General features: G+C 47.6%; 2 protein-coding genes across 2 annotated transcripts; one reads left to right on the top strand and one right to left on the bottom strand.

The window, feature by feature from the left end:
- Positions 1-1,708: 1,708 nt before the first annotated feature.
- Positions 1,709-77,940, top strand: PRRC2C (proline rich coiled-coil 2C). Its single transcript, XM_028530564.2, is given in 36 exon segments — positions 1,709-1,931; positions 17,810-17,975; positions 18,730-18,901; positions 20,614-20,723; positions 21,817-21,942; positions 23,593-23,816; positions 27,289-27,371; positions 27,973-28,106; positions 28,183-28,270; positions 29,477-29,621; positions 31,045-31,098; positions 34,598-35,213; positions 40,229-40,398; positions 40,796-41,045; positions 42,241-42,451; positions 43,646-45,892; positions 47,852-48,060; positions 49,262-49,416; positions 50,457-51,249; positions 51,591-51,676; positions 55,143-55,328; positions 55,470-55,721; positions 56,881-56,975; positions 59,715-59,802; positions 59,804-59,818; positions 63,153-63,311; positions 63,314-63,356; positions 65,338-65,541; positions 66,671-66,783; positions 67,140-67,276; positions 70,320-70,551; positions 70,754-70,861; positions 71,824-72,042; positions 72,411-72,514; positions 72,898-73,024; positions 76,030-77,940. Coding segments are annotated over 35 exon segments (8,325 nt in total). The 5' UTR covers positions 1,709-1,931; positions 17,810-17,863; the 3' UTR covers positions 76,288-77,940.
- Positions 77,941-86,860: 8,920 nt separating this feature from the next.
- MYOC (myocilin) lies at positions 86,861-95,647 on the bottom strand. Its single transcript, XM_028530894.2, has 3 exons — positions 94,976-95,647; positions 88,872-88,997; positions 86,861-87,690 (listed from the first exon to the last, which is right to left on the bottom strand). Exons 1-3 carry the CDS (start codon positions 95,535-95,537, stop codon positions 86,906-86,908), a joined length of 1,473 nt encoding a protein of 490 aa, XP_028386695.1. The 5' UTR covers positions 95,538-95,647; the 3' UTR covers positions 86,861-86,905.
- Between the last annotated feature and the right edge of the window lie 19,888 nt (positions 95,648-115,535).

Below are 115,535 nucleotides of genomic sequence, written 5' to 3'. Positions count from 1 at the left end.
CACACTAGCTTTACCTAGCTTGGGATCCTCCTCTCCTCAGACCCCTACACACTGAGCCCGAAAAACAGACTGCCTTGTCCCTCACTGCACTGAAGTAATAGAAGCCATCAGTGGGACTTGCCTTAGGTCCCCACCATCAAATCATCAACGGTCCCTAGAGCTGTACCACCTCCTCCTTCAAAGGAGGATGCTGGGCCTGCGCTCTGGCCACACCCACACACACCTTCCCGTGGACTTGCCTCCCTCAGCTTCCACCCCTGCTGCTACATAATTGCTGCCCACCTCGTTCTTCTGAGTTATTCCCATCACCATCCAAACATGATCTACTGTCCCCAATACTTTAAACTGTCTCTCTTGACTCTACATTCCTTCCAGCCACGACCTTGTTTCTCAGTCCCGGCTGAATTCAAGCCCTGGAAAAACTTGTTTATCTAGTCTCCATTTTCTCAACATCTATTTGGCTCACAAGCATTTGGCTTTTTGACCTCATTGCTCCACCAAAACTTCTTGAAAAAAGATACCAGTGACCTACCTCCCTCCCCATTGCCAAGTACAGTAGACACCCCTGGCTTCTCCTTTTTGGCCAGACCTCTCAGCAGCGTTTCACTTAGCTGATTGCTCACAGCCCCTTGTAAAACTCTCCTCTCCTGGCTTTTGTGACATCATCCTCTTTGGGTTGTCCGGTTCTAGGCTTCCCTTCCGTGCCCGTTGCTAAGCGCTCCGCCTCCACCCAACCTTTAAATGCTTAGGTCTGGGCCCCTTTACCTTTCTTCCCCCGACTCTGTCCCTGAGTGACCTTATCACGTCCCACCATTTTTAAACACGTGTCTGTGGACCCTAAATCTCCAATACCAACCTCCCCTTCTGAGCTCGAGACGTGGCAGCGACCTACTTAATCTACAGTGGGACATTGCACAAACACCTCGAATTTAACACGTCGAAGAACTTCCCCCATTTTTGAGTATTTAATTTGTATTGCTCTACCAACCAAAATGTTTTGTTTTCCTTTCTTCTCCCATCTCCATAGTTTCCGTACACATTGGTCATCCACCGCGGTTGTTCAAGCCATAAATCTACACGTTGTCATCGACACTTCAATTCCCAGCCACCCATTGAGAAACGATCATCTCGCACCAGAAAGTATATTCTCGCTCCAAAATATATACCATACCTGGTCTACTTCTCTCCATCTCCACTGTAGGAGTATTTTCCTGCTCATTAATATAATTCTGAATTTAATGGCTTCACAATGTTATGGAACATAGATGTTGCATAACGTATTTACGTCTCTATCAACGGGCAGGTTTTGGTATTATGAATGTTGCACGTGTACCTTTCTGAAAAACATCAAGGTATTGTCAAATGTGAAGATAAAAGATTATTCATAGTTTAATTTTGCTTCATACTGCCGGACTGTAGCGAAGCAATTCACACACCTATCCCCCACGCACTGGAGTGCTCGCTCTCCTTCGGTGAGGCTTAAGGACCTGTAATCACGGTCTACTGGAGAGATCCTGGATTTCCCGGCTCAATCTTCACGGTGCCGCCGGAACTCCGTCTGCAGGAACTCCCTCCGTCCAGCAGGTGGCGACGTCGCCTTCCGCCGGGGCTGGGTCGCCACGGAGGCTTCACGTGATCCGGCCGTCTCAGCGCCGGGGGGCGGTCTTGCGGAGATTGCCTTACGTACGCCGCGGCATAACGTCATACGTAGGGGCTGGCTAGCCGCCATCTTGCTTCTTTTTCTCGCTTGCTCTCAGCCTTTCGGGCGGCAGCGAAAGTGCTTTGGCGGTTTGTCCATCCGCAGCTGCGGCTCCGCCAGTCCTGTGGTCTTTCAGCCACTCCCTGCGCTTAGCCCTCCCCTTCCCCTTCCCCGGGTCCGGGGTCGCGGAGACCCTCGAAGTGCGCACACACTCGGCTTGACACCCTGGCCGGTAAGAAAAGCAGCGCGGCGGAGGGGCCGCGATCACCGCGGGCCCCGTCGGGGCGGGCGGGCGTGGGAGCACCCCGACACTGGGGAGCCGCGTGGGGAGGGCCTGGGGCCCGGGCATCCCGTCCTTTTTCTGCGGCAGCCTCCCTCCCCGTGCCTGGGGAAGTCTTGGCCTCCTGCTCGGTGAGCGGGAAACCGGAGTCAGACCCGCCCCATGTGGTCTGCCGCGGGAGTTCCGGACCCGCCGGCCTCTCCCACCCACCCGGGCCGGCTTGGGGACGGCGTGCGTGGCCGGGGAGGCGAAGGGGGTTTCCGTCCGTGGGGTGGGCGAGCGCGCGGCCTCTCTCCAGCGTCCCCCCCCCCCCCCGCCCCGACCATTCCAGGGCTTCTCCAGGGCCTTTCCTGCGCGCCTTTCGTATGTGTATAGCGTGGGGGGAATTGCAGCGAGCGGGGTCCGGGAGACCGGATTACAGACCTGACTCGGTGAGAGGCTCACGGAGGAATCGGGACCAGCCCTGCTTCCTCTAGGGACGTGCTGCCCCAACTCCCGCGGAGGGTTCGCGTAGGCTTTCGCAACCCTAGGCCTCTCCATCCCCTAACCTGCGTGGTCAGCCCCACTCTGCGGCTCCCCCACTTTGAGTTACCAGTAGTGTTGTCCATGTTACCGGCAAGGCCCACTGTAGGACTTGAAGAAAGGGACAGGGGCGACAATGAACACGGATAAATTCTGCGTTGGCCCTAGAGGAATGCGTCAAATTCCTGTAAAGGGATGTATATTTGTTTTGACTTGATTTGAGATTTCTTTGGGAGATTTCCGACATGCCTGATGTTTGCTGGCTTCTGAAACCACCCGGATTTCCGCATTGGCTGTTTTTCAGCCTAGGCTCATAGATTCTTACTTCGCTAGGGTATTTGAGGTTGTGCTGTAAGCGGCTGTGCTGTGAGATTTCATTTGGAATGCACGAGAAGCATCAGGATCCTTGATTAAGTGCTCGATAGCTTATTCCTGCAAATAAAAGGGATACTTAAGCGCCCACCAAGCCTACCTCTCGCATTAGTTAAAAGTAGACTTCTCCTCCTCTCTCGGTATTTAAGATGCTGCTCCGACTGGAGCCATTTTTAGGTGTGTGTCTCAGATGCACTGCAGCATCTTTTCTGACCCCCCTCAAATGCATTGGTCTCCTAAAACCGTTAGGAGTAGGTTGAATTCGAGTTTTATCTTTAGCAGATCGTCAAATTGTCTCTCCTTTTTTTACAAAGGGATTTTCAAAACACAGACTTTTTACTTTTAATATTTCAGTCTGGTGAGCTTATAGATGTGGCTGTTCTCCCTCCACTGTTAGGTTGACCTTTTTCTGTGTACCGAACACAGCGATCAGCCCTTCACACGCGTTACCCTTTTTAATCTACAGCAAGCCTTTGAGGGAGGTGCTGTTTATTATCATTCCCATTTTACAGAGGAGGAAGTGAAATCGGAGAGATGAAAGCAGTTTGCGGTAGTTGGTGGTGCTGTACAGAATCAAGTCCGGACTGTCTGAACCCAAGAGAATGCTCTGAGTCTAAACCATCCAACTGCTTCCCTGTTCCGTGTAATTTTATGAACTGTGGAAACATTAAAATACAGCATTATTAACCTAGTTTCTCCCACTTGACTTAAGTATAGAAACGCTGTTACATGTGAGGGTGTAAAGAATGGATTATAGCTGTTTCGGGGATAGGGGAGGAGCTCATTTTTGTACACTTTTCTGTTTAAAGGCCAGTCGAGTAAAACTAACTCTACAGTATGACAGATAAAATTTTTAAATTTTGTGATTTGGCCTATATTAGTGATACAGTATTTGTTCATCTGTAAAATGGAGGTGATAATAATAATAGCTTCTCCCCAGAAGGCTTGCTGTAGGATTAACAAAGATAATGTAGGTAGAGGATTTATTACTGTTCTCGGTACATAGTAAAAGGTAAGTAAGTAGTAGAGGGAGAATGGTAGAATATTGGCAAAATACTCTCCCAAGCAGTAAGGGGAGTCTGCCTGGAAAGTACCCATCTGTATAATATGAAAAATAAGAGACATTTACTGAAGAAGGTACAAGATACAAGAAATATTGTACACAGGACAATGACGCCTCAGTCCCCTTCAAAGTAGGCACCTTGGGACCTCACACAGTTCTCCCAGTCGCCATCAGCTGCCCCGTCGTATTTTCCTGAATCTCACCGACAGTCTGAAATCTCTTCTCTTTCAAAGGTGATTTTAGTTTGGGGAAAAGCCAGAAGTCACAGAGTGCCAAATCTGGGCTATAGGGGGCTGAGGCACCTGGGTGATTTGATGTTTCACCAAAAAAAAAAAAAAATCCACAAAAAAACAAATTTGGCCCTGGCTGATGTGCATGGGCCTGCAAACCAAAGGGTTGCCGGTTCGATTCCCAGTCAAGGCACATGCCTGAGCTGTGGGCCTGGTCCCCAGTAAGGGGCAAAAGAGAGACAATCACACATTTATGTTTCTCTCCCTCTCTGTCCTTCCCTTCCCCTCTCTCTAAAAAATAAATAAATAAAGTTAAAACAAACAAACTTGGCAGCAGATATGATACATGAGCCCACATGTAGATGGAGCGGCCAGTCACCAGTTGCCCATAGCTGTGGCCTTCTGAATCATCCAGGTAGTTTCCACAGAGGAATGTTCGAGCTTAATGCAGTATTTGATGCAGGTTCATTGTTCTTCTCAGTCATTTGGAATGTGATGGCCACACAATACACTTGCTCACTCAATGGTGTCTACCGCCCCCACTCACTAGTACAGTGAAGTCTTCATTGTTCACGCATGCCGGTGCACTCTCCGTGGCCGCTAGGTTATGTTGACGTTGTGCAAACTTTTCTCATTATATTTTGGCTGGACTTTTTCCAGACAGACCTTGTATTCTCTGAAAGGAATATATTCTCTGGAAATTTAAGACCTATATTTTATGTTCCTTTTTTTTTTTTTTTTTTTTTTTATTAAAGACACTTTTTCATGCTTCCATGCTGGATTTTGTTTCTTAAAGATTTATTACTGCTGCACAGTCTAACTCTGTAATCAGCATATTACACATAGCTGAAATACAGAAGTCCTGGCTCATTCCAGCCCGTCCCCACCCACCCCTACTCCATCTCACCATCCTTACTGGTGAAATGTCTTTGAAGAGTATTATGTCCCGCTTCCCCTCTCCAGTGGTTTCCTCCAACCGCCTAAACAGTGCTTCAGTTTTTGTAAGTCAGTTTAATGATTTGCACAAATATTTGTACCATATTTGTTGTGTAAGACAAGGACTGATCATTGATACAAGTGTTACACAAATTGGTACAGAGTCCTGTTGTTTTAGCGAATGACATCCAAAATTGTATGACTGAGTTATGACTAGGGAACTTCCAGTAAATTGAGATTTGTCACCTCATAAATAGGGTAACACAGTGAAGCTTATCTCAGTCTGTTAACTGTAGCTTAGAGGTCTTGAGAATTTGTTTACTGAGTCACAGCATTTTAAATTTCTCAGTAATGCCATTGATGTGTCAGTCAAGACATCTTCGTCAGTAAGAGTGTTCTCTGGAGAGGGTAACTTCAGTAAATTTTCTATAGTATATTTTTACCAACCTCCAGAAAGGCTAAATAGATACCGATCTTCTGCTGGTTGCATTTCTAGTTATTTTGCTCTAGATTAACAGAATGCCAGTCATGTTTTGGGACTTGTGTGTACATGTATTTGCTCACAAGTCAGATCAGACAAGGGCTGTCACTGAGTTTCAACACTTGCCTAGTTGGGAGACGAAAACTTTGATATGGTTAGCCGATACTTGGAGTCTGAACGCAGAGTAGCAGTGAAGTTGCCGGTCCCTGTGGTGCTGCTGGCACTCTGCGTCATGGGGCGGGGGCGGCACAGTCAGCGTTTGTGGAGCATAGCTGGGATGGAGACACTGTTGGGTATTCTTTACATAGCACCTCACCTGGTAATTTTCTCTCTACTCGCTTGTATTCCAGAAGTGGTCTCTTCCTGTTCTAGACTGTGTCTGTGTCCCCCATCCCTTTGCGTGGTGGGTGGCACATACCTGGTGGTTATTGAATGAATGAGATTGGGAAATGGGAGTAGACCCATCCGCTGAGGCCCCGCTGATGACTGTCTCTGGAGCAGAGGAACACCCTGTGGCTTTTCCTCCTTCATTTACCCATCAGGATAGCATCAGAGCTTTCAAATAGTGGATGTACCGTGCATCGTGAGGTTCTTCTGCATCAAAGACTTTTAATTTTGTAAGGCCCAGTAATCTGAGGAAATGGCTTTTGGTTCCCTCTGCCAGGATGTTCAGTCTTAGGATGAATGATAAAAGTTATTGTGTGATTTTTTTGAATCTGTGCCAGAAGATAAAACTGAAGACAGTACAAACAGGTAAGGGAAATTTGGGGCAGAAACCCCTTCTGTGGAAGATGGCCTGTAATACAGATCAAGTGCCTGGTGGACTACGAGTGGAGACGTGATGGCCTGCAGAGATCAAGAGTAACTGTAAATGTTAATATTTCTGAGCACTCACAGTGCCAGGCAGGCACCCAGCTAGGAAAATCTTGGAGATGCTCTCTTTCGGTCTGTAGAGCAGGTTTAGGAGGGGGTTACTTTATCCCCACTATACCACTAGAAAACTGGGATTTAAAGAGATTTAAGTAATTTGTTCAAAATTGCTTAGCTCATAGGTGAGATTCTAACCATTGATCCAGAGCCTGAGTGCTTAACTTCCGTGTTCCATGGGTTTCCCAGCGGCCAGTATTTCTGACAAGACATTCATGGTTTTTGCTTTGTCTTCAAGTCATCTGTCTGTTAATATCTTTATTTAATTCAACTGACTTTTAATTAAAAGAAAAACTTACATGGTTATTTGGTTTTACAGTTTCCCCCCAACATGTGTTAAAATAAACATAATTTTAAGTATTCCTCTGTGGACCCCTTAAAGTCATTATAACATACCATCAGCAGTCCTGTGTCCCACTCTCGGGGACGGAACTGCTAAGAAGCGAGTGCTGCACAGGCCCGGGCGGCAGTTGGAACTGAGGGAGGCCAGGAGTGATTAAGCCTAGAACGGACTAGATCCATAAAACAGGAAATGGCAGCATTACAGGCAGAGAGAGAGATCGGAGGCATAACTACATAACTGGGACAAGCATTCCATGATGAACTGCGGAGTGGAGTGGAGTGGGTTTATTTAGACGGAATTGTAACAGGGTGCTGCAGGCAGTCTATGGCGAGAAAAGGAGAACAAGAATGAGTGAGGGAGGGAGGTAAGGGTGGAAGAGAATAATCTGAAAAGTGCAATGTTAGAGCCAAATGCAGCAGAGTTCAGAAGAATACTGTATACGAGAGGTGGCCTTTGGATTTGGCTGAGAGGTCCTTGGTGACCTGAAAGAATTTAGGTCGAGTCGTGAGGATGAAAGGTTAAGCAGGGAGGACTGAGTAGTGAGACCTCTTAATTTTTAGGCATTTTGAAACTCAAAATGAGCTCTGGATTTGGAGTTTAAAAATGTAAGTTTAGTCAGCTGTCAACTGGGCCAGTGCCTTGGCCTCTTCGGGTTTTAAGTATATTCATCCGTGAAATAAGGAGACTGCCTCTTCCTCAGTCAGAACATTGTTTCAAAGATCACATTAAATGTGTTTCCATGTATCTTTTGAATTTAATATTCTTTGATATCATGCAAATCTTGACCACATTTAAAGTTAAAAGAGAGAGACCATGAAAAATTGGAAGTTAAAGGTAAAGGGAGAAAAAGTTCTCTAAGAAGTTGGAAGATCCCCTCCAAACAAATCTTGAGTCGGCACGGTAAGAGATGGGCACGCGTGTTGGTGGAGAATGGGTGTCTGGAGAAGTTAATGATTGAGCTTCCTCTCTCCCTGTTCCCCAGGGAAGAACCTGGAGGCGCGGAGCTGCGGTGTGCAGCTGTGCGGTTTGTGCGCTGCACGGAGGTGCGGGGCCGAGGGGGCAGCAGGCTGCAGTCCCGTCTGCAGGTTGCCCGTGTCCGGGCTGGGGCTGGGGCGGGTTGTGCCTGCGCCTCTCGGAAGACATCGGCCCTCGTCCAGAGGAGCGCCTGCCACCTCCCAGGAGGACCAGCCCTCTGGAGGCCATGGTGCTCTGCGAGGCTCCTTAAGGAGGCACACTAAAGATGTGTTTAGAAATATATCAGAAGCAATTTGGTGATTGGAGAAGTGGTCACTGAGAAATAAAAAACTTAGAACTTTTTCCTGAGATTGGGTAAATAGTTGGGCAAATACAGAATTCCAGTTTACCCAGTGCTGTTTTGGAGATGGATATTATAGCTTATTAAATATTTCTAGTAAGTGGGAAACAATATATTAAATGTACATTATCAAATTTTAAAGAGAGGAGGAAAATACTGTCTTCAAAAAATCACTTTATAAGTTTTCAGTTCCTGTTAACACTAGGATTATTGGCAGTATGGCTAGTGTAGGTTGGCCTGTGTTTTAAGTAGCTGGTTTTAATGTTCGGTAGCTGGTTTTAATGTTCGGTGGAAGTGTCGTAGATCTTAATTGAAGAGGCACACTATGGGAGGTATAGAGCTGCTTGCGAAAGTTGGGGAAATGAAACAGATAGAGGCATTTTACTTTAAAAGCAGAACAAAAGGTGATTGAAATGAGGCTTGGACGGAGAGGTGGAGATTGGTTATATTGCTGTGTGAATGCTTAGACTAGGAAACACTGGACTTGCTGGTGTGCGGTTCTGGGAGTTTTAATGTGCATAGGCCTGCAGCCCACACCACAGCTGGGGCAGAATGTAGAAAGATGAAATATCACCCGGTTGTGGAACCAGTCTTCTGACATTTTAGAGGCAGAGAAAATCTGTCTTCCTGCTGAAGAAAGAACTATTGAATGAGGATATATAAAAGGCAAGAATAGCCTACATATATTGATTGCATGCTTTCCTGACCAGAAAAGACAAATTGTTCAGTTAATATCATTAGTTCTGTCATGACACAAGAAAGCAAAAAGTGGGAGAAAGAAAGACACGGGCAGGTGTCCACGGGTAGCTGTCCACCGGGCGGGCATATATTAGTGGTGGAGGGATGAGCCAGCCCTTGGTGGGGAGGGGTGCTAATCGATTCTCTACACTTAGAAATTGCAGCTTAAAGTTCCAGCCTTTACAGGCAGCCCTTGAATTACCTGGTCCAGTTTCTCAGGGCCTGAGCCCTTCTCCACTTCTAATTAGAACTCTGACAGATTTGTTTTATGCTGTTTTTTGAATGACAGTGTTTAATGCCTTTGCTCTAGTGCTATTTCTTGTAAAGGCATTCAGCATGTGGTGGTCTTAGCTTTATCACTACAGCTTCAAGTGTGATCTTGAAAATATTTGATGTCACTAACTTCAGAGTTACTAATGATTGATTATAACAATTAGAAATGGAAGTGACCTTAGAAGTTGACCAGTTCAACCTCTTACCCAAAGTAAGAATTATCTTTTAAGATATTTCTGACACAGAGTTAGCTTGCTTTTTTTTAATGCATCTGGTGATGAGGAGGTTACTATAGTCAGCCTTTAACAATCATATCTTACTTAACAGTCTTCCAAATATTTGAACATCATACTGGCATTCAAACCTTATCATTTTCCCTTTACTTCCATCATCATTAGTAGGATTTGGCTTTCTTTTCAGAGGTTTGTTTTGGGGTGTGTTGGTTGGTTGGTTGGTTTTTTAGAAAGTTGTGTACCTCTTTGCAAGAGTTACTGTATCTCTAAAAGAAGAAAGCAAGCCTTGGGGGAAGGGGGTACAGCAAGAGCGGTAGGGAGGAAAGTCCAAGTTTATTTCCTAGAAGTGCCCTTCTCGAAGTTCCTTGGGGCATGGGATGCAAACTTTGTGCCTCAGCAAAATTACAGATCGCTTCATTTCACAGCTCTGTGGGTTGCTTGGCCACTGTGAAAATAGAAAATGCTAGGAATTAGTTTTAAGATAACTTGTTTATACCTATGGATAAACCGAACAGTTAGAAAGTTTTTCCTTTGTATCCAGCATAGTTTATTTTTAATATTTGTCTTAATGAAGCCCAGATTTGAGCATAATACTTTAAGCATTGTGAGGGGGAAAAATACACCACAAAATTCAGTGGAATTTGTACAATTCCAGATCTGTGCATTAATGTTCTCCTCAAGGCACAAGTCTCACAGAGCACGGCTGTGACAATACTGCCTGTCACTGGCCCTCCTGTTTCGTATTAGCAGGCTGGGTCTGGGTTCTGTACAGCAGTTTCTGAACTGTGGCTATACAGCTGTTCTTCTGGCCAGTTTAACTCTCCCTGGCTTTCCAAGACCTTTCTAAATCTTAAAGTCACTGACTGCATGTTACTGTCAAGGATAAAGTGATTTTCAACCTCACATATTCTATAATTCTCATTCGTGTTGTGTTTAAGGAGGAGTGTGTAGACACTAGTACTTTGCTTAATGAATGTCTTTAATATCTAGTGGGGGAGAGTTCATCTAGGTGTAAATTTTTTAGGAAGTTTGTATTTTGTGAACGCTGCCTGATTGGCCTGCAATTCAGATAAGTGTGGTAAATTTATGGACTTTTTGTTTTAAATGGAAAATGTAGTTAAAATTTGAGTGATAAAATGCTCTTTTTCTGAAGTTAATACATCTGTTCCCCCTGTTTGTCACCTCTGCCTGCCATGAGAAAATGCCATAGCCTAGGTGACTTAGACAGTAAAAGTTTATCACAGATCTAGAAGTGCAATAAATCAATTTATTTATTATCACAGAGGCTGGAAGTCCAAGACCAGGGCGCCAGCAGTTAGGTTCCGCCTTGCACGTGGCCTTCTAGCACGCTGCAGGGCTGGCGTCTGCTCTTACTTAGTAAGAGCATGGTCCCCCGTGAGACTCCGTCCCGAACACATCACCTGAACCGAGTCGTCTCCCAGCTGTCCTACCCAAATCCATCCATCACTCTGGGAATTAGGACTTCAACATATGGGTTGGGGGAAGGCACAATCTAGTACATAGTACCCCCCTTTCTTTCACGCTTTTTTTAGGGTTTTTTGTTTTATTTTATTTATTTATTTTAGGGGGGAGAGGGAGAAAAGCATCACTGTATGGTTGCCTCTCATGCACCCCTTGTTGGGGTCCTGGCCCACAACCCAGGCATGTGCCCTGACTGGAAATTGAACTGGCAATCCTTTGGTCTGCAGCCTGCGCTCAATCCACTGAGCCACACCAGCCAGGGCTGATTCTTATATTTCTTAATTATACTTCAAAATGACATTTCTACAACAGATGAAATACTTCGGTTAATAGAGGTTAGAGATATTATTGTGTTTTTGTTGGTATAATTTTTTTATCCTTGATATTTTACTCTATCGTAGCGCAAGTTTTGATAATAAAAACTCGAATCTCCTAAGGTCTCTTAACCTCTTGATAGTTATTTATTATTATATATTTTAAAGGTTTGGTGTTTATTTCTTCTATAATGAAAATTGAATTCTGACTTTCATAAGGTTTTTACCTTGGGCATTGGCTTTGAGGTCAAGCTAGGATTTAGTCTTGGCCCCTCGCTGTTGGCTGACTGAGTCTGAGGTGAGTTGTTTTACTTCTCTGAGGTTGTTTCTTTATTGGTAAGTTTTGGTGACTTGGGTTAGGAGCTCTTATTCCCAAACTGATACTCTTTACATTATACTCCATCTCTAGAGCTTCATTTTTTTTTAATTGGCTTCAAGAGGCATTACTAAATTAGAATGTATAAAACTTGGATTCATCTCTATGTTAGAATTGGGAAAAATGACTATCAAAGATTACTCAAGGTCAGGGAAGATGGCTCTGAAATTGGGGAAAGGAAGATGTTTGGGAGACCAGATGAGCTTTTTAAAAAAAAAAAAAAAAAAAAAAAGGTTTTTTTTTAAGGGAGAGAGAGATTTATTGCTCCACTTACTTATGCATTCATTGGTTGGTTCTTTTACATGCACTGACCAGGGAACGAACCCACAGCCTTGGCTTATCAGAACAACTCTTGAACCAAACTACCCGGCCAGGGACAGAACAAAACAACAACAACAACAACAAACCCTTTCTCTTTTGGAATAGTTTTAACCTTACAGAAAAGCTGTGAAGCTAGTACAGAAAGTCCCATGTTCCCTCATCTGCATTCCCCAGCGTTAATAGTTCACCACATTGGTTTCATCATTCTCTGTGTGTTCCTCTACATACGCACATGCAGTTAGTCACACAGAGTGTGTGTGATTAAATTTAAGCCACAGGCTCCTGTGCCTCTACTTTTCTCACTCGAGAAAAGTGTAAGTACGCTTTCTCCTGTTGCGTTTACGTGAATAAAGCAACCCGTGGAAACTCGACTCAGCCAGCATCCAGTAATCACTGTAGACCTTCTGTTTGTGCTTGTTGAAGCTTCCTGTCCCTCCTGTTCTCCCCATCCTCTCCCACCCTGGACTTCCAGGAGATGCTCCTCAGACCCACCCCCTGGCAGCAGCCTCTTCCCCCTGGCTTGTCTCACCCCCGCTGCACCAGCACAGCTGTCCTTCCTTCCTCACTGCGCTCTGCAGCTGCCTGGTGCTCCCCGCCACTCCCCCGCCTGGACCAGGGGCTGGACCTCCGTCCGAGGAGTGTTCCAGCCGTCCAGGCTGCAGAGTCCTGCGCGCCCTGCCCTCCAGCTTCCGCGGGGTTTCTGTGTGCTGGCCGGTGCCCTGCGGGCCGTCTTTCCTCCGGGTTCTTTGCAGACCTTTTCCAGCCGTCTCAGGTTTCCAGGTGTTACCTGCGCTCTGCTGAAGAGGACAGTGTGTCTCTTTTCCTTCCGTTTCTAGTAGCACCTGATAACCTCGGAGGCACTAGGTAATGTTTGAGTGAGCGAATGGGGGATTCAGCATTTGGAGTGTGTAGTTCTGTTGGAAGTTTTAAGCTGTTTTCTATAGACAGTTAAAAAGGTATGTCTGAAGACTGTAGTTTGAAGGAAGGTTTTGGGAATCATCCTTACTGAAGCGGTGAGCCAGAGAGACGGCCGAAGCGGAAAGCACGCGGAGAAGGGGGGGAGAGATGGCAGCAGCCTGTTAGCGTGAGTGTGGGCGAGGGGCGGGCAGAAAGGGGACTGAGGGCAGCGGGGTCACAAGGCCAAAGAAAATGGCTTGCGAAGCAGCTGCTGACTCCTCGAGCTTGTACGGGAGGCCGACTTACTGCTTCGCAGACCTACTCCTTGACTTGTTCGGTAAGATGTTTGTGCGGTGTGTACCGTGTGCTCATCTGGAAATGGTTCCGGTTTCTTTTTAATGCTAACTGTTTCGATCAGCGGGGCACTGTACTATATTTAGCAGAGGACCTAAACTCTCACCCCAGGAAAAATGAGGAAAAGGAGAAAGGCACAACCTGGGTGGATGCTTAGAAGTCCATCATGGCTAGAACCATGACTGTCTTTTAACTGAATTTACCAAGTTGACAATTTGCAATTTTTTTTTTGCCAAATATACTAGATTTTAAATATGACTTGAAATATTTTCAGCATCGAATACTTTTGAATTCTTTTGTGATTGATAAATGAGTAACATTAGACTCATAATTTTTAGCACTGAAGGAATTTTAGGGATCGCAGCTTCATCAACAATCTTCTTTAGAAACACTGGTTTTATTTCTTCCTTTTCTTAACATTTTTTGCCACAAAAATATCTGTTTACATGGTAATTAACTGTTCAAAATCTGGAAAATGCATATGAACATGTTTTGGTGCACCTAGTTTCCATGAAAAAAGCTAGGTGTTTTGTTTGTTGCTGGAATTGCTCAGTTGGTCACGGAATCTTGAATTTAGGAATATGATTGCTTTCTCGTCCCTTAAACAGAGAAAGGGGGTGTGTTCAGATGGCTTTGGTTTTGCTGTTCCTCTCGGCTCTTAATGACTTCAGTTTTTAGGTACACAGCAAGCAGAACAGTAACATTAAAAGTATTCTTAACAACATACAAATAACAAGGAACATTTCAAAGTTAAAAGTGGTAGAAGAAGGATGGAGTTCTTTGGTCTCCTTCTTGTAACTGTGCCGATCCTTGTTTTGAAATCAGAAGTCAGCAAGTGGAAAAGAAATGTTCCTGTTGACCTTACTGTTTCAAGGGTTTTGAATTACTGTTTTATGTAAATTGTACAATTTTGTTATTTAAGTGTGGGTCTGCTAAATGCAGCCAAGCATTAACTCAGCTGTTGAGATTTTTTAAAATTAGTTTTTGCCTGGCATTTAGAATAAATTCAGGCAATACTGCTTTTCCCAGACTAACTACTGGGTTCTGCTAAATGTGCCTTCTGCCTACTCTGGCTTTCTCCGACTTCCCCACTGCCCCTCAGGCATGACCCGTGTCTACAGTGGCACCTCCTTCTCCCGACCACAGCTGGTTTGCCTTCTCAGTGCTTCTCTCGGTGTGTCTGTACTGCAGACGCTCAGAGGGAGCTTTTCAAAGAACACCGCTGCCAGCCCAGCCCAGCCCAGCAGGTCCGAGTTAATTGGTCTGGCATGAGGTCTGGACTGGAGTGTCTTCTACAGTTTTCCTGGATAAGTCTGTGCAGCCTGGGTTTTTCCATCCTATCCAACTTCTTCCCCTGTTTGCTCTCCCTTTCTTTACCCAGTGAGGTTTTCCATCCCTGTGTTTTTGTTTACTTATTTATTGTTTGTTAAAAGGTCCGTGAAGACAGGGTCCCCATCTATCTTCTCACAACCCAACCCTGTTTATTAGTTCTCAGCCCAGTTTGTTTGTAGCTGTTGTTGAATGACTGTGTTGCTGAAGCAGGAGGGAGGTCCTGTCTTCTTCCTGTGCTGGCCATAGAGGATGGCTGTGCTCCGAAGTCTTGCAGAGAAGACACTAACTGCTCAGCAGGCTTGGAGAGGACCTTGTTTCCAGTGAGGCTTTAGTGTCCAGGCACGAGAGCACACAAGAGAGAGCCGTCGTCCCTCGGAAACTGTTGCGTGTGTGGGTCCGGTTCCCAAGCCCGCTCTCAGAAGGAAGAGGCCTTGCTGTACTTGCAAGCAGCTGTGAAGGTGTGAGGAAGGTTCACAGCGATCCTGTATCCAGTTTCCATTTTTCAGCCACAGTGACATCATCTGTGTCTCGGCTGTTGCCGTCTGCGATGTCTCTGCATTCCACCCTTGGCCCCCGTCCCCATTCTCCACCTAGTAGCCAGAATGAGACTTCTAGACAGGCACAGCTCTCTGCTCAGAATCTAATGGTTCCCCATTGCTTCCGTGGGGAAGGGAGGGCGAAAGAGAGGGAGGGAAACATGTGCTAGAGAAACACTGATCAGTAGCCTCTCACACATCCCCCAAGTGGGGACCTGGCTCACAACCCAGGCATTGCCCTGACAGGGAATCGAACCTGCAACCTTCTGGTTCCAGGTGGGCACTCAACCTGCTGAGCCACACTAGCCTTTTCCTCAGAGAGGGGAGAGGAACTAGAGGTTAAATTCATAGCCCATACATAGCCAGTGATTTAACCAACAGTGCTATTAAAATCCCTGAACTCCATTGGTTGGGGGACCTCCTGGAGGTGGGGCACCACAGACTCCTGTGCTCTGGACCCTTCTGGGTTTCCTCCTGCACACCTCTTCCTCTGGCTTTGTTCTTGAACATCTTTGTAATAAACCAGTCATCTAGTAAATGCATTGTTCCCCTGAATTCTGTGCAACGCTCTACTAAATTAACCAAACCTCTGGTTTATAGCCAGCCAGTCAGAGACCCAGACAACACCCTGGGCTTTCAAATGGCATCTGAAGTGGTGGCCGTGGTGGCAGCGATGATCCCTTGTTAACCTGAGGGATTTGATGCCATCTCCAGGTAGATACTGTTGGAATTGAGTTCAATTGTAGGACACCCAGCTAGTTGGTCAGAGAATCTAAGAATTGCTGAGTGTGGGGAACCGCCCCCCACCTTACACGCACGCGCGCGAGACCAGAAATATCAAAAGGGAACTAGCATATTAAGAGTATAGGAGACGTGCAGGAGTAGTTTTATTTTCTTTACCCAAGGGAAGAGAGGTGCAAGGGAGGCACATAGTTTGGTGAGATTTGAAATTGCAGAAAGCAGCAGCCCTGATAAGGAATAATGAGAAACAGTGTAATAATAGAGCTAATCTTGAAGCAGAAAATGTCAGAATCAGTAAGGAGTCACAAATAATGTTTCTGTTCCTGGGGTTGTTGATAGGAAAGCAGTTTAAGATTCTTGTGGCTACATTGTTAACCAACAGATAGAGCTGGAAATGTAGGAGTGAATCCATTGGAAATGAAAAGCAAGCCTCTTGGAAAAAGGAGGAACCCAGAACCAACCGGGGGGGTCTTCAGCCCCCACCTGCGCTGCTGCTCAGTCCGGGCGCCGGGGCTCACTTCATTGTGTCGCGTCTGCCTGTTATTGATGTCCTTCCTGGTTGTGGGTCCCTGATTCATTGATTCGTTTTAGGCATCCAAACAGGAATTGCATTTTTTAAAATGTTTTTATGTAATTATACAAAGTGAAGCTAAGTCTTGATGATGGTCCTTATTCTGAATGGGCTGAACTCTTTCGACACTGTGTCCTAAAATGAATCTTTCTTAAAAATACCTAATTTTATTTTATGTAGTTTTGCATTCCTAAAAGTAATTTTAATTTTTGAACTGGTCCCTGCCTTTTCTCTCAAGTATATGTTGAATGAAGTTTCAACCTGTTTCAGGGTGTCTCCCAAGACTTTCAGGAGTGAAACACCAAACTAAGGTAGTAGGCTAAATTAAGCTTTGACTTGACACTAAAAGTACCCACTCTTTTTTTCCCTAAGATGTTTTTTTTTATGTTTTATTTTTAGAGAGAGAGGGAGGGGGGGAGAAAGAACGGGAGAGAAACATCAGTGTGTGATTGCTCTTGCACGGCCTGCACCGGGGACCCTGCCTGCAGCCCAGGCATGCACCCTGACTGGGAATCGAACCGGCAACCCTTTGGTTCTGTTTTCCTCGATACATTGACTAGTGAACATACACTGTGGTTGAATAATCTTCCCCTGTCTTTTGTTATTGATGAACACCTGTCGACAAGGACAAATTCTGGGAGTACAGCTCTCTTCACTCTGTCGTCATTCTCAGCACCCTTGGGGTATAATTAATTACGTTCTTCTGAATACGATAGCAACCCCTCTGTCTACATGGGTGGTTTTAGCTGCAGATGAGGTTTTCACAGTTTGTCTCCAGGACCGGTGGCTTACTGTAAATGTGTGCTTGGAGCACCGAGAGGTTGCCTAGCTGCGTGAGGGGGACGTGGTCTGGTGCAATGGACTGACCCAAAAGCCTTGATTTTTGATCCAGTCTCAGTTACCTCTCAACGTTGGCTTCCTTGTCTGTCAAATCAGAGTGCTGACTGTTTCATCTGGTTTTTAGACTGGAACGAGATAATGCGGAAATTGTTGATAAATTAAGTGGCATTATATGAATGTTGTGTGTGGCAGTTGGTGTGCATATAAAACCACATCCTGCATGTGATGCTGGTCCTGCAGTGGACAAATGTGAAATGATCGTTACGTCCTTAGGGCCTGCTCCTTGACCTTGAATGCCTTTTGCAGGATGTACCTGTCCTGTGCCATCTTTGACTCCTGCGCCTCCACTGCCCATGGTGACTTCTTGGTAGAATTCACCACCTTCTGCCCTGCTCTGCCCCAGCCCCTCCAGAAAAACAACCCTAAGGCTGACGTGTGTGTGCACCTTACTAAATTGAAGGGAAATAAGATGAGATGTAGTTTGTGAATTATTATTGATACGAGTTACTGAAGATTGATTGAATTTTTCACTTTTTATTTCTCAGAATTTCTGCAAACATTTACATATGAGGAGTATTTAGTAAGCTAATTCTAAAACTTTTCTTACTTTTCTTTTTTATGTGCATCTTAAAGGCTGGTTTTAAGGGGTGTGGCAGGAGGTTTCGGACTCGATGAGTTTCCACCGAAATGTCGGAGAAGTCAGGCCAGAGCACAAAAGCAAAGGATGGGAAAAAGTATGCAACACTCAGTTTATTTAATACGTACAAGGGTAAATCACTAGAAACTCAGAAAACCACAGGTGAGTAAAATCAAGTGGCATTTACATTTTTAGGGTTTTGTGCTATTGTTACTAGAGGTGATACACTGGGACTCTTGCTGTTAGGAACTGGGACAAACCATACTTACATTGGACTTACATATGCAACACTTTTCACGGGGCATCAAGTAAATATCTTACAATTAAAAATCCATAAATACATTTAAATACATTTATTTTTCCTTGTTCGTTGTCAGTACAGTTGTGGGGCTCCAAAGGGGAAACTCAGTCAGTGGGATGGGTAGGCAAAGAGCTACAGATCAGTGGGTGTTTATTTCCACCCCAAGTTATGCACTAGAGAGTCCTGTGGTGTTTTGTTTTGCTTTTTGATACCTTGGACCCGGTGTTTGCAGTTAAAACTGGCATGTATTACATTGGCAGTTTCATTATGCATATAAAGTCGGCATATTTATTCTTTAACATGCTAAGTTTTGAGTTTGAAATAGAGTCCCTGGAAAATACAAAACAGCATCGTCAGTGTTTTTTTCATAGTGTACAGAGTTTATTATTAGAATTTTTACAGCATTTGTTCAGTGGCTTGATAGTTTATTTTAAATACAATTTCTGCATTGGATATTGTTGCAGGTGTCTGACTTACAGATTCTTACCTTAAAATATTAGAAAATATAATAGTTGCAGATTTTATTAATTCCTGTTTCTATATGGTTTTAAAGAATAAGGTGGGTGATAAAATAGATGTTCTAAGAAAGTTGATGTTATTGATCTTTAGTTGCAGCTCGACATGGATTACAGAGTCTTGGAAAAGTCGGTATTTCACGGCGCATGCCTCCACCCGCCAACCTGCCCAGTCTCAAAGCGGAAAACAAAGGCAATGACCCCAATGTGAACATCGTACCTAAAGACGGCACAGGGTGGGCATCAAAGCAAGAGCAGCATGAAGAAGAAAAGTAAGTCAGCGTCTGCTAAAGAATGGGACCAGTCCCCTTCCTTGCAGGGAACTTCGAGTTCCTCATGCGTGCTAGGTGTCGTGCTGCGCATATGGCATGTCTCGTGCCCTTTAGAGTCTTCCACGTACGACTTTGGATTCCTTCTCCCTCCGTATGGAGGTAGTGGCGGTATTTCAGTGTGTCAGGGCATAGCAGTGACAATTGCTCGTGACAACTTTTCATATATGCTTTGTCGGGTCCTCCCTCTCTCACTCCCACCAAATCAGGCATTCTCTTTCTGCTGAGATTAGATGTGGGTTCTTACAGGGGTGTCCAACACGCAGGCCACATGCGGCCTAACACAAAATCGAAAATTTACTGAAAACATGATGAGATTCTTTTGTGATTACGAGTCGCAGTGTATTTAATGTGTGGCCCAAGACAACAACTTCTTCCACGATGGCCCAGAGACACCAAAAGGTTGTACGCTAGGATTGATTGATTGATTGATTTAAAAAATTTTTTTTTTAGATTTTATTTCTTTATTTTTAGACAGAGGGGAAGGGAGGGAGGGAGACAGAGGGAGGGAGAGAGGGAAATATCAATGTGTGGTTTCACACACCACCCACTGGGGACCTGGCCCACAACCCCAGCATGTGCTCTGACTGGGAATCAAACCAGCGATCCCTCAGTTCACAGGCCAGCACTCAATCCACTGAGCCACACCAGCCAGGGCTATATGATAGGAATTTTTGGTTGCCTGGTTCCCTGGAACTATGCCTGATACACATTGTGGGTACTCAAGTAATGTTTCAATGGATAAAGATAAGAAAGCCAACATAGAGTTAATAATGTCCTTATTGATCATCATTCATTCAGCAAATATTTAACATTCTGTATGTCAAGGATTATGCAGGGCTCTTAGTTTATTGAATGACCAAGTTAGGTAGTGATAATTTTTAAAAATAAGGCAAGCATTTGGGGACTTGGTGCTTTTTGCCTGTATCTGTTACCAGATTTTCTGTACTCTTGTTTGGGGAGCCAGCTCTCTGTAGAAAATTTGACTAGTAAAATGAAGCCTGTCGAAGTCAGACTGACCTTTGCTTCCTAGTTGTAGAATTATGTTGGAATAGTAAGAGTCTGAGTATACCAGAAATAGATTGTATTTCTTAAGTCTTCTAACCACCTTTTTCATTTTTAAACAATCAGCTTATTACAAGGATCGAATAAACCTGTGTAGACCCCTTTTAAAACACCTTTTACTTGGGGTGCATCAGGCAGGTTGCTGTTAGCTCTGAATACAGTAATAATTACAGGCGTGAACCTGTTGACTGCCAGGTGGAGAACTTGCTTAGCCCCACCCCAGGGCTAATTCTATTAGTCCAGACCATATGTATGCCTGCGCTGGTACTTTTCGTTACAAATGCTCACTTCTTCAAAACAGGTTTTTGGGAGCTGTGTTCAATAATGAGTGTTTCTTTCTTTGCAAAGTGAAAAATGAACAGAGCTGTCTTTTCCTTGGGTTATTTACTGAAAGGGAGACACGAGAGGGGACAGAAACAGCCGCGCTGCACTGACAGGAGCGTTGCCGAGGGAAGCTTCTGTGGAGGCTACATGTACGAGTGAATGTGTAGCCAGGATCGTGGGCACAGGAGCTCACCTTAGGTGTAGTATTCCATCTGTTTCATTTAAACATACAATATCTGAAATAATGGATTCATATTTTTTTTAAGAACGCCAGAAGTTCCACCAGCACAGCCAAAACCTGGGGTTGCAGCTCCCCCAGAAGTAGCACCTGCTCCAAAATCATGGGCCAGTAACAAGCAAGGTGGGCAAGGAGATGGTAAGTGGACATTAGCCGGGGAACCTGGTCAGGCTCGGTAGTTGCTGAACAGCCATGCAGGAGATGCGGGTGCTTCAGCGTGCTGGCGGGGCCGGAGAGCATCCTCACGGGGCATGCTCCGGCCCTGTGGGGGGTCTTTAGAAATGTCTTGGGCTAGTGAAGTTTCTGTCAAGAGCCATGCATGCCCTCATAATAATGACCAGGATTTCAAAGGGAGTCTTTAAGATGCCCTCTGCCCCACATTGTTTTATCTTAACCCTGCACGACCAGACAAGACCTTGCACTTCCCGGTCTTTGGGCCATAAGCACCCGGGCAGTGCATAGGTTGCTAGAAACCGCTTCACCTCCGTCTGTGCCCCTGGCCTCTCTGTTGCAAACATGCTGCCCAGGACTCCCGCGCACGGAGGGAAGTCGGGGAGAAGACACGCAGCACAGTAGCTGCAGTACCTCCCTCCCCCTGAGGAAGGATGGACCCCCCCCCAACCCCCAGCAAAAAAATTTTCTGCTAGCAAAACAGGAAATGTCTAAAACACTGTACAGAAAAACCCACCTAGGCCCTAAGGCTAATAGCGTCAGCTCTTTTAATTTATAGAAGTATGAAATACATACACAGGCAGGAAGGTGAGTTGAACAGTGAGGCGTAACCAGTATCTCAGCGGTAAATTAAATGAGGTTGGTCAATTAAATGAAGGTGTTTTACCTTCATTGTGGTACTAGTGGTGTTTACTCATAAACTCTACTTCAGTGATATAATTTGAACTGGTTCTTAGAGGTATTAGCAGAGGAATTTGACTTTTACAGAAATAAATGAGAGAGAGAGAAGTGAAGCTCTTCACTTGCTTCACCATCTTAATGAGTCCTCTGGGACAGGGTCTGGCAGGTTCCTTCCTCGGATTTTTATCTCCTCATGGCTGTTCATTAACTTTCCAAGGGATTCGAGACCTAAATAATTAAAAAGTTGTATGGATATGACTAGTCATCATTGAAATGTGAAATAATTTATCAAAAAAAGGCAGAGAACTATATCCAGGGAGGGTTTTTTAATTATCTTTGGTATGAAAGTTACATTTAATGCTTTCTTAAAAACCTCTAGGAATCCAGGTGAATAGTCATTTTCAGCAAGAATTTCCCAGCCTGCAGGCAGCTGGGGATCAGGAAAAAAAAGAAAAAGAAGCCAATGATGACAACTATGGACCTGGGCCCAGTTTACGCCCACCAAGTAAGAGTGCTGCCTGTTTAGTAAAGACACAGAAGGAAATTATGTGTGTGTGTGTGTGTGTGTGATGTCTTGTGATGCCTGCCTGCTAGTGGCGTGTGCGTGACTTGCCTGCTTTTCAAAGGAAGACAGACAGTAGCTAGGTGCTCGCCACTCAGGTGCGGTTTCTGTATGCACAGCCTCAGTCCAACCTGAGAACTTGTTGGAAGTGTGCCTCTTAACAAGGTGCCTGGGTGACTTGTTTGCACAGTAACACTTGGTCAATTTTGCAGTAGTAAAGTATTTAGGGCAGACTTCTCTAATATGCAGATACTTATTTATGAATTATATCCACTTACTTGCTACACCGTTAATATTCAGGGATCACTTGTTTTCTGAACTCAGAGCCAGGAACCAAATCAGTTTGGGATAGTGAGAGAAACTTGCATTGTGTACATTACAAAGCAAAAACTAAAATTAGAAATATAAAGTCTTTGAGAGGTTTCTCTAATGCTTATTAATTTTAGTAGCTTCAAACTGTCATTACCAAATATCTCAAAGGACCTATATACAAGGGGAGGTTCCTCTTTACAGTAATGGTTACAGATCCACATTTCTGATAACCTGATGTTTCACATTTCTTTTGGCTCATTTCTTGTCAGGTCTGGATAAAGTATCTTTTATTTTTTAATTGTCATAATGATCATGAGTTTTTATTAGGAATAGATGTATAATTTCTACTGTTTTGTTTTCACTTGATTTTCATCAGTTCTCTGTTGCTGAAAAACAAATTTGTCAGCTTCAGACAAGAGGCTGGAGTGCATTTGGGGTTTGACACTGCCTCGGGGTGTAGGAGCAGTTAGCAGGGGCCAGCTAAGGAACTGCCGGCAGAGTCGCAGTGGAGCCGTTGTCTAAGGCTGACTGGGCTGTGCTCCTGCCCCAGGCTTACTCGTGGTGGCTCTGCCTGTGTGTGGCTGCTCACAACGTGGCTTCCCAGAAAAAGTAAGGACAGACCTACAGGCATCGCCCACCTCAGATGGAAGCCCAGTCTTTCGTAACCCAGTCTCAGAAGAGACGTGCCATCACTTCTGTTGTGTTCTGCGTGTTTCACAGACCAGTCCTGGTACACTGTGAGAGGGTGGCACTCAGGGCATGAGTGCCAGGTGCTAGAGACCCTCTGGACCATCTGGGAGGCTACTGGCCAAACAAGGTTTTCTTGTAAAACCATCTCCCAGCCTCATTTGGCTGAGTGCAGTTAAACCAGATGATATAATCATTAGGTCTGCTCACTCGGGCCCATGTAACTAGCAACTGTAGGCTGAAAACAAAGGAAGAGCTTCACTGCCCACCCTTCCGGGGGAAGAACCCCATCCCTTAGGACACCACAGGCGTAACTGTGACGGTAACTCCCTATGACACGTTAGTAACGTTCCACGGAGAGGTACGAGTGTTTTCTTCCCGCCCCAGTATTTGGTTTGGGTGACACCCTCTGATGTGTGGCCTCCCTGCTTCCATTTAAAAGCATTAGGAGGGCCTGAGTTAGACTTGCCCTGCTCCCTCACTGCGCTTACTTGTCACTTGCTGAAATTTTCTTGAACTACCTGGTGTGGTTCCACTCTGTTCCATTTTCAGATTTTTTTTTTTTTATTGGTTTCTTATCTCTCTCTGTGCTAGATGTTGCTTGTTGGAGAGACGGTGGTAAGTCTGCTGGCTCATCCTCAGTATCTGACCAAGACGAAAAGCTCCCTGGCCAGGATGAAAGCACAGCTGGGTCATCGGAGCAAAACGACATCCTCAAAGTGGTGGAAAAGAGGATAGCTTGTGGTCCTCCCCAGGCTAAGCTGAACGGACAGCAGCCTGCCCTGGCGTCCCAGTACCGTGCCATGATGCCTCCTTACGTGAGTGTTGCTGGATGAGCAGATGCTTGAGTGGGAGCTTTTCGACCCGGGTTCAAAGAAGAGAACTGAAATGGGGAGAAGTTTGGGTCTTTAGTAACACCTAATAAAAACTAGCATTTTATTTGACTGTGAGTACAGGAAACATCGCAGTACTTGTGCTTTTACCGTTAGTGGGGATAACAGGTATTGTCAGACAGCCAGAGGGGTTGTTTATGGCACAGAGGAGGTTAATAACTGTTTTAGTTGTAAACTTATTATTGGTATACCTTTAATTTTTTAGCTTTCCATTATGGAATATTTCAGACATGAAGAATGAGAAAAATAGATAGTACAGTGAACCTCTCTCTCCCCATATCTGTCATCCATCTTGAACAGTTAATTTGTGGTCAGTCTTGTCTCCACTTTCTTTCCATCTTGGATTACTAAGTCAACTCCTAAATACCTTCTTTTCATACTTATGTATACAGTGACATGCGTGCACGTGTGTGTGTGATCTTTTTACTGATTTTGAGAGAGAGGAACACTGAATTGTTCCACTAATTCATGCATTCATTGGTTGATTCTTGTACATGCCCTAACCAGGGATCGAACCTGCAAACTGGGTGTATCAGGATAACACTAACCAACTGAGCTACCTGGCTAGCGCCTTATGTTGTTATCTTTTTTAAAGATAAAACTAATGGGAGAATTCACAGTGCCATTATCATACCTGAAAAGAAATGTTCTTTAAAAGCATCAAGTCAGTACTCAAATTTCCCTTATTGTCTCATAAATAGGACCCGGATACTGTCTGTTCCTGGAGATCGGTTCATATTTCTCTTAGGAATGTCATTATCTTTGGGTGCCTTTTTCCCTCCATCTCTTATTTTTCTTTGGACCTTATCTGTTACAATTTACTTTTGTCCTGTTGGGTTTCTCAGTCTGAATTACTTTTATCCCGTTGGGAAACTCAGTCTGAGTTGCTCGGTGCTGATTTCAGTCTTTGTAGCCTTGTTTAACACATACTTCTGACCCTTATATTTTCCATAAATTAGTTAGATTTGGTGCCCTCATTTGTTGGTTCTCAGCCTCCTGTGAAATTAATATGGCAAGTTACATGTGCCCAAGTAAATAAATTTACATTTTTTTTTATTCTTTTTTTTAAAGATTTTATTTATTTATTTTTAGGGAGGGAAGGAAGGGGGGGAAGAGAGAAAGAGACAGACACATCAATGTGCGGTTGCTGGGGGTTATGGCCTGCAACCCAGGAATGTACCCTGGCTGGGAATCGAACCTGGGACACTTTGGTTCCCAGCCCACGCTCAATCCACTGAGCTATGCCAGCCAGGGCAATAAATTTACATTTTTAAGAGGCCACTAATCTCAGAGGGAGGAAGTAACATAGTTCCTATGTTTATTTTTTTTTTATGATTTAACTTTTAAGTATTCAAGCTTTAAATATCATATTTTCTTTTTTCATATTTTCTATACTTTGAATTATTATTTTTATTTAGCCATTCTCTGGCAGAGAAGGGAAATAAATGATTAAAAACAATTACTTGTTAAGTATTTTCTTTTAAAAAAAATTGGGAGTGTGATCAAAATCAGCCACATGCTAACCTGTCCTTGAAAAATAATTTACACCCAAGTACTTGTGTGCTGATCTCACTGCTTCCGGAGACCCTTGGTTGTTCGGGTTTGGGGGCGGGTGGGATGGTGGGGGCAAACGGGGGGACCAAGAGGGCTTTGTCGCCAGTGTCATCAGTGATTTCATTTGAATAAAGTGTTCCACTAATTAGCAACAATAAAAACATTTCGAAAACCACTACCGTATACTGAGAATTTAAAGGTTGTTTCTGCAATTAATTTTATGGCAAATTTCTAAATTTTAAACGTTTAATACCACACAAAATCACTCTGGGTAGTCTGCATGGGGATACAATGCATTTTACCCGTGAACATTTGCCCCCAGTAGTGTATTTGCTAATAACTTCAGTACAAAAGCGCGAGTGATGCAACTCTCGGTGCTCCGGAGCAGTCCCCAGACAAAAAGGCTTTTCCATGGGGTTTCGGTTGCTGCTTAACTTAATTCACTTTGCTCTGACCCTGAGTTTTCTTCAGACAGCTTAATCATGTAAGCATAGCCTTTCAGGTACGAAGTAATTTCCTCATCAAACAGTTACTTTTTTTTTTTTTTTTTAAGAAAAAGTAATCTGTTTTAGGAATACAATTTCATGTATTTATTGGATTGACCAAAAAGTTCGTTTGGTTTTTTTCTGTATGATGGCTCTAGCAGCACACACTTGCCTTTCACTTCATACGAAACAGTTTTGTTAGATTTTATTGTGACAGCTGTCGTATCAGCGTGCATTTAAAAAATAACAAAATTGGTGAATTTTTGTGCAGCCATTTTAATATTGAAAATGGAAGAAAATATGCAATTTTCAGTGTATTATGCTTTATCATTTCAAGAAAGGTAAAAACACAACTGAAACACAAAAAAAGTTTTGTGCAGTGTATGGAGAAGGTACTGTGACTGATCCAATGTGCCAGAAGTGGTTTGTGAAGTTCCTTGGTACTGTTGACATTTTGGCCAAATCTTTGCTGTGGGGCCGTCTCACGCACTGGAAGATGTTTAGCAGCACCCCTGGCCTCTGCCCACTAGAAGCCAATAGCGGGAGTTAGCCGACATACTCAAAATGTCCAAATCAATGAAGTTATTGATGAAAATGAAAAATGGTCTTTTATTTTACAAAAAAAATAACAGATTTTTTATAAGCAGACAGTAAGTAACCAAGGACTCCTTGATTTCCCTTTCAAATCATAGGATGAATGAATGCTTTGATGTGTTATTTCTCTTTAAAATCTGTCTTATAACTTCTTCTAAACTTAGCTTGTCCAAGCCAAGTTCTCATAGAGAGCATCATTTTTGTGCCTCAATTTATAATTTCTGTGTGTGTGGTGACTTGACTCAGAACCCGCCTGTGCTCTATACATAGAGAATCTCCAGGTCACTTCGCACCCACCTGCTTTCTCATTCATCCCCTTGGGTTATGGACTCCCTAATTTTTTATCTGAACTGAGTTTCTCTTTATCAGCCCATCTGCCTTCTGTTAATCTACTCCTGCATTAGGATAAAGTCTCACATTATTTCCTTTCAAATATCCAAACTTGGTTAAGGCTTTGCTGTTTTCTGGTGTGCCTGCATGTTACCTTCTTTAGTTTTTCATGTCAGTACACAGTCAACATTTATGTGATTTGTTAATGGGATTACAAGTTCTCCTTGTGTGGTGTGCTACTTATTAGTTGTTATCTTCATAAAGACTTGGTGGAGGCAGTAGCCTTACAAATGGCTTGTTGTTGAGGGTGAATGATGATCTATACTGGCAGATACAATGAATTATTCGTAGCAGTTATAATTTCAGGCTTAGGGTGACCATTTCTTTAAAAGGCTGGGTTGCTAAATTTATCAGTGTTTGTTTCCCACATTCAGATGTTTCAGCAGTATCCAAGGATGGCGTATCCCCCTCTTCATGGTCCCATGCGGTTCCCACCTTCCTTATCTGAAACAAACAAGTAAGACTATTAAATGATTAAAGTCTTCAAGGCATATATGTGCTCATTAAGATTTTCTGGAGGTTGACTGGATTGTGATGACTGAAGATAGAAAGATGAATTGAAGTACAACTGCCACACTTGGCTAGCTGTCATACAAAGAAATGCTTTATTCCTCCTAAACTTTAAACTGTCTTTCACAAAACTCTGAAAACTGGGAAGTATGACCCCCAAAGTTGGCATGTGTTTCTCCTTCTTTCCATAATGTTAAGGACCCCCATTCCTCTTTTTTGCTGAATGCTGAGCATCCTCCTGAATGATGGTTTTTCTTAATATTCTATAGTTTGAGATTATATTAGTCTTAGCCACATTCTTTAGTTTACATTTGTTTTATTTTAAGTCTTTGACAATTAAAAAACCTTGCCTGCTATTAAATACTTGCATAAGAATTATTACGTATTGCCCAAAGGTTATGAAATTTCATACACGTCAGGTACAAAATATTTTTATATCGTGTAGATAACACTGTTGAATCAAAATGAGCTAATTTCTCATCTTTTACTTGTTAAAATGGAGTATTAAAATTCTGCGTCCTTTTCCCCTACCGCGTCTGGTTTGTTAGAGGCCTTCGCGGAAGAGGCCCCCCGCCTTCGTGGGCCTCAGAGCCCGAACGCCCCTCCATCCTCAGCGCGTCCGAACTGAAGGAGCTGGACAAATTCGACAACCTCGATGCTGAGGCTGACGAAGGCTGGGCAGGTATGAGGCCCAGTTAATTACTCTTGTTCTTTACACGCTCTGAAAGGGTCGTTCTGAGTGTCTCCTCCCCGCGTAGGTGCCCAGATGGAAGTGGACTACACGGAGCAGCTGAACTTCAGTGACGACGACGAGCAGGGCGGCGGCAGCCCCAAAGAGGACAGCAGGCAAGTCGTGGCGGCGCTCGCGGCTCTCGCTGAGTGTGGATGGGACGCTGCCGTTTCATCAGAGAGGTTTCATTAACAGGCCTTCGTTCCTTACTTACAGTTTCTGCATTCTGCTCCAGGGGTTTTCATGGAGTGGGAAGGTGATTAATGGGCTAAATTTTAAAGGTACAGCTAATCAAGGAATTCAAGTTTGACGTTTCTAAAGAAAGTACGAATCATTCTGCCATGTATAATGTGCGCTTTTTTGCCCTAATTTTTGAGAGAATAAAGATATTCATTGTTTATATACACACCATGAATATAACGATGGGTATGATAATCCTATGTCTAATGCGCACAGAAACGTGGGTGTGCATTGTACACAGCAAAATACAGTATTTTAACAACGATGTTCAGGTGCTTGCCATCTAATTGGAGTTATTTTGGGAAACAGTATTAAGGACCATTAAAAACTTGTTACTTGCTTGACCTAATTCATATTTATAAAACTAGTTAAAAATTACTTAGGTTACTATAGCTATTTCAAGTCTTTGATTTTTTTTCAGCTTAGCAAGCAATGTCTTAGAAAATGGGAGCTTTTCCTTTTCTTTCTTCCGAAAAAATGGGGGCATCTGAGTCAGGAATGTGTGGGTTGTATGGCATACCAGTTGGGTTCCTGCCATGCACAGAAACTTGCATGTAGACATGGCTATAGTTTTTCAGGTATAGAGTTGTAATGCACTGCTGTTGCGTGACCAGTTGATTGTGAGATGCCTGTGATTTGTTGTGATTTTTAAAAATATTATAATTAGATATGTTTTTCATTAAGTCAGTATAAATTAGAATACAGGTATGAATTACCTGTAACATCACTTAGTTGCATTCAGGTGAGATTTTGATTGAGGGTGGTGAGAGAAACGGTGGGGTTCTGTCCCACTACTGGGTTCTGTGCTGGGTGTGAGCATCCGTACCTGATAGCGGCTGCGCTGTGCTTTACGTCTCGTGGTGATAACCTGGCCGAGGCCAGTCCCCGCCACATTGTAGACGTGTGGCACACACTGACTGAGTAAACAAACCCGCACCGTTGTGTCCCCAAGTCGTCTCATTCCTTGATAGATTTCCCCTCCACACCATATGGTGGTAATGTCTTTTTCACATAAAGAAAATGCATTTACTTAAGGTAAAATCTGTCTACTTTTGTATTTCCTCTGGTTTTTGACTCTCCAGTGAGGATCAGGGTTCAAAAGCCTCTGAAACCACCGAGACCCGAAAAGAGGCAGACGAAGGGTGCAATGCCAAGCCGCCGTCTCAGCCCCCCGCCCCGCCGGCGGCGGCAAAGGGCCCCTACAGCAAAGGGCCGCCATTCAGTCAGGTTTGTTCGTCACGAGGGCTTTGTCACTGCGGGTGCTGTGGGTTCATAAACCTTAGAGTCCTGGGGTTGGGTGAAGACTTAGGAAAAGGAAATATATTTTTTCTTGATTAGCTCTGGATTTAAACCATAATTTTACTGTCTATAACAGAAACTATTAATATAGTAGCTAAAATTATCAAGTAGAAACTAAACTTTTACTTTTTTTTCCTTGTAACAGTTCAGTCATATCAAAGTAAAGGGATAAAATATTTTGCCAAACTGTAATGCCGTTGCTGCGGTGCTTTATGGCACACTGAATACTTTGTACATCCTAGCACATGTGAAATCGCACCCTGAGTAGGGAGATCACTCACAGGGACCAGAGAAATCTCTGAACTCTGAGCCATTTGAAGAACATTGTTAAAGAAGGGACGACAGCACGTGGGCAACAGACAGTCCTACTTCTAACATGTGACAAGAGCTGCCTTGAGAACGGGGAATAAGAAAGGGCTTCCTTCCAGAGAGTCCGCTGAACTCCTGGCCCGTTCAGCATGTACCAGTTGAGCTCATACAAACAGGGAGGAACCTGTCCCTTCGCGGGGGGCAAGAGTGTAGCTCACATTCTCTGTGAAAGGAAAAGCAAGCCGACAAGCATCAGTTACAACCTGCCGTGATAGTGCTATGAAGAGCTTTTGCAAAGGACTTGGTACTCGGAGCAGGAACTAGCCAGTGGGCACAGAAGAGCAGGGGCTTCCCAGCAGTGGGAGGAGTGAGGGCTGTGTAAGGACCAGTCGTTAGTTTTGTGTGCTGTGCAGGGGCTTTGAACTTCGTCCCTAAGGCATCGGTTAGCCTCTGGGGAATGCATTTGAGAACTCTGGAAAAGGGTTTTTCAAGTATTATTTTTTAACAAAATCCATGTTTTGTGTGATTTTTAACCTATTAGTGTAATAGGGAATGATAATTCATTTTTATGTAAAAGAATAGAGGAATATTGTACACCATATTTTGATGTCTAAATTTTTTCTGTTTTCTGATACTGATGTATATATTAGCAAACGAATATTTCACATATTCTATCTGGTTCCAACATGTTTTAGATTTTTTTCTTTAGGTAAATCTCAGTTTTCATTTGCTATTATAAAATCCAGAAAAAGTATTGGGTTTACATAAATAAAAATTTAAAATTAGAGTTGTGCTTCCAGAATTTATACACTAAAATTCTACTTTTTGCAAAGTTTAGGATTCTAACCCCATTGAAATTGCAGAGTACTTCTCTGGTGTATAAAGTTACCTTGCCAGTGGCTGGCATACTTCTGTTAAACATGAGAAAAGGATAATGATGGTTTGCTTTTTGTAATCTTGAGGTCTCCCTGAAATAATCACATTCAGAAATATTTTCAGTAGATACTTTTCCTCTGATTGATTATTTTATAACCCTTTATAGGAACGTGGACCATCTTCTCACCTGCCACCACCTCCAAAATTGCTTGCACAGCAGGTAAAATTTAACTAGTTTGTGGTCTCTCTGTATTGGACTGTTCTCGTGGAAAGACTCTGTGTGTGTGTTTTATTTATAACTTGTGTGAAACAGCTGTGGACATTACCTTGTGCCTCCTGCATGCCTCCCCCGTCACCCTCCCCTCTGCTCTGAGCTGTTGCATGCACCACCCGTTTCGCCGCGAAAAGGAGAAGCGCCCCTAGTTTTCCCATTTAGTGTCTTTCCTCATCAGCTTCCTCCCTGTTGTCTTTACTGCTGAGGACACTTCTCCCTCTTCCCTGTGTCCCGTCTCCTGTCAGTTGCTGGTAATACTGTCTTGCTAACTGTAGCATTTTTTACAACAGCCCTCCTTGAACTCCCACCACCCTTCGTCCCCTTCCGTTTCTGCCCTGTTGCTCTGCTCTCCTCAGGGCAGAATCATTCCAGTGGGCTGTTTGCTCTTTCTGTCGTCACTGGCTCTCATTGACATCTCCCACTAGACCTTTGGAACTATTATCATCAATGTCTATAATGACTACCATCTTGCCAAATCCAGTTTTCTTGTCTTCATTTTATTTAATCTCAATAGCCGTTGACATAGTTAATTTCTCCATCCTTCTTGAAAACTTTCTGTGCTTACTTTTGAGACATTATTTTCTTCCCCTTCTATGACTGGTATCCGCCTGGACCCTCAGTACTGAACTTTGGTGTTGCGGGCTTACAGCCATGTTCTTGTTCCTTTCTCTAGCTGCGGTTGACCCTTGAACAACGAGGGGGCTGGGGGCACCAGCCCCCTCTCCCTGGTGGTTGAAAATCCAGATTTAACTTTTGACTCCCCCAAGATTTAACCACAGTCGTCCCTCTGTATCCATGTGGTTGGTTCCAGGCCCCCCGCGGATACCAAAGTCCACAGATGCTTGTGTCCCTTGTGTAAAGTAGCCTAGGACTGCCCAGTTGACTGCATCCTCAGGTGCCCAACCATGGATTGAAAATACTGTTTCAGTTCACATCTCCACTTGGGTCTCTGAAAGCTATTTCACACTTACTGTGTCCGGCCCATGACAGCCCCCGGCTTCCACACACGGCCCCGCAGTCCTGCTTCCGCCCTGTCTTCCCCGTCTCCGGGGATGGCATTGCTCGCCTGTTGGCTCAGGTTAAAACCTGTAAGTCACTCTTAACCCTTCTTTTTAACCTCACACCCAGCACATGAGGTCACCTCTGCCCCCCAGACTCCCCCCGCCCCCCCACATGGAGCACTTCCTGGGTCGTATGCAGCATCGCAGTAGGTTGGCGGGTCATCTTGTTTGCTCTCTCTGCTGCCTGCCCGCCCGGCACCGTCATCCCAGATTCTCTGCAGCAGGTGCATCCAGTCTTTTTAAAGTGTGTGGTAGGCCAGTCAGTCCTGCTCAGCTCCTTTCCATGGTCTTGAAGGTCTCTGTCTACTTCCCTGTTCTCGCCACACAACGCATATTGCTCTTGTTTTTTGTAGCACCCTCAAGACACTTTATTTGCTGTTTCCTGGCTAAAAGGCTCTTTTCCTGAGATCTTTCCTGTCACCAAGTTCTGTGATCAGATAATACCACTGTAGAGGCCTTCCAGGATTACCCTAAAAACATCTCTTAAGGCAATGAAAAGTTTTGTCACAGAAAAAAATACTAATACACCTAAGAACTTATATTGGGATATATTTGTTTTAAAAAAAAAAGAACTTTACAACTCAGTAATGAGACAGATCGCCTGACAAATTACCCAGCTAAATGATTTGAATATTCACATGACACAGTAAGGTATGCAGATGGCCAAAGAGCACATAAAAAGACGCTCAGTGTCTTTAGTCACCAGGGAAATTCGCGTTGGAGCCACAGCACCCCCGAACGAAAACAGCTGGTGGCACCAAGTGTTGGTGAGGACGCAGGGCAGCTGGCACCCTCGTCTGTCCCTGGTGGGGCCCATCGGGCAGTTCCTTCTGAAGTGGAACATACACTTACCCTGTCGCCCAGCAGTCCCAGTCCTAGATGCTTGTCCAGGAGGAGTGAACACGCACATCTCCACAAAGACTAGGCGTGAATGCCCATGGCTGTTTTATGCGTAGTTTGAAGACTGGAAGCAACCCGTGTGTCCACTCGCGGATGAAAGTGACACTGCCCTGCGGTAGAAGGGAGCTGACTGTGGATGGGCATGACGACCTCGGGCTGCTGCCCTGGGCCTGGAGCCCAACACAGACTAGAGTATAACTGGAAATTCTAGGAAAGGAGAGGCTGCTTTCTTCTGCCGGGTCGGATCGGCCATCGGTGGGGTGGGGGCCTGGGCGCGGGCGGAGGAGGGCCGGTCAGAGTGCTCTGTGCCGAGGTGGAGGCAGTGGTGTTCGGGCGTGTCGTTCGTCCACCTCCATCAAACCGCGCACGTCCAGTGTGTGTGTGTCGTGCTTTATGTAAATTATACTTCCACAAAGTTGCTTTTAAGAAATGCTTACTCTGGGTTTACTGTGGAAACTGGGTACTTTTGTGGAATTGCTTTGCTTTTTCAGCGTGTCTTCGAGGTACAGGTGGAGGTAACAGCAGCAGAGAGGTGAAGCGGTTTGCCTACAGCCCCACTGCCGGTGTGGGTCGCAGTCTAGATTTCTGCTGGGTTTGGGGTTTTTGTGGGGTTTTTTTATATATATATTCAGTCCAGTGTTTTTACTCTACCATTATTTTTTAGGACTCTCACTAGGTATATGGCTTTTAAAGGTTTCATGTTAGTAGCTATTAATGTTTTTAAAACTTGTTAACGTGGCTGCCCTTTTCATTCTGCTTGTCCTTACATGGTTGCTGGCAGTGATTTCAGACCGAGGAACACATTAATTGAAAGTTAAGTCATTAAAACACAGGCTCTCAAGCGACCCTCCCTCCCTCGCTCCGCTTTGGGCCTCAGTAGGCCTGCCTCGATCTCTCAGTTTAGAACTAGACTCTTGCATGCAGGCTGATTTCTAGGGCTCCTCCTCCTCGGAGTGGCAGCGGCAGCGCCTTCTTCCTCCCGCTCAGTGTCTTTGGCCGGCTGCCCTCCCCTGCAAACCCTCCGCGTCCTCAGGGCTGATGCGGTGTCACTGAGCGTCTTTCTGGACTTGCCCTCCCTAGACATCCCATCTCCGGCAGCTGCTGCCAAAACTCACGCGCCGAAGCACTCGCGTGCAGCCTCTTCCCTTTGTCTCTGCATTTAGGTTTAGAAGTCAGGTTGTGACAGCTTCCCGTTGTACTCAACAAATACTGAGTGAGCATCCTGGCCAGCACAGCACACAGGTGCATGCGCAGCAAATACTACATGGCTGGATTAATTATTCCAGTTTTAGTTTGGGGAATTAATCTAGATTTGAAGTTTTCCCCACCTTCTTACTTACTTAGACTTTAATGTGTATGTTTATCAGGATAATTTCTGACATTTTGTGGAGTTTTTTTTTTTCTTTTACTCCATGCCTACAATATCCACTGTTAGTCAGAAATAGATTTGTCATCTCACCTGATAATTTCTCTGAACGTTTCAGCATCCTCCTCCAGACCGACAGGCGGTACCTGGGAGACCAGGCCCTTTCCCTCCCAAGCAGCCGGTGCCAGATGAAGATGAAATATGGAAGCAGAGAAGAAGGCAGCAGTCGGAACTTTCTGCCGCGGTGGAGCGCGCTCGTAAGCGGCGCGAGGAGGAAGAGCGGAGGATGGAAGAACAGAGGAAGGCGGCTTGTGCCGAGAAACTGAAACGATTAGATGAGAAGCTGGGCATCGTGGACAAACAGCCAACTCCAGAGGAGATCAGAGAAAGGGAGCGGGAGAAAGAAAGGGAGCGCGAGAAGGAGCTCGAAAAAGAACAAGAACGGGAACGAGAGAAGGAGAGGGAAAGGCAGCAGCAGGAGAAGGAGCGGGAACTGGAGAGAGAGCAGGAAAAACAGAGAGAAATGGAGAAGGAAAGAAAGCAAGAAAAAGAGAAGGAAGTAGAACAGCAGCAGGAAAAAGAAAAAGAACTAGAACTGCAGAAAACGGAGCAGGAGAAGGAGTGGGAGTTGGAGAAGAAAGAAAGGGAGAAGGTGGAGGAGAAAATGGAGCACAAAGAACCTGCCCTAGAGCCTGTGGCGGAAAAGCCAGAAAGTGAGAAGAGCTGCAATAAAGGTATGATAGTGGTTTGTTCCTGTATACGCTTTACAAAGCACTTCATTGCTCACAGTGTCGGTGTTTGTGTGTTGTAATGTGTGTGACCTAAATTTTTGGATAGAAAGGAACTTTTACTGGATACCTTAATATGTTCTCTTCCCTGCATGGGGCATGAAATTCAGCATCCTGACCACTTCAGGTGCACAGCTGAGTGGTATTGATACATTCACACTGTTGTGCAGTCATCACCACCCTCCGTCCCCAGAACTCTGGGCGTCCTGCAGAACTGAAACTCTGTGCCCTGTGAACCATAGCTCCCTGTTCCCCCGCTCCCCAGCTCCTCACGGGGGGCTGGGGGAGGTAAACCATTCTGCTTTCTGTCTCTTTGATATGGAGTCATACAGTATTTGCCTTTTGTGACTGGCTTATTTTACTTAGCATAATGTCTTCCAGCCTACTCCATGTTTTAGTGTATTACAAGAATTCCTTTTTTCTTTTTCTTTTCTTTTTTTTTTTTAATTTAGTAATCCTTTGTATATATACACCACATTTTGGTTATCCGTCTGCTGGTGGACCCTTGGATTGTTTTCTGTGTTTACCTGTTTTGAGTAATGTTGCTGTTAATGTGAGCGTACAGAAATCCTTTGAGACCTGCTTTCATTTCTTGAATTTAAACCCAAACATGGAATTGCTGGATCATAGAGTATACTCTGTTTTTAATTTTTTGAGGAACCAACATATTGGTTTTTTTGCAGTAACTATACCATTTTACATTCTCACCAGCAGTGTGCAGGGGTTCTTCTAATCTCTCTAGGTCCTTGACAACATTTATTATATTCTGGGGTTTTTGGTTGGTTAGTTGGTTGTGTTTGTTTGTTTGTTTTTGTATTTTGTTTTGTTTTTTTGCCATCCTAATGAATGTGAGCTGGTATCTTGTATTTTGATTTGCATTTGATTCGTGAGGTTGAATATCTTTTCTGTGTTTGTTGGCCAATTGTATATTTTTGGAGAAATGTGTATTCAAGTCCTTTGCCCATTTTTTAATCTAATTGGTGGTGGTTGTTGTTTGTTTTTTTTGTTTGTTTGTTTCAGTTTAGGAGTTGGCTGTATATATTTGGATGTTGATTCCTTATCAGATATATGATTTGCCAATATTTTCCCCCATTCCATGGGTTATCTTTTCACTCGATATTTTTTTGATGCACAAAACTATAGTTTTCATGAACTCCGATTTGTACGTTTTTTTTTTTCCTTTTGCTGCCTCCTCTGCCTTTAGTGTCATATCCAAGAAGTCATTGCCAAATTCAACATCATCAAGTTCAAGCTTTGCCCTATGTTTTCTTATGAGTTTCATAGTTTTATGTCTGCCGTGTAGGTCTTTGACCCATTTTGATTTAAGCCTTTTATGTGGTGTTAGGTAAGGGTCCAGCCTCATTCTTTTGCATGTGAATATCCAGTTTTCCCAACACCGTTTCTTGAAAAGACTGTCCTTTTCACCATTGAGGGGTCTCGGCACCCTTGTCTTAAATCGTTTGACATTATGGCCGATGGTTTGTTTTGGGACTCCGTCTTCATTCCATCGGTCTGTCTGTGTGACACCGTCTTCATGACTGGAGCTCTGTAGTGAGCGTTCCTCGTCAGGGTGGGAGAGCCGTCCGTCTGTCGTTCTTCAGGATTGTTTCAGCCACTCTAGGTTCGTGGGGACTCCTTGGGTGGGTGTTTCTGTTTCTGTAAAGAATGATCGTTTGGGGCAATATTGACATGTTAACAATATTAAGTCTTACAATCCATGAGCATGGAATGTATTTCCATTTATAAGCATTTTATTTTTTTTGATACTTTAGTGAATGGAATTGTGTTAATTTCCTTTCATATTGTTTGTGTATAGAAGTACAAGTAATTTTTTGTGTGTTAATTTTGCATCTGCTAATTTGTTGGATTCATTTATTAGTTCTGATATTTTTTGTGGAATCTTTAGGGTTTTCTATTATAACATCGTGTCATGTGTGAAAAGATGTCCTTTTCAGTTTGGATATCTTATTTGTTTTTTCTTGCCTAATTACTCTGGCTAGAACTTCAGTACTTAATTGAATAAACACGGTGAAAGTGGACACCCTCATCTTGTTCCTGACCTTAGGAACAGCTTTCAGTCGATCACCATTGAGTGGGGTATTTTTCATATGTGGCTTTTATTGTGTTGAGGGAGTTTCCTTCTGTTACTAGTTTGTTGAATGTTTTTATCATGAATGTGTGTTGAATTTGGTAAAATGTCTTTTCTGCATCAGTTGTGATGATCGTGTTGTTGTTTTTTTTTTTTTCTTAGTTTTGTCCATGTGATTTATTACAGTAATCAATTTTTTTATGTTGAACCATGCTTGCATTCCAGAAGCATGTCCCACTTGGTCATAGTGTGTCACCCTTTCATTACCCTGCTGAGTTCTGTTTGCCGTTGCTGTGTTGAGAGTTTTTGGACCACTGATCATGAGGGATGCATGTCTGTAGCTTTCTTGTAGTGTCTTTGTCTAGCTTTGGCTGGCCTCAGAATGAATCAGGAAGTTGTCCTTCCTTTATAATTATTTGGTAAAGTTTGAGAGGAATGGATGTTAATTATTTTTTAAATGTTTAGTAGAATTCACCAGCAAAGCCATCAGGTCCAGGCTTTTCTTTGTCATGAGATTTTTGATTACTGAGTCAGTCTATACGACTAGTTACAAATCTGGTTGCATTTTCTAGTTATTTGTGATTTAGTCCTGGTAGGTTTCGTGCCCTTGGGAATGTGGTGATGCCATCCTGCTCGTCCAGTTTGTTGGTGTGCCAGTTGTCCACAGTGCTCTCAAAATCCTTTTTGTTTCTGTAGAACTGGCTGTGACGTCCCGATTTTATTTCTGATTTCAGTATCATGAGTCTTCTCTTTTTCTCATCTCTATTCTATTGATCTCTGCTGTGATAATTATACCCTTTGTTCTGGTAACCCTCAACCTTCGGTCTATTGGTTCTTTCATTCCTTATGTTATCCCACTAGGTTATTTATTCGAAGTACTACTTGAGTAAGTGTGTTGTTCACTTGGCACAGATTTGTGGATTTTCCTGTTGTACTTCTGTTACTGGTTTCTAACTTCATCCCTTTGTGGTCAGAGAAAACACTTTATATCATATATCTGTCTTTTTAAATCTTTTGAGACTTAATTGGTGTCCTGACATATGGTCTGTCTGGAAAATGTCCTGTGTGCACTTGAGGAGAGTGTGCGTGCCGTCGTTGGGTGGGGTCCTCTGTGTGTTACATCCGGCTCCTCTGCTACGTTGAGTGCTCCCTTTTCTCGCTGTCTGTCTGCGTGCTCTCTCGTTGGGAGTCGGGTGTTCGAGCCTCCAGCTGCTAGTGTGGAAGTGTCTGTCCCTTTAGTTCTCTCAGTGTTTCGCTTCGTATATTTTCGTGGTTTATTACTAGGTATGTAAATATTCATAATAGTTGTATTTTGATTTAAAGTTGATTTTGTCTGACACTAGTATAGCCATCCTGCTGTCTTTCAGTTACTATTTCCAGGGAATATCTTTGTAACCTATTTGTGTCTTTGGCTCTAAAGTGAAGTTTTTGTAGAGAATATTGTAGTTGGATCACGTGTTTTTATTCATTCTGCCAGTCTGTCTTTTCACTGCAGTCCAGTTTAGTGCATTTATGTTGAAAGCAAGTGTTGATTAGTTAGGGACTTGTTTCTGTCATTTTGCTGTTGGTGTTCTGTGGCCTTATAGCTATTTTGTCCCTGTTTCTTGCATTACTGTCTTTTTTATTTACTTGATTTTGTGAGGTAAAAAGTTCAAATTCTTTCTCATATCCTTTTGTTTGTATTTTATAGCCTTTCTTTGTTTTTGTCTTTACTGTGAAGGTTACATTTAACATTCAAGTTATAACACTCTAATTGAATTTATACCAACTTAATTTCAATAACATAATTCAGTCCTAGTTTTGCCAGTGAGTACATGTATTAATCCTGATTAATTCACTTAGTGGCCAGTGGTGACTGTATCTGCGTAAGTTAATTATTTTTTAATAGTTATTTAGTGGCACTTTAATTTTTGTTGATTGTGTACATTTGCTGACATTTTATGTTCTCTGAGGGCACTTTAATTTTAACAAGGTTTATCAGTGAGATGTATCCATTTGATTTTTAAGTGGCGTGCCTACTTGGCTCTCTTTCTCCCTCCAGTATTTTGTTTTCCCTTTTACAACATTCCTAATGCTGAATGTAATGCTGACAAGAAAATGTGTTTTGTGGTTCTTCACAGCATAGTTTTACATTGGCAAAATTAACTACCTTTGAAGATTCAACCCCGTTCTCTGAGAAAAGAATTTGCAATAGGTTTGGCTTTGTAACTGTGACAAATGACATTTTATAGAACAAACGTGAATCCGGTTTTCTTTGGGATGAAAACTTTTCTTCTTGGCATGCGTATGGTTCTCCTTCTTGTGTAATCATACCTGACCCCCTTTCATGGAGTAATGATTCAAATGTGTTTTAAGATAGCCAATGATCACCAGTGATCACTCTGTTGTCATCAGATTTAGATTCATTCATTTTCTTTATAGATCATAGTCCTTTGATAAAAAAATTGAATAAACTAGTATGTTCTATTTTAAGTATTTATGTGTCATTTGTGTTTTCACATACGTCCTTGTGAACCACAAGTAAATGTTGACAGCAGCATTAATGTTTATTAAACCATGGAAGATAGTGTTGGAATTGTTTTATTGTTGCAGAAATTCAAATACAGGTTTTTGTTTGGTGAAGCATTTGGACATGTAATCTCAGTATTAATAAGGATCCACCTTTGAGGAAATCAAAGATTCTGTTAACCTAATGTTACTTCACTGATGGCTACCAGTATTAGAATGCAAAAAACTGTTTTGGAGTATTGAAGATAATTTCATCCTCCTTACCTTTTTTTATATATCTAATAGTTTCACTTCAGCACAAACATCATGTATTTGATAAGGGTTACAGAAAAATATCATTATCTTTTATCCCTTCTTTGGGCAGAGGGTGACCTGGTTTTCACGAGACAAGACGGCAGTCGCAATGAGAAAGAGACCGCACAGGTGGCGCACGAAACAGAGCCTGAACCGGGTTCTCAGCCCCGGCCTGCTGTGTTATCTGGTTACTTCAAACAGTTTCAGAAGTCCTTGCCACCACGGTTCCAGCGGCAGCAGGTAATGACAAAAACATTTTGTCGTGTATAGTTGGAAAGGTTTATTGGTCAGTTGTCTGAGAAATACTTGGACGTGAAACCTAGAATATACAAAGCACACTGATTTTCTCTAAAATTCTTTTCCATGTGAATTCTGTGTCATTTTCTTGTCTCCTTCATAGATACCACATCCCTTTCTAAGGAATGTTTTCTACAGCATAATTAACAAGTGATTAGTTGCTTAAGTCAACATGCCGTAACTTACCCTTTGTTCTTTTGTCTTGCCACCTGTCACTGTTAAATGTCTTTAGTTCTTTTCCCTAAAGGATTCAGAAGAGTCTGTTATTTCTGATGGGATTGGCCATATTGATGTGTCACGTGGAACTAGAATCTCAAGCTGTGGGACCCTGCTTTTTCAGGAGCAGATGAAGCAGCAGCAGTGGCAGCAGCAGCAGCAGCAGCAACAGCAAGGTGTCCTTCCCCAGGCGGTGCCATCCCAGCCGTCGGGGGCTGCTGTCCCGCCTCCGCCACACCGCCCTCTGTACCAGCCCATGCAGCCCCACCCCCAGCACTTGGCTTCCATGGGCTTTGACCCGAGGTGGCTCATGATCATGGACCCTCGAATGATGTCGGGGAGACCTGCCATGGACATTCCTCCCATCCACCCTGGTGAGTTGAGGTCTGCTTTGTTGCATGACTCGTTTACGGGGATGGAAGATCGAAGTGTTCAGTTTGCCCCCATTTTTAGTCTTAATTCCTTTGAGAGTTATAAGGATGCTTATGTTTTTAAGCATAAAATTATGCAACTTTCATTTAGCACAGAGAAATTAAACGCCAGGCACTGGTAAGATCAAACTACTAGTTATTTCCAGTTTTGTATATATTACTTAAAAATTTTAAGATGGAAAATTACTATCTTATTAACAGTGTCTATTATTTGCTACAGTACTTTCATTCTTCTGTTGTAGCATTTGAAATTTTCCATATATGTTCAAGCTTATTGGTTTTCTACCAACATTTACCAGGCTAACACTTGCTTCCTCATAATTTAGCTAAAAACAAATGACAAGCAGCCTTTTATGGAATCTATCAATAAATTGAGACAATCCATTATCAAAATGATATCAAGGAAAATTAACAGGTGATAAAAACGTGATCAAGAATCCCATTGTGGCCCTAGCTAGTGTGGCTAGGCTGTGAATTGAGCACAGGCTGCAAATCAAAGGGTCGCCAGTTCAATTCCCAGTCAGGGCACATGCCTGGGTTGCAGGCCAGGTCCCCAGTATGGGGCACTTGAGAGGCAACCACACACTGATATTTCTTTCCCTCTCTTTCTCTTTCCCTTCCCCTCTCTCTAAAAATGAATAAATAAAAATCTTAAAAAAAAAAAAAAAAGAATCCCGTTGTGATTTTGAAATTTTAAAATTTAAAGGGCATAGTTCATAGTGCATTAATCAACTAATTAAACTAGAGGTATAGAATTTTCTATAGGAAATTGTTTACTCTGAACGTATCACTGTTAGTGTAATTCTCATTATGTTTGTATTAGAGTGCAAAGAATTACATTGCTTGTTGTCTGATTACATTTTTGCTCCTGTACAGTAAAGTAGGCTGCTGTTGTGGTTTCGCTCGCTTTGCTTCCTCAGTTCTTAAATCTGTTAATTTAACAACAATAAGAATCTGATTCATTATCATTGTCAACAATCATTTGTTGAGTTCATCAGTTTTAGTTGGCAAAAAGTGTTTAACTTCAGTATAAAGAATACTTAATAACAATTAATAACCTAGATTCTGTGTCTCTGTGACTTTTCTTTCTTTCATCCCCCGGCCCCCACCTCGCATCTCTTTCTCACCTTCTGTGCAGGAATGATTCCTCCCAAGCCCTTGATGAGAAGAGACCAGATGGAAGGGTCACCCGGCAGTTCTGAGTCATTTGAGCACATAGCTCGGTCTGCAAGAGATCACGCAGTGTCCCTCTCTGAGCCTCGCATGATGTGGGGGTCGGACCCCTACCCTCATCCAGAGGCCCAGCAGGCCGCTGCTCCCGAGGCAGCAGGAGAACCCGAGGCTGTGAGGTAATGACGAGACCTACGGGTAGACCCCGCAGGACCGTGGGGGTGGGGAGCACCGGTCAGTGTCCCTAACAGACGGCCGCGCTGGTTCGGGGCTGGGCTGCAGAGCTGACGTACTCCCGCCTCTGTGTGTGTGTGTGTGTGTGTGTGTGTGGTTTCACTTCTGGGCATTTATTTTTCTGGCATTTGTATATTGGGGCTTTTGTAAAGTAGTTCTATATACTGAACTAAATACTGAAATTTAGTGTTACATGTTAAAATTGGCAGATTTCTAACCATTGATTAGGTATTTGACATAGTAGCTGAAGAGTTGATGTAATTCTTCCACTAATGAGAAATGGTGGACATTTAGTTGTCAGTATCTTGTGGACATTTTCTAAAGCCAACATAAGACATAATCTAATTTACAAAGAAATTTTAAAGTGGCAGACAGTCTTAATTTATATCCATAGAGTTAGAATTTCTGCCCTTTTACATTGTGATATTTTAATAATTCTGATTCTTTGGGAAAGACGGACCTACTCAAGGTACTTTGTAGGTGGAAACTATTAGTCTTGATGGATTAAAAAGTCACATCAGCATGCATGGACTGAAGGAATGAACCTTCAGTCTCAAATGGGGAGCAAACATAATCTCTTAACAAAACTTCAGATGTACAGCACACTCTTCGTGCTCAGCACAGCGCTACACAGCAGAACAGTGCTCTGGACCTTGCTGGTCCTGCCCCGCTGGAACACACCGCATTCAGGAGCAGCTCCTCAACCCCCTCCCCCAGGCACTGGCCGTCAGCATTCTGCTGTCTGCCGGGATGCGGTTGATGCCGGGACACACCCCCTACAAGTGGGGTCATGCGGCATTTGTCCTTGTGTGGCGGACTTATTGCACTTAGCGTCATGTTATTGTCCCTGCGGTAGCTTATAAGATTTTCTTGTTCTTTCTTTTAATGGCTCCATGACAATCCGTTATATGTATATATACTATGTTTTCTTAAGTTATTCGTCTGCCAGGGACATTTAAGTTGTTTCTGCCTCTTAGCTATTTTGAATAATGCTGCAGTAAACTTTATAGAGACCTGAAGGTGCTCCTTATGATTAGAGTCCATTGTTTGTGTGAACATTAGAGAGCTATTTTGCTGTGCACTACATGCGAGAAAGATACTGCCTTGATGGTTATGCCTTTGAATTCTCCCCATCCTAGGCCTGAAGCCCCGCTGGACCAGGAGCCGGTAACCGCTGCGTATCCTGTAGAGCATAGTCAGTTAGAGGCGCATCCAAAGGCAGACTTTGTCCGAGAACCCAGTGAGGCCGACGTGCAGAAGTTTCTGAGCAGATCTGTGGAAGACATTAGGCCTCACCACGCTGATGCAAATAGTCAGCCAGCTTGTTTTGATGCCCCCGATCAAAAGACCCTCTCCACTCCTCAGGAGGAGCGAGCTTCCGCCGGAGAGAGTCAGCCCGCCCGGAAAAGAAGTGTTTCCCACGGATCCAACCACGCTCAGAAATCAGAGGAGCAAAGAAACGAGCCCTCGGCAAGCATTCCTAAAGTAACCAGCAGGTGCATGGATTCAAAAGAGCAAGCAGAAAGGTCAGAGGACAAGCCAAAAAAGGATGGCTTTCTACGATCCTCTGAAGGACCAAAACCAGAAAAACTGTATAAACCTAAATCGGAAACTCGTTGGGGCCCACGGCCGGGCTCCAGCAGGAGAGAAGAAGGCAACGACAGGCCCGTGAGAAGGTCGGGTCCCATTAAAAAGCCTGTCCTTAGAGATATGAAGGAGGAGCGTGAGCAGAGGAAGGAGAAGGAGGGAGAGAAGGGAGAGAGAGTCACTGAGAAGGTTGTGAAACCGGAAAAAGTAGAAAAGAAAGAGCCTCTTCCTCTACCCCCACAACCTGCAGCACCCACTCAGCCACCGTCTGCTCCTCCACCACCTCCCCCAGAGCCAGAGACTTTGCCTTCAACAGAGACCCCCACTCCGGTGCAGAAGCCGCCTCAAGAGACTGAGAAGCCCTTGGAGCGTGGGAGTGGTGCTGAGGTGGAGCCTGCGGCCAAAACTACAAGTCAGGCCGTCGCAGCACCAACCGTCAAAGAAGAGAAACAGCCTGAAAAAGTCGTCAGCAAAGAACTTGTTACAGAGAGGCCTCGACCAGATTCAAGACCAGCAGTTAAAAAAGAATCAACTCTACCTCCCAGGACCTATTGGAAGGAAGCCCGAGACAGAGATTGGTTTCCAGAGCAAGGATACAGAGGTCGAGGCCGAGGAGAGTACTACTCCCGAGGCCGGAGCTACAGAGGCTCCTACGGAGGGCGGGGCCGCGGGGGGCGAGGGCACGCCCGAGAGTACCCCCAGTACCGGGACAGCAAGCCTCGCACGGAGCACGTGCCCTCGGGGCCTCTCCGGCAGCGAGAGGAGAGTGAAACTCGCAGCGAGAGCTCCGACTTCGAGGTCGTTCCCAAAAGAAGACGGCAGCGAGGTTCCGAGACGGACACAGACAGTGAGGTTCACGAGAGTGCAAGCGACAAGGACAGTTTAAGCAAAGGTAAACTTCCCAAAAGAGAGGAGCGGTCTGAAAACAAAAGACCTGTGAAGCCTCAGTCTTCTTTCAAGCCTGAAAATCACATCCGAGTGGATAACAGACCTCTGGACAAACCGTACATAAGGGACGACGACAAGTCCAAACCAGGTTTCCTTCCCAAAGGAGAGCCCACCCGGCGAGGCAGAGGGGGCACATTCAGGCGCGGCGGGAGGGACCCCGGAGGCCGCCCCTCTCGCCCTTCCACCTTACGCAGACCTGCCTATCGGGACAATCAGTGGAACCCAAGGCCCGTCGAAGCTCCCAAACCTGATGATGGAGAGCCACCAAGAAGACAGGAGCCGTTCATTCCCGTACCAGCTGATAAACGGCCTCCCAAGTTCGAGCGGAAATTTGACCCAGCCAGAGAGAGGCCCCGGAGGCAGCGTCCTACCCGGCCACCCAGGCAAGATAAGCCGCCTCGATTTCGACGGCTCAGAGAGCGGGAGGCGGCCTCCAAAACCAGCGAGGTGGCCGTGCCCACAAACGGCACAGTGAGCACTGCGGTTCCAGAGCCAGTTGCTGCCGCCGGGGACGTTTCCGGGAATAAGACGCCAGATTTATCCAATCAGAACTCTTCAGACCAGGCAAACGAAGAATGGGAAACGGCTTCGGAAAGCAGTGATTTCAATGAGAGGCGGGAGAGGGATGAAAAAAAAAATGCGGATTTGAATGCACAAGCTGTCGTGAAGGCTGGAGAGAATGTCTCAGCCCCAAAAAGAGAAACAGCAAAGAGAAGTTTCTCTAGTCAGAGGCCCGGGGTAGACCGCCAGAATCGGCGTGGCAACGGTGGCCCGCCCAAGTCCGGAAGGAATTTCTCAGGTCCTAGGAGTGAAAGGAGAAGCGGCCCACCGTCCAAAAGTGGGAAGCGAGGGTGAGTACTTTGTGTCATGTGTAATTACTTCTGCAGATTCCCAGAGGCCCAGAGCCACCTCTTGGTTGAACTGTGCAGGGGAGCCGGTCTAGGCAGAGGCGGACTCACTGTCCTCCCCGGATTGTCTTCTCTGTTCTCAAAGTGGGAAGGAGCCTGAAACAGAGGGCTAATGTAGGGTCTCTGCCTCCTGTCTGCCCGGAGAGGCTTCTTAGGAATTTGTGCCTTTGGAAAAGCTGCGTACCAGGGGCTGGGCATGCCCAGTGTCCTCCTGTGACTCAGTCCTTGCACTGGTGCTGCTGAGTAGGCCGCCCTTCTTTCTCGTGCGCTGGTGGTCACAGGTGTCCTCTGAAAACTGGGTGTCGCAGCCTGAACTGTATCATCACTCTGAATCGGAGGGAGTGAGTGTGGAGCCCTAAGGATAAGTTAACATTCCCCCTCTAGCTGCAAATCCACAGTAAAGGGCCCAGCCGCAGGGGGCCCAGACAGCACCGTTCCGCCCTGTTGACAGCACGGCGCCACCCGGCCACCAAGGCCGCCAGTGACGAGTACCAGGCTGCTGGCTTTTGTCACAAAGAATTTTTCTAAATTGTGTCAGACTTAATCTGTCCTTTCAAATGTTAAAGTGTTGGCTATAGTAAATTATTGACTTCTTTAGTATTGTAAACAATTATAGCAGTATGCCTGCTTTTAAATCTAGGCTCTGGTACTTATTAATTATATGAACTCTTCACTTCCTCGTTACTGAAATGGGAAAAAGCAGTAATACTTATAAAAATATGTGAAGATGCTGATGTGGTATTTGCGAAGCATTCAACATACCTGGTTTATATATAGTAAGCAACTGTTATGGTTTGCCTTTTTCTTTTTTTTTTTATTTCTTGACCAAAATCCCCAGGTTTGCAGCCTGAGCTGGTAAGACATTAATTTACTTAGACAATACTACATTCTGCATTGGCTAGTTGCATAGACGTAGCATTTCAGGTTATTATATCTGTAAGTGAAAAAACGTTTTTGCTTTCTGATAATTTAGAAAAAGTTGTAGGGAGATACGTAAAGTCCAAAAGGAGGACAGTATGTAGTTAAAATACAATAATAGTTATTGACTACACCTGAACTATTAGACGTGTGAATAATACGGCAAACACTGAGCCAGTCTCAACTTCTTAGCAAGACTTGGGTGCCATGTAAATGCTGACGACATTGAAGCTGCAGGAACAACAGCTTGTAGTTGAAGCGAATAGTTTGTAAGTCCTGCTTAGAAGAATTGAATTCACTCTTCAGATATTTGAGGTCATGCTCGTCTCAGGCACTTGGTAAACTTTTATCTTGAGTGACTCTGTAGGCTAAGATGTAAATGAAATTGTAAACCCATTTGCCATGGTCTATTTTCATAAAACTTTTATGAAATGAACCCAAGAATAAAATTTGTTATGAAACAAAAACTGTATGCATACATACGGTTTGTGAAGTGAATTGTTTCCATATAAAAGTTTTTTATTTATTTACATTAATGTGCAATCTTACTGAACTTTAAAAAACATACAAAGAAAGCTTTTCAAATATTTTTCATATGCTGCCCTCTTGTGGAGAAGATCCAGTAGTAAATACTTTGGACTAGCTTGCATTGTAACTTTTCTGCTGTAAACGGTGTTGCTTTAGCACTTACAGCATGATGGGCGAATAGACAAAAGAAGAACTTTCAGGGGGTGATTAGAATTCTAGAATGCGATCGCTGGGAAGAACTATCCTGGGGAGCTGGTCCATCTCCTTCCTTGGGTAGCTCAGTTTCAGCGACGTTCTACTCAGCACACGTCACTGAAGCTCGTTGGTTTTGGGTTAGTCTTCTGTCCCACCGCTGTTTCTTCTTAGTCTAAACTTTAAGAGCTTCCAGCGAAGAGCCCCCTCTCCCCCTGCACCCCGAGTGTGGAAGCAGCACTCTCTCACGTTGATGCTCCGTAGGCCGTTCGATGAGCAGTCTGCGGGCAGCCCTGGCGCAGATCCCAGCAGCGGCGGCTCTGCGCACCACCAGGAAGGAGCGCCAAACGGCACCGGGCCGAAGAACTCCAAAGATGCTGCTGGGAAGAAAAGAGAGGACCCCAAAGCAGGCCCAAAGAAACCCAAAGAAAAAGTGGATGCGCTGTCACAGTTCGACCTCAACAATTACGCAAGTACGTCTTAGGTTTCCTTCCTTCATTTGTTCGTTTACCTGCTTGTTTCACTGAGTTGGATGCTATAAGTAAAGACATTCCAAAAAGGAGAGTTGAACCCAGAAGGTGGCTATGGAAGTGGAATATGAATCACTGACTGACGTAACTGGAGCTAAAAGAACATCTGTGTGTTACGCTGTGTCTTACATGAAAGAAATGTTAGGCCTCATTGAGTTGTGACCTTGATAAGATTGGTATCTAAGAGATGGTAAATAGAGAATAAGTGATAGGAAGGGAGGCAGTGTTGCTATGGATACTGTCAGAAAACCATGGACTGCTGGGATATCAAATGCAGAGGATGACGAGCAAGAGGGAAATGTGTGATGGGGAAGTGAAGGAATGTCTGTGAGCAGACTCTTAGGTGGAAGTGAGCTGTTTGTCACTGGCTCGGATGAGACTTAAACTGGAAGCACTGAGTAAACCAGAGAGATTTACTGAGCTGAAATCAGGCAGTGGTGATGGGAAACCTTGGTGAGGCACTGTGTACCTGAACTGTTTTACTTCTTTTAACATTGTTTAATGTACCTAGATTTCTTATGCTTCCTGAGATCTATGATAATTTTAACAAGATAGCCAGAATAGTTGTTAGCTGGGCAACAAGGAGAGTTGTTCACATGCTAGGTGATCATGTGTGCACATCCCCACCACTGTTTTTAACCGCCACACGCTGTTGACACTGGTCTACGTAAGATGGAGGCCGTGCACGTCATAGGGTTGCCATGGCTAGTCACAACCCCACTGAGCAAATCCAAGCTTATTGTGGCCTTGCAGAAAGAGACACAGCAGTGCCTGCTTCTTGGGTGGCTGGGTGCAGGTGGGGTAAAGTGCTGTGTGGTCTTTATAGCACAGTGCGGGTCTCACTCGGCTGGGTAGGTGGAGTCAAAGGGATTTGACTGGACAATAATAGGGTGATTTTGTTTAGTAGAAATACATTGCCACTGTATTGCTTAACGAAAAAAGACGTATTACTCAAAGCGGATAATTTTAGGGCTTTTATTTCTAACCTTATTCAAGTCTTACTAATAAATGGACATCACATGGTGTGAGAAATGGGACACACTGTGAGTCACAGAACTTGATCTTTGCCTTGTCTTTCAAACTAAAATGTCTCATTTATCTTCTCTGTTAAAAAGAGTATTTTAAACCTTCCCCATACCCGCAGGTGTTGTTATCATTGATGACCACCCTGAAGTGACGGTGGTTGAAGACCCACAATCGAATCTGAACGACGATGGGTTTACTGAAGTGGTGTCCAAAAAGCAGCAGAAACGGCTGCAGGATGAGGAGCGCCGCAAGAAGGAAGAACAAGTCATACAGGTTTGGTGTTTTGGCCTGTTGCTGGTGATTTCGCTTGTGCCCAGAATACATTAGCAAGTGATCAAGGTTTCGATCCACCTGGAAAGCCAAGGGTGCATTTATTATTCAGGTGTTGAGAATGTTGACTCTCAAGTGTTGATTTTCACAACTTGAAGCTTTTAAACCAGTATTGACGTGAATTTTAAATACAATATAATCACTGTTTGGTTTAGCATAGACCATCTTTACTTTAGCGGGGTATTTTATGTTCCAGTACCAGTCATCTTATTCACTCCACGTCCAAGTTAGAGTTTGAAAGATTTGTGGCTTGGAAATCTGACAGACACAACTGTCATGATTTAATAAATTGCAGATTCTTGACTTAGAAAGTCTGTATGGTAATCTAAATTAGTTGACTTGATTAAACACATCATGAATAGCTTATTCCACTGAAATCAAGCCAGACACCCATTTTGCTAAATGCTGACACATGATAAAAATAAGTAGAACACGTGAATGATAGTGCTGGAGCTCTAATAGATGAAAAGGCTTCAAAACAGGAAACTGAAAATCTTGTGTGGACAGTAGCACTGAGAGAAGTTTGTATATGACTAGGTGGTTTCAGAGGTCACTTACACATTAGCACCTCGGGGACAGTAGACCCGCGTGGCACAGCGCCCCACCGGCACTCCGGAGTTGACCCTTCTCTGGCAAAAACAAGTTAAGTCGACGGCAGCTTTATCTCAGATCAGATTTTGCTGCTGGATGAATTTACTGCAAACTTACTTAGTTTTTTGAATTTCAGAATTGTGGAACAGAGATTGTGGCCCTTGATATCAAGAATGTATAACACGTATTTGTCTTTTTTCCCCACTTGCATCCTGGCTTCTCCTCATTTAAAATCTCGTTAGCAGCCTTGACACATTTGCTCTGTGAAGTACGTGTTTTGAAAAGTAAAGGAGCTAAATTAGCAGTACAGGTGGCTTTGTTAGAAAGCATATTTATGAACTGTTACTGGTAGCTGTGTTATTGACAAAAATGTTTTCTGCCAATTTTTAAAGGTCTGGAACAAAAAAAATGCCAATGAAAAAGGAAGAAGTCAGACTTCTAAGCTTCCTCCAAGGTTTGCCAAAAAACAGGCTACAGGGACCCAGCAAGCACAGTCTCCAGCTCCAGCCCCAGGTCCAGCTTCATCCTCGGCTTCAGGTCCAGTGCCGACCTCGGCCTCACCCTCGCCCTCTGCTCCAGTTCCGGCCTCAGCCACAGCCACGGCCACGGCCACAGCCCCGGTCCTGCCCGCCGCCTCCACTCCACTCTCAGCTCCAACCTCCGCTCCTGCTCCAGCCTCCTCCCCTTCAGTTCCAGCTCCAACCCCCATCCTTGCCTCGGCTTCGGCCCCAGCCTCTGTCCCCATCCTTGCCTCAGCCTCCATTCCCATTCTTGCTTCAGCCCTACCACCAACTGCAGCTCCTCCTCCAGCCAGCTCAGCCCCAGCAGCCCCAGCCAGTTCAACCCCAACTGCCCCAGCCAGTTCAGCTCCGGTTCCAGCCCCAGCCCCTATGCCAGCCCCAGCCCTCGTCACAGTCACCATCCCAGGCCCCGGCCCCACCGCCCCACCCCAGACTCAGGGACAGACACACAAACCAGTCCCGAGCCCCCTGCAGAGCACAGCGCAGTCTTCACCACAGCCACCCCCGTCCATCAGACTGCCTCCAGCTCAGACACCCAACGGCACAGGTTACGCAGCCACGGGAAAGGCCATCCAGACCTCCCAGCCGCATGGCACTCTCCCCACTGAACTGTGGGATAACAAGGTGGCCGCCCCAGCGGTGCTGAGTGACATCTCGAAGAAATGTAAGTGTGCGGCGGAGGAGTGAGCGCTGGGGAGTGGCGTGGGTGTCGCGCTTGTTTTCCGTTGTATTTGTATATTTAGTGTGGGGTTTTGTAGCCATCTCCTTTTCTTTTCCTGAAAAACCTTTTTCTTCTAAAACAAGTGTGTTACACTTTTAATAACTGTATTTCATATGTTGATAAAAGCAATACACGATGTTGGGGGACTTATGTTTGTTTTGGTTTGAGTGTGGTGTGGAAAGCAATTGTTTCATTGTGTAGCTGCTGTTACAGAAGGGGAAACAGACTGGATAATTAGCCTCTTCATTTTAACGGCCCCATTTCCTGTGGCTTCTTCTCTTCAGTAGGGCCCATTAGTCCACCGCAGCCTCCTTCGGTCAGTGCCTGGAATAAGCCTCTGACGTCGTTTGGATCGCCTGCTTCATCAGAGGTAGGAGCAGACCCGCTGGTGGTCTCAGCGGGGTTGCGAGGGCAGAGTTTTGTTCAAGCAGTTTCCCCGTGCATCAGCAGTCAGCAGGCATCAGAATCCTCTGCGCCTGGGGCTTCTGATTCATGAGTCTTGGCTGAGGCCTGACGACATTCTAACCAATTCCTGCATGCTGTTAATGCTGCTGGATACTTGCATTTGTAAGCTGCTGCTTGTGTTTAGACATTTAAGGTTAACATTTTTTTAAACATGCTTACTATTTTCTGGACTTTCCTACCCCTTTTTATCATGAATAATTAGGCAGTGTGATTAGATTACTTATTTAGACTCAGAGTTCACAGGAGGTTCTTCTAACATAATTTCTCAGATGCACCTTACTGGTAAATGAGTGCTTGGGTGAGCAGTTCTTCATTTACTCGGAGTGGACATTGAGTGCTGGCGATGCAGCCTGCGCTGTTCTGACCTTTGGGTTATTACGGGAGGGGGAGAAAGTGGACCGAAAGCTCTATGCTCATGTGGCTTCCATCGTAATGTGGGGGAGCCAGCAGCAAACACACCGTGCAGTAGATGGTGGTCAGTGCTGAAGTGAAAGCAACTCAGGGAGGGCGAGTGGGGGGTTTCCCACGGGGTGTGAAGACCATGTACAACAGAGTGGCCAGGAAAGGCTACTTAGGGGACATTTGTGAGTGAAAGACTTGAAGGAGGTAAGAGAGCGTGCTATTCACATGTCTGAGGAAGAGTGAATTCCTGATTCAGGACGTAGCAGACGGAAAAACCCGAGAAGGAACAAGCCCTGTGTGTTTGGGGAAGGCTAGGGAGGTCCACGTGGCCCGAGGGAAGTAAGGGATGGGGAGAACAGATGAAGTTGGGAAGGTAATAGGGGTGGATCCTCTAAGGCCTTTGGGAGATATAGGAAGACAATAGACAGTTTTGAGCAAGGGAGTCCCAGAATCTGACTTTTTAAAGATCATTCTGGGTAGTCTTAAAAGTAGTCAGTGTGAGCGCAAAAGAATAGGAGATGGGAAGTGTCATCATGACCAAATGCTGATAACTTAGTCCAGGGACGTGGCACTAGAGGTGGATAAGAAGAGGTTGGTTTCTGAGTGCTTGGCGCAAAGATGCTGATGGATCAAATGTACGGGAGCAAAAGAAGTCCAAGTTCTCGCCAAAGCTTTTGGCTTATACAAGAAGAAGGGTGTTTCTGTCAGCTGAGATCGGGAAGCTGTGGAATGGATCGGTATTGGGAGAGAAGGTGAGAGGTCAGTCCGTTTGGGGCATGTCAGGTTTCAGGTGTTGATCACACATCTGAATGGACTTGTCAAGTAGATAGTTGGACGTGAGTTCAGAGGAGATGATCTAGTTCAGAGACATGAATTTGAAAGTCACTAGAGTTTGCTTGATGTGATACGATGGTTGGATGAGATCGCCGAGGAACTCTGAGTTCTAAGTAGTTTAAAAAGAAAAGAGATTTAAAAACTTACGTGCTAAGGAGATGTAAAAGATGGAAAAGCTAAGTGATTGGAAAAGTGGCCTGGAAACCAAGCGAAGATGAGTTCGCAGAAAGGGATAAGTCAGGTGTGTCAGATGCTGCTGGAAGGTCAAGCCAGACAGGCCTTGCGGATCCACAGTTGGAGTTGACAGCGTGGAGGCCCCTGGAGACTTAGACGTGAGCGACGTGGCAGAGCTGCAGGCAGGCGAGAAAGCCTGGCCTTCGTGAGTGAAATGTAAGGAAACTGGGGGGAAAGGTGAGTGTGGAGAACTTAGTTTTCCTGTGAAGGGGAAGCAGAGCAGTGGAGCAGGGGGTAAAGATACAGTTGATGTTTTTTCGAAGAAGTAGGTCTGCTGCCCTCCCCCGCTGCAGCTTCTGGCCGAGGGTCTGGAGCAGGCCTCATCACCTGTTTTACCTGTTGCACAGAGAAACTCCTTGTACGGGTGGCATTAGCAGTCCCTGGGTTCCGTATTTCAAGGTCTCGGTCAAATTCTTTTTCTTCTGTCTGTTGGTATTGACATGATGCTTAATCGTAGAGCATTTCTTAGACAGAAGGTTCAAGATTTTCATGCTGATACGAAGGATGAAGTGGAAAGTGTCTTTGCTTTAGATGGGTGCACTGGATTGAATAATTTTAAAATGTTCGGTCCAGGTTTCTAAATTGCATTAAAGTATAGGAATGATAATTTCTCAGCTGCAAGATTTTTTGTGCTACTACAAGTTTGCGATGCTAAAAGGCATTTACATTCACCTTCAGCCAGTTGGAGGAACAAGATAGTTTGGTATCTCATTTTTTGTCATACCTCATTTTCGTCATTCTGTTTATTTAATGTTATGTTTTCTGGTTAGTGTGTGATTTTGTTGATGATGCTGTTTATTGTTCATGACTTTTGAATATTTCCTTGTGGTCAAGTTCTTAATTAACAAAGTTGGTAGTTTACTTTTAATTTATTTCACCAGATAAAAAGAAATTTGTCATGGGACTTCTTGAATGACTAGTGAAATAGACTTCTTCATGATTAAGATTTTGTTGAATACCGTGAATGTTAGTTACACTAAGTAGATTCACAAAGATCAGTATTATGATCTAAGCTTTATTTTCCTTCCTTGTATTATGTGTATTTTCTAAACATTTTTATTTCAGAGGGTATAACGGTCTTCCTAAAACTAATAGTCCTATTAACTGTGAGTCTTTACAAGTTTTTTTGTGGGGGGGGGGTTGTACATAAAATTAATAGCTTTCAGTCATTAATCACTGTGATTTGTTCTTCTGATACTAACATTTATGCTGAACTTACTATAGAATTTCAACATCAACTAAAGCAGATAGAAAGTTTTATTCTAAGTGATATGATGTTTACTTGTACATTACTTGTATATATCCACCTGTAAGTGGATGTTCAGATATTAAAAATAATCTGAATTGCATGCCTTATTAATACTATTGACATGCTCACACTGATAAACTCAACAAGAACCTTATACAGTGATTTCACACTGAGCACAGGGGGTCCAAAAATGGTGTGAAGCAGTGACTCGATTATATGATCAAGGCCTAAAGTTGAACTTTATCCTTGGTGTTTTTGTTTGTTCTTCCATGAAAATATTAAGTGATTGTTAGGCATTGCTGTCTTCTTTCCCCCATTCATGTATTCATTCATTCATCTATTTCTTGCTGGTGGTATGTTTCTATGTTTGTTGCTTTTACATTTCAGTGATGGAATAACTTAAAGCTGTGATTGGCTCATGACCACGCTCACGACACGTAAAGCCAGGACTTTAAAAACTTGTGTCTTTATCCTAGTTTTCATTTAATCACTTGTTTCCTAAAACATACAAATCATTGTTAAGGGAAAGATCTCTTAGTTAATCTCAGTTACTAGGTAGGTTGCCTCAAACCTCCTCCTATTAAACTTTAAAATGTGTGCTGCCATGTAAATCATTGTCAAGTCTGAACTCTGTTTTGATTTCTCTTACTAGAGAACAAAGAATGGTCAAGAAGGAGTTGAGATTGGAATTGACACAATTCAGTTTGGTGCTCCTGCTTCCAATGGGAACGAAAACGAAGTTGTTCCGGTGCTTGCGGAGAAAACTACTGACAAAGTACCTGAACCGAAAGAGCAGCGGCAGAAGCAGCCCCGGGCAGGCCCCATCAAAGCCCAGAAGGTAAACACAATTCCTGCCCCAGGTGTCATTGCGTAAAAACCACTAACGCTTAGGAGAGCAGGTAACAGTTCTGAGTCGAGTTTTGTGTTCAGTGAATGCCTTTGATCATCATGTCTTTTTGCTAATAAACGTTGACTTCAGCTTCCAGATTTGAGTCCAGTAGAAAACAAAGAGCATAAACCTGGTCCTATTGGAAAGGAACGGTCACTGAAAAATAGGAAGGTAAAAGACGCCCAGCAGGTGGAGCCCGAAGGACAGGAGAAACTAGGCCCGGCTGCAGTGAGAAGCGCGGACCCCGCGACGACAAAGGAAGCCAAAGCAGCGTCAGAGATGTCTGCCGAGATCGGCACGATGATCTCGGTGTCCTCGGCCGAGTACGCCGCTAACGTGAAGGTGAGCGCCGCGGGGACTCCGAGTGCAGCCCGCGCAGAGTATGCTGAAACCACATACTCTGTAGGTCATTGCAGTATTTCTAGATAGAAGCCTTTGTTTCATGATGTGCATGCGTGGTCCAAAGAAATCCCTCACAGCCAGTGATTTCTTTCTGTAGAAATTTACTCTTACTTCCGGACCCTTCGGTACTCAAAAGTGAAACATGTTTACACAAGATTACAGTGGTTTTCATTGGGTTTGTAGTCTTTGAAAGGGTCCATCTGCATTACTTTTTCTTTTGTTAATGGAGTTACAACGGAGCCTTATTTTGCCCACTTTGAGATTTTGAACTTGGGAACTCAGCAGACTTCAGCCAGTTTTCTTCCAGGGTTGGACCAGATCGCTGTTGCACTGGGTGAGCACTAGAGGAAGTAATTGCCTTGTGCTTAGGGACCAAATTGAATGAAAGATGCGCAGGGCTAAAACTTGCTAATGAGCGAGTTCACTGCACTGGGTAACCCCAGGGACTCACACCTGTGGGGGTAGCAGATCTCTGTCGGCTCTTCTGGGACAGGTACTCACTGAGAAGAAAGGTGGGGACTCTTCTGCACTATTTGCGTATTTCTCTGGTAGAAATTCATGTGATTCAGTTCTACCACGTTTAATTAGAGAGTTTAACAATGATAAACAAGATGTTTATCCTAAAACCTAATGCATTGCAGTAGCTAAGATCTTGACATTCGTTGACTTACATTGTTTTATGTTAAAGAGAATAAGAAATGAATGGTTGAAAGTAAGCTGTAGGTTATGACAGCAGGAGATCCACACACAGTTCTTTTAGTAACCCACAGACAGTAAGCATCTAGTGCTGTTGGCAACTCCTGACACCTCCTGACACCGTGCAGTGCTGCTGCTTTTATTTTCTTACTTTATTTTATTTTTTTAATACGTTTTTAAAACTGTGCAGACCCCTGCAGGAACAGTGGTAGTACCATTTCAGTGGTGCTTCCATGCTTGCATGGTCCCACTGTTGGTGCTTGTTGAGACTGGAGGTAGCTGGTTCTTCAGGCCTGCTCTCCTCCCCTGCTCTCTTCCAAAACGTTGTAACGGTTAGGCTGTCATTAGGAGGTGACGCGATAATTCAGTTTGAAACGTGTTTTTTTCTATTACTCCTCCACAGGAGTCTGTAACAGACTATACTACACCTTCCTCTTCTCTGCCTAACACTGTGGCTACTAATAATGCAAAGATGGAGGATACTTTGGTAAATAATGTAAGTAATCGACCTGGCGTGGCGAGTTGGGATAGGCGCCTGGCTCTTGTCTGATAGATACTGTGTGGCCTAACTCTTCTTGGGGCAGGAGGGGGTTGCAAGTTTGTATTTAGGAGCCCTGTAATCCGATTACAATTAGCAAAAATGTTAAACTGAGGTTTTGCTTTTTCCCCTAAAAGCCATCTGCTTTCCATTTAAGATCCAGGAGTGTGGTGCTTGGGCTTGGGTTTCATTAGTACTAATCCTATTAACCTGGTTTGGGTGAGAATTTTTGTTCTTAGCTGTTACATTCTGTAGATTCAGCACTCTATTTTTTTTTTTTTTTTTTTGGTAATTTTGTTCTTAATGAAACCTTTTATAATGTGGTGAAAGCTTGCTCAATTAAAACAGTGTTGCCAAAGATTCAGCTATTTCCTTTCATACGGGACCTTAACAACAGCATGCCTGTTGTGAAGACTGAGCTGTAATGCATATATAAGTACTTCAGCAGTTCTTAAATGCATTAGTAAAAGGCCATAACGAGTTGTGTAACTTTGGCTCTAGTTTCCCGGAGCAACCAGGTTATAATTCAGAATCATGTTAGAAATCATCTCAGCCTGTCACTCTGCCCAGTGCACTGACAAACTGAAACCCAAGGAGGTTGGGTGCCCCGCTGCGGTGGAGGGGCCTGTAGGGATCACGTGTGCGGCCCTTGCTTTGGAGGACAGGGATGGTGGGAGCTTGGTCAGCTGCTGTCTTTTAAAATGTTTCCTCTACAATAAGCAAAGGCATTTTTGAAAATATCTTCTGTAGATATATTTAGAAGTATCTCGCTCCAGGCTTTAACTATATTGTTTTGAGAATAAAAATCTTGATTGTGTCTTGTACAGAGTTTTTCCTGTGCTTTCCTGTTGTTCCCTTGGCTCAAGTGTATAGAATTTCAGAGAGGTGACCTGTGTTAGGGGCCGTTTAAATCCACTTCAATCGCCCAGCTGAAGGACCCCACTGTGTAGCTGAGGGAGGGGGAAGAAAAAAGAGCGCCTCGCACACTTCTCTTGGTGATAGTAGCTCAGTCTAGGAGCTGATTAATGTCATCTGTCTAACTTTGGCGGTTATAAACTTCATCTCAGGTGCCAAAACCATTGCTCTGAACTCTGGAGAAAGGTTAGAATTATTAACTTCCTATAGGAGAGTAATGGAAAACTTGGGAAGGACAAAAAGACTTACTGGCAAAAGTGAGTGCTGGCTGGTGTCACTTGTGTCGGTTATCAAATACTGAATCTGTAACATCTCAGGGAAGTTACTTGTACTTGAATTGTGGTGTCTTCACTCTTTTTAAAAATACAGAGTATTTCTTAGGTGTCACTTTTTTCTTTCCTTTTTTAAAAGATCTTATTTATTTACTTTTCGAGAGAGGAGGGAGAGAAACATCAATGTGTGGTTGCCTCCCATGCACCCCCCACTGGGACCCGGTCTACAGCCAGGGCACGTGACCTGACGGGGAGTCAAACCCATGACCCTTTGGTTTGTGGGCTGGCACCAGTCTGCTACGCACACACAGCCAGGGCTTAGGCGTTACTTTTCAAGAAAGTGTATGATGTTTTCTGGCAAATTACGCTCTAAAAGTTAGTTTATGAAATAGGGAAGATGAAGGAAAGATTATTCTCAGTCCCTTTTAAAAGTCATTGGGAATGCCCATGAGCATCTGAATGGTTTCTGTGTGGTTTGGCGAGGCTAACGAGCGCGGTGATTGGGCGCAGAGACCCACGGAGGGGCAGGGACCAGTCTGGTGGGCAGTGACTGGTCTGCGTTGGACTCGGGGCATTGTGTCCAGAGTAGTGTGTGTGAGCACAGAAAGCTCGGGCGGGTCAAGGAATATTGTCAGTGGTCCTCCACTTGGAATGATTTTTCACGGTATTACTTGTGCGGACTGTGGTGGTGATTTTGAACTTAGTTAATACAGTTTAAAACAATATCCAAATTTCAGGGCCTTTTGAAATGTTTCTGTTTCCTTCATTACCATCTGGGAGATCTGTTTTTATGCCAGGACTTCTGTCGTTTTTTAAAAGGAGGCCTATTTCCTCTTTCTTACTGAAGCTGAATATACTTTTTTTGGATCCTTAGTTATATTATATTGGTTAGTGTTACCTGGTCTTCCCGTTGTTTGGAATGTACTGGAGATTGTTGCAAGCACGGCCAGTCTCTGTGAAGGTCGTCCCATGTATTAGGTCTCCATCAGTTAGTCCACAGTGTTCCAGAGCTGACCACCGGGCCAACCCCGCCTTCTCAGCCACTGTTCCTGAGCGTCTGAGTGAGCCACCCAGAGCAGTCAGGCGGCGAGTATCGCGCCGCAGAAACCTCGAGGCCCTGAGACTCAGAGCAGAGGAAGAGAGGTGGGCAGCAAGCATCTGATGCCTCCAAGCACGGAACAGCGTGTGCAGCAGTCACGTCACTGCTGCTGCTCTAGGGCGCCAGTGGCACCGGGAAGCATGGGCTTCGGGTGCGCAGCCTTCTCTTCGGGACAGACTCTTTCCATTCAGCCTTAGACAGGCAGGCGATACTATCTCTTCAAGAGTTTTTTATCTAAGGTGTCCGAAATGATCAGCTACCACAAACACAGTGTAACTCTAAGTAGGCAAAAGTCCGTTTGGCTCTGATGAGAAATGAAACTTCCTTAGAGCACGGTAGCACTCCTCCAGCAGGGCTTTGTAGCAGACCTAGCTAGTTAGATTGTGATCTGTTGTTGCCTGCCTTTTCAGGTGGCCCCTGCCCAACACCCTTCCCCTCCCTAAGAGGGAGACTATACCGGCAGACGCTCCAGCCTAACTCCAGTTCCCTCCCACTACTTTCTAGCCTCACCTTCAAGGTATGTTACCACCTCCACCTTAAGTCCTTCACTGTTGCATCGCAAGGGGACATAAGCTAACGATACTCTTTTGTGTGTGTGTGTTTCACTGGTTTGTATGGTAAACAACAACACTAAGCCGAGGAAGTAGAGGCAATGTCAATTGCACCTTAAACTTTTAACAGCTTCTAATACCGACATTAGCAGTGACTTGATATCCTCCTACCTAAAGGGGGGGCCTATTATGCTTGTGAATTGGTCTTAAAGTGACAGGAGAGCATTTATATCCCATGTTTGTACTAAGTTCTCTTAGAGAGTTGTAACAACTGTTTGTATATATTGTGCCACAAAAAAAAAAAAAACTAGCTTGGTACTGCATGTTTTTATCCTAAGTACAAATGATGATATAAAAATGGTAATTTTCTGGCTGTCCTGTCAGTCATGTGTGATTGAATGAAAGTAATCGTAGTAGTTAGACTATTTATGAAGAGGTAGTTGATTAATGCAAGTGACTTTGAATTGGATTGTTAGTGGTAATCTTTGAATAAGGAGGCAAGAGACACTTTAGGCAGGTGCTTTTTGCTGTCAGTTAGGCTTGTTGTTTTTTATCTCCTACTGTCCTTAAATTTAGAGCTATGTTACTAATGCTTGCTACAGTTGAGTTTGTTGAGAGTATTTTAAATGAGTTCTTTCCAAGATGAGTCAGTTAAAAAAGTGCAGACATGGAATTAAATGAGGGCCTTTTTTTAAGGCAAGTATTTAACCTCTGTTATCAGCAGGACCTTCCAACGTGGCACTGGAGGGCAGGGAATCTTTCTGATGGTCCTCAGGGGAGGATCACGGCCCACTAAGTCGTTCTGGGATGTGGCCGTGCTCACTTCCAGACTCTTCCGTTTGAGTCTCCAGCCTCCTGCCCCCTTGCCCCCTGCCCCCCAGCTTCCTTGTACGAGACATAATAAATGTGCGTTTATCCTACAAAATTTTGTAAGACAACCACTTGAGCTTCCTGTCGTCGTCGTCTTCGCCCAGTTCTTACCGTTTCCTGCCAGTCCCTGCTCAGCGTTGCTGTGGCCTTCCGCCAGAACGACACGGCCCCAGTCATGTCCCGGCTCATTCTGTTCATGGCAACGGTCTGATGCCACATCAACAGATGTAGCACTAACTGTCCTTTAGGCCAGTTGTTAATTCTCCAGAAAAACCCTTCAACATTGCCTTTCACTCAGTGTTTTCTATACTTCAAGAAGAAATAATATACAGTTAGAATTCAAATGAATTTAAAGTAAATGTCATTAACTTAGAACTTTCCCTAGTGTCCTTATTTTTACTTCTGACATCTCTCTATTTGGGTAACATAGAAGGTATGTGACATAATAGAAAAGTTCTACTATATGGTTATTATTGACAGTATATTTACCAAGGGGAAAAATATAGTTAAGTAATTACACTTTTTAGTTTCCCTGAATTTCTAAAATTAAAATCTAAATTATCCTTCTGTTTAAGTAGTGAAATAAAGCCAAATGTATGTAGCCTATGTATTACGCAAGTTTGATTAGCTCTAATTTGTGCGTTCAACACCATAAAACTGGTACCAAAGGCATTGTACTGTATAAAGTTGCTCCAAATCACAAAATCTCAGATTGTATAAGGAAATTGCATTAAGTTGTTTTTTAACACACACACACACACACCCAAATTTTAAAGCAACTTTTGTTTAGAATAAAACACATCTGAAACCAGCAAGCAAAGTGCTGGTGAGGAAAAGATGTAAGCAAACATAAATGTGTATTATATTTTGAATTTATGGAGATAACAGTCATTTTTTAAAAAGGTTAACTTATATATTATGTCTGTTTTGAAAGGAAAGCAGGGAGGCATGTAATATTTCTCAAATTCTTACAATGGAGATAAGGTTAAAATTTTAAAGGTTAGTACAGAGAACCTATAAACTACCTAATAACCATGCTATTTAAAATCTTGTTAAAAAGTAGTACACTCATGTAAGACATGGCATCTAAATTTTACTTTGCTCAGCGGGGCTGAGAACCTCTGACTTGGGGACCGACCGGGGGTGTGTGTGTGTGTGTCTTCGCTCCCTGTCCAGGTAGCCGTGGGGCTGTGAGGGTCTGCGCCTGTGCTCGCAGCCCCGCACCCACTGGCACAGGGAGTCACTGGGCGCTGCGTGGGGCCGGTCCGAGTGAGGGGAGGCGTGTGCCTCAGTATACAATGAAATGGATGCTGGGTCTGAAATGGTAGTTTATTTGTTTGTTTTTATTTTTAATTACAACATCTCAACTTTTACATTAACAGCTTTTTATATTGAGTTGAATAAAATGTTATCAAAATTAGTATTACCTCTTTATTTTTTTAAATGCAGCTACTAAATTTTAAATTATGTATATGGCTTGCATTTTTATGTCTGTTGAACAGCACTGCTCTAGAGGGACTGAAAATAGATTAGAGTAAGACCTGTTTGCCACCTTTCAGAAGCTAGGAGACTGCAGCTAGAACCAGTAGCCCCAAACACGAATGGCGTAGCCAGGACCCGAAATGTCTGTCCTAGCAGGCCACAGTGGGAAGCAGGTGTCTCTGCTACCCCCAAGCCTAAAACCTAGCTGCTTACATTACTGTCTGTCTGTCTGTCCATTTATCTATTTATGTGTTTATTTTCGGTTGATTGATTCCAGAGAGGGAGGGAAACATTGATCAGTTGCCTTTTGGCATGTTCCCTGACTGGGGACCAAACCCACAACCCAGGTGTGAGCCCTGCCTGGGAATCGAACTCACGACCTTTTGGTTTGCCGGGTGATACCCAATCCACTGAGCCACACCGGCCAGAGCCTACATTACCTTTTAAAACACTGTGAGCCTAAAACAGCCGAACAAAAGGCGCCTGGCATATGCCATTTGAAAACTGCTGGCCTAAAAAGAAAAAACAGAGGGTGTGGGTATTGGTGGAGCCTCTAGTGCCTTTCCCACTAGTCAGAGCCTCGCATCAGTCGTGCAGGGGCCTGGTAACTCCGTCTTCTTCGTCATGGTCAGGGCAGGGACTCAGGTCTAGATGATACTGGAGCTGTGCCATTATCTGTCACTGGCCTGTTCGCCAGAGCTGTCAACAAGCTCTCTATAGAGACATCATTAAAGCTCACTGTCTCCCAGTTCAAGTAAAAAAGCAGAGATACAGGGGGGTAATGAAAAGTTTGAAACCCCTTGGGTCTTTCTCTTTTATTTTTGTGGTTTCTGAAAGATTATATTTGGAATGTAAATACAGATATATGTACATGTGTGCAATATATTTGTACATACATATGCACATATTCTATGTTAGCATAGTAACTTGTTTGCCGTTCCATTGCAGATGGAGTCTGCCCGGAAGGCATGGGAGAATTCTCCAAATGTGAGGGAAAAGGGCTCCCCAGTAACTTCCACAGCGCCCCCGATCGCCCCTGGGGCCAGCAGCAGTGCCGGGGGGCGAGCCGGCGCCAACTACAACTCCTTCTCCAGCGCGTCCGTTGCCGCAGATCCCCTGTCGCCTCGGTCACCCCCACGACGTCGCTGTCAGGTGGAAGTCTCTGTGCCCCTTCTTTAGGAACTTCCCTTCGTGCCGACTTCTCAGGGTGGCTTCTGTTTCCTCTTACCCCCAAAAGTTGTGTTTGCAAAGATGTCAGATTGTGCGTGAGTCACTTCTCGCCATCTTCCCTCACCCCCTCTTTGCCCTCGCGCATTTTCGTTTTAGCAGATGATTTTTTTTTTTTTTTTTTTTTTTTTAAAGATTTTATTTATTTATTTTTAGGGAGGGAAGGAGGGAGAGAGAGAGAGAGAAAGAGAGAGAGAGAGAGAGAAACATCAGTGTGCGGTTGCTGGGGTATGGCCTGCAACCAGGAATGTACCCTGGCTGGGAATCGAACCTGGGACCACTTTGGTTCCCAGCCCGTGCTCAATCCACTGAGCTACGCCAGCCAGGGAAGCAGAATGCTTCTGATGACTCCCCTAAAACCCTTTGCTGGACCTTCCCTTTTTCCCCCCATCCCACCCTGTCCTCCAGTGTAGATGCTAGTAAGTAATTGGTGAAGAAAATTTTACCATGTTTCTCTAAATTTTTCTGTAAATTTACCTCTTGATTTTTACTTTTGAATTCACACACAGCTAATTTAACCAACTCAAAGATAATAACAATCATACAGCTTTTAAAGTTTTTGCGACCTGTATCTCACTGAAGGAGATGTGGGCCTAAGTCTATTGGGTTAACATTTCCTGGTGAAGAGTTAGGAGTAGAGAATTTCCAGTCTCTGCTTTTTGAGTGGACGATGTCCGCTGGTTTGGGGTGTTTGTTTTGTTCATTTCTAAGGAGAGTCCATCAGCATCCCAGGTTAGAAGGTGATCTCCCCGTCCTTTCCCCTGTGCGCAGTCCTGTCAGGTGGGGGGCTTCACAGTTCTCAGAGGCTCGCAGGGGCTGTTTCGAAAATGCTCGACTCGGGGAGGACACACCCTTTCTCCATGTGTATAATCATGTTTCTTCTACTGAACACGGAAATTTTGTTTCAAGCTTCCCAATGTTCTCCGACGTTTCCAAAGCAGTGGCTAAACTCTTTTCCAATAGTTATAAAATATACACAGTAAAGAATTTACCTTTTCCGAATTTACCTTTATGTTCTTCTTTTACTGCTGGGAATACTGCTTTTCTTTCTCTGGCATTCTGCTAGTTTTAAGTACCAAACCAACCAATCTTTGGGTTACACTACAGTATTTGATACTATTTAGAATCAGAAGTATGTGTTGTTATTTATTTATTAAGACAAACCCAGAGATTCAAATCAAAAGAGTCTTCCAACTCTGTGTCTGCTGCTATGCGAGCATCCCCTGCCGCAGCTCTGCCCCTGGCTCTTGCTTGGGCCTCAGCCCACTGCAGGAGGGTCTGTCGGAAGATTCGGAAGTACTGGGGCTGCAGAGCTCCCTAGCTCTTCCTTTGGAACCAGCTGCTTCATCTTTTCCAGGCCTGTGTGGCTTCTCCTTGGTCCTCCAACTAGGATAAATTTTTTGCCATGAGGGCCTTCTTGTCATCCTGCTGGTAGAGACTCAAGTGGAAGAGCAGAGGTCCCTTGATCTTGTCCTCTCTTAGATACAGCGTCACTAGTCGTCTGACAGTAAATGATCGCTGCCCCATCTCCCTTTCTCATCAAATACCAGTGCTGTAATTTGCTCCAGTATCGCAGTCATTAGAGCTCATTGATCACCAGAAATCTTTGATCTTTCAAGTTGTAGAAGGCCACTTGTCTGTCTGTCTGTCTGTCTGTCTCTCTCTCTCTCTCGGTACACGCAGGGGGGTGCTGGAGAGAAGGGGGAGAGCTATAGATAGTGATAATTATGATAATGACATGTCTCCTTTTAGCCTGTGGTACATAAGCTTCTAAGTGCATGGTGGGGCTATAGGCGTTAATTTTCTGGTTTTCCGATTGGCACTTGAGTTATTTTTAGCCTGAACAGCAGCAGCACTTTAAAATATACTACATTGTTCCCTTATTTTACACCTCTCCCAAATACAGGAGCTGGTACATACACTACCTCTTCTCTGAGCACAAAATCGACGACCACGTCAGACCCTCCTAACATCTGTAAAGTGAAACCCCAGCAGTTGCAGACCAGCAGCCTGCCCTCCGCCAGCCACTTCTCACAGCTGAGCTGCATGCCTTCCCTCATCGCCCAGCAGCAGCAGAGCCCGCAGGTCTACGTGTCTCAGTCCGCAGCAGGTGGGGCCGGGCTGGAGTGGGGGGGCTCCGGACCTGCGGGCGTCCGAACGCTCGTTTCTTCTCTCCTTAGTCACCCTTTCCAGCTTAAGTGTTTTTTATCTGCTTTGCAAATTCATTTCCACAAAGAGTTGACTGCTGTCCTCTTGATAAGCATTCTGGGGCTCTTGGCCGCTGTTCCTTACACATACATTTGACAAGTCAGTGTCTGATAACATGAAAAATAACTTACGCATTTGATACTGTTCCAATCATTATAGAAGTTTGTTGTCTGAAACTTGCCAGATACTAAAATTCATGGGGAGAAATAAACCTAAAAAAACAGCAGAGAAGAAAAAATTATATATTGAGGGTGGGGAAACTTGTATTACTAAATGTCACAATATTAATCTGAGCTAAATAGTAAATAAACATTTGAATAGTACTCAACTCACTAATTATTTAAATTCAAAACAACAGTGAGGCTATTTCTCGACTTTCCATGTGGGCACTAGTAGAATGATTGATAACCAGCATCTTTAACACCCAGTATCTGTAAGGGTCATGGGTGTTCTGTTGGGCTCTTCATTAAGTACCTTGCTGGTGAGCATATGAATTTGTCATAATTCTCTTAGAAAAATTTCACGGGGTGTTTTATGTGTACCTACTGTAGTAACAATTTCATTGTTGGTAAGTTTATCTGTATCAGATGAATAAGTTTACTTTTTTACAGGTAAATTTATTAATCAGAGATATGTATATGAGGGTGTTCGTTCATTGTAGTACCATTTCTAATGGTGCCAAATTTAAAACAATATGGGAAGTTCTTCAAAACAAAAATAGCAAATTGGAAAATACTGTGCATAATACATAGAAATCTATTAAAAATCTACACCAAATTATTTCAGTATTTCGCTGAACTGTAGTTGATAGAGTTAAGATGGGAGTGGGTTTGCTGTCCAGCAGGTTCACTTGTAATTTGAATGGAGTACGTGACACGTTGCTGGTTTACACCCCATTGGCCGTGCACGAGGGTCCGTTTCTCGACACCTTCGCCGGCACTTGAGAGTCGCCGTTTTAATTTCGTAGAGCGATGTGGTCAATTCTGAGGCGAGACACTCACGGCTGCTTGTTTCCTCCCGCCGGTGTGTAGCTCAGATCCCGGCCTTCTACATGGACACCAGCCACCTGTTCGGCACCCAGCACGCGCGGCTGGCTCCACCGTCGCTGGCGCAGCAGCAGGGCTTCCAGCCGGGCCTCTCCCAGGTGGGTGCCTGGGCTCCTCCCGGGCTGCGGGGGCTCGCTGGCGGTTTTACGGTGTAACAGTTATCTTGGGCTGCCAATAATAGACTCTTCGAAGTTACAAACTTCTTTTAACAACACGGGACAACCCATAATTACCAGTGTTAAAACCTTCCCAAGTTTTGCCATTGTTAAATGGTTAACAACGTAGAATCAAGTAAATGGCTTGAAAGGAAAAGGTAAATGTGTACATTCAGTTTTGCTTGCAGAGGAAACTGGTATGCGGCATGAATCTTTCATTCTTTTCGTAGCTGATTTTATTTTCCCCGTCGTGAGTCGTGTCCGCGGCGCTCACACACCGCTCTCCCCTTGCTCCGCAGCCCGCCTCGGTGCAGCAGATCCCGATCCCCATCTACGCGCCCCTGCAAGGGCAGCACCAGGCCCAGCTGAGTCTGGGGGCTGCGCCCGCCGTCTCCCAGGCTCAGGAACTGTTCGGCTCTTCCCTGCAACCCTATAGGTAACCACCTCGAAGTGTGTTTGTGGTTTGGAGACGTAACTGCTGAGCTTTTTTACCATATCCTTCTGCTTCTTCCTGCACCTTATAAGCTCGGGTGACCCTGTTAGAAACTGCATTATGTTGTTGGTCAGGTTGGTTGTGTGATGAACCTCAGTCTCTGGTCACTTCGGTCAGACTTCAGTAACAGAGTCAGGCCACAGAGCTCCTTGAGGAAGAGGCAGCAGCAATCCCAGGGCAGTTAAAGTCACAGAAGATAGCCACTAACGGTCTCAGAAGTGCGAGTGCCATCTTGCTGCTAATGGCCAGAGCCCTGGCTGCCCTCTGCTGTGTCAGAGCGCAGGCCAGGGCAGAGGGTGATGCGGAGGAGGAGTGGAGGCCGGGCGAAGAGGGGAAGTCGCAGTGACAGTGGTCGCTCCAGCCGTCGGCGCACGGCAGCTCACGGAGTTCGTCTGCACACGAGCATCTCCGGTAGTCTGCGTCCTCCCCGTTCCACGGGGAGGTTGGGGCTTGAAGGGGTTGGGTTGTTTGTTTGTTTGTTTACCTAAGGTTACACTGCAAATAAGTGACAGAGCCCATACTCAACCACAGGTGTGTCTCGTCTCCAGCCTATGAGAGCGGAAGTCTGGGGACAAGAACTGGTGACAGCAGCACTCACAGTAAGGCTGCTGTCATCCCTGCTCATTGTGGCGGCAGTAAAACCCTCGAAACAAAAACTGAATTACTTTTTAGGGCAGCTTAGGACGATTGCAGAGTTTTGCATTTGCTTTTAGAAATGTGTTGGGTTTTGATATGGTTCAGATAGAATTTTCACACTTTGTAGATTAGACTTGGCATTCATCAATGAAGCTCAGCAGTTTTCAGCTGCTGTGCCACAGGCATTTTAAAGACGCGGTCCCTGGCTGTTCAGCTGGGCAGTGACCTCTTTCTCTTGAGGTGATCACATTTTAAAAAATGATGGCAGCCACTTAGCTGGGCATGTAACACTACAATAGCTGTCCAGTATGAGTGGCTGAAAATACTTTTTTTTGTCAGATCAACAAAAAATATATTTTCGGTGTGCCGCGGAGTTTCAATAACTAGCCTGCGTGTGTCCTGAGATGACAAAGGTTGGAAGTTGCTGACTGAGCTCGTTCCTTTCAGGCTACATAAACCGTAACCCTGTGCCAGCCTGGGGCCAGCTGCCTGCCCTTCCTTAGCGGGGCAGGGTTGTCAGCAAACTAACTCTAACAATGTGGCTCTCGCTTTTATTTTTTGATGAGAGATTCCTCAGTAGAATTTAGTACATGCCCCATCATTTAGTTTGCTCATTCCGAGATTGTCTACCTGTAAAACTGTTTACCCCAACTAGAAGTTAGAGGCTGTCTCTCTTGTATTACTAAATTTGGGGTTATCTTGGAATTTGTGGTAAAAAATAAAATTTAAAATTTCTAATTCAGAAATAGCAAACAGATTCGATCTCACAAAGCAGCGTCCTTTGCATTGGTGTCAGCTGCTTGATGTCCGCACTCGCCCTCGCGACAGCCGCGGCGGCAGAGCAGGCCCGCTCGGTGGGACCGCGGTGTGCGCCGCGTGTGCGACGGTGGCTGCGGCTGGGAAGGCCCCGTGAGGGCTCCGAGCGCGGGCCGAGTCTGCGCCGCGTCAGCGTGCTGCTCCTGGCTCTCGGCCTGCGTCGTTTGTGTTTATTAATAGGGAATCCCTGAATTAATTTCGCCCAGCACAGTTTTACAATGTGTTTATGTTTTCCCATTTATAATTGAAGCATAAATATCAAGGAGACGTTGTTAAGATTACTCGTGATGCTAGAGCAGAGGTGTCGGATTCTTCTTCCCCCGGGGCCCATCGGCCTCCCGGTTGCCTTCAAAGGGCCGGATGTAACGTTAAGACTGTATCAGTGGGACGGCTCCTGACAGTTAAGCGAGAGCTCAGTTCTTGGTACAAGAACCAAGGTGGAGATCAACACTCCTGCGTAGTGGCTTTTGTCCTGCCACACGTCATTTTAACAAAGTCAATACTATCTTTACCACTACTTCAGTTACTTACTTTTTATCTTAGCATTTTATGAAGTATATAGATTGGAGGCCTCTCTCCTGAGGGTTATTTCAGCATTGAATTTTCTTACTGGTTTTCAAATTGTCTTGGTGTACACTACAGCCATGTGACTTGTTTATTGTTTAAATGGGAGTTTTGACCCTCGGATCATAATGCTATGTTGTGCACTTGCAAGTTGCTAAGAGAGGAGATCTTAAAAGTTTGCATTTGAGAAATGTATGACTCTGTGCTGACAGGTGTTGGCTTACTGTGCTGATTGCTCTGCGGTGTACAAATACCAAATCATATGTTTACTATACCTCAATTTAAAAAAAAAGCCGTGGCAGGTGGTGTGGCTCAGTGGTTGAGTGCTGGCCTGTGAATCGAAAGGTCGCTGGTTCAATTCCCAGTCAGGGCACACGCCTGGGTTGCAGGCCAGGTCACTGGGGGGGGCGTTGTGAGAGACAACCACACACTAATGTTTATCTCCCTCTCTTTCTCCCTCCCTTCCCCTCTCTAAAAAATAAATAAGTAAAAATTTTTTTTAAAGATACTTCATGAATAATCCTGACACAAACAGTACTCTGCTTCATTCCATAGAGGGGTTGAGCTCTTGTGAGAAACACATGAGGGGGGAAGTGCTGAAACACAGACAGTAAAAGTCAGCTGCTGGTGCTCGGAGCTGAAGGCAGTGTCGGTACCAAAGAGGAAAGGATAGGTTTGGCTCTGAGCTTGCTAACGAATGCATGAAACGAGAATCATTCTCATTGTTCGAGAGGAGGAAAAAGGTTTCTAGGAAGAGGAAACCTTTTTCCAGAACTTGGGTCCCGGGCACATGGGACCTCCTCGTATAGTGGGCTCCAAGCCTTAGAACGAGCACCTCACACACGGTCTGTGTTCTCTGCCTCTTGTGCTCATCAGAGCTCTTGGCACTTGGGCCACTCGCTCTTGAGCTTTCCAGATTGCAGATAGAACTGACCTCTGACACAGCCCTTCCGCTTCCACGCCCGTGTAGATCTCAGCCAGCCTTCATGCAGAGCAGCTTGTCCCAGCCGTCCGTGGTCCTTTCCGGCACTGCCATTCACAACTTCCCAGCGGTCCAGCACCAGGAGCTGGCCAAGGCGCAGTCGGGCCTCGCCTTTCAGCAAACCTCCAGTACTCAGCCCATCCCCATCCTGTACGAACACCAGCTGGGCCAGGCGTCAGGGCTGGGGGCCTCGCAGCTGATGGACACGCACCTCCTGCAGGTGAGTCCAGGGGGGCTAAAGCAGGTGTCATCATCATGTTCTCATGCAGCAGGTGGCTTAGGGACGGTTTTTCAAGAAAATGTGAAAAGATACTATGAAAAACAAAGGTCTTCCTGTTTATCTAATACTGAATTCTTACAAGATCGCTTTGAAGCCATAACCTTAAAGATCTTACTGCTCTTTTCTTGTTGCTGTTCTCTAGGCTAGAGCAAATCTCACCCAGGCTTCAAATCTTTACTCTGGGCAAGTTCAGCAGCCTGGCCAGACGAACTTCTACAACACAGCCCAGTCGCCGAGTGCTCTCCAGCAGGTAAACTGTGGCATGGTAAATTTCCTCCGTTTTCGTTACTACTACTGTTACCGTTTCTTCTCTTGTGTGGGCGTTTCAGCAGGACCAGGGTGGGGACACGCGTGGGAGTTTTTTCCGAGACAGCCTAGGACTTCCACAGGGGCCACTGGAGTCCCACACCACCCATCTCCCCTCCCCCACCTGCGTCAGTGCTGCTTTTTATTTAGTTTTTGTAACGGGTTTCCATGTGATTGTTCATTTTGACAAAGGGCCCCACGAATGTAAACGTTTGAAGGCTGTCGTTAGGGGTGTGCAGTTACAAAGTCAGTGTGATGGGGGCTTTAACCCGTCCGTGCCAGAAGTGACGGGAAACTGAGGACCACCGCACCGGTGACTGTAACACATAGGGCAGCCGGCAGAGGGCGGGTGACAAGCACGTCTCTTAAGTGTATGATTGTAATCATAGTCTTCAGTGGGGGGAAATGTGTGCTTTTTGAAGCTATCTCCTAGCAATATCATTAATGGGTTTACTCCTTAAAAGTGAGTGGGGGCAAGATGGAGGAGGCAAGCCCTAAGTCGTTTTCTCGTAACTGTTTTTGGTGGCTATTTCAGGAGTGACAATTCAAATATATTACTTCATTGATACTCAAAATAAATTGGTACTTGGGAAGTTGTCACTACTTTCTAACAATGTATCCCCATGATTTTATTGTATTCTGTGGTTATTTGGCATGTACTGTAGATTACTTCAAAGACAGTCCTAATTATTTCAGTTAAATAGTTTCTCCACTGCCAATTTGTTATGCTGTTGCACCCTTAGTAAAGGGGTGGTGACAGTCACTAAGCCGCAGGCCGATGTGGGACACGTACTACTAGGTTGCTGTCTTCTGGCACGTGAAGAGTTGTGCTGTGGGCGAGGGGGCGCATGCGCAGCCGGGTCTGTATGCGCCGCTCGCTCCAGTTTCGGTTTGCTTTTGTCCCAGGTCACCGTGCCTCTGCCGGCGCCCCAGCTCTCCCTGCCGAACTTCGGGTCCGCCGGGCAGCCTTTGATTGCTCTGCCTCAGGCTCTGCAGCCCCCCCTGCAGCACACCGCCCCCCAGGCCCAGGCCCAGAGCCTGGGGCGCCCTGCACAAGCCAGCCAGCCCTTCCGGGGGCTGGTCCCTGCGGGGGCCCAGCACAGCATGATCGCAGCTGCAGGGAAAGTAAGTGATGGGGGGGGGGGGTGCCGGTGTGCACCGTGTGGTCTGTAAAACTGAATGCAATGGTGTTGCCGCCCCTGGGAGATCACAGACCCCAGCATACTTTAAATGTGTCTGGCCTCCTCTGCGTTTGACCTCAGAACAAAGAATTCACAAGTTTTGTGGGAGAGTTGTGTTTACACTGCCTCCTAGACTTTTCAGCCACAAATTTGGCCTTGTTAATTTCATGGTATTTGAAAGCCAATTACAGGATTTTGGTACTGAGGTTCTTTGCCCTTTGCTGGATTAAGTTTTCCTATATAGAATATTAAACACAGCACGTTGTCTTAGGGATTGCAGAAACGCTAGGTTTATTTTGTGCTCTTTCTCAGATGTCTGAAATGGAGCTAAAGGCCTTCGGAAGTGGCATTGACATCAAACCAGGCACCCCTCCGATCAGCGGAAGGAGCACCACACCCACCTCTAGTCCCTTCCGGTAAAACGGGCGTTTGTGTTTGCTGTGGAACCCCCAAGTAACTGGGCACCGTTTGTGTGTTAGATGCGCGCTGTGCCGCCAGCCCTGTGGTAAGCACAAGGCATTCTGGTAGTTCCATCTGAAATGTTAAGCTGTTGGATTAGTAAGAATGTATTTGGTGTACTGTATTGCAAGAAAAACTTTTAAATACAGGGCAAATGTAGCCAGTATCCTTTCTCACCTCTGCCCCTCCCGTGTCTCCCTACCGCCGTGACGTTTGGTAACTCGTCTTGGTAAATCTTACCAACGACCAAATCTATGAGTCTGCCAAGCGCACTGTCTAGGAATCTGACAGCATCCTTACCCGGCACTGCCATACTGACCAGTGACGACTTCTTTCCAAGGGCCACTTCCACAAGTCCGAACAGCCAGTCCAGCAAAATGAGCAGCATTGTGTATCAGAAGCAGTTCCCGTCAGCCCCCGCCACTGTGAGAATGACCCAGCCATTTCCTGCACAGTTCGCACCCCAGGTGGGCAGAGGCGAGTGAGAAACGAGGGTGGTTTCGTGCAAGTGCTTGCTGACCTGGCGACTCCGCGGAGCTGATAGTCCGGCCCTGTCAGGACCAGTGCAGGCACACGTGTTCGCTGAGAAGGAGCTTCTTACCCAACAGTGAACGTCTGACATTTCAGTGTAGTCTCTGTCCTCTTCAGCTAGACACAGGTGACTGTGGTGCTAAAGCAGACGGTAGAAGCAGGACTCCCCACACAGCTCCGATAGTTTGCGTTCTGTCCCTTTATCTTTTTGAAGAAGGAGATTTTTCAGAGAAGGGTCCCAGTGCTTAGAGTTTTCCAGGGTTTTTTGTTTGTTAGATTTTGGTATGGTTTTTTTGGTTTTTTGTTTTTGTTTTTGTTTTTTTATGATAACTGTGTAGGTGAAGTAAATTTTCCAAGAGGTATTTTAATATATGTATAAAAATGTTGGCCTCACTTCTCTTTGATGATCAGATAAAAGGACTAACTCAAATTAATAAGAACACTCACAAACTAGAATTGGTACATGAGAAAACATGTATTTGTCAAATTAGCATTTTTTAAATTTATTTTCTGATTATAACTGGTATGGGTGTATGCCTTTTCTGCAATTACATCTTTTTTAAAAGCTACCCTAAGTAATAGCCTCCCTGCCCGCAACTCCCGTTAGAGTGCCCAGGCGGGCCCGTCCATCCTGGGCCGGGTGCTAGGATGGCACAGTGTGTACACCCCCTTCCCTGGCGGAATTGGTACAGATTTACTCTGGGGTGAGCCAACCGGTCTAGTTGGCAAAAAAAAAAAAAATTTTTTTTTAACAGTTTAATGTTGTATGTTTTGTTTTTTTCACTCAGATTCTCTCTCAGCCTAACCTGGTCCCTCCATTGGTAAGAGCCCCACATACTAACACCTTCCCAGCGCCCGTTCAGAGGCCGCCAATGGCACTGGCCAGTCAGATGCCTCCTCCGCTGACCACAGGCCTCATGAGCCATGCTCGTGTGCCCCATGTGGCCAGGGGTCCTTGTGGATCGCTGGCGGGAGCCAGAGGCACTCAGGCCCAGGCCGCGCTGAAGGCTGAACAGGACATGAAGGTTAGTACAGTGCTGGCGGCCGCCAGAGCGACCCTCTGAGCCGCGTCCGCGGCGCTCTGGGCCCGCCCCGCACCCCCAGCACTCCCGTCCCAGCAGGCTGGGCCATGGGTCACTCTCAGGCATTCTCCCTTTTTTCAATTATTATTATCATTATTATTATTATTATTTACTTTTTTTTCTCCCTGTTCCCCCACACACACTTTTTTTTCCTTTTTTTTTCTTTTTTTTCTTTTGCAACTGTTGTCAACAAACAAGTTAATGTTTTAAACTTGTTGCCAAATGAATTGCTTATAAAATAAATATTTGAGGGAGATCTGAGTTTAGCTGCTACATTTTTTTGAAAGAGCAAAAAAAAGTAATATGGACTCTTGTGGGCTTTCCCATTTTCTTTCTTTGTTTTTCTCCCCCCAACCCCTTCCCCAAGCTTATGATACAAATCATGGTTCTCTGAAAACTTTGGTGGGTAAGACCTGTCACCCAGTTTGAGCCACCCAAGCCCCGTGTTCTTCTCAAACTGTGTTCACGCTCCTTTTTGCCGGCCACCTGGCGTGGCTGTGTCCCACAGCAGTTAGTGTGGCTGTAGATGAGGAATTCAGACAAGCACTCGGGGGTCCTTCGCCACGAGAGGCACGAAACCCAGGAGGCGTGCTGGTGCGGGAGGTGCCCGTAGGTCCCTGTGCGGGACGGTCTCTGCAGCGGGAGCCTCACCGGCTGCCTGTGCACCGGCCGACCCGCTTGCCTTGTGTTCACTTAGAAGGGACTCGAGAGGCCTCTGTCATTGGGCCTGTTTTTGTCATTGCTCTGTGTCAGGTCGGACTAGCACAGGGATGAGCTTGCTGCTTCCAGACAGGGACAGGCCTCCGTCGGCTGGGCTCTGGGCCGGAGCCCTTTTATCATAGCCCTGCAGAGCGCCGGGCGGGCGGGCGGGCGCCGCAGCTTCCTTCGGGCAGATAGCCCCACCTTCGACCCTGAGAGGTCAGACTGAAGACTGCCCCTCGGGGGGACTCCCGGTGCCTGTGGCCTGCGCGACAGGTACAGGCGCCAGTGTCTGTGTAGACCTCTCTGGGTGCCGTTTGGCCGTGGTTTCCAGTTCTGTTGGCACTTGACTTTCCGTAAATCCCCGTGTTGGAGATGGCATTGTAGCTTAATAACGGGGTGGAGAAGGGCACAGATTTCTTGAGAATGGCTTCAGCGTTTTTGGACAGTGCTGAGGACGCGTAGAATGTGTGGGGCTTTTTTATGTACAGGTGTAGAAACGTGTTACATTGGTGTAATGTACAGACGGACGTAAGTATGTATGGACTTGGGGCATGCAGTCACTAAAGCGAGGCGGCTATGTTGCCAGCTCAGTGTGGTAGGAGTGCTCAGAATTCAGCGACCCAGTGAGGGTGTAGTTACTAATTTCTGATGCTCTTCCCCTGCAGAAGAGAGCTGTGGGAAGAGGACTCAGCCACAAGACCTTTGGTCCTAGGTGTTGGTAATACCGCAATATAAGTGCTTCCTTTTCGTTCTGTTGTAGACCACATGTTGATAACTAGCAGCTTTAAGTGTTTCGTATATGTTTCAAGTTTGCGAGCAGGCTCCCTAAATAGAGTTTGTTATCGATAAGGTTTGTTCCAGACAAGATACAAACCAATAGCAACTCCCATTTAATTATTTTATTATAAGAGGGTAAACTTTGAAAAAGTGGTGGGAGGCGGTCCTATTCCTTTCTAATATTTTTTAAAAATCACATGGAATGTTTTCAGTGATAGGAAGAAATCCTTCCACTAAAAGATCAATGAGGTACTTTTGGTTTGGGTCAAACCAGCGTGGGGAAAGCTGATTGGTGATTGGTGAAAGAATTCAAACTGAGAGTGATTGACAGGCTTTGGTGATGCTGCCGCGTCTTCAGTCGTTGTTTCTCGTTCTTTAAGGCAAAGCAGAGAGCAGAGGTTCTTCAGTCCACGCAGCGCTTCTTCTCTGAACAGCAGCAGAGCAAACAGATAGGCGGCAAGGCCCCGAAGGTGGACGGCGACGCCAGCAAACCTCCCGACACGCTGGCCGACGCTCCTGGCGTCTGTCAGGAGAAAGTAGAAGAAAAGCCCCCCCCTGCACCCACCATGGCCACCAAACCTGTTCGAACTGGACCCATCAAACCTCAGGCCATCAAAACCGAAGAAACAAAATCTTAAAAGGCTGTGGTTTATTGCAGGGCCTGGGGGAGGGGCGAGGGGAGGAGGAAGGGTGCAGCCGGCAGTGCCAGCAGCCAGAGGGGTAAAAGGTCTGTGACAGGGTCCCGTCCGGAGTTCGGAGGCGCACGGGGGGACACAGGAGCCGTTCACCCTGATACGAGCCGCACCCACTACACAACACGCACCCTGCCGGTGGCTGTTTTTGCACCTCAGCCTGAATTTACACACAGACACACGCACACAGCCCTGGAGTGCGCACCCTTCAGAACTAAACCGTCACAGTTAGATGGGACCCCAGAAGAAAGAGGGAAGGAGCGCTGCCAAGGAGGGGCCGGGCCCTGTCGGTGAGGTGAGCCCAGCTGGCAGAGCAGCTGGGAGGCTGCTCCCGGCCGGCCTGGGGCTGCGGCCAGGGCACCGGTGGGCTCTGGGGGTGACGAGCGGATAAGGACTGGGGCTGTGCCGAGGAGCCTGTGTCTGACCCTGGCAGCTTGCTGTTTCTGTAACGTGGTGGTTGAGTTGAACACGAAGTATCATAACTGACCTTCCCTTCTTCCTGGGTGAGTGAACGGTGGTGAAACGGTGCCGCCAGCATCCTGACCCTCCCCGAGGGAGGGGCAGGGTTTGGCTGCTGCTGCTGCCGCCGCCGCCGCCGCCGGAATGGTGCTGTGTTTGGTTGTGGCCCGCAGCTTTGAAGTGCGGCTGGGCGGCTGGGCTTCTCGCCTCCGTGGAGCTCCGCCCGCTCCGACGCAGCGGCTTTGGTGAACACTAGTCAGGGCGAGTCTTGCCCATCTCTACGAGGTCATCTTTGTATGAATCTGGGGTGTGGCAGGGTGTTTTGTTTTGGTTTGTTTTGATCTTTTTGAAACGGTTTTTAGCTGATACTCATGAAGACCCGCGAGCACCCAGAACAATGCCACCAATGAAATCCTGGCGGAAAAGGTGCACACTTGACCAGAGACGCCGCGTCCCACCCTGCCGGCCGGGCCCTCTGCTGGGGAAACAAAATCAAGTCTCAAATAATGCCTTTGTCATTGTACCCTCTAGTATTCTAGCTGTAGGACAGTCCTGTATCATACCTCTGTGAGTGTAAACCATGTTGTCCCTGCTTACGGTGCGTGGTCGTGACCGTGCTTGATCGGAGCTGTTTCTGATGATGTTATTCCAGAATGTTTTCTTTCCAGAAGATGATGGAGAAGCTAATAAAAAAAAATGGTGCCAGGTACCACAACAGTAACAGAACTTTGCTGTTTTCTGGGGATTTGTTTTTTACTTTTTTTTTTTTTTTTTTTTTTTTTAATGGAGTGTGCTGGATGTCTCTAATTTGTTCAGATGACTGCAGAACCTGGAAAGGCTGTTGCTGCTATCGATGCATAACATACTGCTATTGGTCTTTTTATATAAATAAATATATATACATATATATATAATTTGAATTTTTGGAAACTTTAGCTGTGCTGTCAACTTTGGAAAAACTATCTCGGTTGTACCGTGTTGGGTTGGCATTGTACAGAAATTAACAGCCATATTGGTCTAGAAATGTTCGACATAATTTTTTCCATTTGTACAGGGGTAACGCACTGTATTAAATATGTAAGGTCTTAATCTACATGGGTTTGATTACAGAAACTAATAAAGTATTCTCTAAATAATGAACCTTGGAGCTTCTGATCCATTCCTGGAATCTGAGGCGGGCTCTGCCACGCACCGCAAGCGGTGACCAGCGTTCTGCAAAGGCTTGGCTTCTGACTCCCAGTAGCTGTGAGCTCCCAGTAAGAGCCATCGTGGACGGCGAGGGGCATGGCCTGCCCCTGGAGCGGCCGAGTTTGTGTTGGGGCTGTTTCGGGGGCAGGGGGCCTGGTTGATGCACAGTGCTGAGCGTCAAGGAGTTGCATCATTTTTCTGTGCCGGAATTGGACCCAGACTTCACAGTACTCCGGACTGTGTTTTTGCCACGCTCGTTCACACACACACGGTCCCTTCACCTACAGAAGCAGACTGGAGAGGTTGGGTTTGTCATTCACTCGGCCTGCAGAAGGAAGTGCTGAGGGTTTCTGGAACACACGGCTTCCAGACCCAGCGCTGCTGAAGGTCTGTGTGCCTTCTTCACTCGCGGCCCCTGCGATTCCGCCACCCGCACCAGACCCCTTCTGGTGAGCACTGCCGCGGTAGCCAAGCCTCTCGGTGTGGGGCTCTTCTCAACACACGTTCCAGGTTGGCGTGGTGGGTGCGGTTGGGGCACAAGTATGTACCAGAGAGCTGTGCTGCAGTCCCCCTCCATGTATCTGCCTTCCCTGTCGCCACTATTTTTCATACTCAGCCCTAAATGTTTGGGACCTGCAAAGGGACCAAGTACATAGCTTCGTGTTCCCTTCATGTGCAAGGCACTGGGTGTGTCTGCCCAGCTGCTTGAAGTCACCCAAAACCCCTCTGGCGCCTTGGGCCCTTTTCTGGCCAGCGCCTGCACGGGGAAACAGTGACAAACACCTACCCAGTGGACAGGACACTCGGATGCCGCTTCTCTGTCCTCTGCTCCCACCAGTCTCATGGCTTCCCCAGGGGGTCAGGGTCACCCTGCAGGTGCCGCGGTGGGTTTGCTCACGTGAAACCACGTTCTCTGCCCCTCACACTGTCGGGTGAGGAAGAGGAGGGTGTGTTCTTGTCCTTAGCTGAAAACACATGGCACTTGGTGGTGGAAGGAAAGACGGGCTGCAGAGTTGGAGGATGGGGGAGAGGCCAGTTTGAAAAGGCTTTTTTATTTATTTTTTACTAGTTTTCGCAATACACATTACAGAAAGCAAAGCTCAATGTACATTCTTGGCCAGAGGCAGGATGTATCGCGGACAAAGAAGAGGTTGAGGGGACATGCAGAGCTCCGGTGTCAGGCATGCCTTACCTAACTAACGGGTCACCAGGGCTTCTTACAGCTTGGCCACCCTGCATCTCATAGGTCCTGGGAGTTCTCCATGTTTTCACAACCCTTAGCGGTCCCTTCTACCCACGGTCCCCAGTGAACCGCAGCCAACCTGTTTGTGAAAACCACCTTAATTTCATGTTATATGTTGTGCCGACCGTCTCAGCATTGGCACGTTGCTGCTTTTACGTTGTCACTGAGAAACGGGTGCTTGGCCCCCTCTGCTGGTCCCCATCACACCCTCGGGTGTGGGGCCCAGTCCGCTGTTGGGGGTCCAAGCAGCATCTCCGTGGTTTTCCTGAAATACCCACAAGTCGATGGCATACGATCTCAAGCCAAGACTTACATTGGTCTTCAGCCTGTCTTGGGTCCAATGGGTAGAAATTCATTGCTGTTGTGGGGCGAACTTGGATTCTGGAGTAAAAGCCCTCGACTTTTTCTGGACTGGTGGCCCATCAAAGTGTTAAGTCAAGGAGCATAGGCACCTCAGAGGCCTGATTGTAGGTAGACATTTCTTTTCTGTCCTGAAGAAGCCCACGCCCTTTCTTTAAGACATCTGCTTCAACGGTCTTCACCTCGAACTGGTGATTAAGGGCTCCGGCCTCTCACTGTCTTTGCCAAACTCCCCAATGGCCCTCAGCCAAGAGGCATTGTCCTGAAAGTAGTACTTCCCCTTGACCTCTCAAAGGCTTGACATGCTCAATTTGCCCGTTTATTCCCTTTCAACAGAATCCCATCCCAACGCCCCGTCAGTGAAAAGTGTACCAACCGGCCAGAACAGCTTGCTGGGGGCGGTGTTGGGGTGGGGGGTGGTATTCGTGCTCCACTCCCCAGCTGCAGCAGGCTTCTCTGCCCGGTCATCCACCGCCAACCTCTCTCCCGTGACACAGTTGCAGCAGAGACCACGGTGAGTTCCACAGGCAGCTCGAGCAGGGATGGCCCTTCAGAGCCACCCACGCCAAGGCAAGGGGGCTGGGCGTTCATTCTTTCACAGTGGTCCCACCTGGGCCAGGGGCCGTGAACCTGGCTAAGGCGGCAGCTATCCAGCTGAAAATGGTGTCCGGGGCAGGACCGGCCATCCACACCCCTGGCAGCGGATAAACCAGGGCCTCAGCCTGAAGGGCTTGGAGCAAGACAGGAAACAAGCTCTTCAGACATTTGGGGCAAAAGTATTCCAAGCAGGGGAGTCCCTGGAGGCTCAGAGAACAGCAAGGTGGCCAGGTGGCTGGAGCAGAGTAAAGAGAAGGGAGTGGTGGCTGAGGTCAGGGGTGGTCAGGGACAGCGGGTGGGAGGGAAGGGAGCAGAGTGGGCTTTGAAGGCCATGGTGAGGGTTCGGGCTTTCACCCTGAAACGTGAAGCCATTAGCGAGTTTGGCCCAGAGGAGTAATGAATGGGCCGTGACTCCCAGTAGCTAGAGGGTTGCTCTGGCGGTGTGTTAAGAACAGACTGGCCCTGGCTGGCGTAGCTCAGTGGATTGAGAGCGGGCTGCAAACCAAAGTGTCGCAGGCTTGATTCCCAGCCAGGGCACATGCCTGGGTTGCAGGCCATAACCCCCAGCAACGCACAATGATGTTTCTCTCTCTGTCTGCCTCCCTTCCCTCTCTAAAAATAAATAAATAAAATATTAAAAAAAAAAAAAAAAAGAACAGACCGGAGAAGGGACAGGGGTGAGAGCACACCCCAGGTGGGAGGCTTCGCGATGATTCCTGCCAGAGATGCCGGGACCTGTGGAGGGGGGCGCTGACAATGAAGGGGGGAGGAGCGGCCAGCTTCTGGGTGGGACTTGAAGGGTCGAGCTGAGTGCACTCCTGCATCTAAAGTGCGACTGGCCATCAAGTCTTGTGGTTTTCACACACAGCCACGTGGGGGGGCCGGGGGCAGCAGGTGGAGAGGGGCATGGGACTCAGGTTTGGCATGCAGCCAAGCGAGTGGCTCAGGGAGCTGAGAATGCCCTCGAGGGCCTCCTTGTCCCGGGCCAGCACCAAATGCCCTGTTACCTCAGCCGTGGGTGGGGCCTGTGAGAACACCTAGCTTGTAAACCCGCAGAGATCCAGGCTGACTCTCATCTGTAGCAGAGTGTGAGAGCCCCAAACGGGCTGGCATAGGTGTGGCGAGGCCCACAGTCCCTACGGGTGCCTCTGGCTCCCGGGTTCCAGCCTTCTGGTGAGGCCCAGTAGGGCCACCTACCCTGTTCTCCCAAGAGGCTCCCTGTTCCTTTTTTTCGCCACACCTGTCCTCACAGGAGCCCTGTCACTTCAGATATCCTCAGTCTACCTCCCACGCAACCGAGAGCCTGGAAGACAAGTGTCCAAGGCCCCGTTTTCAATGTAACAGTGACATCGAGCGGTTGTCTATTTCTCTCACCTGGAACGAACACACATCTTCGTTTCACTTCCACCTCCCCGTGTTTGGCGAGTGGGAAAATGTCGTCATCAAACTGACGGACACGCTTTGAATCCCAGCCCTGTCACTCACGTGTGACCTCAGCGTAGCAGCTCTCCCCGGTGGGGCTTCAGGGTCACGTAGAGACTCAGACCCCCCTGCTGCCCCGCCCCTTACAGCTCTGGCACACGGGCTTCTTGCTGGGACACCGGAGCTCGGGAAGTGTGTAGAGAGGGGAGTGTCCGTCATCGAGGGTGGCTGGCGGGGGAGCCGCGGTATTCCCGGGACTGCGTGGTGGCCGCCACTTCAGAGGGGTCTGGACGGCAGCCGACTTCCCCCGAGTTCCCACCCAACGCCCAGACTTTGTGCTCCGAAGCCGGCAGAACAGCACAGCAGCAAGCCCAAAGCAGACCATGATGGACCCCGGGACGGTCACCGCGTCCCTTCTGACGCCAACATGCAACAGCACACACGACACCGAAGTCTGTTTGTACTTTGCAAACCCTTCCCAACGGGGGACCCTGCAATGTTCTGGCTCAAGGAAACAGGTGGGGGGACGGTGCCCTGCACGTTCTGATGCCCCTTACGTCATTGGCGGGCTCCCACCTGGAGCTCGACTCCTCCCAGCCCTGGGGGTGAGGGGGGGCAGGGAGGACAACATTGGGCGCCGGCTTTCAAAAAGTACAGATTTGGGTTTGTGAGGAAAAGGCTTATGCTATATTCGTGGTGCTATGTGAGTGGCAATACCTGGATACACACCTGCATGTGTGTATATATATATTTTTTTCACATTCCTCCCTGGACTAAATGCACATATGCAATTGTTTAGCTCTGGCTGGTGTGGCTCAGTGGACTGAGTGATGGCCTGCAGACCAAAGGGTCACAGGTTCGATTCCCAGTCAGGACACATGCCTGGGTTGTGGACCAAGTCCCCCCATTCGGCCCCCAGTGGGGGCCACGTGAAGGGCAATCACACATTGATGTTCCTCTCCCTCTTTCTCCCTCCTTTCCTCCTCTAAAAATAAATAAATAAAATCCTTAAAAAAAAACATTTAAAAATGCAACAACAACAAAAAAAGTAAAACTGGGGGTTTTAGCAAGTATTTTCCCAATCGTCACAGCCCTAGGAGAAGGAGAATACTACTCCTCTCTTTACACGTAAGAAAAAACAGGCCGGTGGATGGTAAATGACTTGCCCAAGATCACTCCGCTCAAACTGGGGAGGCCTGCCACCAATCAGTTCCTCTCGAAGCCCAAACACCTGCGCGCTCAGAAGGCGCGCTGTCAATCACCAGGAAGGGGTGGGATCAAAGAGCCTGGTGGTGCTGGGAGGAGGGGATCCCTGCGAGCGCTCTGCAGTGGATAGAGGTCAAGGCCTAGTGTTCACCAGCATCTGAAGTGGGGCTCCCTCCTTGCCTGGGGGGCGGGGGGGCCGGACATCGCCCCTCGCCGGTGCTGCACTCCGGACCCAGCGTCACCTGGCAAATCTGCGGGGATTTCCCATCAAGGGCCACGCTGCAGGGATAATGCGTATCAGCTGCTTGCTACCTTCTGAAGGCACCAGTGAAGGCCATTAACTGAAGCTCCTGAGAGAGACGGCCTCCAGGAGGATAAAAGCCTGAGCGGCAGGCAGTGAGTGGTGGGGTTTGGTCTCTTCCTTCCCTAAGGAGGGGGGGGCAGTCTCTGAAATGCGGGGACAGGGCTTGTCGAGGGGCATTTCTTTGCGAGACCGTGTGCGGAGGTGCGGAAGGGGCTGCCGATGAGCCCGTCGGGAATCAAAAGGTACGTCGTCGGTCGGCTTCCTCTGAAGAGCAAACCTCTCCAGCGGAGGCGGCTTCCATCCCTGCTCCAAGGACAGCTCTGCTGCCGCACGGGCGAGACCAGGAGGTGGCCCGGAGTGGGGACGCATCTCCGGGCCCTGGGGCATGGCCTGGCACCGAGGCAGGCGGTGAGGGTGGGTCGGTCCTGCCGCGGGGAGGGCACAGTCTGCAGGCGGAACCTAGCTCCGTGGCCCTGGGGGGGCTCCTGAGCTTCCCTGCTGCCCAGTCTCCCCCTTCATTGGTGGGGATCTTGCAGAGTTCTGTGGTCAACACGTAAGGACACCCCTCAGTGGCTGGCACTCCATGGGGGGCCAGTGGGACTTCTGGTATCAACGTTGAGCCTCACTCGGTGCACATCTGAGCACGCAGCCTGGCCCCGAGCCCCGGTGTCCCCGAGCCCCCTTCCCCAGTTCTTTGGAAGGCAAGTGCTCTGGGCACAAAGCTTGGCAGGGGCCAGGGGTGAGGGATGGGCCTGGGTTCCAGGGGAGTCAGTTCACCTCTCCCGGCCTCCATCGCCCCAGCTGTGAAAATGGGGGAGTGGTAGGCACCCTGAGCTTCCACGCTGCATGACTGGGGAAGGATGCCTGTCCAGCCTCAGGGGCGGGAGGGCCTCCCTCCTGCCCAAGGCAGGTGTCGGAGGAAGCCTGGCCCTGGACAGGCCTGGGGCTGGGCGCGGGCTACAGGAAGGACCCAGGCACAGTGACCGCCTCCACTTTCCTCTGCCACTGACACCTGTGTTGCTGACGCTTGTGGTTTAGACCCGCAGGTGGACTGAATCTCAGTTCCTCTGAGCCCAAGGCCATGGCTGAGAGGAGCCTTGAGCTCAATGGCCTGAAGCTCCCCTACAGCGACCTGGCCTCCGAGGTGACCAGACGCAGGTTCACCATGGCCTCCAGGTACTCCAAGCTAGGTGGGTGGGTGGTGCCTGAAGCTGCAGGAGACACTGGTTTATGCAAATGTATGCAAATGTATTCAAATGTGCCCGTGGCTACAAGGAGGAGGCTGCCTTTGTGAATGAGACACTGTTTGGTCAGCCTCCGTGGGAAACAGACCTTTTCCACGTGGTCCTTCGAGAAGTGAAAATAGGGGTGCTGGGATGAATTTCAGATCCGTGGCTCTTTAATTGGGGGGGACCACTTTGATAATCAGGTGGAAGTTGTGAAGTTCCCTCTTAGTATAAAAAGGCATGACTTTGCAAAGTTTGGGGATGGCATGGATTCCCTGAAACTTGCCCTCATTCCCAAGAGGCTGGGAGCTCCCTGCAGGCAGGGACACTGTCCCCTTCCCTGTGGCATGCCTGGTGCCCAGGGCTGTGCCCCTGGGGTCCTTAGAAAGAAGCCAGGGTGGGAGGGTGGAGTGGGGGTCAGCTGGGCAGAGAGGAGAGGTGCTGGGTGTCCGGGGCTGAACTGGCGGAGAAAAGCTGGGAGACCAGGGGAACCCCGAGAGCAAGCCTGCCCTGGCCTGACCTAGGAGAGCTGGGGGGCAGGGGTGGACCCCGGGCCGTGGGTTCCAGGGGTCAGTGCGGGAAGGGCCGACTCACAGTTAAGGCGCAGCACGCAGCTCACTCCCGCCCGGAGACCCTGTGTCCGCATCTGGATGCAGGCGGGGAAGGAAGTGGCTCTCTTTCTCGGATGGGGTCTGAGGGGGTCTTTTTCTCTTTTTAAAAACCTGCCCTCCTTGTGCCTTTCCTCCCAGGGAAGAGACGTTCACCAGGAAACCCGAGGAAGCCAGGGCGAAGCTCTTCGATCTGGATGTGGATCAAGTCCCTCCCTGGGGCATGGCAGACCCCCCAGTCCCCCCAGCCCCGCCTCCCTCTCCAGCTGAGGACCCCCACGTCTCCTAGGCACACAGACGTCAGTCATTCAGAGATGCGCTGTGACACAGAACTCCAGAGAGCAGTTTCCGGGACGTCCTCGCGCTGCCTTTGAAGATTGTGTCAGAAGACCTTTCCTTCCTGCCTTCCCCTCCTCACTCGCTGTTGCCTGTTGTTATCCACAAATGCACTGTTTTTGGTTCTTCCAGCCAAGTCTCTGCCGTGTGGACGTGTTTATCTTTCATTGCTGTCCTGCAGTAGGGCACGTAGGCCAGTCAGTTGTGTTTGCATGAAACACACACACACACACACACACACACACACACACTGTATCCTGTGTCAGGAGAGGATTCGTGGAAAAGAAGTTCTAAAATAATAAGACAGAGCAAGGAAGATCAGACGTGGCAGCTTTAATAGGGAGGGTGGCCTGGCTACAGCTCCGTGGCAGGGTCTGAGTGGGGACTTGAAAATGATGGCATTGGGCGCGACAACTTCAGGGACAGAGCGGGAGGCAGCGCAAAGCCCTGGAGACTAAAGTGGGCCTGGCTGTTCAGAGGACGGGCAGGGTCCATGGGCCTTGGCTGGAGTGGGAGGACTCCGGGGACATTAGGAGAGACGGAACCACCAAGGGGGGAACTCTGCATTGACTTAGGATGGGACAGGGAGCCCCCGAGGGTTTTCGGGCATGGACAGGCCCGGCCCTTCTCTCAGCCGGGGCAAAGGAAAACCCTGAATGGGCCAAAAAGGCCAAAGGAACAGAGTCCACACTGAACTGGCCACGAGAAAATGTTCTGACCACTAGGTATGGCGGCACCTCCAGATAGAAACTCGGTGTAATTATTAAAAAAAAATAATGCCCTGAGCTGAGGAAGGATGAAAAGGCGGGTCAGGAAGGGCCGAGAGCACCCGGAACACGGCTGGGCAGACATGCATTCCACTGTTTGCCAGGTGCCACCCCGGGTACCGCCCTTGTCACACAGGTGCACACTCATCACACACCTTGACCATCCTGCCATCACAGTTCCCGGCCCGCAGAAATTTTCTGATGGCTGGAATCTCTACTTTCCTCTTATGCAAAATACTCCACAATATCCAAGGAGAATGGAGTGCACGGTCGCTTTATTGCACAGGCAAAGGTTATGGAGTGCCCACCTGGGCTCTCCCTGAAGCATGAGAAGCCAACTACTGTCAGTGCATCTTCCAGAAGCTCAGGGCTGGCCCAGAGTTCGCCCCTCCCCACACACGGGCTGCTTCCCCTTGCAGCTGGTGCTGACTGCAGCACGCCAGCGCAGCCGGTGGCCCAGCCTCACCTGGAGTCCTGCCCCTTTCTCTAAACCCTCCTCCAAGCATCCTCCTTAGCCAGCGAAGGTCGTTCATAAAAAGCCTTGTGGTTTCCACGAAGAAACAGCTACGCATTATAACTTGTGCCCAAGATCACCCGGAAACTTAAAACTATTTTAGCTAAATAGCCCTTTTTTTAAAAGCTGGCAGAGGGCAAGCCTAGCTGTTGTGAAACTCTGGGTGCCCAGAGCACTGTCCCCGCAGCGTCAGACACCTGCTCCTGGAGTAACCAGAGCACATGCAAAGCAGAGGGAAGCTGCGTGGGCTTCTGCTGGCCTAACCCCACCCCTGAACCCCACCCCACCCCCACCCCCGCTCCTGCCGTTCCTGATGCAGCCAGGCGGCGGCGGTTCACATCTTGGAGAGCCTGGTGTCGTAGGTGACCATGTTGAAGTTGTCCCAGGCGAAGAGCTTCTTCTCCAGGGGGTTGTAGTCGATCATGCTGTTGTACTTGTAGCGGTTCTTGAAGGGCACGGCCAGGGCCTTGCTGCTCCCCGTGCCCGTGTCGAACGCAAAGTTGACCGTGGCGTCAGGCGAAGAGTAGCTGCTGACGGTGTACAAGGTGCCGCAGATGACGAAGGCGTTGGCGACCGACTGCTTCCGGATGTTCGTCTCCCAGGTCTGCTCCCGTTCCAGGCTCTCCGGGTTCAGCTTGGACAGGACGATGGCCCCTTTGGCCCCCTCCGTGCTGTAGATGACCCAGAGGCCCGACTCGTCCACGGCCAGGTCAATGTCGGTATAGCCGCCCCAGGCGTATGGGAACTGCCCGTGGTAGCCGGCCCCAGGGATGTCCCTCTCCGCCTTGACCGTCTCGGTGCTCAGCTCGTACCGCACCACCGCCCTGGACTCCGCCCCCTGGAAGTAGAGGCTCCCGGCGTAGACCACCGCGCCGGTGCTTTCCAGCGGCCTGGGCAGCACGTGCACCTTGGAGGGGTAGCCCTGCGCGAACTGGCTGGCGAGGCTGTACTCCAACACCTGGCGGACGCCCGTGCCCACCGTGTCGATGCGCCACGTGGTCTCCCGCGTGTGGGGGTACACGGGCTTGGGGTCTCTCATCCACACACCGTACTTGCCCGTGATGGTTTCGGCTGTTCTCAGAGTGACCGGCTCGCCCACCCAGACGAGTTCTCCGCATCCTGGCGAATGGAAAACAAAACAAAACAAAAATAAAACACTGATCCACTGTCTCTCGGCGTAGTGGGGCCCCGGCAGAAGCCAGGAGCCCAGAGACAGACTGGGTTTAAGTCCCGGCTCTGCCACCTGCTGGCGGTGTGACCTTCCATGTGTTCCTTTGCTCTGTAAGCCTCGGTTTTCTCGTTTGGAGAGGGGATAGTGACAGTGTGGGGGGGAGGAGGGCCGTTGTTAGTTTCAGTGTGATTTTAAACATGTCGGATGCTCAGTTGGACTAAATGGCCAGTAAATGTTTGTGATCATATGTGACCAGGACCGAAGCTTGACAGAAGGCCGCATGGAGGGCTTCACGCTCGATTTGTCACGTTGGACTTACCCTGGCCAGGGTCTCATGTGTATTCACTTCATTCTTCTTTTGTGTGTAACTTACTACATTTTTTTAAAAAAAATGAGACAAAAATCAAGTCGTGATAGTCATCTCTATACAACAACAGAATTTTTGCAAGCTGTAACTGATGGCCCATATATTTCAGGCATCATTTTAATACAATAAAATCTGAATATGATTTTAAAAATATAATGAAGAGGTTTTTGCACTTTAACGGGAACCCTCCATTCCCTTGTAGGAGGTGGAAACGTCCTCAAGGAGGCGCTCCTGTCTCGGGGAAGCATATATTGCCTGTCTCCAAACGCCCTGACCCCGTGCGTGCCCTTCAGGGCTGGCAGTAGTTGTCAGTGGCGTGGAGTCAGGGTTTCTGAGAACCACAGTCTGTGTCCTGACATCGGGCTCTCGGGGGACCCCTGGGAGCGGGGCAGTGATGTTTTCCCTGAGCACCCAGGGTTCAGGAAAGAAGCCTTTAGTAGCACGACAGCACGACCTGTGTGCTCAGACGGTGATGGTGTCCGGCTCGCCCTCTGATACAGACAGGAAGGGCCCACTGACAAATGTCATTGTTCGGGGGTAATCAAGTCAACGGAACAGCTGTGTGGGTGAAACAGAAACACCCCTCCTCGTCCCCCATGCAGCCCGGCCCAGCCCGCTGTCCCAAGGGCGGGCAGCGAGACACAGGGCTTTGCTGGGGAGAGGCTGACTTCCGGCTGGCGTGCCCTGGCAAGGGAGCAGACAGAGGACCAGACACAGGCAGAGACCACGTGGGGACGAAAGAGAACACATTTAACTCCATACCTGTGCCCCCCTCTTCATTCCCGGGATGGCCTGGTGGGCTCTCCTTCAAGATTCGGGGAGCAGACACCTCAGTGAGCTCCGACTTCAGTTCCTGGAAGTCCAGGTTCTCCAAATTCCACCTAGAAACTATGTGAAAAGAAAGAGATGGTGTTGTACCATGAGTAAGGATGGCCCATCGACTGGGTTGAGGATGGCATTTAAATAGGCTTCCAGAGATGTGTTAATGTTTGAGCCCTGGCTGGTGTGGCTCAGTGGATTGAATGTTAGCCTGCGAACCACACGGTTGCTGGTTCGATTCCTAGTCAGGGCACAGGCCTGGGTTGTGGGTCCGGTCCCCAGTAGGGGGCAGCACCAGAGGCAACCACACATTAATGTTTCTCTCCCTCTCTCTTCCTCCCTCACCCTCTCTCTAAAAATAAATTTAAAAATATTTTTTAAAAGATCGTGCTGGAGATTTATTTGAAGATAGTAAATGGTGGTAGGAGAGCAGTGAGATAAAAACAAGATCAGACTTTGCTAACCACTGTCAGAACCAGGAGATGGGTTTGTTGGGGTTCCCACCGGTCTCTCCACTTTTGTGAGTGTTGGAAAAATTCCATAATAAAAGCTCACAAACAATAAACTGCGTAGCAATGCTCCAAGCAGAAAACAGGGTATTCAGAGTAACGGAAGGCAGCTTGTGCACCATCCCACTAACTCCCACTAGGAGGTCTGATTTCTGCGTGGGTGCCTGTGATTCGGGTTATTGGGAAGGTTCTGGTGTCTGCTGGGATTCCATGGTGAGGAGTTCCCTGCATGGCTTTGGGATTTTTCCCCCCTTTGCCACAAAGCAAACCTTCCTCTAAGGGGTGGTGTATCAAGCTTTCCGTGCTCAGCCGAAATATTCTGTTGGATCTCTTTCTGAGAGTAGCTTTGAACAAGGAACTGAGGGCAGGGCTCCTACAGGAGCTGAGGGGAGGGTTAGAGCCACAGTGAAGGGAAGAGGTTTGAGGACACTGGCTGGACGTTGCCACCACACTCGTTTGGGACAGGGCTGTGGTCATCAGGGACCCTTGAGCACAAGGAAAAAGCAGTAGCCACAAGGAGCAGCCCTGGCTGCTTTCCAGTGTAGGTCAGTGATTCAGGTGTGGTGAGGCCAGCAGGTCAGAAGCCCATCCTGAGAGGAGGGGTCTCACACCGCAGGGGGCCAGTGGGGTGGGGGGAGGTACCAGGGGCCCCTGGGCAAGAGCCCTTGTTGTGGTTTCCATGGGGACCAGTGAGGCAGGGTCACAGGTTTTCTATTGGCCAGCGTGGATGATTTCAGCAGGCTCTGGGGGCCTGCAGGGATGGGGCAGGGGCATCACCAGCCTGAGTGAGGATCTGAGAGAGGAGGGTGGGGGTGGGCTCTGGACAGGTTGGTTTGCATCTGAGAGGTGTGGTCCCAGGTGAGGGCCGCTGCCTCAGAGCATCAGAATAGAAAGACCTGATTAAAGCACCGCCTTTCCTCTTGCGGACCGTCTCTGCCCCTTTGAGTGACCTGGCTGCCAGCGGGGAGGGACCCACGTGACTCGCCGGCCGGGCCCCCTTGCGGTGAGCTCGGGCTAAGCTCTCTCGGTAGAGGGCGCTGCGGGGACGTTGCGGGAGGCGGAGGTTTGCAGTCTCCCGCGTGGGGGAGGGGCTGGCGCTGGGTGGGTAGCCTGGGTGTGAGATCATCGGGTGGATCCCAAGAAGCCTTGACCTGGCTATAACCTTTCCACAACGGTGGGGCCGGGGGTGGGGGGGTGTAGCGTCCCTGCTGGGGGACCCCTTGGGGCTCTGCAGGGCTCCCGCAGCCTGTCTCTGACACCACTGGGCCCCGGGCTACAGGCTGCCAGCCACTCCCCCTGCACTGGGGAGGTGGCCTTTGCAGCTCCGGACCAGCTCCAGCCACCTGCCCTACTACGTGATGGGCTGAACCCCACCTTCCTACCGAGGCGCCAGCCCCTGCAAGTCTGTCCTTCCTCAGCCCGAGGGTGCATGTAGAGTCTACTTATGTCCTTGGTTACTCTTTTACCGTTGCAGATGATTCTTTCTATTGAATGTTCCCGACTTAACCTGCTCTGTGGACCCAGATTGTTACCACAGGCTTTACAAGAGTCTCGAGGACGCTGCCCTCCCTCTCTCTCTCCCTCTCTCTCTCTCTCTCTCCTTCTCTCTCTGTCTGTCCCCCTTCCTCCCCTTTTCCACCGCACTTTGCAGGAACCACGCCTCCCGTGCTGTGGAGCAAACGAGCAGCACAATGAACCATGACGTCAGGGAACGGCTCCCGGGATGGCTGCAGGGCCAGCTCTCCGTTGGCCGGTGGGTGGCTGGACAGCAAGCTCGCTGGCTTCCTCTGGGACCCAGAGCACCCAGCAGTAGCCAGGCTCCCGGGGAGAACTGTCCGGGTGAGGTCTGAGCCCGTGGGGAGAAGGCCTGAAGGTCCAAAGGCCCGAAGGCAGGGAGCGACTCACAGTGCGTGAAGGGGCCTGGACTGGGCCAGAAGTCGTAGCTTCCTAGCTCAGTCCTGCCCTGTGCCTGCTGTGTGACTTTGGACAAGTTGCTCAACCTCTCTGAGCCTCAGTATTTTTAGCTCAAAATATAAATAACATGGCCCTCAATAAGGATGAGTCAAAACAAACATTTCCCAGGAATGTTTCTAAATCATATCTCGTTCTGAATGGGGGGGGGGGGCAAAAAGAGCTTATGAAAATGTTAAGAACTGTCTTGTATCAGATGGCTAAACATTTTCAGGGCTTTGTTTCTATTAAAATCCACATCTATTATGAAATTCTGAAAATCTGCGTATTCTTCCCTGTCTCCCTTACCTCTGCTTTAGAGACGCTGTCCAGACAGCTTGACCCAGAAATGGAATTTATTAACTCGCTTGTATAAAAATACCGTGTAGAGGCAAGTGATACTGAAATGATTTTTATAGTCCTTTTCTCTCGCTGCCCGAAGCGTTCGGCCAGGCTGGCAGGCGTGGAAAGGACGGCGGGCAGGGAGGGGCCCCCACGCGTGAGGGCTGTCCCGGTTCTCCGGGGCCGTGCAGCTAAACTAGCAGGCGGCTGGCCTGGGCGCCGCTCCGCACCCACGCTCCCTGGAATAAGGGTGTGTCATAGAACTGTCATGTCCACACTGACGTTCTGATCATTTTTACGTGGCATTTTCAAACAGCGCTGGAGCTCAAGCAAGAGCAGGCCTTTGTAGCTGCAGTCCGTTTCCTGGGAGGCCGCTCCGTGCTGGAGGCTCCTTCTGCCACCCACCCTTGACTGCTAACCTGTGTGATGACCCCAAGAGGGACTGTCAGCCCTGTCCTGGAGGCAAGGAAGTGAAATCAACAGCGGTAGTGAAGACCTGTGGTATCCCCGCTGCATATCCCGCCACCTTTTCCCAGCTGTTCCTGTGGCAACCTGCCTGGAGCAGGTGTCACCTGCTGGGACCTGGCCCCAGCTTCTCTGATGGCCTCCAAGCACCAGCCTGGTGCCCTTGTCTGTGTATCATGAATGTGAGTTCCATGTAGCCAATGGATGACCCTCAGCCAACACGGATAGCCAATGGGATGACCCTCAGCCAGCAGGAATAGCCAATGGGATGACCCTCAGCCAACAGGAATAGCCAATGGAATGACCCTCAGCCAGCAGGAATAGCCAATGGGATGACCCTCAGCCAACAGGAATAGCCAATGGGATGGCCCTCAGCCAACAGGGATAACCAATGGGATGACCCTCGGCCAATAGATATCAACTCTAATGAATGTCCCCTTGGGTACAGCCACTCCTGCCTAAAGCACACCCACGCTTCAATCCAGCTGCCCAGAACTCGCTCCCCCCAAGATCCAAGGCCTTGAAGCAGATCTTCTGCTTTTCTTTCCCTGATGTTTCAGTGTAGCTTTTCTGTCTTTTTACCTTTAACGTTCTTCTATAACCCAGAGGTCCCCTCAGGGTCCTGAAGGATCCCTGACCCTCACTCGGGTGGAGGGGTCTAATTCTAGGCCTGACTCTGCCACCAGCGATCTGGGTGACCAGAGACCCGCTGAGTAACCGCTCGGACTGAGTTGCCTTCCAGCTCACTCGCCCGGGCTAATGGGATCTGCTGCTCAGGAGAAGCCCGCTGCTAGAAAAGAACCCCCAAGGTTGGAGTTCATTGTCACGGGCTGTTGTTCTTATTCCGACACCAGAGCAGCCGGGGAGACAAAAAGAACTATAAAATCAGAGATCGCATCCTGTAAGTTCCCCAACACTTGTTAAATGACCGTACTTAATAAAACAGACAAAATGTCACTTCTGTTCTCTCTCTCTCTCTCTCTCTCTCACACACACACACACATGCATGGGTGCTGGGAATGCAGCTTCTGTGGGTTAACAGCCTGAAATAAGCGCTGCCTCGTGGCACTCCTATTAATAACGGTTCCTTCCTTCGCTGTCCTCAAAACTGCAGTTCACCCAACCTCAGCTCTGCCCCGGGCACCTCTGCACCCTGGGCCCCTCCCTCGATGCATGCACACCTCACTCGCCTTGAGCTGTAAAATCTAAAGCTGGGTCTCTCCCAGCTCTGAGGATAAAGGGTTTCAGAGGTGCTTTACAACTCAGAGTTATTTTATTTGAGCCCCATAAAAATTGTTAGTCGCAGTAGGAATTTCCAGTGTCGTGCTGCGGGGAGGAAACCAAGGGGCAGTGGCTAAACCGAGTATCCAAGGTCACACCCAGGCATTGACACTGGCTGCTCCTACGCTGAGCTTGTCTCTTCACCTCTCGAAAGCCTTTTTAGGAGATATTTTTCCACTGTTTTATTTTGAAGATATTTGCACCTCTCGAAAAGTTGAAGGAGTATTACAGTTCCTGTTCCCTCACAGTGACGGTTACTGTTTTGCCTCAAATGCTTTACCTTTCCTTCTCCCACTCTGTCTGTCTGCAGTCTGTGCTGGACCACTGCACAGGAAATTGCAGACCTCCTGACACCCCCTAAGCTCGATACCATGTCTCCCCCAGAAAACCTGACACCGATCTAGTGACACAATCCCCCAAGCAGTCCACGTGCAAATTCCCTCAGCAAACCCACACCTGCCCCTTGCAGCTCTTTTCCCCGGGGTGCAGGAGCCCGTCCAGGGTCCTCCATGCATTTGCCCTGCCTGTCTATCCAGGCCCCTCCCGTCTGAACAAGCCCCACCCCTCCCCTTCCCTTTCACTCCTGACACCAGCATCTTTGAAGAGTCCACACCGACCATCCCACAGCCGGATTGGTTTGCTCGTTCCCTCCTGATCGGACAATGGCCTCAACACTGAGCATTGGGGGACACAGTTTCACAAGCAGTGACACAAATGTTGTCTTCCCCACTACTGGGGAGAGTGTACCCCCCGTCCTGGCCCAGCACACACTCACAGATACCCCACCTGCAGGGGTCAGGCAACAAAAGCCACCTGGAGGGGTGGCCTGGTGACTTCCACGCAGAGGTCCTCAGATTGGACAAAGTGGAGGACAGCTTCCAAACGGCAGACCGAGGCAAGTGACAAAGTGTTACTGCCTCTTTATTTTGCCAAGGAAGGGCATTTAAGTTTTTAAAACTAAGCCCTGGCTGGTGTAGCTCAGTGGATTGAGCGCGGGCTGGGAACCAAAGTGTCCCAAGTTCGATTCCCAGACAGGGTACATTCCTGGGTTGCAGGCCATAACCCCCAGCAACCGCACATTGATGTTTCTCTCTCTCTCTATCTCCCTCCCTTCCCTCTCTAAAAAATAAATAAATAAAATATTAAAAAAAAAAGTTTTTAAAACTACTCCCTGTCATCATTTCATACATTTCTTGCCATTTCATGAATACAGGTCACGTTCACCCCAAAAGGTAGGAATCAGCCTCCCTGAACAAAGATTCACAAAAGGACAGCTTTCTAAAAAGGACAGCTGGCACTTTCTACTGATCACGTAGGGACAGGTGCACCTTCCAGGTCTCACGCTGCCGTGGGCTATGCAAACTCTGCCACAGGCAGGTGCAAAACTTGGAGGCACTCACCTACACAGAACCATCGGGGGTTAACTTACTAGGAATAGGAAGGAGAGGGCAGGTCTGGACCACCTGTAATAGGTCACCCTGACTGACAAGGCCTTCTTACCTTCCCTGGCGCCTGGTGGCACTTCCTGAGGGGTGCCCTGGGCTTGGGGGCACTGGCCCCTCCTCAGCCTTTCTATCTCCTGGCTGCTGCTTTCCAGCCTCCGGGCCAGGTCCTCATTCTCCGCCCCCAGCCGCCTCTTCTCTTCCTCCAGCACCGCCTTGTCTCGGAGGAGGTTGCTGTGGGCTACCTCCAGCTCCCTGGTTTGGGTTTCCAGCTGCTCCCGCTCCTGCCTCAGGGTGGCCAGCTCCCTCTGTGGCCCCTCCAGGGTCTCCGAGGGCCCAGCCCCCTGGGCCGAGGTCAGCCGGTGCAGGAGGCCCTCCAGGGAGCTGAGCCTGGCCTTGGTGCTCTCCAGGTCGGCGTGTTGGGTGCTGCTGTCCCTCTGCAGGTCTTGGATGGCTGACATGGCCTGGCCCTGCTCGGGGCAGCTGGACTCACTGGGGCTGGCCACGCTGAAGGTGTAATGGCACCGGCCACTTCGGTCGTTGGCCTTCCGGAGCTCGGCTGTCCTGGCCCCCACGCCCCATAGCAGGCAGGCCAGAAGCAGCGGCTGGACAGCTGGCATCCTGGGCCCGGGGCTGCCGTGCTGTGCACGGAGTCCTGGGTGCAGAGGCTGGGCAAGGCTCGCTCCAGAAAACCCTCCTGCTCACTGGGGCTCCTGGCTGGGTGGCCCTGCCCCTCCATATATACTGGGGAGCCAGCCCTGCAGGGGGGAGAGAGGGCCACGTGAGGCCGGGTGTGGCCACACACGGGATGGTTGTTTTCACACTGCCGGCAAGACTCGTAGGAAACGACCTTCCAGAAGTCTGTTTTGAATTTCTTTTAAAAGACCGTCCCACGTCCCCATAAAATCCCTCTCCCCCCACCCTGTCCTGCACACCCCCCACCCTGCTGTGCCCAGCTCACCCAGCGTGGCTGCTCATGTGCTGTTCCAGCGAGGGTTTACTTCCAGATTATCTTTCCATGTACTCTGGGTCAGGCACTGTGCAAGGAGCCGGGGACACAGACCCAGTCGCTCTGTCCCTGTAGCAGTGACAGAGACAGCAGCCAGCCAAAGGACCGGGGCAGCGGGCCACCGGGCTTCAGGGGACAGCAGAGCAGAACCGTCCCCTCATCCCCGGCTTCGCAACAAGCATGGGGGGTCCCTGGGGGAGCTTTCCGATGCCCGCCTTGCATTGCAGGCACCGGGGTTGACACTGGTCTCGGCCATGTGTGCACCCGTGTGTGCACGTGTGTGCACAGGGGCCAGGAACTGCCATGAAGAAATCTGTGGAACCCTTCCCAGGAAGATGTTTTAAAATGTACAAATGACGTAGGGTGGCAAAGAAAAGACACGATATTGAGTTACCATTATCAAAATTTTTTTAAATTTGAAATACACCTGTCCTTTACCGGCACATTAAAAACCAAGTCTGGCAGGGGTGGGGCGGGGGGGTGGTGGTGTCTCTTTTCCAGGCAGTTTTGAGTGCAAATGCTACCGCGTGGTGTCTGCTGTAACAGTGCCGGACTGCAGAGTGGCTGTGATTTTGCAGCCACTTGGTGGTGACCAAGTCGCCGGCCCCGCTGACACAGTGTGAGATTTATGGCTCTGTCCACAGTCCAGTGAAATGTTAAACCTCAATTTTAGTTAGAAGTCGGTGACAATAAAGATGTATTTTTTCCCATCCACATGTATGAGCTTTCTGAGCCCTAGGTTAATAATCCTGGTTTACATTAATGAACCAGAAAGGAAAAAAATAACAACAAAATAAATAAAAAGACCAACTAAGCCAAGAGGAGGCCTGTGCCAACTAGAACATGCACGATGTATCCTTGTCAGTAAGTGTTAACAGAATGTTTGCTTTGGAGCGATTTAGGTCGCCTGATACCAGTGACACCTGCACTGTTGGTGACATAAATACTTCAGATGTGCCCCAGCAGACTCACCTCGAAACGGGGGAAGCACATTTTGCTCTAAAGATTCTATTCTTATTCAATTGGTTCTAAAGTTAGACTTGAACTTGAGACGTTTACAAATGGGTATGCGCTTACTGGTGACTAAAGGGTCCTATTCTCGGTGCCCAAATCAGACAATAAACATTACTGAAATGATTTTTTTTTTTACAACGGTATCTTATGGTCAGCAGGAAGTGGTTTGACTTTACCCTTAGAAATGCTTTCTTTCTGCTAAAACTTCACGGAGGAAAAGGGGTCCAGAGAGAGCAGTGATTTTACCACTTCAGTTGGCTCAGGGCGCCTCGGCCCATGAAGGAGAACGTAGGACTAGAGGCAGGTCTTCCGACGCCCCCGGGACCGATTTCCTTTCCGTGGTGCCGCCATGGCCCAGCTCAGCCGGGATAACGCAGGGGCGCCAAGCCGTAAATGGCTTTTCCAGCTCGTTCGATGAACCTGGTCTCTGCCGCCGGAGCTCTCCCCTTCCCCCTTCCGCCCCTCCCCCGTGCGGCAGGCCAGTGGGTGGCCCGTGAGCAGTCGCTATTGAGCCGTGTGGGTGCTGCTGGTCTGGGGTGAAGACGTGAACAATCCTTGGTGTTTTCGCTTGGTCCAACCCAGTTTTGGAACGCCAGGGGGAAGCCGCCACCAGCCTTTCTCCGCGCTCTCCATGGTGCCGGGCAAATGCCACCGTGTGCACGTCCCGGGGAAGGAGGTGTGGCTGTGGGCGTCCTTGAACTTTGCTCAACCAGGGTGGTCTGCGGCCCTCTCTTCCTCCCCAGGGGCCTGACGTGGGCTGTGCAAGCCCTGGGCTGCCCAGCTTGCCACCAGCCTCAGCTCCTCTCAAAGCCTTGGAGGAATGCCGGAGCCCTGGGGCCCTCGCGGTCGAGAAAAACGAAGGCCCAGAGAAGGAGAGGGACTTGCTCGGGGTCACACAGCCGGTGAGTGGCGGGAACAGAGGAAACTGAGGGCCCCTGATGCCAAGTTTTCCATCTTCCTCATTAGCCCCGTCCACCCAGGTGCCGGCTGGCCGCTCGGAATCGGGAGAAGAGCCCAGTCCCTTCGTCCCAGGAGCTCACGTGCAGGGAAGTGAGCTGGCTTCCTGCCTCCCCATTAAGGAAAGGCCTCCAGTGGCCGGACACTCGTGCCCGCCCTGGGGTTCGCAGTGATTTTGTGCAACTGCGTCCTTTCACGAAAGAGAGGGACGTGTTCTCCCCAAAGCACAGGGACGCGTTCACTGGAGGGAAGACACAGGAAGCTCCCCGGGCCGCGAAGAACAGTAAACATCTGGTCAGCTTCAGCCTGCCCTCTTCACCTTCCGGCCTTCCCCGCCCTCTGGGGGCCAGGCCCCCATGCCTGCAGCTCCGCCCCCTGGAATTCAGGACGCGGAGACCCCTGTCGCCTCCCGGTTGGCTGTTAGGCCGTGTTCCATCTCCATTTCCTTTCTGGAGCCTGCAGGCAGGGAGTGTCCCGCTCAGATGCGCCAGGCAGCCGGGAAGATAGAGGCTCCGGGGAGTGTATCCCGCCAGCTGCAGAGCTAAGCTCGCCGTTGGAGCAGAGGCAGAAGGCGCCGCCATGCACAACGGAGACAGCAGGGGGCGCTGGGGAGCGGCATCCTAACGGCCTATTCGGTTCGGCTCCAGGCTGCGTTTATTGCTCACGGGTTTAAGCTGGTTGGCTCCAGTTTTCTCCTGCAGTTCGTTTTTCCTTAACAAACTGTCACCTGCGTGCAGGTAGGGTTGTGGCTGCTTTGCTCGCCGTGTCCGCAGGGTCTGGCAGACATAAATGCTCGCTAAATTCTCAGTGGATGCATGGATGGACACATCATTCAAGCAGAGGTAGAACCCAAAGGTCCCTAAGGAGGGAGGACCAAGCTTCCCGTGGCACCTTCCCCTGGGCTGCTCGGGACGCTTCTGGACCACTTGGGGTGCTCCTTCTCACCCACGCACGGGGAAGGAGGGAAACTCGCGCGTGCAGTAGCTACAGCACATGCAAAATGGGTGTTGATGGGTTTTTCTGGGACTCTGCTTATTATTTACATTTTTTCTCTATGGGAAAATGCTTCTCATGGGTTGTATTAAAGAGGAAAAACATACTTCTTAAACTCTCACGGGCTGTGTTTGGGGACAATGGGGGAAGTGAAAACAAACATTCGTTCACACTGGGTAGGAATTAGAGCCTCGAACCTTTGCGGTCCAGGAATCTGTGTGTCCACATGGATTTTCTCCATCAACACGTGTTACAAGCCCAACAGCTATTCACAGGGGGACCTGTGGAATGTTCGGGTGTTTACAATAGCTTCTCATTCGCGGAAGTTTATAAATGATGGCGGGGCACAATCCACTTGAGATCTTTGGTGTGGAGTCAAGGCTATTATTCTTCACTTATTGTTAATGAAATGCACGCTGACAGGAATGGTCAGCATCTCAGAGCGCCCCCTGCCACGGGAGCAACACGGAGAATACGCCCACACCGCAGCCACGCGTGGGCTGAGCTTGGGGAGCAAAACCACTCGGGCCCACACTTTGGGTTTGTGAGAAAGTTCACAAATAGGTAAACTGCTGCTTTCTCAAAATGCTGCTTCCTTTTCCGACAGTCCCTTGTACCCAGACATATATTTTACATTGAACAACTCATTTTCATTTTGAATCTTGTGATCGTCTTGAGAGGTAAGTATCATTCACCCCATTTTACAAAGGAGAAAACTGGAAATTCAGTGACTGGCCAACCCACAAATAGGTTAAAACAGAGTCTAGCACCTCCTGGTGGCATCTTCCACACTCCCCCAACACCCCTGTTCCACTCATCAAAATTGATGTAACATTTAAAAAATTTAAGCCCTGATCTATATTAAGTTCACCATGATTTTTCCTGGCAGGTAATTAGTATAAACTTTACTTTCCAAATAACAGTCTAGGAAGAATTCACAGAAAAGCAGAATAGTTTCCATCAAGAGTGATAAAAGCACATTAAACTCTTCCCATGTTATTGCTTCTAGCCTGACAGTGGAAGATTCATCACCAACTTGAACTTGCTTTGAGTCATGATTAAATAACCTCTTAAAATTTTATTCAGCCTCTTCCAATCTATCTTCCCTTTTATTTATTCCCGATCTTTCTGTCCCCTCAGGAGTCAGGAGATTACAGCAGAGGGTTGCGGGGGTCTATGTCTATCCACACGGCCCACTCATCCCTGGGTCACTGGAGGTCAGCCGGCCACTCCTCCCTTTCTCCAGATTTAACATGCCTCCGGGCGTCCTTGTGACGGCCAGGGGATCAAATGAACACAAAAGCCCTTGGAGCACGACCCCAGCATCTCATTACTACTCGCCCTCCCTCTGGTGGAGCGAGGCGGCCCCATAAGGATGGACATCCCTCCCGAATTCACTTCACAGGAGGGATGTTGCTGGATGATACAAGGGCTAGGAGTCCTTTCCCCGTAGAAGAGCACCATGTATTGTGCCCCGACTGTATACTCGGAGTGTTACGGAGTCTCTCATCCTTCCCACCAGCCTACTAGACGGTTAATATTCTCCCCAGCCCACTTGGAAATTTAGTTTCTGAGTCTCGGAGAGAGACACGTCGGTAGTGATGGGGCCTGGGACGTGAACCCAGCTTTGGTGCCCCAGGGCCTGGGCTCCCTGCGCGGCTGGTCGGTTCTTTCTTGTCTGACTCGCGTTAAGCAAACTCACCAATAGATCATGCCTCGGTGTGACATGTGTGATTAAGAGCAGGAAGTCATTACTGGAACATGTTCATCTGCTCGTTTCCTCTCTGAATTCTTTTATTCCACCGAGAACAGAAAAAGTGTCCTCCCTGCCGATCAGTGAAATCCATGTAACAGATTTCAGGACACATAACTCAAAGGGTGTTTAATTAACAGTGCGTTGCAGGATAGTTTATTTTTAAGGATGGGACTGTGACCTCTCACCCACAAAACTCAGTCACGAGAGAATGCCAAGGAGGGAGGCACGCACAGGAGTGAGAACAGTTTGTTCTTCAAAAACCTAGTTATGGCAGGTCGTATCCGATGCTCGAGGCTGGGGAATTGTCTCAAAGAAAGAGCTGTTTTCTTGGTCCCATTATATAATAAAAGTGGAATCACATCAGCTGTGGAAAGCCAGGGGATGACCGTGTCAGTGACCTGAGCGCCTGATGGGAACTACACGCATGGCACGCTCCCTGTGGGCGTATTTTAGGTCCAGCGAGCTCCCTCGGAAGCTCCGAGGACCCCAGGCTACTTTCCCACAAAATCTAGCCAGTGTAGGGTCAGGGAAGTCCGAGGGATTTTTATTACTGGCACCAGGAGGGACTGAATCAAAGAGGTAAGTCTGCTAAAAGCAAAAACAGACAAATAAACAGGACCCAAGAACCCAGTGCGGCCCAAGTTAAATAGAACTATGAATTTGTTAGAACATATTATGTCCCTTCCCATCACTGCAACGTTTGGTACCAATTCTGCCCTCCTTCTGGGAACTTGCTTCATTCTTGGGGCAGCGACGTTGACACCGCTGGTCTCCTGGCCCCTCTGGCTGTCCTGCTGTCTAGCTGGGCTCTCTTCTTCCTTCTGCCCAGATCTGTGGGTTCGCCAGTGCTCCTTCTGCGGATCCTCGCTGCAATATTGTGATTGGTGTGGAATATATGCATATATTTGGTTATTCAAATGACCGAACTATATAGCTCATTCACATTTGGTCATTTTCCAAAATCCTTGGAATTTCCTAAGTGATGGGAGCATAAAGGTGTCTTATTGTGTTTACGAGGTGACTTTTGGACCCTGACTGAGGATGGAGGCTGGTTGCCATGGCAGCCAACCACGTGATTAGAGAGTTGGACAGTTCAGTGCCCCCAGTCCCACTACCTCCAGGGAGTGGACAAGACCTGGAGGTTGAGTTGATCGCCAATGGCCGATGATTTCATCAATCACAGCTATGTAATGAAGCCTCCACAAAAGCCCAAGAGGATGTGGTTCAGAGAGCTGGTGAACATGTGCAGGTTTGGGGACAGTGACACCCCTGGAAAGGGCAGGAAGCTCCCAGCCCCTACCCCACCCGTTGCCCTGGGCATCTCTTCCATCTGGCCATTCCTGGGTCAGAACTTCTTATCATAAATCAGCAAAGTGGTCAGTGAAATGTCTCCCTGATTTCTGTGAGCTGATCTAGCAAAATAACCGAGCCTGCAGGTCGGAGGGTAGGGTGGGAACCTCTGATCTGTAGCTGGTCTGACAGAGCCCAGGTGAGAGTGTGTGCTGTGGCAGGCATCTGAATCAGGACAGGCTTGTGGGACCGAGTCCTCAACCCGTGGAATGTGATGCTCTCTCCGGGTAGACCGTGTCGGGATTGAGTTGAATGCTGGGACACCCTGCTGGTCTCCAGTATTGGAGGTGGGGTCTCAGAATATCCTAAAGACCTACCTTTCTCACGATCTACACAGTTGCTTGGTGAGCTGGTGTGTGGCTGCCAACCCCTGCATTGGCCTCCAAGATCCTGCTCCCTGGCCTTCAGGGGGATTGCTAGTTAAAATGTGCATTGCATTTTAGGTTATATTTGCTTTTCACCATGCACCAGGTACCTTCTGTGTTCCAGGTGTTGTGCCATGCATTCTACCTGCCTCATCTGTTTTAACATCACTGCATCCCGAGCTCATCCGTGAGGATGCTGAGGTTCAGGGACGACAAGAAACTTGCCCAAGGTCACACACCGAGGAGGTCACAGAGCCAGGATTCAGAGGCACGACCCTCTGGCTCTTAACCTCATATTCTCCTTCTGTGCCCGGTGCCTGTCTTGCCGTGGCACTTGACCCTGGGCTGTGGCCTGTTACTGTTTTTTAGGATGAAAAAACCAGAATGTGTTTATACACTAAAGGGGAAGAGCCAGTGGGACAGGAGAAGCGTGAGTCTTCATGATAAAAACAGCTGGCATTGGTTAAGCGTAGCCGTGTGCCAGGAGCTCTGCTAAGCGCTGCAGTAGCATGACACCCCGAGTCTTTCGTAACACACTTGTAAAGTGGGCACTGATCGCTTGCAGATGGGAAAAGTGCCGTGTTGTCCGCCATCTCCCAAGGCAGGTGATTTGAACACGACGGGGCTGAACTGCTGTGCTGGGAGACGCAGAGGTCGCCACCTTCCCCGCACGGGCGCCCAGCTTCCGTTCAGGGGGCACCTGCTCCATGCCCAGCGCCTTATTTACGTGAACACTGCAGCTTAGTGTCTCCCTCAGGGGAACCCTATGACGTCCCCATCTTAAAAGTCGGAAGAGCGAGCCTGCGTGGCTGGTGACCTGCTCCAAGACTTTCTCTGGTCTCTTACCATGCTCGACCATGAAGGAGGATGGATGTGGGGCCCTGCACCCTCAGATCATCCCCAGCATTGCGCCCAGCACTTCTGTCTCGTAAACCGGCCTGGGAACCCCAGCTCAGCCCGGGGGTGCCCTGGAGTGCGGGGACTTAGCCACTCACAGCCCTGACTCCCCTGTAGGGACTGGGGCCGCTCTGGCAACTACACCTCTGCTTCTTTTTTCTGCGATTTTGTAAAAACGTTATTCTGTTTCCAGGCAGAATGTTAAAATTTACATGTCGTTTTAAAGACACAGCCAACTGAAGTAAAATATACAAGAAGTTTATGATAGAAGATACACATAGCAAACCTGAAGGGTTAGCTTCATGTGCCCTTCTAGGCCCGTGAGGACTTGTAGAAATCACACTGGCCTTGTGCATCAGTGATTTGGTTTTTCTGAAAGTCCTTGTTGACCCCCTCAAAGAGCAGATTGTCCTGTGGTGTCTAAGAAATCGGTGAATAGCTAGGTTTTTCATTTCATCAGAGTACAAAGCATTAATTTCAACCCTTGGCCTTCTGACAGAATCCAGTATCTGTTTTCATAAAAGAACACTTTTATTAAGTGTGCAATAAGACCGGGAATGTGTGAAAACAGAAAGCATTAAGAGAGTAAAGGAAATCCAGAAACAAGCTGAACAAAGGTGTTTTTCAGTAAGAGACCATGGAGAAGTTTTATTATTCCAAATGACAGAATTTGGGGTTTTAAAAAAGTACCAGATGTTTACCTTCTTGAGTCTTCATCGATTCGCTTTGTGGCACAGAGATGCCGTGTGTCTGCTTTCTGATTCAGTAATCCCGTAATACGATTTCATCAACAAACTTAGTAACAAGGAAAGAACGTATTCCTTTTTGGTTTGCTTTTGACCAGGGAGCCCTTGGTCCATGGCGCTGTGAAAGGCACCCCCTTCACTAAATAAAACATTTCTCTTTTAGAAAAATATGTTCATTGATTTTTTTTCTTTTTCAGAGAGAGAGGAAGGGAGGGAGAAAGAGAGAGGGAGAAATATCGATGCAAGAGAGAAACATCGATCGATTGCCTTCTGCACATGCCCTGACTGGGGATTGAACACACAACCCAGACATGTGCCCTGACTGGGGTGGGGGGTGGGGATCCAACCTGTACCTTTGTACAGGGTGATCCTCCAACCCACTGAGGGTTTTGAAATGGTGATGCACAGTGTATTTTGGTCTAATCATAAACATTTCTTGAAAATAATCAGTCAGGAAAAAGTCATTGAAAAAACGTTGAAAAAGAACAGGAAATGTAATACACATTTTTGACGAATGAGAAGCTCGGGGAGGAACAAAGGTCGGCAGGAGAAAGACGGTAAGCACGTTAGGACTTCCATATGTCACCGACCAGCAAACGGTGTCTGAAATGTTTGCGTTGGTTTCCCGTTTTCCGGAGCCCAGTTTCATCCCGCTGGTGTGTCAGTTAGGGAGGCTTCGCCTACAGGAAACAGGAAGCCTGGCTTCGGCGGGTGGCGGTTGTTTTTCTCATCCACCCAGAGTCTGGGGTGCGGCGTTCTGGGATGCGGGGGCCAGCAGTGCCATCAAAGCCCAGGCTCCTTCCACCTTCCACTTTACCCTCAGGGTAGGAACGTTGGCCTCGCGCCCTCAGCGTCGGTTTATGGCTGCAAGCGAGGTGCTCCTGGCCTCCTATCTGCGCCGATGCCAGGAAGGGGAGAAGATTACCAGGGACACCTTTGCTTTTACGAGAAAAGCAAGAACTTTCCTAACAGACCTTCCATTGGCCAGCACGCTGTGTCTCGGCCAGCCTCGCCGCAAAGCAGGGTGGGGAAGGCCGCGCGCAGCCCTTCCAGCCTGGCTGTGATGGACCGAGGTCAGGGGGCGCGGGAGTCGGCTGCACCAGCCAGCGGCGCGCGCCACGTCGTGTTAGTTTCAGCTCCGGCTCGCACAGGAGAGAAAGCTCACGGGTATCGCGCCCCCTGGGGTGCAAAGAGGCGGAGCTGGCCACCAGGGTAGGTCCCTGTAATCCAGCACCCATGTTTTTCCCACCCGAGCTCTCCACGTGTCTGAACGCGGCGGCGGCAGTAAAGCGTGGCATCTCTCAAACGTGTTTACTGCGGGCGTACATCCTGATCCGTTCCTTTTTAGACCAGTAGTTTGAGGATATCAATATGTTATCTCTATCATTGTTGTGTAATAAGCATTATTATTCCAGTTTTTTAAAAATGTGTTTAACACCACTAAGCCTTAAAAATATTGATGGAAGCATCATTTATGATGGAGAAGCACTGCGGGAAAGCCTTTGATTTTTAACGGTAGGGGAGAGATTGGAAAAGGCGTGTACCACAAACAATGATAGAGACAGCTTCAGAAGAATGTTGATATTTACAATATTCTATTAAATAGATAAGTTAGAAAACTCTATGTACAATGTGGCCCTAAGTTTGTAAATATACATCCTGTACATAAAAGCTACATATAAATACAGCAAAACATTCTTGGTGGTTATGTTTAGGTAATGAGAATGTGTGACGTTTTGGTTTTCATTTTTGTATTTTTTGCAATATACGGCAATTTAATTTTTTTTCATGTTGACTACTTTCTTTTTTTTAAAGATTTTATTTATTTATTTTAGAGAGGGAAGGGAGGGAGAAAGAGAGAGAAAAACATCAATGTATGGTTGCTGGGGGCTGTGGCCTGCAACCCAGGCATGTGCCCTGACTGGGAATCGAACCTGCGACACTTTGGTTCACAGCCCGAGCTCAATCCACTGAGCTATGCCAGCCAGGGTAGTCATTTAATTTTTTAAAGTCAGGTTTATTGAGGTATGACTTACAGACAGTAAAATTCACCCTTTTTATGTGTGTGACTTTTTATAAAAATGTAGTTGTACATCCACCATTACAATCAAAACACAGACTATTTCCTTTGTCCCCCCCCCCCCAAAGTTCCCTTCTGTCCTTTTGTGGTTGATCCCTTCCTCCTCCTCACTGGCTCATGGCAGCCACCGATCTGATTTCTGTGTCTATAGTTCTACCTTCTCAGGAATGTCCTGTACGTGAAAATAGGTAATGTGCGGGCTTCTATCAGTTAACACTAGTGATTTTGAGATCATCCGTGCTGTGGCGTGGACCAGTTGTCCATTCCTTCTTACTGCTGAGTGGTATTGCACAGCGGATGCTCCATGACTCGTGCATCCTTTCAGCGGCTGGTGGACACTTCCGGTTTTCAATTTCGGACCAATAGTACATGTCAGTTTCCTGCAGCTGCCCCAACAAAGTCCCACACACTGCGTGGCTCACATAACAAAAATGTATCGTCTAACATGGAAAAAATAAGAAGAGAGGAAACAACGACCAACCAGAGGACGTGACAGGGAGGCTGAATTTGTCTCCTGAAGGAGAAGTCTGCGGAGAAACTGAGGCTGCCATGCACCTGCCCAGATCCGCAGGTTGGATTGATGCTCAGTGGCCCATAAACCCCCAGGGTGGGAAACACTTTAAAAATGGACCCCTGACAATGCTCTGGCAAGGCTGGGCAGAACTGCCGAAAAACTGCAAAGCAACTTCTAGGGGTTCTCTCGGGATAAAAGACCTCCCCCCTCACCTGAGAAGCCATCTGCCATCGGCGATGGCCAGTGGGCACTTCAACTGGGACCTCACGTTATTGTCTTAACAATGACATGGACGAGAACATAAAACAGGCATCGCAAAAGTGATCGAAGCCTTGAAAGGAAGACTTGAATCCTCAGAAAATAACAAGATACTCTGAAAAAAAAAGAACTGGCAGATTTGAAGAGTAAATATAACTCCTAAAAATGATAAATACAGTCAACCTAAAAACTCATATCTAGATCAATCAGATACAGATGAAGAGGCAGCTGATGCACTGGAGGAGGAATGGGAAGATATTCCAAGATCACATCACAGAGAATAAAGAGATAGAAAATATGACAGAAATTAAAGGGCTTGGGGGAGCTTCCCATGTTTTAAGATGTGGCTCCTTTGCAGTCTTCTCGTATAGAAAAGGGACTATTACAAGGCAATATGCTCTTTAATTTTCTCCATTTTAGGAACTAAAAAAAAGGATATAGAGAACAGTCTTAAGAAAGGATCTGGTCTTTAGGGATATCGACCCCGTGAAAGGGTTTCTTATTAGGAAATTAGAATTAATAACAAGGTGATTCAGCCTGGCTGGTGTGGCTCAGTGGATTGGGTACCAGCCTGTGAACCAAAGGGTCACCAGTTCAATTCCCAGTCAGGGCACATGCCTGGATTGCAGGCCAGGTCCCCAGTAGGGGGCACATGAGAGGCAACCACACATTGATGTTTCCCTCTCTTTTTCCCTACTTTTCCCCTCTCTCTAAAAATAAATAAATAAATTTTAAAGAATAACAAGGTGATTCAATGAAGGCTACGGTTGCTATGAAGGCAGAGGAGACTGGGTCAGACAGTAGCTCTCTGTTCAGGCATTTGATACCCAAACTCCCCATGAAAGAAGTTTTTAAAAAAACCTTTATGGGCAAATGGGAGAAATAATCGTTCAACGGTGATACTTAATGCTTGAGTTTAATGTGCGAAGACGGTGCACTTTGACCCTGGTGCATATGCTTCTTTTAAGTCTTATTCCAAATATTTACTTCTATGAAGCCAAAGAGTCATGGGCAAAGCAAGAAAGTTATGTTCATAGTTCAAGTGTTTCTTGCTAAAATCATCCTGATTATTTCGGTCACATCTGGATCAAGTTTATAATTGGGGGCCCACGGCCAAGTACAAGGATCCAATATTTACTTGGAAATAGCAACTACAGGCACGAGCAGCAGGCCAAGGAGGAGACGATCGGTCTCTTTGGAGCTGACTGGTATTTCCAGCTGATACAGTACAACACGCTTCTGATGACAACTGCCTTTCAGAAACAGCACGGACTGCTGGCCAGTGGATGGAGGAAGAGCTGGAGGCTCCTCCGGGCCGTGGACTGGTCCGCTTTTGGAAGTCCTCAGACGACAATGGCCTTCAACCAGTCTTTCTTAAAATAGAATAAGGAAGGACTCGTTCCAAATGTTTAAAGTAGATCGGTAAAAAATGTTCGCCACCCGCTTCTGGGAAAGCTATTTTGTTCTCCCCCGAACCCCCTCTCCCTCCTCAAGGAGGGCGAAGCTTCGCAATCCAAGACCCGCCTGCCAGGTTTCTCGGATAAACAAGACTTGGCGGCCCTAGGGTGGTCCCTGTCTTGAGAACCGATGGAGCTTGGAAATGGGGGTGAAGGGAGAGGAAGGGCTGTTCTTAATGACAAGGAATAGGGGCTTCCAAAATAACTAAGGAGTTTGAAATGCCTGGCCTTGGTTCCTGGCACGGCGTTTCTCCAGGCGATTTTAGGCACAGAGCATAAACGCGAAGCCAACTTGGCTACGCCAGGGGCTGGCAGTAGACCCGGCGGAAACGCCAGGGCGAGAGCCATCAGGCAGCCAGAACTGGGCTTAGTGTACAGAGAGACCAGGTTTAAAAGACAATAAACTTTTGGAGAAAGCAGGATAATATAAACTTTGGGGAGGGGGGGAGAACCTAAGCTTTATAGGAAAGCCAGGAAAAAAACTGCCACTCTTTGAGATACAGGACGAGAAACACGCTCCCTAGGACAACACTCAGTGACTATCAAGCACCAGAAATGAAAGAAAACGCAGACAGTGTTCGGCTTTGCTGCTGTCGGTCGATATTTGTTTGAAATGGAGGGTTTTAAAGCGTTTCAGCCCTTCTTTAGGATCCTGAGGAAGTCCCCGGATTCAAGCAAAGTAGGTGAGAAGTAGGAGCTTCCACTGGAAGGACAGTAAACAGGTTGAGTTTAGCACTCGCCAGCGACGCTGAAGGAGAAAGGGGGAAAGTTGCAAAACAATAAATAGCATTTTTCCAGCTTTCTTACAAAAGAAGCCATTGTTCGCTGAGCTGCTAACACTTCTTTTTTTTTTTTCAGTAAGAAAATTGTGGCTTTCTGACAATGCTAAAAAAATCTGCTTTTTCGCTCTCCCTGTTGGGAAGCTCGGAAGCCCTTGGACTTGCTGCGAGACAGTCCTGGTGACCGCGGCAAGGTGTGGAAAGGAATGAAGTTTTTAAAACTGTACACTTGTGTGCAAAAGAGTCAAAGGCAAAACCTCAGTTTTTCTTAATGGGGCATCGTTCCCAAACCCTATCAAAGGTTCCTTTATCTCAGGGTTTGTCAACCTCGGCACTGTGGACATTCTGAGCTGGAGTGGGGGTGGGGGCCTCTTTTCTGTGTGTTTTAGAACATGCAGCGGCATCCCTGACCTCCCCCAACTATATACCCACGACAGCCCCTCCTCCCCGCAAGCTACAATAATGAGAAACACCTCCAGACACTGAGAAGTGTCCTGGGAGACCCTGGGCTCTGAACCCCTGGTTTGTTTTCCCGGTGTTGAGATTGAGCACTTGAGGTTCCCCGTCCAGTTACAGTAGAACTGGAGTAGCCCGTGTGTTTCACTGGTGCCCTCACCCCTGGAGTGCTTGAGACCAGGCGACTCATGTCGCAGTGGCGCCTGTACAGCATCTCTGGACTCTCCCTGGCTTTACAAGTACCAGTGAGGACAACGATGCTCTGAAGACGACAGAGGGGCGGGGAGAGGGAGGGGGCGGAGAAGGGGGGGAGGTGAGAACCGGGGAGTGAAGAGAGAATAAAGACAGAGCGTATATACCCCACTCTCCACACACGAGAGAGGGGACCGCGGACCAGTCCAGTGAAGGTATGAGGACTCGATGAGTTTTTTCATCGAGAACGGTTCTCCTTGTTGCAACGACCTCTGTGGCTTAATTCCTTCACACGCAGGGCGTTTCCTGGTTGCAATGAACACGGACTCAGCCTCGTGGAAGTAGCCCCCCTCCCCCACCCCACCCCACCCCCACCCCACCCCCACCCCATCTGACCGGGAGGATTTATTTCCAGGACAGATTTAAACAAAGTCGATGTTCTGTTAGGCACTGATTGAGAAAAGCTTTTAAACCTGCTCAGATTGTGTTGCGATTTGTTGACATCCACGCCCATTTGGATACAGATTCAAAAAACATGTGCTGGACGCAAGGCCCTCGACCAACGCTAACAGCGTGCACTTGGGTGCACTTGGGTGCACTTGACTGCGACGAACACCAGCAAGATCTTCCGCGGCAAACGTCCCTTGCGTTTACAGGGCACAGAGCACCCGGCACACGGACGCGGAAGCGATTGCACGGAGTTGAACTGTGAGGTGAGCGCAGGAGTTCCTCCTGGGAGGGGGCTGGGCCAGCCCCCCAACAGCTGCGCCCCATGAACTCGAGAGCTGAGCCCTCCACCCAGGCAGGCCAGCACGCCCGACCTGAGCGACGGCAGGTGTTCTTGCGCCTCTCTGTCTTTCTGCTTCTTCACCGCGTCCCTCTGCATCAGGGCCCTCGCCTGCTGGTGACCTCCGCCTGCTCACCTGTCCTGCCAAAGGGAAATGGAGTTCAAGGGCTGGGTGTGGCGCTCCAGCTGGGACCGCGCCACTGCGCTGAGGTACAACAGTTCCCAAAGCTCCGATAGGGGTGATTGATCTTTGGTTTTGCCCTGGTCACAGCGGGCAAGGTGCGGCACTGGGCCTATGGTTATTACTGGGCAGTTGTGAGGACGACTGTGCGGTTCTGAAATTGTCGACACAGTTCCTTCTCTTCCGTAAACTGCCGAGGGGCCCTGCCCTGACCCTGGGCCCCATCCTACCAAATATTTTAAAATATTTTGAATATTACCTCGCCCGGGTTAGTGCTTTGGATGTTTCTAGCTAATGACTGGGTTGTAGAGGGAAAAAAATGTCCTTGAGTTTGCAGGTCACACCTGCAAGGAATATTAAGAGGACACATTTGTCGATCTTTTGGGGCCGGATGGCTAGTTAGAAATGGGGAGAGGTTTCAGAGGAGTGCATGGAAACATGGTTGTCATTTCCTGCACCTTGGCGTTGCTGATCGTCACCCTTGGTCCGAGAGAGCTGCGTGGAGAGAGAGGAGAGCACGTGTGTGCCCTGGAGCAGGTGAGCGCTCCGTGAGCATCTGGGACGGGACCTGTGCTGGAATGCAGGTCTGAATGTCGAGTGGGAGGATCGCCTCGGGATATTGTTTCATGAGGGTTAGTAAGATAATTGATTAATCAGTGCAACAAAGGCGAAGCACGTGTTCTGTGACAGGTTTGGTCTAAAATACAGAGTGGAACCCAGCCACAGACTAGCCGTCAATTTAGAGGGAAACATGAGGTTGAGAAATGAAACTGCGCAGCCAGGAATTGGTGGGCCAGAGACAGGTCTGGCATTTGGAAAAGGATATGAAACATAATGAGCAGAGAATGAAGCCAGCCACGGGCACAGACATTACAGATAGTTCCCGTGACACCGGAATCCGCAGACACAGGATGCCGTGCTCTATGAGGCAACTCTCCCACTATACTTGACCTTTCTAGACCTGAGCCGCCGAGCTCCGCCTGGGCCCCGCCTTGCAGGAAGGATGCTGGGAACCTGCAAATGCTCAGAGAGTAGCCAAGGAGCAGGGGGAGCGTCACGGACACGTGACAAAGGCAGTCACTCCGGGTGCTCTGGGGGCACTGTGCCGGGTACAAGCTCTGTTGCTGTCCGTAGATTCTTAACAATTTTACCTTTGAACTTGTGTTTTGTGAGTGAAGTGAACGGGGCAGTGGGGCACATGTGTGCACAGAGGACGTGTGTGCATGCTCATGTCCTTGTGCCACGGAGTCACATACAGCGTTCCCGATGGCCCCCTGGGTTCCGGGGCACACGTAACTGGTACCTGCGCTGAGTCTTGCCCTACTCCCGTGGATCCTGGGCCCACTGGAATCCTGTGCTCATGGTCTCACTCCCTGCCCCACGTCTGCACCGGCAGGGGTGCTGACCTCCCCAAGGAGCCCCACTCTGCACTGGAGGCAGACCCTGCTTCCCACACAGAAGGAAGCTAATGGCATGCAGAGAAACAAGACCTAGGAACCCCGCCATTTCCTTCCTTTCTCGGGAACTTCCTGTGAGAGCCAAGCACTGATGCTGAAAAGGATGGTGCAGGAAGGAAGGGAAAAACAGGGCAGCCCACGTCCCTTTTGGTTCTTCCTCGGCCGCGTCAGGGAGAGTGCGAGGGTTCAGTGGGCGCGTGTCAAAGAGTGGAGTGAGCTTTGTGTGGCATTTTCACTGTTCTGAGAGGAATGAAACATATGCATTTATGAGTTATGAAATACAAACTGTGTAATTTTGGTATTTCTGCTCTCTTATAGTTTGCATTTAACACTGGCATTGCATAACATAAGATGAATGGTAGATTCATTCGGACAATTAAACCCTTAAAGTTTTCTTTGCTTAAATGGTTATTGGTCCTACTATGTGCTCAATAATTATTATTAAAATTTTTTATTGATTGATTTTTAGATAGAAAGTGGGGTGGGGAGAGAGAGTCTCTTCTACTTATTTATGCATTCATTGGTTTTTTTCTTGTATGTGCCCTGGCTGGGGATTGAACCCACAACCTTGGCATACTGGGATGATGCTCTAACCAACTGAGCTACCCAGAAAATTGCTAGTATTTTTAATTAGGGTAAAATAGATGCAAAACTCACCATCTTAACCCTTTTTAAGTGTACTATTCAGTGGCATTAGGCATAATCACATTATTGCATAACCATCACCATCACCTGTTCTAGAGCTTTCTGTCTTCCGCAACTGAAATTCTATCCCCACTAAAAAAATAACTCCCCGTTCTTCCCTCCTCCCAGCCTCCGGCAACCGCCATCCTGCTTTCTGTCTCTATGTACTTCACATAAACAGAGTTACAGATACCTGTTCTCTGTGACTGGCTTATTTCACTTACTGTCCCCAACCTTCCGTCACGTGGCAGTGTGTCAGAATGTCCTTCCTCCTCGAAGGCTGAATAAGATGCCCTTGTATGAATGTACCACGTTTTGTTTACCCATTTACCTGCTGACGGACACTTGGGCTGCCTCCACCTCTTGGCCACCGGACATAGGTGTGCAAACGCTGGGTCAAGTTCAAGTTCCTGCTTTCTGTCCTTTGGGGTTTACGCCCAGAAGTGGGGTTGCTGGGTCACATGGTAGTTCTAGCTTTACGTTTCTGAGGAACCTCCACACTGGTTGCACAGTGACTGTGCTACCAACCGTCCGCCGCGGGGCCAGCTGTGCAGCCTGGTTAACACCTATGTTCTCTTCTCTTGAGCTTCCCGCACGGGTGTGTGGTGGCAACTCATCGGAGTTTGGACATGCATCTCCCTGTGTTTTTTAAGATTTTATATTTATTTTTAGAGAGGGAAGGGAGGGAGAAAGAGAGAGGGGGGGGAGAGGGGGAGAGAAACATCAGTGTGCAGTTGCTGGGGGCTGTAGCCTGCAACCCAGGCATGTGCCCTGACTGGGAATCGAACCTACGATGCTTTGGTTTGCAGCCTGCGCTCAATCCACTGAGCTACGCCAGCCAGGGCTACCCTGTGGTTATTGATGTTGCCCCTGCTTTATAACACATACAAATATTTTTCAAGGAAAAAGTGTACAAAATAAGCACTTTAACATCACTTTCCCCTGCTTTTTGAGAAAAGGGCCCCACCTTCTCATTTTGCATGGAGTTCTGGAAATTCTGCTGCCAGTTCTGCTGGTGAGAGAGAAGGACTGATCGGGAAAACAGGCTGGGTAGTGGTTTAATCTGAGCTTGTGACACTTTGCAAGCAGATTTGATCGCCTGGTGCCCCTGTGTCTGGACCATGAAAATGGACAAAACAGACTCAGTGGGAGTTGTCAGAATTTAGTTGTGAAGGAAAACAGCTTGGTGCAAGGCGGTGCTGCTTGAAGGATCTGGTGAATGATTTCTCTTTGGGTTCCAGCTTCCAGGCTGCCACCTGTCACCTGTGCAAATGCTGGGCATGCCTGTTAAATCTCTCCCGAGCCTTCATTGGTCAGGCAGGAAGGCGGGGGTGGGTCTGAGATGGGTCAGCTTTGTCCTGCCAGGCACTTGCCTCGAGCTAGCCGGAGCTGAGGTGGGGAGGGAGGGACCTTTGTCTTTCCACAAGGGGGATTGGGTCATTTCTGCAGGCCCGGGAAGTTCTGGGGAATCTGAGGATTCAGGATTCTCCAGTGTGTCTGCGCAGACAAGTCCACCCCAAGTCTCGAGGTCCTACTCCTTCCCCACCAGGACCCTGGCTTTGGCATCGGAGACTTGCCCCAGCTCAGGAGGCATTCCTTGAAGCCCTGGGCCGGGTCTTCAACTTCGGGAAATGAGAGTCTCCTTAGAGACTTCCAAGGAAGTCTCTCGCTCATTGTCACATTTTGCTTTAAATTCATGATTGGGTGCCTGTACTTGTCACTTTCCTTTTTGAAAGCCATGAATGGTGTTTAGCAGTAGGCACCCCATTCTGAAAGTCCTTATATTGAGTTGGACAAAAAGTTCATCTGGTTTTTCCATATGATGGCTCTAGTAGCACTTAGTTGTCTTTAAGGTCATTTGAAACAATTTTGTTAGGTTGTATTGTGACAGCTCTCATACCTGCGTGCATTAAAAATAAAGTCGATGAACTTTTGTGGAGCCATTTTAATATTGAAGTTGGAAGAAAATATGCAACATTTGCAGTGTATTGTGCTTTATTATTTCAAGAAAGGTAAAAACGCAACTGAAACACAAACACCTTTGTGCAGTGCATGGAGTAGGTGCTGTGATTAACTGAATGTGTCAAAAGTGGCTTGCGAAAGTTTTGTGCCAGAGATTGCTCATTTGAGGGTGCCCCATAGGTCGGGTAGACCAGTTGAGGTTGACAGCAATCAAATCAAGACATTAACTGAGAACAATCAATGTTATACCATGCGGGAGGTGGCTGTCATACTCCAAATGTCCAAATCAATAAAGTTACTGTTGAGAATGAAAAATGTCTATTTCATGGAAAAAACTAAGCCAACTTCTCAGCCCACCCAATAATTGCTCTATCCCCCAGTCCTCTCCAAGGCCAGAGCAGGCCTGGGGTGCGCTTGCTGAGCAGGGAGGAGGCCGCGAGGCTGCAGCACAGTGAGGAAGGGACAGGAGGCAGGCCAGGAGGTCACAAGCATCACGTGGGGATACATCGTGAGAGACTTGCAGGCCACTGAGAGGGTGTGGCCTTTGTTCTAAAGATGGAAAGTCACTGGTGAGTTTTGAGCAAAGGTATGGATTCCAGTGAGAAGAATCATTTCCACCCTCCTGGATTTAGCTGGTGCCCGTGACAAGAGTGAGGTCAGCGGAGTGTTCATGAGAATGAGCAAAGGAGGAAAGACAGCAAGTACGCACATAGTTTTCAAGGAC

The sequence above is a fragment of the Phyllostomus discolor genome, chromosome 14 (genome assembly GCF_004126475.2).
Source record: "Phyllostomus discolor isolate MPI-MPIP mPhyDis1 chromosome 14, mPhyDis1.pri.v3, whole genome shotgun sequence".
In the NCBI taxonomy this organism is placed as follows: Eukaryota; Metazoa; Chordata; class Mammalia; order Chiroptera; family Phyllostomidae; genus Phyllostomus; species Phyllostomus discolor.
Note: the sequence above shows the minus strand (reverse complement) of the source record. Positions and strands in the feature narration are given on the sequence as shown.

Bases quoted from the DNA above. Each gene is read 5' to 3' on its own strand.
- MYOC (XM_028530894.2), bottom strand. From the start codon at position 95,537: ATGCCAGCTGTCCAGCCGCTGCTTCTGGCCTGCCTGCTATGGGGCGTG. The intron at 88,998-94,975 runs GTAAGAAGGCCT...CTTTTCACATAG, and splicing joins GCCACCAGGCGCCAGGGAAG to TTTCTAGGTGGAATTTGGAG. The intron at 87,691-88,871 runs GTATGGAGTTAA...TCCATTCGCCAG, and splicing joins GAATGAAGAGGGGGGCACAG to GATGCGGAGAACTCGTCTGG.